Below are 144179 nucleotides of genomic sequence, written 5' to 3'. Positions count from 1 at the left end.
AGAAGGGGAGGAAAAAGAGGATTCCATTGAAAACATATTCAACAAAATAGTGGCAGAAATCTTCCCAGGGATAGGAAAGATCACAGATCTTCAGATCCAGGAAGCTCAACAATTTCCAAACGTATTCGACCCAAAAAGGTCTTCTCCAAGACATGTTATAGTCAAATTGGCAAAACTCAAAGACAAAGAGAGAATCTTAAAAGCTGCAAGAGAGAAGCGTCAAATCACCTATAAGGGAGCCTCAATCAGGCTAACATCAGACTTTTCATCACAAACCCTAAAAGCCAGAAAGGAATGGGATGATATTTTCAAAATACTAAAAGACAAAGATTGCCAGCCAAGAATACTCTACCCTGCAAGGCTATCCTTCCGAAATGAAGGGCAAATAGTATATTTCTCAGACAAACAAAAACTGCGGGAGTTCACTACCACACGACCACCCTTACAAGAAATCCTCAAGGGAGTACTAGGTTTGGTTCCTGAAAAATAACTACCACTGCCATAAAAACCCAAGAAAAATCAATACCCACTAGTATAATACAAATGGCATTCATGAAGAGAAAACAAGCAAACAAAAACGCTATCTACAACCTAAGGAACCAACAAACACAGAAACCAAACAGTAAATCAGAAAGCAAGGAACAAAAGACACCTAAGACAACCAAACAACCAATAAAATGCTAGGAATAAATCAACACCTTTCAATAACAACTCTTAATGTAAAAGGCTTAAATTCTCCAATCAAAAGACACAGACTGGCTGACTGGATCAAAAAGGAGGACCCAACTATATGCTGCCTACAAGAGACCCACCTCACCCATAAAGATTCACACAGACTAAGAGTGAAAGAATGGAAAAAGATTTACCATGCAAACAGAAAAGAAAAACGAGCTGGAGTAGCCATTCTTATATCTCACAAAATAGACTTTAAACTAAAAACCATAAAAGAGACAATGAGGGACACTACTTAATGATAAAAGGACTGATCCATCAAGAAGACATAACAATCATAAATATGTACGCACCCAATGTTGGAGCAGCCAGATTTATAAAACAAACTGTACTAGACCTAAAGAAGGAAATAGACACTAATAGCATAATAGCAGGGGACCTGAACACCCCATTGTCATTATTGGACAGATCATCTAGGCAAAGAATCAGCAGAGAAACACAAGATCTAAACAATACTCTAGACCAATTGGACTTGGCAGATATCTACAGAACATTCCACCCAACAACCTCAGAATATTCATTCTTCTCATCAGCACATGGATCATTCTCCACAATAGATCACATATTAGGTCACAAATCAAGTCTCAATAAATTCAAAAAAATTGGAATTATCCCATGTATCTTCTCAGACCACAATGGATTAAAACTAGAAATTAATAACAAACGAAACTCTAGAAATTATACAAACACAAGGAAATTAAACAGCATTCTACTTAATGACATATGGGTCGAAGAAGAAATCAAGCAGGAAATCAAAAAATTTATTGAAACTAATGAAAACAATGATACATCATACCAAAACCTGTGGGATACTGCAAAAGCAGTATTGAGGGGGAAATTTATTGCATTAAACGCTCACTTCAGAAGAATGGAAAGATGGCAAGTGAACAACCTAACACTTCACCTTAAAGAACTAGAAAAACAAGAACAATCCAAACCTAAAGTTAGCAGACGGAAAGAAATCATTAAGATCAGAGCAGAACTGAATGAAATTGAAACCCAAAAAACAATTCAAAAGATCAATGATTCAAAAAGTTGGTTTTTTGAAAAGATAAATAAAATTGACAAACCATTAGCATGGCTAACAAAAAAAAGAAGAGAGAAGACTCAAATAACAAAAATTAGAAATGAAAAAGGCGATATTACAACTGATTCATCTGAAATACAAGGAATCATTCGAGACTACTATAAACAACTATACGCCAACAAATTTGAAAATCTGGAGGAAATGGATAAATTTCTGGACACACACAAGCTCCCAAAACTGAACCGTGAAGACGTAGAAAATTTGAACAGACCAATAACAATAAAGGAGATTGAAGCTGTTATCAGAAGGCTCCCAACAAAGAAAAGCCCAGGACCAGATGGATTCACAGCAGAATTTTACCAAACATTCAAAGAGGAATTGACACCGATTCTTTACAAACTATTCCAAAAGATTGAAATGGACGCAAATCTCCCAAACTCATTCTATGAAGCAAACATCATCCTGATAACAAAACCAGGTAAAGATATAACCAAAAAAGAAAACTAAAGGCCGATATCCTTGATGAATATAGATGCAAAAATCCTCACTAAAATACTAGCAAACAGAATACAGCAACACATACGTAAAATTATTCATCACGATCAAGTGGGATTCATCCCAGGGATGCAAGGTTGTTTCAACATACGCAAATCAATAAATGTGATACACCATATTAATAAACTCAAACACAAGGACCATATGATCATCTCTATAGATGCTGAAAAAGCATTTGATAAAGTTCAGCACTCATTCTTGACAAAGACCCTCTATAAGTTAGGTATAGAGGGAAAGTATCTCAACATAATTAAAGCCATATATGCCAAACCCACTGCCAATATCATCCTGAATGGGGAAAAGCTGAAAGCTTTTCCTTTAAGAACAGGAACTAGACAAGGATGCCCACTCTCACCACTCCTATTCAACATTGTCTTGGAAGTACTAGCCAGAGCAATCAGAGAAGAGAAGGAAATAAAGGGCATCCAGATTGGAAAAGATGAAGTCAAACTGTCCCTGTTTGCAGATGACATGATCCTATATATCGAACAGCCTAAAACCTCTACAAAAAAACTGTTGGAATTGATAAATGATTTCAGCACAGTAGCAGGATACAAAATCAACACACAAAAATCAGTAGCATTTCTTTTCTCCAATAGTGAACATGCAGAACGAGAAATCAAGAAAGCCTGCCCATTTACAATAGCCACCAAAAAAATAAAATACTTAGGAATTGAGTTAACCAAGGAGGTGAAAAATCTCTATCATGAGAACTACAAACCACTGCTGAGAGAAATTAGAGAGGATACAAGAAGATGGAAAGATATCCCATGCTCTTGGATTGGAAGAATCAACATAGTGAAAATGTCCATACTACCCAAAGTGATATGCAAATTCAATGCAATCCCCATCAAAATTCCAAAGACATTTTTCTCAGAAATGGAAAAAACTATCTAGACATTTATATGGAACAATAAAAGACCACGCATAGCCAAAGCAATGCTCAGCAAAAAAAATAAAGCTGGAGGCATAACACTACCTGACTTTAAGCTATACTACAAAGCTATAATAACCAAAACAGTATGGTACTGGCATAAAAACAAACACACTGACCAATGGAATAGAATAGAGAATCCAGAAATCAACCCACACACTTACTGCCATCTGATCTTCGACAAAGGCACCAAGCCTATTCACTGGGGAAGGGACTGCCTCTTCAGCAAATGGTGCTGGGATAACTGGATATCCATATGCAAGAGAATGAAACTAGATCCATACCTCTCACTGTATACTAAAATCAACTCAAAATGGATTAAGGATTTAAATATACACCCTGAAACAATAAATCTTCTTAAAGAAAACATAGGAGAAACACTTCAGGAAATAGGACTGGGCACAGACTTCATGAACACGACCCCAAAAGCACGGCAACCAAAGGAAAAATAAACAAATGGGATCATATCAAACTAAAGAGCTTCTGCACAGCACAAGAAACAATTAACAGAGTTAAAAGACAACCAACAGAGTGGGAGAAAATATTTGCAAAATATACATCTGACAAAGGATTAATATCCAGAATATATAAGGAACTCAAACAACTTTACAAGAAGAAAACAAGCAACCCAATTAAAAAATGGGCAAAAGAGCTAAGCAGGCATTTCTCTAAGGAAGATATACAAATGGCCAACAGACATATGAAAAAATGCTCAACATCACTCATCATCCGGGAAATGCAAATCAAAACCACATTGAGATACCATCTAACCCCAGTTAGGATGGCTAAATTCCAAAAGACTCTGAACGATAAATGCTGGCGAGGTTGCGAAAAAAAAGGAACTCTCATACACTGTTGGTGGGACTGCAAAATGGTGCAGCCTCTATGGAAAATGATATGGAGGTTCCTCAAACAATTGCAGATAGATCTACCATACGACCCAGCTATCCCACTGCTGGGAATATACCCAGAGTAATGGAAATCATCAAGTCGAAGGTATACCTGTTCCCCAATGTTCATCGCAGCACTCTTTACAATAGCCAAGAGTTGGAACCAGCCCAAATGTCCATCATCAGATGAGTGGATACGGAAAATGTGGTACATCTACACAATGAAATACTACTCAGCTATAAAAACGAATGAAATATTGCCATTTGCAACAACATGGATGGGCCTCGAGAGAATTATATTAAGTGAAACAAGTCAGGCACAGAAAGAGAAATACCACATGTTCTCACTTACTGGTAGGAGCTAAAAATAAATAAATAAATTCACACACACACACACACACACAAAACGGGGGGGGGCAGGCGGGGGTGGGAAGAAGGCATAACAACTACAATTCCTTGAAGTTGATATGACAAGCAAACAGAAAGGACATTGTGGGATGGGAGGGAGGAGAGAGAAGAGGTGGGGGGGTTTCGGTAAAGGGCCACAATAATCAACCACATTGTATATCGACAAAATAAAAAATAAATATATAAAAATAATTTTAAAAAAGGAAAAAAAAATCAACAGCATTCTGATACCATGATAGTGGGATTTATTTCTGGAGTGCAAGGATTACTCAAAATATGAAAATCAATCAATGTAATGCACTACATTAACAGAATAAAGGCCAAAACTAACAGTTCATCTCAGTGGATGCAGAAAGCATTTGAGAAAATTCAACAACCTTTCATGAAAAAAACACTCAACAAACTAGGAGTAAAAGGACACTAACTCAACATAATATGAAAAGACTAACATCATACTCAATGGTGAAAGAATGAAAGCTTTCCCACTGAGATCAGGAAAAGAAAAGAATGCCTGCTCTTGCCACTTCTATTCAACATAATACTGGAAGTCCTAGCCAAAGCAATTAGTCAAGAAAAAATAAGTCATTCAAATTAGAAAGGAAGAAGTAAAATTATCTGTGTTTACAGATTAAATAATCTTATATGTAGAAAACCCTAAAGATTTCACATTTAAAAAAAAACAGAACTAATAAACAAATTCAGCAAAGTTGCAGGATATACAATCAACACAAAAAAGTTCCATTTTGACACACTACCAATAAAAAATCCAAAAAAGAAAATTTAAAGAGTAGTTTCACTTACCATAGCATCAAAAAGAATAAGATATTTAGGAATTAACCAAAGAGGTGAAAGACTACAAAATGTTGCTGAAATAAATTAAAGAAGACAAATAAATGGAAAAAAATCCCATGTTCATGGATTGGAAGGCTTAGAATAATCAAGATGGCAATATTACCCAAAGCAATCTACAGATGTAATTCCCATCAAAATGCTAATAGCATTTTTTTTTGCAGAAATAGAAGTAGCCATCCTAAAATTCATAAGGAATCTCAAGAAGCCCCAAATAGCCATAGCAATTTTGAAAAAGAACTCAACTTAAATGTCAGTTGGAGAACTTGCATTTTCTCGTTTCAAATCTTATGACAAAGCTACAGTAGTCAAAACAGTGTGGTACTGGCATAAAGACAGACACACAGAAAAATGGAATAGAATAGAGAGCCCAGAAATAAACCTTCATATATATGGCCAAATGATTTTTGACAAGGGTGCCAAGACTACAAAATAGGGAAAGAACAAAAGAACAGTTTCTTCAACGAATAATATTGAGAAAAGTAGATATATATATACAAAAAAAAAATGAAGTTAAATCCTTACCTTATACCATATACAAAAAGTAATAAATTAAAGTATATTAAATACCTAAGCATAAAATGTAAAATTATAAACTTCTTAGAAGAAAACATAGGAGAAAACCTTCATGAAATTGGATACGGCAATGATTTCTTGGATATAACACCAAAAGCACAGGAAACAAAAGTAAAAATAGGTAAATAGAAGTACATCAAAATAAAAAACTTCTGTGCACCAAAGGATACAATTAACAAAGTGAAAAAGCAAACTATGCAATAGAGGAAAATATTTGCAAATCATATATCTAATAATGGGTTAATATCCATGGTATGGTTTCAATGTATTCCTCAAAATTCATGTGTTGGAAAATTTATCCCTAATGCAACAGTGTTGAGAGGTGGAACCTTTAAGAAGTGAATGGATTAATGTCATTATTGGAATAGTAGGTTGGTTATTGTGAGAGTCAGTTTGTTATAAAAGCGAGTTCAGCTCTCTCCTGTGTTCTCTAGCCCATGTGATGCCTTCTGTCATGTTATGATGCAGCGAGAAGGCCTTCACCAGATGTGGTCCTTCAGTCTTGGACTTCCCAGCCTCTAGAACTGTGAGCCACATAAATTTCTTTTCTTTATAAATCATCCAGTCTTTGGTTAGCACAAAACAAACAAAGACAAACTAGAATAAAAATCTCATACAACTCAATAACAAAAATCCAAATAACTCCCATTAAAAAATTGGCAATGGACTTGAATAAATGTTTCTCTGAGAAAACTATACAAATGGCCAACAAGCATATGAAAAGATGCTCAACATCACTAATCATTAGGGTAATGCAAATCAAAACCATACCCATTAGGGTGATTACTATAAAAAAAATGTTGGCAAGAATGTGGAATCCTTGAAACCCTTGTGTAGTCTTGGAGGGCATGTAAAATGGTGCTACAGATATGTAAGAAGGTATGGAGATTCCTCAACAAAAAGTTAAAAATAGAATTATCATATGATCTAGCAATTTTTCTTCTAGGTATATATCCAAAATAATTGAAATTAGGTTCTCAAAGAGATATTTGCACACCTGTGTTCATAGCAGCATTATTTACAATAGCCAAAATGTGGAAGCAACCCAGGTATCCATCCACAGATGAATGGATAAACAAAATTTGGTGTATACACACACACACACACACACACACACACACACACACACACACAGAAAAATATTATTTGGACTCAAAAAGGAAGAAAATTCTGACACATGCTACAGCATGACAAACCTTGAGTACATTAACCTAGGTGAAATAAGCTGGTCATGAAAAGACAAATACTGTATGATTCCATTTATATAAGATATCCTGACCAGTCAAACTCATAGAAACAGAAAGTAGAATGATGGTTGCCAGGGGCTCGAAGTAGGGTGGAAATGAGTGTTGTTGTCTAATGGATATAGAGTTTCAGTTTTGCAAGATGAAAAAGTTCTGGAGATCTGTTGTACCACAATATGAATATACTTCACGACATTGAACTATACACTTAAAATAGTTAAGATAGTCAGTTTTATGTTATGTGAATTTTATGACAATCGGAAATACATTTAAAAAAAAATTAGTATCATTCAGAAATACTAACAATAACCATGTAGAACTATCATAGAGAAAAAGTTAGCATGATTTCCATGGAGAAAATTACAAAACATTTCTGAAGAACATGACAGAAGACCTGAGTGATTGTAGAGATCTACCACATCTATGAATTGGAAGACTTAATGTTTTTAAAAAGTCTATTTCCCCAAACTAATTCTAATTATCCCCCACAGTAATTCTAATAAAATTTCAAGAGAGTCTTTTGGTAGAAGTTTAATAGATCCTGACACTCTCATCGAAAAACAGCCAAAAAGACTAAAGAAAAGTTTGAAAAAGAAAAATGTTTGGAGACTTGGGCTGCAAATTATCAAGATGTTGTAAATCTATGGTAATAGAGAATAGGGATAGAAGATGGAAGAGCAGAACGAAAAAGAATCATCAGAAATAGATTCATACATATATTGAAATTTGATATATGACAACAGATAAATCACTGGGGAAACCTGGGAAGCCAATAAATGTTGCTGACATAAGAGATTATCTGAAAGGAAAAAAATAGACCTCTATGTTACACCATACACTAAGTTGTTTTAAGGCATAAATGTGAAAAACGAAAATACCAAAAGTTTCAGAAGAACACATAGGAAAACGTTTTTATTGCTTTATCTTGGAGATTCATTTTATGACAAGACTCAAACTGTAAAAGAAAGGATTGGTATTAAATGAACATGGGTGCATGCGTGTGCACACATGTGTGCACACACACACACATCCCTCATAAATAAAGTGAAAAATCAAGCTTGATATTAGGAGATATTTGCAGTGTACATGACCAACAGAAGATTAGTACGCAGAATATAAAAAAATATCCTACGTGGTTAGAGCACGGTGTTATAACACAAAGATCAAGTACCAGCCAGCCGCCAAAAAAAAAAAAAATCCTACAAACCTTTTGGAAATGTACAAATATCCTAATAAAATAGAAAAATATATGAACAGATAATTCCAGAATAAAATTGAATAAACTGTACGAAAAGATTCTCAATCTCACTCATAATCAATGAAATGCAAATTAAAATAATGAAATACAATTTGATTAGCAATTGTATTAGCAATTAATTTAATTGCAAGCATTTAAAGGTTTTAAAAAAATGTTTGATTAGCAAACATTTAAAGGTTTTGTGTTGTTGTTTGTTTTAGGATAAGAAGAAGACAAACTCTAGCAATTTCAAATATCATCCAGTGTTGAAGACCTTTGTCCCCTGTGGCCCAGGATTTTACTCTGTGAAAAACTCTCTAAAGAAATTCCCGCAAAAGGCACAAAGGCCGTGTTTAAATATGTTAGCTGCCACATTATTTGAACTAGGAAAATATTTGAAAATATTCTTCAAAGATAATGATTAAATAGTGGTATGTTTATGCCATGAAATTCTATGTAGCGATAAAAATGAGCACCACCTCCATAGGCCTGTGACAGCCACTATCACTTATTGTTCATTTCTTCATATTTACCCTCATGGTTGTGTATTTTTAGTAGAGTGTGTGGAAAAGATTTTCACACTTAGGACCAAAGCAATTTTGTTTTACTTGTGACTTGCCCTACCTATTAATTTCTTGGTCATGAAACATTTATTAAATTCTATGTTTATGGCCTTAACGTATCCACAGGTTAGTATCTTAATTTTCATTAAAATATGTATTTGATTTCCCTTGAAATTATAAAATCCACTATGTCCACATAAAAATTCATACTCAAATATTTCATAGTAGTGTTACTCGCTGTAGTCAAAAGGTGGAAATAATCCAAACGGCCATCAGCACAGGAACGAATAGACAAAATGTGGTCTATCCATACAGTGGAATAGTATTCAGCCATAAAAAGTGACTTGCTGATACATGCTACTACATGGATGGACCTTGAAGGCAATATATTAAGAGAAAGAACACAAAAGACCACATATTGTAAGAGTTTGTTTGTATGAAACGTCCAGAAAAGGCAAATCTGTAGAAACAGAAAGTACATTAGTGCTTGCCTGAAGTTGAGGGTAGAATGAGGAATGACTGAAAATGGGCATGATCCTTCTTTTGGGGGTAATGAAAAAATTATAAAATGAAAAATTTTGAAAAATTATGAAAAAAGTATAAAATGATGGATACATAACTCTGTGAATATACTAAAATCCATTGAGTTTTATACTTTAAATGAGTGAATAAAGCTGTTAAAAGCAATATTTGCTAGTTACATAGCAAACAAAACACTATTGTTGTAGAAGAAATCCACCAGTCTTTCCACACCCTTCCAATACACAAAACCAATAAGCAGCATAATCGTGATCAATTCAGGTTGAATCTTCCCACACTTTTCTGTACTCTTGTATAAGCACACGCATACACATACGTAGATTTCCTACCCTGTTTTTTTTTTTTTTCAGAAATAAGATAACAATATGCACGTCACCAGGAACCTGCCTTGCTTTTTTACACCTGGGTTTAGAGTCTGGTGCTGGCCCTGGATAGCTGTGTAACTATGGAAAACTTACTTAACCCCTCCGCGCTTCAGTCCTCTCTTCCGCGGAACAGTAATGATGATGGTAATTACCACGCAAGGTTATTGTAAGGATTAACTGGGTTAATATGTGCGGAGTTCTTAGTTTTCAATTATTGAGAGCTTGTTTGGAGGTTCTAGCAGGGGAGCGCAGCTACTCTATACCCTTGACCGAAGAACGGTCCTCTCCTCTAGCGGGGAAGGTCGTCCTCTTCGACCGAGCGCGCAGCTTCGGGAGGGACGCACATGGAGCGGTGAGGGAGGAAGGGGACACCCGCCTAGCCAGCCAGATCAGCCGAATCAACCCTGGCGATCAATGGGGTGACAGATGTCGCAGCCAGATCGCCCTCACATCCAAGTTTTCAATTATTGATAATCGCTCCTCCAATAAATTTCATTGGCTGCAATACTGCTACTGCACAAAGCTCTGCAGAGTTCTTAGAATACTGCCTGGAACATATTAAGCACGGTATAAGTTTTTGCTATTATTTTTCTTTCATGGACCAGTTCATTTAAAAAGACTTTTCCTATCCTCTTGGAAAGTAACACTTTTTTCCATAATTGCACATAGCATTTTGCAGCATTTGCCTTAATGGTATATAATGTAAGACCCAATAAGGTAATACTGTTTAAAGTATTTTTAATGTTTTCCTTAATGGTTTTAAGTTCTCTGAGTGAAGGGAGAGACTATTGCACTTACCACCTTGATTGCCATTACGTTAGGTGATGTCTGTCTCTCATTAGACTGTGGACTTCCTTGGAGTCAGAGTTATATTTTCTTCATTTGTTTCAGGCAAAGAGAAGGCACCAAATAAATATTTGTATTACAGTAACATTAGCTAGCATGGAATAACCATCTGTCATATGCCAGGCACTTTACATACATTGTGTCATTAATCCACAAAACAGTGGTACAGAATAGGTCATATTAACATCATGTTACTGATGCAGAATCTGAGGTTCAAGCATGTCAAGAAAGCTTTTCAAGACCACGAAGCTAGTAATGACAGAACTATTTTCTCTACATCATATTAAGATTCCTTAAGTGGATACAGATAATTTTGATGTTGGCTTTTTTTATTTCCCATAGTGTACAGAACAGTGTTCATTGCTCAAGAAATAATTTTTGACTAAACTGATGAATGAGTGATTTTCTTTTTAAACTTGTTGTGTATAAAAACAGGGTACAGAGAAATAAATATTAATACATTAAGTATAGTGTATGTGAGAGAAATATAAAACATCAAACTTGTCATCAAGGAGATTAATATTTAGTTTGATCAATGATACACGTAAATGAGAATTCATGAGCATTATACGAGGAGTCTAGAGAAGACAGAGCTCTGAGGAGTGTAGTGAACATGGTAGGCTCAGTGAGAAGTGGAATTTGGTCTGATGGTGAAGGACTGGTGGGATCTGGGTCAAAGCTGGGGAAGTGTGATGAATCCCAGGCTGCAGAGCTACGTAAGCCAAGTGAGGAGGTGCATTCTGAGGACACTGAATAGATCAGTTTGGTTTGGGCAGAGTATGGGGAATAGAGAGAACTAAAGACTACAAGGCAGATCTTGCAGGGCCAGTCAGTTGATTATAATTGCCACATTGGGGCCCAGAGGTCTCCAAGGCCTCACCTGGAAAACAATTCTCCCTCCACTGCTCTTAAGGAGCCCTTGTCAGTGCACCCAGGGTAGAATTGGTGCACCCAGTCTTAGAGTCAGAAGGTGGTTTGCTAAGACACTAGTTCTTCCTGGTCTGAGTTAGTTAGGTTTAGTGGGCAGGATTGCGGTGGGGAGGATGCTCCCACCTCCTAGGTTATGAACCTCAGCAGTCTCAATTGCTGAGGGAGGGAACCATATGAAATAATGCGTTCTCCGGGAAAGGAGCTGTCATCCAAGCTCTCCACTCCACCGATGAAGGCAGGACCCAAGAGTAGCGTGTCTTGCTTGGACATCTCTAGATGCTCCTTGTCTCAAATGGGTCTCAAATAGCCTTTGAAGCCAATGGAACTGAGAGAGGTAAATGTAGTAATTTTCTTTCTTGGAGCTCTGGTTGAGTACTGACTGGGTGAGCTACTCTGGCTTCACAGTTAAAATCCATAAAACTAGAAATATTCCATCAGGTAATTAGCACTGGGTCACATTGTGTTGGGTCCCTAATTTGAGGATGTAGAAATGTTAAATTCACACAAGAACATATTTTGTCACTAACAGAGTGTTTCTCTCTTTTTCCACCACCCACCCAGCCAACTACACACAGCATGTCAAAAAAATATTCTCACCTGCTCCTCTTTCTTTCTTACTGCTTAAACTTAGGGAAGTAAGTTTCTTTATGTAAAACATGGGGATTAAAATCATTTTGAAGTTTCTTCAAAAATAAATTCCTGTGATGCCAAGGCTCTACTATGCAAAGTAAATTGTAGATATCAGAGAGAAGCCAGGGATTAGAAGCATGGCCAGAGTTGTTGAATGTATATCAAGGAGGCCTTCTTGACGGAGTAGACAGCAAGAGGGAATCCATCCTATTTGAGACAATGTTGTGTGTGAGGAGTCAGAGTTAAAACGAACAATTTGTTAATTCAGCCTTTGGATATCAGCTAAGCTGACTGGACTCAAAACTGTAGTTTTGTGGTCTTGTGTACTAGAAAACGTTGGTGGGTTATTACCGGGTATGTGATAGAAGAGTCTTGAAGATTACCCTAAAGACTAGTGGGATAGGATGAAATATTGTGTGATTTCTAGTGTGAGAGGGATGGGGTCAGGAACAGAGTACAAATGTGTCTGTAGAAGTCAAGATTGTGATGGACAATGGACAGAAGGATGCTTTGGTAAGGTCTAATATGACAGCTGCACATGAAGGCATACTAGGAGGAAGTGAAGTTAGATCCAAATTTAAGGATGGGTGTTCTAACAATGAAGGCAGTTAGGAAGGAGAACCAAGAACCGAGAACCAAGAACCTCCTTCGCTCAGATAGAAGATTAAACTTTCTGGCTTGAATGTGGCTCCATTATAGTCAGGCAATATCATTAAATTAGTGGACTGACATGAAGGATGTACTACGGCATTTTGTCAAAAATGTTTTTAAAACAATTTCTAATCTCAAGAAATTTATTACTTATAGATATCATGCATAGACACACAGATGCACACACAAAGATGCAAACACACAGAGATGAACACAATCATTGATCTTTGTAATGCAGAAAACCAACAGTATCTAATATGCAAATATCAGAATGCTTTGTGTGTGCCAAGGGATTAGGAGTAGGGTGTAAATTTTAAAAAGATAATTTAAAGTTAGAAAAATATAGAAGATTAGGGCTGGGTGAGGTGCTCTAAACCATCTAACCCAATCTTCCATTTAATGCAGGAACATTTTAACAACATCCTGAAAGGTTGAATTTCAGCCTCTAAATGAGCAGGAAGTGTTCAAGTGATGAGAATATCAGTACATTTCCAGGCAATCTATTTATAAACTTTTTTTTTTCAAGTTTTCTTTGAGCCACAACCTGTCTCTTGTAAGTTTCATCATTTAGTCATTGTTTGGGCCTTTGGAGAGGAACAAAGCAAGTCTATCACCTTTTCCATATGACAGATCTTTAAATATACGTATAAGCTATCATGTTTGTCTATGAGAATTTTCTTTTCAGATCTAAAAACACAGTTAAAAGCACTTATTTTCCATACAGGATGTATTCAGATGCCTTATTGGTTTTATTGTCCTTTGATTCTCAGTATTTTGTCAAGGTTTTAATTCAAGTCTACTGCTAAGAACATGCAAAATACTCAAAATTCTATCTGGCTGGTGAAGTGTTGGGGACTATACTTATATTTAAATATGAAGTTGTAAATGGATCATTTGTGAACACCTGGAGATAGCTGGGATAAAAATATGAGTCATAAGCAACAACTTTTAACATTACATTTTCTTCCTCTACTGGAATAATAGACTTCAATTGAGGAATATGGAATCCAGTAAAGCTTGCATAGTGTTACCATTTTCTTCAACATTTGGAGAACTGTTCACTAGAAGATTGTATTTATTCTGTGTGCTCCCCTGATAAGACCTTCATCACTGTTCTCAGCAATATGCACTGGGGCTCTTCACAGGAGGGATCAGTGCTGCCCATTCCCTGAGCTAGTTTGACCAGTGTAGGGCTTGCCTTATGGTCAACCCCCCCACCCGGGGTTATGAGATGTAGGACTAGGAATAATGTGTGGGATCTACCAGAAGCCCAGCATTGGATCCATGTGAGGAGTAACTTGAAACTACTATTGAAAGACGGAAAAGGCTTCAAAGAAGTTTTTGAGTAAGAAGAGTATTTATTGGAATCACTGGCATCAGTCTCATGAGAGATTTAATGCAATACTTCATGTGGACTTGGATGTTGTGGTTCTGGAGGTCATTCCATTTTCAGCAGGGTCCTGAGGGTTAGGAAGCAGGACACATCACCCAAAGAAGGTGGCTCACAAGAGAGCAGGCAGGTGTCAAGATCTCTCTTGGTTAGACACAAGAAAGTCAATATTATGGAGCAGAGATAGAAAAAACTTTGAACTAGAGACTACATAGTATTGAGCCTCTCCTTGCACAACAGATTTCAGATAAAAGGCACCAGATCTCAAGGAAGTAAGATTACCTATACATCCCACTTTCTCAATAAGACTGAAACTGCTGCAAGACATCATGCATTTCTAAGGATGTGTTAAAGAGCTGGCTCAGATGAGTGACTGCAGGCATCAGAGACTTAATTACTGAGCATTTTTATGTGCCAGTCATTGCTCTAGGCACTAAAACTGTAAACATGAATAAGATAGACACATCTCTGCTCTCTGTAAGCTCTAGTATGGTGGGATAGGGGAGTAATTCAATTAGAAATTAAAGTTGAACCTAGTAAACTGTACATGGGAAATACAGTGCACCATAGAATCATACAGCAAGGGGCTTAACTCAAAGACAATGAACTCAATGACAGAGAACACTTCTAAGAAGAGAGTTTTTCAATCTGAGCACTACTGACATTTGGGGGACCAGATAATTGTTTGTGTGTTGGGAGTGGAGGCAGGGTGAATGTCCTGTGCGTTGTAGGATGTTTAGCAGTCATCCTAGCCTCAATGCACTAGATGCCCATTGTATCAACCAAAAATGTCTGCAGACATTGCCAGATGTCCCATGAGGGGTAAAATTGCCCTTGGTTGGGAACCACTGTCTTAGATGAAGTGACATCTAAGACATCTAAACTATGACTCGAACCAAAGTGAGGGTGTAGAGGCTGATGACTGGTTTTCTGGTTTGGTAAACTGTGTAGCCTGGTGGTTCCCTTTCCTGAGATATGGCACACAGGAGAAAAAGCAGTTTTGTAAAGGGAAAATAATGACTTCAGTATTATATAAGCTGAGTTTGAAGTGCCTAGGGGACATTCAAGTGGAGATGACCATCAAGAAGATGGTGCTTTAACAAATAGGTTTTATGCTTATTCAGGTATGTGAGGCCCACGGATCAGGAGACAATTGCTTTCTAAAAGATAATTTGTTACTCACAGTTCCCAAGGGGAGAAGGTGTGGCATGCCACACAGGGCCACATAGAGAAGCACCAGGGTTGGTTAGGAAGCTGGGGGGAGCCAGGAAAAATGTGGATAAGAGCCTTTATTGTGTTTTCCAAAGGAAGGAATGGACAAAGCAGAGTGAGCAGGCTTAGGCTTAGAATTGACTAGTTTGAATAATTTCAGCACGCTATGGGGCATAAGAAATGTTCCTTGTCATCTGGTACCTGAATCTGGAGTTATTAGGGCAGGTAGATAGTGGCCCAGAGTGTGAAAGCCAGTGAGAACCCATAAAGGAGGCAGTTGTAGTTAAGGGCTCTGGATTGGTTGATTTGTACGTGAAAGTTGTGCTTGCAGGCGAGCCCTTTACTATCTCTTGGAATTGTTTGCCCTATGAGAGGCAGTCCCTCCAGGGACATTGAGGCCCCCAAATGTCAAAGAATTGTAATACAGAATATAAAAAGATATGATTAATATGGGTGGATAATATAAGTTCAGAAAAGAGATTGGGAGTGAAAAGATATATTTGGGTGTTATCAACCCAGTGACTCTTTGATTCAAATCCTGAGTTAATGGCATTTTCCAGGAAGAGTTTGTAGAATGGTAAGAGAAAGAGGTCTGAGGTGGAACCCTAAGGAGAAACTCCAACATGTAAGGGATGCTCGGAGAAAGATGAGCACACAAAAGAATCTGAGGGATGGCCGTGAAAGGAAGGTAAGGAAGAGGTTTTGTTGAGAAAGGGGCAGTAGTCAACACACAAAGTGACATGACAAAAATGAAAACTGAAAATTTTTACTGTACTTTCCCATTAAAAGTCGTGAGGACAAAATCCATATAGCAGCAGATTGAAAAGTGAGTGGGAAGAGAAGTAGTTGAAACATTGAGCACAGACAACTCTTTCAAAACTTACTTATGAAGAGGAGATAGGCCAGTAACTAGAAGGGGACGTAAGGGTGAAAGGAGATACATTTTTTTTAACCAGAAAAGTTTGACCACAGGTCGCTTCTGTTGGGAAAGAGAGAGTAGAGAGAGAGAGATTAAAGATACATTAGCAAGACTGTAAATTTTTAGTAGTATTGAGTTGGACACTTGAATTAGTCTTTTCAGCAGAATTTATTAACCTGACTTTAGTCATGGAGACTATAAAGAATTGCATTTTTCAGGAATTGGGAGCATAGAACCAAGTGATAATAAATTAAGGATATCAGCAAGAAAATGATTATCATGATGGATCAAGGAATACAAGACACACAAAGATGGGAATAGGGAGCTGATAGAAATATGAAGCAAAAGACGATGTATGAAGAAATGAGGCAGGAGCTTCATTAAAAAAGCTCTTGGTTGAGATTCTGTATAGGGGAGTCATGCATCAGATGGTGCAGAGCTGTGAGGAAATGACCTTTAGGTTTTCTTCCAAACTAGAGAGGCCAAGGTCCTGTATTATGATTTTTATCTAATCTGAGCTTAAATTTAGTAAAATTCAGCAGTCAGTGGACACTGTTGACTTGTGTTGAGTTTTTGATTAGTACACCCCTAGGTCATCTTTTGTCTTTTAGTTTTTTAATGAATGACTGCCAAGTTTGCAAGTTTGGTTTCTTCTATTCTATATTTGTCCAACTGAGATTTTGAAAGTAAGTTTAATTTACCCTGTTCAATGTTATCTCATTATCTTATCTACTATGGGGGCCATTTGTTGGTTTAAGGCTTCTTGCTTCATCATATTAAAATCCTTTTGGATTATTGTTCTATCACTTATCATATTAATTCATATCACATTTCTAAGCTTTTTTCATTTGCGAACATATTAAGCATAGATATGTCACCATAAAAATCACTGATTAAAAATGTAGATCAGCAATGGTTAAAAATCTTGTGCCACTAACTGAGAAACATTGCAGATGTGTTAACTCCTTTATGTTTCACAGGAAACAAATATTTCCAGAATGTTTATGTGCATCAGGCATGGTGCCAGCTTTAAGAATGCATTCATTAATTTATTTAACAATATTTGTTGAGAGCCTCTTATACACCAGGTACTGCACTTGGAGATGGGGATACAATTGTGAACAAAAGCAGACCCAGTGGATGGAACTTAAAGACCAGTGGTGTAAACAGACAAGTGTTAAAAGTGTGTATAGCCTATTCTCTGTAGCTTACAGAGTGCCTCAGATCCTTTAATCCCAATCAAAATCCTGCGAAATAAGTTATTTTCTCTGTTCTACCGGTAAGTAAGCTGAGACTCACAGAAGTGAGTTTTTCAGAACAGGTGGCACAGCTGGCCAGGGATACAGTTGATGTGTAGGGTTCTGATGTGGACTCTAATGCCAATGCACTGTACTATGTGGTCATTCAAAAAACAGCTCTGATGTATTGATTAGCTGTATGTGAATCAACACTTTGTTATTATTAATTCACATTTTCTTCATCTTTTCCACAAGCGCATCAAGGGCAGCATCCAAATACCTAACTGGATAGTGGATCCACTGTTGACCCACTGATGATGGTCAATGTTCAGGAGACTTAACAAAAAGAACAAGTTAATATGGCAAAAAATGTTCATATTGAGCATACAATAGGCTTCTGTCGATCACTAGTTTCCTTTTTTGCTTTCTGATATACTTTTTTATAATCCTGTTTAGATTTTTATCATAAGAAATGTCAACCTTATAGGAGAGCAACTTTTTATGCCTATCTCTCTTCCATAGTTTATCAAAGCACATTAGTAGTTATTAATCTATAGTTTCTTAAAGGAAATGAATTTTCATGAGACTTGGAGAGTCAAATGTTTCACTCAACAAAATTTATCATGTACTATTTTCCCTGAATGAAATTAACATGAATCTAGCACCTGTTGTGTACCATAAAGAAAGACACTAATATTTATTTTTATATTCACTATGTTTTCTAGCACTGTGGAGCTCACAGTGAGAGATGGATGAAGACATATAAAAAGAATTTCAGTGAGTGTGACAAGTGCTAGAGAGGAACTGTACAAAGAGGGTCGGGCTACAGAGGAGGGAACAAATTCCGGGGAGTAAGGGATGGATCTATCAGTATAAGAAGTGTGTGTGGCATGATGTATTCTAGGCATATGACTGGTCATAAGAAACATATTTGTTGCTAATTTTTTTTCCCCAAAGGGATGGATCTAGACAGCAGGACTAGGGTTCAAACGAAGGTGACATCAGTCCTAATCCAGTGATCTCCACTCTAAAGAAGAGAAGAGCAAGACTAGAAGACTGTAGAGAACAGAACTGAATAGCAAAATAGTTAATGCATGATTTAGGAGTATTTAGGCAATTCTGTGAAATAATGTTTTAATCCACGTTCTTTATAACAGGCAGTAGTCTTTTGTTGTTTGGACAGGTGAAAGGCTATGGCAAGTTTCAACACCAGTTTTGGAGAGAGCTTCATTTTGGTGGGCTTCTTGGATTGGCCTCGACTGGAACTCATGTTTTTTGGTCTTTATTTTGATTTTCTACTCCCTAACTCTCGTTGGCAACACTGCCATAATCCCTCTCTCCCACCTGGATCTCTGACTGCACACGCCCATATACTTCCTCTGCCACCTCTCCTTCCTGGACCCCTGCTTCACCACCAACACTGTGCCCCAGGTTCTGATCCACCAGACTATCACCTGTGGAGGGTGTACAGCCCAGTTCTTCATCTACCTCACCCTGGACTACACTGAGTGTATGCTCCTGGTGGGGATGGCCTTTTACTGCTACGTTGCTGTCTCCTGTCCACTCCACTACATGGCCATCATGTATCATCTCTGCCAGACACTGGTTGTCACCTCCTGGGTGGGAGGCTTCATGAACTCTCTGATTCAGACAAGCCTTGTGATGGTCATGCCTCTCTGTGGCCATCGGCTAAACTACTTCTTCTGTGAGATGCCTGTATTCCTGAAGTTGGCTTGTGAGGACACAGAAGGAACAGAGGCTGGGATGTTTGTGGTCTGAGTCATCTGGTTGTTCCTGCAGCACTAGGCTCCTATGCACACATTGCTCAGGCAGTGCTGAGGATCAAGTCAATGGCTGGGTGTAGAAAGGCTTTCAGGACTTGTGGGTCCCACCTGCTGGAGCTTTTCCTTTTTTATGGCTCAGGCATCTACACATGCTTTCAACCCATCCACAGTTATTCTGAGAGCGAGGGAAAGTTTGTTGCTCTTTTGTATACTATAATTACTCTTATTCTCAATCCTGATTTATACTCTAAGGAACAAGGATGTGAAGGAGACTCTGTGGAAGGTACAAGGAAGAGGCAGAGACTCAGGATAGGAGAGGAAAGGAGTATCAGCACGATTGTTTGTAATATCTCTCAGACCATGGAGTCCATCCTGTTCCTTAGAGGGCAGTTGATCAGTAGAAAACAGCTCTCAGTAGTCCTTGGGGTTTCAGTGGCTTCCTTGCTTGGAAGATGGAAGTAGGGATCTCTAGGAACTCTCTAGCTCAGTGTCTATGATCCTTGTGCAGCCAGGAGTGAGTGCTGATTTGTTTCACAACTTTCCAAAGGAACGAGCTTGGGAAGAGGGTGTATTGTGTCCACTTTCAGAGAGTAGGGATGGATTCTAAGCAAGTCTGAAAGCGAGAGAGGAATTAATTTGGAATGGCAACACCTTTTCCAGAGTCACTGATTCCCAGCTTGGTGTAGATGGCATTGTGCTCTAAGGCAAAGGACATGAGTTCACTCCTACTCTTCCAATTACCCATGATCCTGGCCATGTCCCCTCATATCTCAGAGACCATTTATAAGGTCTTTATACTGGTTACCCCACTATGATACTTGGAGCAAGTAAGGACATCATGAACAGAAGTGCTTCATGGAGCATGTGAAGTTTCAGACATGGATACCATTTACCTATTTGAACAAAAAGGCAAAATCATTAGGATGGCATTGACTAAAGGCAGGCGTCAACATCTCATCAACTGCACTGAGTCTCTGTTTGCTGCTTGGTGTTGTGGACAAGATATTTTCCATACAAGAGAGAATAGAATAGAAAGAAATGAGCACATAAATAATGAGACAAGAGGAAGTGATGTGGGGAAGAAGAAAGATAAGAGGGAGTGACAAAAATGGAAAAAGAAAGAGAGAGATTCCTGTGGTAGGGAGTGGTAGGAAGTTCAAGTCTCTAGACAAAGTGTGAAGACAGTGGATACTTGAAATTTTACCACTGTCATTTCATTTCATGTATTTGATTTCATGTGAAAGTGTAGGTATCCTTGTTCATAACCTTTTACAGTGTTGGCAAATTCCATGTTGAGTGAATCATCATTTATTTTAATAACAATAACTAGTATTTGTTTATATTTGACAACCTTTTTGCATAATTGTGATTAATCCTTACAACAGCGTTGTGAGAGTTAGTTCTGTTATACACACTATTTATTCACAAAAAACTGAGGTTCAAAGGATTTAAGTCACTTATCCAAGTTCATGTAGCAAATATGGGGTGAAGCTGAGATCCAGGTTTCTATAACCCCAAATCTAACCCTTACTACAACACCCTGTCAATTCTTTTATTTTGATTTTGAGAGTAAATTTTTAATAGGCAGAGTTTGAGGCTGGAAAGGAAAGTAGTTGGAGAGGAAATCAAAAGCTTAATGTACTTTGCAGTTTTGCTTTGTTTGATTCTGGCGAGGGTTCTACACTCTTCTGAGTTACATATACTTTGGTCAGGGAGCATATTTTTTTCTTTGCACAAAGCTAATGTATTCAATAATAATAGTTCCAATTTACTGAACTATAGTTCAAGCACCGTGCTATACTATATACTACACTGTCACACTTAATTCTTACATCATGAAATGTAGATATTATTCCCCTCCCCCCATTAGTTGTATTGAGCAAGAAACTAAAAGTTAGGTAATTATTTTGTGTAATTTGTCGGAAGTTACCCAGACATTAAAGGGAAGACCAGGATTTGAATCTGGCCTATTTTATTCTGAATTCTATCTACCTTGCCACCACCTAAGAATACATATTTTTGTATTTATTAGCTCAAGGCCCTAACCATCAATCTACATGAAAAAAAATGGTTTTTTTCCCCATATCCTTGCAAATCTGGGTCTAACCAATTCAAGCATATGCATTAATTTAGTGTATAAAAGGGAATCATCTGAGCTAGCAAGACAGAATTTAATAAGTTATTTTGTGGTTAATTTGTTATTCTTTCATTCGGCATGCAGGGAAAATAGCCACCCAATTCTGTTAAAGGGAGCATATCGTATATTCAAGCAATTTAAGGAGGCCATTGCTACAGTTGACAATATGCAGCCATTGCTTTTTGCAAGGAAGATATTATGGAAGGCAAATGCCATCTCCATCGGAACTTACACACCTTAGGTCTCCTTGGACCTTCTCATCCATGGCACTGGCTATCTGATCATCAGAGATTGTGGGTCCCTGTAGACCTGCCAGAGCCAGTGAGTGATTCTCATTGTCTCTCAGATGCCCACTTGAGAGAGGAAGTCAGAGGTGACTTCCTGTGTAAAGCAGACTATTAACACCTTGGCACCTATCTTCTTTGTCTTTTAGAACCTGGCTGGCTGCCATTTGAAACCCTTTGCCATTTGTCCTTACCTGCCAAACCACCTAAATGGGGTTTTGAGCTAGAAATAATGGTGCATGCCAGACTTAAAAATTGGGGCTTATCTATGGAAAAGACAGGGATGCATAGGAGAAAAGAGATTGTATAGAACTGGCTCTCAAGAGAAAAAATTAAAGGATGATTTAATAGAGAAGAAAGAACAAGAACTTAGATATATTTCAGTGAATACCAGAAAAAGCTGTTACTGTAGTTTTTAAAACATTCTTGGACTTCATAACTTATTTTTTTTAAATCTCATTGGTTTTTCTGGCATCACTTGTAGTTAAAGTCCATAGGATAAGATCAGTAACAAGACAAAGCAATCTAGTCTTTCCACTTCTATTCAGCATAGTACTAAAAGTCCTAGCCAGAGCAATGAGGCAGGAGAAACAAACAAAAGACATCCCAATTAGAAAGAAGAAATAAGGGCCGGCCCCATGGCGCACTCGGGGGAGTGCGGCGCTTGGGAGCGCAGTGGCGCTCCCGCCCCGGGTTCGGATCCTGGCCGGTTCGAATCCTGGCCGGTTCGAGGGTTGCGATCCATCCCCTTACCGGTCACAAAAAAAAAAAAAAAAAAAAAAAAAAAAAAAAGGAAGAAGTAAAATTCTCTCTGTTTGTAAGTGATGGGATCTTACATATAGAAAACTCTAAAGACTCCACCAAAAGAAAAAAAACCTGTCAAAACTAGTAAATGAATTCAGTGAAGTCACAGAACACAAAATGAACATACAAAGAAATCAGTCACATTTCTTTTTTTTTTTTTTTTGACTGGTAAGAGGATCGTAACCCCTGGCTCAATGTCATCCACACCACGCTCAGCCAGTGAGCTCACCAGACATCCCTATTTAGGATCTGAACCCGCGGCCTCAGTGCCACCAGCACCGCACTCCCCCAAGTGAGCCACAGGGCTGGCCCCACATTTCTATTCCCTAATGACAAACTATCCAAAATAGAAATCAAGAAAAAAGACCAATTTACAATAACATCAAAAATGGTAAAATACTTAGAAATAAACTTAGCCAAGGAGGTGAAACATCGATACACTCAAAATTATAAAACATTGGTGAAAGAAATTACAGAAGACACAAGTAAATGAAAGGATATCCCATGGTCATGGATTTGAAGAATTAATATTTTGCAAATGGGCCCTGACAATGAGCCCCATGCCTGACAGCACCAGTACAACTAGACCCCATCAGACTGACAGCTGACTTCTCATCAGAAACCCTAAAGGCCGGAAAAGAATGGGATGATATATTCACAATAACAGAAAAAAAATTGACAGCCAAGTATTCTATAGCTAGCAGAGCTATTTTTTAAAAATTTTATTTTAACTTCTCAATATACATTGTAGTTGATTTTCATGTCTCTTTACCCATTCCTCTTTCCGCCCTCTGTCTCTCCCCTCCCCCAACTACATCATATCTGTTCTCTTGTCTTAACAAGTTCAAGGAATAGTTGTGATTGTTGTGTCTTCTTCCCCTGAACCACCATTTATTTGTTTGTATATTTATTTATTTATTTTTAGCTCCCACAAATAAGTGAGAACATGTGGTATTTCTCTTTCTGTGCCTGACTTCTTTCACTTAATATAATTTTCTCTAAGTCCATCCATGTTGTTGTGAATGGTAGTATTTCATTCTTTTTTTATAGCAGAGTAGTATTCCATTGTTTAGATATACCACATTTTCCTTATCCACTCATTTGATGATGGACATTTTGGCTGGTTCCAAGTCTTAGCTATTGTAAATAGTGCTGCAATAAACATGGGAGTACAGATATCCCTTCGGCATGATGATTTCCATTCCTCTGGGTATATTCCCAGCCATGGAATAGCTGGATCATATGGTAGATCTATCTGCAATTGTAACCTCCATACCATTTTCTACAAAGTCTGCACCAGTTTGTAGTCCCACCAACAGTGTATAAGAGTTCCTTTTTTTCCACAACCTCACCAGCATTTATCATTCTCAGTTTTTTGGATATTAGCCATCCTAACTGGAGTGAGATGGTATCTCAGTGTGGTTTTGATTTGCATTTCCCAGATGCTGAGTGATGTTGAGCATTTTTTCATGTGTCTTTTGGCCATTTGTATATCTTCCTTTGCCATCTGATCTTTGACAAAGGCACCAAATCTACACATGGAGGAAGAGACTACCTCTTCAGCAAATGGTGCTGGGAAAACTGGATATTCATATACATGAGAATGAAACTAGACCCATACCTCTCACCTATAACAAAATCAACTCAAAGTGAATTAAAGAATTAAATATACATCCTGAAACAATAAAACTTCTTAAAGAAAACATAGGGGAAACACTCCAGGAAGTAGGAGTGGGTATAGACTTCATGAATATGACCCCAAAAACACAGGCAACAAAGGAAAAATAAACAAATGGGATTATATCAAACTAAAAAGCTTCTGCACAGCAAAAGAAACAAACAGAGTGAAAAGACAACCAACAGAGTGGGAGAGAATATTTGCAAAATATACATCTGACAAAGGATTAATATCCAGAATATACAAGGAACTCAAACAACTTTAAGGCAAAAAAAACAAGTAACCCAATTTAAAAGTGGGCAAAGGAGCTGAATAGGCATTTCTCGAAGGCTCTCCTTTAGAAATGAAAGAGAAATAGTATATTTCCCAGAGAAACAAAAATTGTGGAAATGTACCACTGCACAACCAGTGCTGCAGGAAATCCTCATGGAAGTACTACATCTGGAATCCAAAAATCAATAATCACTACCACAAATACACAAGAAAGAACAAAAGCCACTAGTTCCTCTACACATTAATATCCAGTTTTTCCAGTACCATTTACTGAAGAGGCTGTCTTTTTCCAATGTGAAAAAGACATTTGGCATCTTTGTCAAAGATCAGTCAGCTGTAAATACCTGGGTTGATTTCTGGGTACACTATTCTGTTTCATTGGTCCACATGTTTTTATGCCAGTACCATGCTGTTTTGGTTACTATACCTTTGTAGTATAATTTGAATTCAGGTAGTGTAATACCTCTGGTTTTATTTATTTATTTATTGCTCAGGATTGCTTTGGCTATTCAGGATCTTTTGTTGTTCCATATGAATTTTAGGATTGTTTTTTCTATTTCTGTGAAGAATGTCAAAGGTATTTTGGTGGGGATTGCACTGAATCTGTAGATAACTTTGGGTAGTATGAACATTTTCACCACATTAATTCTTCCAATCCATGAACAGGGAATTTCTTTTCATCTTTTTGTGTCCTCTTTAATTACTTTTGGCAGGGTTTTGTAGTTCTCATTGTAGAGATCTTTCAACTCTTTGGTTAAATTTATTCCTAGGTATTTTATTCTTTTGGTGACTGCTGTAAATGAGCTTGCTTTCTTGATTCCTTTTTCTGCTCTTTCATTGTTGGTGTATAAGAACACTACTGATTTTTGTGTATTGATTTTGTATCCTGCAACTTTACTGAAATCATGTATCAGCTCTAGGAGTTTTTTGGTAAAGGTTATGGGTTTTTCTATATACAGGATCATGTCATCTGTGAACAATATAAATTTGACTTTGTCTTTTCAAGTTTGGATGACCTTTATTTCTTTCTCTTGCCTGATTTCTCTGGCTAATACTTCCAATACTATGTTGAATAGGAGTGGTGAGAGTGGGCATCCTTGTCTTGGTCTTGTTCTTGAGAGAAAAACTTTCAATTTTTCCTCATTCAGGATGATATTGGCAGTATGTTTGTTATTTATGGTTTTTATTGTGGTGAGATATTTTCCTTCTATTTTGTTCAGAGTCTTTATCATGAAGCAAAGCTGAATTTTGTCAAATGCTTTTTCTGCATTTGTTGAGATAATCATATGGTTTTTGTTCTTGTTTTGTTGATGTGGCATATCACATTTATTGATTTTCGTATGTTGAGCCATTCTTGCATCCCTGGGATGAATCCCGTTTGATCATGGTGTATAACTTTTCAATGTGCTTTTGCATCCTGATTGCTAATATCTTGTTGAGGATTTTTGCATCTACATTCATCAGGGATATTGACCTGTAGCTTTTTTTTTTTTCTATGTCTTTGGTTTTGGTATCAGGGTGATGATGGCCTCTTAGAATGAGTTTGGGAGAGTAGACTCTGTTTCAATTTTTGGAATAGTTTGAAGACAATTGGTATTTGTTTCTCTGTAATGGTTTGGTGGAATTCAGCAGTAAATTCATGCAGTCCTGGGCTTTTCTTTGTTGGGAGACTGCTAATTCAATCTCATCGCTTATTATTGGTCAGTTCAGGTTTTCTATTTCTTCTCGGTTCAGATTTAGAAGTTTTCATTTGTCCAGAAATTCATCCATTTCCTCCAGGTTTTCATATTTATCGGTGTATAGTTGTTTATAATAATCTCTGATGATTCTTCATATTTCTGTGGTGTTGGTTGTAATATCTCCCTTTTCATTCCTGATTTTTATAATTTGGGCCTTCACTCTCTTTTTTTTTTAACTTATAAAGAAATTAAATTTATTTCTTACAATTTTGGAGGCTAGGAAGTTCAAGTTCCAGGGAATACATCTGGTGAAGGCGTTCTTTAAAACAGCATATCACATGGCAAGAATGGGCTGAACGAGAGAGAACTAACCTCCTCACCTAATCTCCTTTTAAAGACATCAGAACCATGCCCTTTGCTCCACGAATAAATCAATCCATTCACTAGGGCACAGACCTCATAATCTAATCACATCTTAAAGGCTCCACCTTTCAAATATCATAATAGGACTTCCCACCCTCTTAATACTGTTACAATGGGGGTTAAGGTTCCAATGCATAAACTTTTGGGGGACACACTTAACCCATAGTATTCTGCCCCTGACCTCCGAAGTTCATGTCCTTCTCACATATAAATACATCCATTCCATCCTAAAAGTCTTATTTCAGTTCGAGTCCACAGTCTCATCTGTGAAATCAAACAAGTTATTATTTTTCTTTTTTTAAAAATTAATATTATTAATTTTTACATTCTATGATGTTGTTGTGGACCAGTTGGGAGGAAGGGGGAGAGGGAAAAGGGGAATGAAATGGGATAGAAGATGGAGGAATGAGGAGTAGCAGGATTGAGGCCTATGGCACCCTCTTTATTCCCACAGGGGAGACCAGGGGACTTCCAGCAGTGGCTTGGTCATTGCTGGTCTGGGTGCAGATGTTAGGAGAGTGTGGCAAAAGCCCGCACCTCCCCTCACCCCAGCTCAGGAAGCCAGGACCCTTCTTGATGCAGCAGCTGGGTGGTTATTGATGGGGTGGTTGCACATGGCGGGGGCATGTAGCTGAAGCCCCCAGCCCCCCACCACCCTGGCTAGGGAGAGCCCAGTGTGCTTCCTGAGGTGGCTTGGTGGTCATTGCTGGGCTGGTTATGCATGTCGGGGGTTGGGGACTGAGGCCTGAGGTACCCCACCACCTGGTCTTAGGATAGCCAGGGTACTTCCTGCAGCAGCTTGGTGGTCATCACTGCAGTGGTTGCACATGTCATGGGGGCGTGCTGAGGCCCCTGGCCCTTCCCCTTTTCTGGCTTGGTAGCCCACGGGACTTCCGGTCCTTCTAGGTGTTATAGGTGTTCTTTGGTGAAATGAGACCTTTACTAGTTAATATCAAATTTTGTCTCTGGTTGTGGGTACTTTGTTTTTTCTTTCAATTCTATGTTAGATTATTTGCCATTCCCTCCACTTAAACTCTGTGCTGGTCCTAATTCGTTGTCTTTTGTTTACTTTTAAAATGGGGGAACTGCCTGTGGGGACCAGTACTTGAGCTCTGTGGTTACACTAAATTGCTGCTTTGCTGCTGATTCCCTAGGGAAGACTTTTTGTGCTGCTCAGGTTTTAATGGTTGAATTTATAGGTACTTCCAGGTCTAGTGGGATCTGGTGCACCTGGGTTTTGTAGAAACTCTGGTCTGGGCCTTAGTCTTTTCATCAGACTGCTCCCCATGCAATTCTGTATTCCTGACCAATCTCTTCTGAGTGGTACTATGCTGATCGGGGGGCAAATCAGCTATCCTTGCTGTGCCCCGGTATTCCTCTGGTAGACCTGTCTGCCCCCACTGCCCATGGTCCAAACACTTCCCATGGGACAGGCCATGCTCTGGTCCCTTGGAATGACTCACTGGCCTCTGAGTAGCTCCTTTTTTCAGTTGTGGTGGCTCCTTGTGCCTATGTGGGTCCACAGGAATGCTATTAGTGGTCTTGATGGCCAGGGGGTCACCAAGGCCCTCCTCTCCTCCACCACCTCCAAGCAATTTCATCCAAAGGGTACAGCTGCAGCTTTTGCCAGCTCCTACTCTGTATGCTTAGCAGCTCCAGCCTGGAAGTGGCCAGGATTTCAAACAGTTGGAGCAGTTTTTTCTTTCTTTCTTTGTAGCTTCTCTCACCTTCATGCACTCCATAGGTCTCTCCTACTCTTTCCCTCAGTTCTAGTGGCCCCAGTTGGCTGTCGTTCCTTTTTTATAATTGTAAATTGGTTGATTTGTGAGAGAGAATGACACTGGTGACTGTCTATTCCACCATCTTGACTGGAAGACTTCTCTCTCTTTTTTTTTAACCTAGCTAATGGTTTGTCTATTTTATTTATCTTCTCAAAAAACCAACTTTTTGTTTCATTGATCTTTTGTACTGTTTTGGGGGTTTCTGTTTCATTTAATTCAGCACTGATCTTAATTATATTTTTTTTGTCTACTAGTTTTAAGATTACAATCTAATCCTAAATTCTTGTCTTTCTAGCTCCTTGAAGCATAGTGTTAATGCAGTTATTTGAAGTCTTTCCATTCTTTTGATATAGGTGTTTATTGTAATAAACTTCCCTCTTAGTACTGCTTTATCCCACAGGTTTGGTATAATGTATCTTTATTTTCATTAGTTTCAAGAAGTTTTTTGATTTCCTGTTTAATTTCTTCTTGGACCAATAGATCATTGAGGAGTCTGTTGTTTAGTTTCCATGCACTTAAGTAGTTTCCAGAGTTTTGCTTGTTATTGATTTCCAGTTTTAATCCACTGTGGTCTGTAAAGATACTTGGAATGATTTCAATTTTTTTGTAATTTGCTGAGACTTGATTTGTGACTTAGTGTGTGGTCCGTCCTGGAGAGTATTCCATGTGCTGATGAGAAGAATGTGTATTCTGTAGCCTTCTTTGCCTCTTTTTATGGTTTTTGGTTTGAAGTCTATTTTATCTGATATAAGAATAGCTACTCCTGCTCGTTTTTGGTTTCCATTTGCATGGTATATTTTTTACATCCTTTCACTTTTAGTCTGTGTGTGTCTTTATAATTGAGGTGTTCTCTAGAAGAGAGCTGATAGTTGGGTCTAGCTTTTTAATCCAATCTATCAGTCTGTATCTTTTGAATGGGGAGTTTAATCCATTTACATTTACGATTGCTATTGACAGATATTGCTTTACTTCTGACATTACATTGCTTTTAGTTTAGGTGTTTTAAATATCACTTCTCTCTTTCTTCCCTGTTTATTTTTCATCTTCAATGTTATTGAAGATTTGGATTTTTGAGGTGGTGTGATTTAGCTTCCTTCTCTTCCTCATTTGCATTTTGGTTTTGATAGCGGGTTTTGCTGTTTCTTGCAAATCTGTGATAGTGATTATCGTTTTTTAGATTCTGGATGCAGGGCTCCTTGGAAAATTTCTTGCAAGGCTGGTTGTACGGTAGTGAACTCCCCAAATTTTTATTTATCTGGGAAATGGACTATTTTTCCCTCATTTCTGAAGGATAATCTTGCTGGATATAAAATTATTGGCTGGCAATTTTTATCTTTTAGAATTTTGAATATATCATTCCATTTTTTTATGGTTTGTAAGGTTTCAGATGAGGACTCTGCTATTGGCCTCTTATAGTTGACACTGGCTCTCTTATAGTTGACTTGACACTTTCCTCTTTTTGCCTTTAGAATTCTCTCTTTGTCTTTAAGTTTTGCCAGTTTGACTGCAATGTGTCTTGGAGAGAATCTTTGTGGATTGAATTGGTTTGGAGATCTTTGGGCTTCTTGGATCTGAAGGTCTGCTTTTCTCCCTATATCTGGGAAATTCTCTGTTATTATTTCCTTCAATAGGTTTTTAATGCCTTTTCCTTTCTCTTCCCCTTCTGAAATACCCACGATTCAGATGTTTGTGCACTTGAGGTTGTCTGCTAGCTCTCTTAGATTTTCTTCATTTTTAAAATTTGTTTTTTCTTTTTTTTTTTTTTCCTGCCTGGGTTATCTCAAAAAGACATCTTTGCAGTTTGAAATTCTTTCTTCTGCTTGCTCTAGCCTGCTGCTCAAGCTTTCTGTTCTGTTTTTTATTTCACTGAGTGAATATTTGAATTCTAGGAGTTCTGTTTCATTCTCTTTTATAGTATCAACCTCTTTGCAAATTTCCTCCTTCATGTCCTGGATATTTTTTCTTGTTTCACTGTGTTCTCTAATTGATTCTTCTCTTATCTCTTTGAGTTTTCTTAAGATCACCTCTCAGAATTTTTTTTTTTTAGATATCTCAAGGGTTTCCTAGTCTATTGGGTCTGGTACTTGAAAATTACTATAGTCCTTTAGTGGTGTCATAACTTCTTTTTTATTTATTTTTTTGTCTTTTTTTTTGTGACCGGTAAGGGGATCGCAACCCTTGGCTTGGTGTCGCCTCCACCACACTCAGCCAGTGAGCCCACTGGCCATCCCTATATAGGATCCGAACCCACGGCGGGAGCGCCGCTGCGCTCCCAAGCACTGCAGTCTACCGAGTGTGCCATGGGGCCGGCCCCATAACTTCTTATTTATTTGTAGTTCTAGTATTTTTTCATTGATGTTTGGTCATCTGGTAGGGCACTTATTTTTTCTTTACTCTGGAGTGGGCTATGTGGGGAAAGACTTCCTCCTCTATTTGTAGGCTCCACTGGTGACTCTTCTTATATCAGTGTGATTGAGTATGTGGTAGGCTGCCACAGCTCCTGCTCAGTCAGTGGGTGTGCCTTCTCTGGGGCTCAGGGCAGGCATAGGCCAGTGCCTGAATTTGGGGCCTGGGGCCCGGGGCCCAGGAGTGAGCTGCACTCACCTGGGGTGCCCATGCAGCCATACAGTGGGCATGCCTTCTCCAGGGCTTCAGGTTGGAAAGGGCCAGTGCCTGAAGTCCTTGGAGAAAATTATGTTAAGTGAAGTAAGCCTGGCACAGAGGGAAAAATACTGCATGTCTTCACTCACAAGTGGGAACTGAGAGAGAAAGAAGGAAGGAAAGAAAGACCACAGCGGTGTGTTGAACATGCAGAGGGAGAGAACAGACCTAGGATTGCCGGGGCCAGGGGTTGAAGGGGGAGGGAGAGGGGATTTGGAGACAAGTTGAGTGCGGGACACAGGGAATAATTCCAATTTGTGTGGTGAGCATGCTGATAGCATTGATTTGCTCACCACATCTTGAGCACAAGTACAAACAGTCAGCTCTTGCCCCGTGAATATGTATAATCAATAAAAATTTTAAAAATTCAAAAGAAAAATAAGTATTTAAAATCTTTATTTAAATGTTACATGAAAAGCTTATAAAGACCTATTTAATGATAATTTGGCATTGTATGCAGTGATGTATCAACTTTTACATCGGATATCCGATTTCATTCATTTTTCCCCCAAATTGCAAAAGGCATTAGACTTTTAAACACAGTAATGGTAAAAAAGATAAACAAAACAATAGTAAAATGGATGGAATTAGTTCTGGGTCTCTGGAGAAATTCTTTGAGGAGGCTCCCATCATCTTTTCCAGTATTCTCCCTCAGGGATCCTCCATTCCTGACACTAATTAACAACAGGAGGCTGAAGCCCAGGTGACTGTAAAATAAGGCAGAGTCTTCAGCAGCCACCTCTATCCTGTTGCTTTTCCCATGTCCTTGGGTAAAATAAAAGCAATGTGACAACCTGCACTGAACACTTTTGACCGGAGCAGAAATTCCCAGTTACCAGGTAGAATCAAAGCCTTCTATTTCTTTGGTATAAATTCTGTGTTCGGTTCCTGATCCTCTTTGGGCCTAGTGATGCCGAGTGTGAGCATGAGAGAGTGGTCATATGCAGGGTTAGCATGTATGAAAGACGCTTAGATGCAGAAGAAAATTCTGGTAACTAATGCCATTTTGTGCTATAAAAAAAGAAAGCCACGGCAATATCACTTCCATCTCTGTCATTAAAAAGTTGATGGCTTTTTAAAAGAATGAAATTCTGGCACTTGCACACATGGATGAGTCTGGAGAAAATTATGTTAAGTGAAATAAGCCAGACCAGGAAAGAGAAATGGTGCATTTTCTCACTCATAACTGGGTGCTAAGAAACAAGGAAAGAGAGAGAGAGAGAGAGAGAGAGACAGAGACAGAGACAGAGAGACAGAGAGACAGAGAGACAGAGAGAGACAGAGAGAGAGAGAAAGACAGAGAAGAGAGAGGAGAGGAGAGAAGGAAGGAAAGAAGGAAAGAAGGAAGGAAGGAAAGAAAAGACAAGACCACAACAATATGTTGAACTTTCAGAAGGAGAGAACAAACCTAAGGATACTAGAGATGGGAGGGGGCTTGGGGAGTGATAGATCAGGTAACGGGAATAAAGAAAAATCATGATTTGTAATAATAAATATGCTAACAATAAATAATAATAATTTCAAAAAGTAAAAAAAATATTTTTATGGCAAAAAAGAATGGATTTATATCTTTGGTTATAGCAATTTTACCCACCGCTATTTTATTGTTCAAGCTTGGTGCCTGTATTTTGGCCCTTAATACTATTCTCCACTAAAATAAACTCAAACTCTTTGGAAGTCAGTTAATTCCATGTATTGAGGCTATAAAAAATGTAGGACAGCAAGGAATATCCAAGAATGTTTATGAAAGAATCAATGATAGTCCTCAAAAGGCAACTGAGCCAGCTTAAGGGAACTACTGGCCATGTGGTGAGAATTAAAAATAATGATAATAATAATAAAGATAATTTAGGTTAATTGAAGCCAGACCATGAGTTCATAATGATAATTAGGGATCATAATGATTCTCAGATTTATATAAAGCATGCAAAAGTGTAGTGTAATCCAAAAGAATGGTGAATTTCAAATTATATGTTTAACTTTTCAAATTGATTTTAATAAGCAACAATGTATTTATTCTTGTATATATGTATGTATATACACACACATATACATTTTTCCTTCTGTTAAGTAAATGTCTTTTTAGAAGTATAGTATGGATTTATTACTATCTATGTGAGCAGAAAAGAAAAGGCAAAAATGAGGAAATTCAAAAGCCCTGCACAAATAAGAACAGGAGTGATTGATCGGTTCCTGAGCTCTTACATGATGCCAGGTAGAAAGGGAGTCTTGCAGGTAACTTGGGCTGCTGTTCATACAAAAACAAGCATAGCATCAAAAAGAGGGCTTAACAGTATGTTTCAAGAAGATAAATTAGCCACATATCTCCAAGAAAAATAGAGCTAGCTGTGCAGACTACCCCATTCTTCGTTTAGGGAATGAGATGGATAGCCTGTGCTGTCCAATATTTCAGGACTTGAAATGTGGCTGCTGTGACTGATTGACAGACTTTTAAATTTTATTTGATTTAAACAAATATAAAAACTGATACTTGGTACAGCATTAGAAAACAAAGTATGCTTGGAACAACTTGGATAAGTGAATCTACTCCTTCAACTGTAAACTTTATAAAATCTAAATCAGATCAAGTATTTCTGATGAAAGTTTATTATCCGATTTGAAATGTACAGTAAGTATAAAATACAAACTAAATTTTAAAGACCTAGTATGAAAAAATTTAAACTACCTCATTAATAATTTTTTGTGTTGAAACATATCAAATTAATAATAGTTTGGACATAATGGATTAGATAGAAACATATTATTAAAATTAATTTTACCTGTTTCTTTTTGCTTTTTAAAATGTGACTACTAGAAAAATTTTAAGTACATATCTTGCTCAAGTTTATGTTTCCACTGGGTAGCTCTGTTCTAGTAACCTCACTATGCTTGAGCTGATGATAAGATAAAAACAAGCGCACAATTAAATCAATAGAACTGGTCAATATATCGACATAACACAATAAGTTAAGCACTGCTGTCCTACTAATCTTGAAAGCATACCTCATTTCTGAGCAAAAAGCGATGTCTCTAGGGAAGATAAAAGCATTATAACAGTCACCATGACGTAACGTGTAAGTCTTTGTTTATTCAGCTCAGAATTTCCTCAGATGGCACAACGTATTTCTATACAATGAACAACAGCACATTGGGTAGGTTCTGGAACTTCTCTGGCCTGTGACAATACAGTAGTCCCCCTTATCCACAGGGTATATGTTCCGTGACCCGCAGAGGATGCCTGAAACTGAGGATAGTACCAAAATCTATATATTCTATTTTTTTCTATACGTAATACATACCTATGATAAAATTTAATTTATAAATTAAGCACTGTAAGAGGTTAACAACAACAATCAATAATATAATAGAACAATTATAACAATATGCCCCATCACTACTTTTGCACTTTGGTGCCATTATTAAGTAAAACAAAGGTTACTTGAACACAAGCACTGTGGTACGATGCCAGTTGACCTGATAACCCAGAGAGCCACCAAGTGACAAACAGGCAGGTAGTATATACAGTGTGGACACACCCACAAAGGGATGATTCAGTCCCAGGTAGGAGGAAGTGGGTGTCTAGAGATTTCATCAAGCTACTCCGAATGGCATGCAATTTAAACTCAGGAATTTTCTATTTCTGGGATTTTTTATTTAATATTTTTGGAAGCCTCAGTTAAGTGTAACTGCAGAAAGTGAAACTGCAGGGAAGGGGGGACTACTGTACTGCATTTTCTTTTGATCTAGGAAGACAAACTTGGGAGCAATAAAAGCATTTTTAAAAAGCAATAATAAAGAAACAAATTCACATCCATTGCAGTGGTACTTGATAACTGACTTTTAGTTTCATGTAGTGATAAATTTTGCCACAGCTGTAATACTGTTTTGCTATCTGTGCTCTCCGGGGTGTTTAAAGTACAAAAAGGAATCCAATATATTAGACCTGAGATATATTTGACTTAGATAAGAGGTAATCACAGAAAAGTACCTGAGGGTACTTAGGGGTTCCTTAGAGTAGAGGAGGACATTTAAAGGTGAGGCAGTGTCATTATCAAAGGACAGGGATCACAACATGCAATGTTTGATGGGAGATCATAAACAAATTAGGCCATCTTAAAATAAAAGTCAAGACATGATGCCAAAGAGCTAGGCAGGGAACATATTGTGGTGTTTAACTGATGTGTTCCCATTCGATTGAAAAAAATGTTAGAAACAAAATGAATATTGCAAATTTCACAATTAGTTAATTAAGAAAAAAAGTTGTAAAACAAAAGTCACCAGAAAGTGTCACACTCAATGCAATTATAAAACTAGAAAAAATATTTTGAGCTCATTTGTACATACATTTTTTGTATAGTAAATTGTATAATATACAATTTTATATTAAAAGTGCTTTAAACATTTATTATCTGTTAGTATGTTGGATGAAAGGTAAGTGAAAGGAGTGTAAAGAAGGGAACAGTTTTAGCAGCCCCTAATATGTCTCAGAGAAAGATTTTATTATGCTGTTAGCCATGGAAATATTAAGAAGTAATAAACATGAGAGTCTAAGAATGGGTGGTAATTCATGAACAGCGTGAGAGTTGAGAAGATAGAAGATCAAAGTTTAGGAGATTTAAATCTTAAAATATGCTTTTCAACTTTACTGAAATTTGGGATTATGGAATAGAAGCCTTATTTCCTGAAAAGAGTTTCACATCTAGATTTATTGAGCTAAATGCTGGATTTCCTTGGGTAGTAAGTAGGGTAAATGTGTCACCAAGAGGTCAAAAACATTGAGGATGGAAATCTAAAAACTGTGGGTTTGAGTTTGAGTTAATGGAATTACTTGCTGCTTCTCTGTTCCCTCAAAAGTTCTGAACTCATTCTCACAATTCAGGCAGCGGCGTGGACTTTAAACTGCCGCAGGAGAGGCTGCAGAGACATACCTGGAACCACGGCCTCTCAAACTACGGATGAGCTTGGAAAGGATTCTTTCATTTCCAGTGTCCCAGGATTCAGGATTTTGATTAAACAAAAAAATTGAAGTACTTCAAAGAGATATTTTCTGCTTAGAGTATTCTATTTTTTTTTTTTTTAGAGCAGGAAACATTAAAAAATAAAAACATTTGAGAGAGTAGCAGAAGGAGCAGTAACAGTAGATAAAATTAGATATTTTCTTTCCAATAGAATGCCACTTACCTACCAATTTTAAGGGTGTCACTTGGAATTATAATTCTAAATGGATTTATGGTCCCACAGATCCACTTTCATTTATTTTGTTAATTGCTCTGGTGAAAAGCAGCATCCACGTTTGAGATTGAGATAGCTAGAAAGGGCAAAGAGCTTGGTCTTTAGCTTTTAAAAAAAATAATAGCTTTATTGAGATTTAATCTACATTCAGAGAGAGAGAGCTAACATACGTATACATGTTGTTTAATAAATCCAATGTCTGGGCTTCCTCAAGGGCAGTTTTTACTGACTGCTTACCCCCCACCCCTGCCATGTAAGGATTAGTCAGCTTGGGCTGCCATAACAAAATATCATAGACTGCGTGGCATAAACAACAGAAATTTATTTTCTCACTGTTCTGGGTACTGGAAATCCAAGATCAGGGTGCCGGCTAGGTTGGGTTCTGGTGAGGGCTCTCTTCCTGGCTTGCAGATGGCCAACTTCCCACTGTGGGCTCACATGGCCTTTCCTGTTTCTTTGGATGCCTTCTAATATTTTTGTTGAAAATTAGACATTTTAAATAACACAATGTGGCACCTCTGGAAATCAGACCTCCCCCCGCCCCCCACCACCACCAGCAGTGCCTTTGTTCTTGCTGGTTTTGTTTGTTTTGTTACTGTTTGTGTAGTGATTTTTTAAAAAAACTAATTATATAAAGTCTATATTCTTGTTGTGTGTAGTCAGTGAAGTCTTTGCTCAGTTAACTTAGTGGACAACTAATGACAGAGATTTTTCTAGAATGCCTGGAACCAGTAAGTATCCTAGCCCTTGCTAGGAGTTCTCTGGGTGTGTTGGGGCATGACTTTAGCACTTTGGCAGCCAGTGTACAACTGCCTTGCTTCCACAGAGTCTCATGGTCAGCCAGAAGTGAGAAGATAGGGCCTTCTCTGGCCTTTCCTAAGCATTTGCACATACCTGCACTTGCATAGGGCCTTGTGGGTTCCCAGGAATATGTCGGAGCTTTTCAAAGCCCATTATGGACATCTCACTCCCCAGCTTTTCCTTTTACATTTTTTGATCAGCAAAATCTTGTTGTTTTCACTGAAATACAGTCATGTTTTTTGAATAAGTTCCTCTCATATTGTTGCAATCCTTTGGTTAATATCCATTGATCTGAAAAAGTTGATTTTAACAATATTTGTCAGTGTTCTCGTGTTTATGGAAGGGCAGTGTCTTGTAGATCTTTGTTCCACTATTCAGAAAAACTCTCTCCCTTTGGATTTTTTCGTGTGTGTAAACTAGTGTTTGCGAGCAATAAAAGTGTGATTTACAATATTGGTACCATGGAACCAATTGTAACTATGTAAAAACGCTTTAGCATTTTAACTGTATCCGCCTGGTCCAACTCCAACTCTTCCTTTTGCTATCACAGCCACTGTTGTATCATCTTATTTCCAGTCAGGGGAAATGAGTCTATCACATCAATTACCATATCCCGACTTTTGCTTTTTTTTACAACACTTGGTTCTTCCTCTCATAATTACTCTGCCAATAAGAGTATTAAGAGTGGAAATATAAATGAAATAGAACCTGTATGCTGCCTTGCTAAATATTTAATTAATATGACCAAGGGAAGAAGCAAAAGGCCCTTAATGTACTTTTAAGCCATTTCCATCCAATTCTTACATTCTTTGTGACACTAGACAGAAACGCAAATCACTTAAATAGTTTTATACACCAGGAAATTTGAGTTCCCATTGTTTGGATTTGTTTGCTGTTATATAAAAATTGACTAACTTCTTTTTGTTTACTTATTTGGGCAATATATAGAGAACACCTGATTCTGTTTCAAGTGCTATGAAATAAACAGATGATGAAAGTAAATCACAGTTCAGAGGAAGACTTCATCTTAGCTGGCTTCTCAGAATATCCCCAGGCAGAGTTCCTCCTCTCTCTGTTTGTCTTTGGGACCTATGCCGTGACACTCTCAGGTAACACAGCCATCATCTTGGTCTCCCTCCTGGACAGCCAGCTCCGTACCCCAATGTACTTCTTCCTTCGAAACCTCTCATTTCTGGACATGTGTTTCATTACCTGCATTGTCCCTCAGATGTTGACAAATGTCTGGGGAGGTAGTAAGAAGATAAGCTATGTGGGCTGCATGGTTCAGTATTCTGTGGCCTTGGCACTTGGCTCCACAGAGTGTGTGCTTCTTGCTGTCATGGCTGTTGACCGTTATGTTGCCGTCTGCTGGCCCTTGCGCTATGCTACAATTATGCACCAACAGATCTGCCACCTTTTTGCAGCCATATCCTGGTTTTCAGGGTTTGCCAACTCTCTCTTCCAGTCTTCACTGGCCATTGTTCTGCCTCTGTGTGGCCACCGCTGGGTGGACCATTTCCTTTGTGAAGTCCTGGTCATCATCAAGCTGTCCTGTGTGGACACTGGTCCAATCGAATCAAAGATGTTCATTGCTCGCTTGATCATTCTTGTCGTTCCAGTCTCCATCATCCTTACCTCCTATGCCTGCATTGCCAGGGCTGTGGTGAAGATGCGGTCTGCTGAAGGGCAACAGAAGGCCTTTGGGACTTGTGCATCCCACCTGATGGTGGTCTCGCTGTTCTATGGAACTATTATGTTCATGTATCTACAGCCTAAGAGTAACTACTCTCAGAATCAGGGAAAGGTCCTTGCCCTCTTTTATACTGTTGTTGCCCCCACCTTGAATCCACTAATCTATACGCTGAGGAACAAAGACGTAAAGAGGGCAATTAGAAAAGTGATATGGAGGGATTCAGTTTAAGAAATTACGATCCTTGGAATTTGGCTCATAGGAATTATTTGAACAGTGGATGAATGGCAGGAAGGATAGTTTTCAGATTTCAGTTCAAACTGAAAAACAAATGGAGAAAGCACTAAACGCAAAGTAAATATGAAATTATTATCATCAACAGTAATCGTAGTCTTATAAAAGTTGCATAATATGGGCACTAATTCACATTTTTGCTCTCCTCAAAACCTGTAATCTGGATGTTTTGCAATTTGTTCATTTCCTCAAGAGATTATTAGAGCTATAGTTTTCTAGGAAATACTGGACATTCTGAAGGATAGAAGTCAAGGAAGATATGGAAACTGCTCTGAAATAGCTTACATATGAAGGTAGATAATACGGACCTAAATCTAAAAGTGAGAAATTGATACCTTGCCAAAAAGAAAACTGGGTAGGATCATTCAGGAACAGTATAATACTTTGATAGATCAGGGAAAATTTCCTACAGTGAGATACTTTACCTCATCTTTAAATGATGTTTAGGATTTGGACATGTGAGTGGCCATGGGGTGGAGAACGTTCAGTGCATCCAGACTGAGGTAAGCAAATTGTGTCACTGATACAAAGGAGAGCAATATGAAGTTCATATATCCATTCATTCTCTCACGTGACAAAGGTTGAGTGTTTATAGCACACTATAGGATCACCACACCAATATAAACGAAGCAGTGATTTTATTCAGCACATCATAATTTAGGTGGACAAACAAATTGTACATATAAAGGAAAACATAATACAACCCCTGCTGTGATGGAAGGATGCATGAGGAGCAATGAGAATTGACTGTCTGGGAAGGTTTTGCCCAGTGGATGGCATGTGCCATGAGTCTTGAAGGATGAAGTCCAGGTTCTCAGACTGACCAAGGCAGAGAAGGCCGAAGGAGCATGTTGTGTGTGGGGATTGGCCCATCAGTTCCAAACTGGAGTAGAGGGAGAGCCTGGTGAGAACAAGGACAGGAGGTGGCAGGGATGGATGAGGGCTGGGTTATTAGGGCCCAGGGAAGTTGGGCTGAATTCATCTCGTGCTGTGAGAGATCAAGGTCTGCTGTAGGGCTACAAACAAGCAGTAGCTAGAAAGATGGTGCAGGGGGATTTCAGAGAAGGGAAGGCTGTGGTCAGAGTGGAGGAAGAGGTGTAGCTAAGGGAGAGCTGCAGTTGTGACTATAGGAGATCATGAAGGCCTAGTCCCCCGGGAGGATAAGAAAGGTGGAGCTGAAGGATGGGATGAATGAAGGGGATCCCTGTAAAGGTTGGTTGGGATCTGGGAAGGACTATTTTCCTGGATAAGTCTGGGGCCTTATTCTGTAGGTAAAGGAGACCCGAGAAAAGTACCTGAACCAAATTTCAGTTCATGAAGGTTGATCTGGTTTCACGTGCATGATGAACTATAACAAAAAAGACAAAATACTGGGATGCCATTTTTGTTGTTGTTGTTCTTTACCTACTGATAGAAACTTTTATGTTGAATGCATGGGCAGGGTAGATGACACCATCAGAGCAGGATATTGTAAATTTTTATCTGTAAGGAGGTGTATCACCATCTTTATCACTATTTAACATAAGCTCTGTACAGGAGAGGGCTTTGGGCCCCACCTCGGCTCAGGTAGGCTGGGGGGTGGGCCAGCTCTGGTCTTTGGGTATAGTTCAGGTTGCTGACATAAGTTTAAAACCCAGCCTCACGGACCTTTGCAAAGATTAAATTTTTTAAATGTGCTACTGAGGCCTCAGTAAAAAGGCTGGGCAGAGGGCAATGGGAAAGCAACCCCAGGGATGTGGGCTGCACACAGAGTAAAGGAGGCAGAACTAAGTAGAGCCTCTGAGGGGAACACAGGTGTGGATTTCTAAAGGATGCACTGGCATGCCATGCGGAAGGAGCTAGAAGTTTCCGTACCTCTACAGGCAGACACTGAGTCAACTGATTGTAAATTCAGTCCCATGGGCAATATTTAGCCCATTTGTTCTCTCATTATGATTTAGCTTTCAGCACCATGTGGACTCAACTTTCCACCATCTCAAGCCTGTGTAAAATAATGGTTCAGGAAGGCTAAATTCATTTCCTAGAATTAAACAGAATTTGGAGCTGGGAACCCAACCCACAGAATAGAATCACTTCTCACAGAAGCATTAGGGTTTAAAGACAGTAGTAGGCAAAAATTTAATTTATTGAAAATAATTATTCAAAGTCCTTAAATCACTCCCAAATAATAAACATAATTTTATATATAAGCACTTTCAAATTACAAACAATATAAATGTATAGCATATATTTTTGGATAACAGACAATAAGTATGTACATGAAAAACTCAATTTTACTATATGTAATGCATTTCCGTGAGCTCACGTATTTGCATTCCTGTCAGGCAAATGTTTACCTGATGCCACTCCCAAGTTCAGGGTGGCCTAAAAGGTCTTCTGCAAGAGATGTTTACAAACCATAAAAGTCATCCAGAACTTCCTTAGTGGCTTCCAACCATTACCAAGGAAGAAAATGTCCAAAAAGATACGGGATAAATTTTAAAACCACGGAGACAATGGAAGAGAACACATTGAAACATTGCAGCTAGAATTCACTAGAATTTATGGCCACTCTGTAGGTTTCACGCTAAACTTTGTGCCCATCTCATTCTGCCACAGGTAAAAAGCTGTCTAGCAGGTATTTAATGTATAACAGCAAATAATAATGATATTAATATTATACTGGGACTAATGGAACAGGTTCTTAGGCTTTATCTTTAGTCTGTAATATATAAGGACACAAACCCAATAAAATTTGTGACATTTAGGGACATAAGTTAATTTTACTTGCGGTTGAGAAGATTAATTTCTAGTTTTTGAGAAGGGGATTAGTGAAATAAAGCATAAATGGGCTATTTAATATGATAATCTATAGAGAGATATTATGGTCTTCAATTTAGCTTGACTCAGGAAGTCCTGCAGTCTGGAAAATATTGTTTACATCAAAATCTTCCCCTCTGTGGTGTTTCCAGACTCTGGAGGGTGATTTTATTGACCATCTTACTTTTTTGGTCAATAAATAACCAGTTTTTTACTGTGTCTGTTAATGTTGTTAATACAGTAAACATCTCTATGTTACTTCTGAAAATGGTTTGTGAGAGAAATATCCAAATGCTTTACCTCACTTGAGAAAAGATTTACGTGGTTGGGAGGAGCCTTTGAAAGAGACTGCCCAAAGTTTAAGATAAGGGCCCTGCCACATATTTTTGTACTGTAGACAACTCTACCTTCATCCCCATTCCCCTGGAGTCTTCCTTCATTACTGCCATTATGATTTTCATATTTTGATATGGTAGATGTTACCAGAAAAAAAGACGAGCACAGAGAGGACAGTCGATGTTCGTTATAGTCACAGTTCTTCCTTCAGGGAGTGCTGGAATCTGATGAAACTGTCCAAAGGTGATGTTATAAGATTCTGTGATAAAGCAAGGCCTATTTTGGGAAGTAACAACTTCTTTGTAGTGATATTTGCATTTTCATGGTTTGCAGGCACTGCAGTGACATTTCTCCTAGTAGATTTACAAATTTTTGCAGGTAAGTTAATTGCCCCTTTGGGAACAAAACCAAATCACACTGGTACCCTTCAAGGGGCTGAGGTTTTGCGTTTGTTCTATTGGTTAAGTGGACCCAGCAAACTGTGGGAGTATCGTCCCTGCTTTGTCCTCTCCTTTCCCATGTGGCTCCCAGTTGCATTCTAACTCAAAATCATTTACGGCAGTTCCATTCCCATCACCAATGGCTCAGGAAGAGCCCAGTACACAAATCAATCCATCATCTGTGGGGGAGTCTTCTGGGAACCTTAGGGAAAGGTTTCCTCAATTCCAAAAAGATACAGCTTCTTCCTTTTCTGGAGAGTGTGTCTGGAAGTGACACTTAAAATTGTCCCTCAGGGAGCTAGCTAGGGTGTCAGCTGAAGATAGCACACAGACAGATGGACAGATCCCATGCCCTTGACGGAATCACCTCCTATCCTGCTTTTTGACACTGCAGCCAATACTATAAAGCCAATACTGTTGGGTTGTTTGTTACTTGCATCTGTCTTCACTGAGACACATTCAGAAAGCTAATTTCCAAGATTAACCATTCTGTGTGTAAAAGGACACTTTCCTACTGCAGTTGAAATGAAAACGCATGCAGTTTTTTGAAGATAAGTCATTTTGTATCAAAACTCTTAAAAGTGCACATACATAATTGAGAAATTCCACATATTGGAACTCTTTTTAAAGAAAACATTAGAAAATGTAGGGTAAAATGAATGAACAAGAACATAATTTAGCAGTGTCATTAGTAGACAAATTTAAGTGCTTATAATAGGGACTATGGAACAAAGAAAAAAAAACACAAGATAGTTTTCTTTGTATAATAGAACACTATGCAGCCATTACATTTTGTTATAAAAGAGTATTTGTTGACTTCCAGTCAAGATGGCAGAATAGACCGTTCCCAGTGTCACTCTTTCCCACAAATCAATGAAGTTACAACTATAAAAATGTAACATCAGCCAGGCTGGGGCCGCGGGAGCTCAGGTGAAGAGGAGGAGAGACCTACGGAGTTCATGAAGGTGGGAGAAACTATGAAGAGAGAAAGAAAAACGGCTCTCAGCGTTTCGGTCTGTGGCACTTTAATGCTGTAGCACACGGAGCAGGAACCGGCAGAAGCCGCAGCTGTGCCCTTTAGACGGAATTACTTGGAGGCGGAAGGGGAGAAGAGGACTTTGGTGGCCCCCAGGACAGCAAGACCACTAACAGGGTTCCCGTGGATCTACGCAAGAGGAGCCAGAACAGCTGAAAAAGGGAGACACTCAGAGGCAGGTGAGTCATCACAGGGGACCGGAGCAGGGCCCGTCCCATGGGAAGTGTTTGGAGCACAAGCGGTGGGGGAGATGGGCCCACCAGGAGAACACTGCGACACAGCAGGGACAGCTGATCCACCCCCCAATCAGCATAGGACCACTCAGAGGAGACTGGTCAGGAATGCAGAATTGCATGGGATGCAGTTTGATGAAAAAACTCAGGCCCATATCAGAGTTTCTATACAACCCAGGTGCACAGAAGTCTCTGGAGAGCTGGAAGTACCTATAAGGTCAACCATTAAACCCTGAGCTGCACAAAAAGTCTTCCCTAGGGAAACAGCAGCAAAGCAGCAAATTACCTCAACCATACAGCTCAAGTACTGGTTCCCACAGGAAGTTCCCCTGGGTTAGAAGCAAGCAAAGGACAAAAACTTTGTTCCGGCCCAGGCACCCAATGAATGCCTTAGGGCTCACCAGGGAACATGAGGCATGAAGGCAGGAACAGGACTCCTGCCCACAACCACTCATACCACCAGCACCTTGGGGCACCACCCAGGAACCCAAGGATTGGAGCCAAGGACCGGACCCCACTCCCACATACAAGCATACTACCAATGCCTAGAGGCCTGCCTGTGGACCTGGAGCTAGCAGCCAGGGACTGGACCCCCTTCCTACAACCAGGCACACCTTGCCAGCACCTCGGGGCCCACCTAGGGACCTGGGGTAAGGAGCTGGGGACTGGACCCCCCCACACAACCAGTCATGCTGGGACAGCACATCAGGGCCCTGCCCAGGGGCCTGGGGCATGGAGAAGAGGATCGGACCCCCTTCCCACAACTAGGCACCCCGTGCCAGCACCCTGGGGACCGAGGGTATGGAGCCGGGGACTGGACCCCCCTCCCACAACCAGGCACTCCTTGCCAGCACCTCGGGGCCTTCCCTGGGACCCGGGGCATGGAGAAAGGGACAGGACACCCCCCACAACCAGGCATGCTGTGCCAGCTCTTTGGGGCTCACCCAAGGGCCTGAGGCATGGAGAAGGGGACTGAACCTCCCTCCCACAACCAGGCACACCTTGCCAGCATCTCGGGTCTCACCTGGGGACCTGGAGAATGGAGAAGGGGACTGGACTCCCCCCCACAACCAGGCACACAACGCCAGTGCCTCTGGGCCTGCCCGGGGACCTGGGGTTTGGAGCTGGGGACTGGACACCCCCCTGCCACAACCAGGCACACTGCCCCAGTGCCTCGGGGCCTGTGCTGGGACCCAGAGCATGGAAAAGGGGACTGAACCCACCTCCCACAACCAGGCAAACTGTTCCAGTGCCTCAGGGCCCACTTGGGGACCTGGGGTATGGAGAAGGGACCAGACCCTCCCACACACAACCAGGCACACCATGCCAGCACATCGGAGCCCACCCTGGGACCTGGGAAATGGAGAAGGGGACTGGACCCCCTTCCCACCACCAGGCACCCCGTGCCAGTGCCCAGGGACCCACACAGGTACCTGGGTTATGGAGCCGGGATCTGGACTCCCCTCCCACAACTAGGCACCCCGTACCAGCACCTTGGGACCTGCCCTGGCACCTGGGGCATGGAGAGAGGGACTGGTCCCCCCTCCCACAACCAGGCACACTGCACCAGTGCCTCAGGGCCTGCCTAGGGACCCAGGGTAAGGAGCTGGGGACTGGACCCCCCTCCCACAACCAGGCACACCATGCCAGCACCTTGGGACCCACTTGGGGACCTGGGGCATGGAACTGGGAATCGGACAATCTCCACAACCAAGCACACTGCCAGCACCATGGAGTAGGCCAAATACATCTCTCCCATGTGGGTGGCCCACCACAGCCACTACAATAACCATGGCCGCTGTGAAGGCGGCTAGATGCTGCAACCACCATGCAGATGGTCTGCCAGCCATTGGAGTGAGATGACACAAGGAGAGTCACCAGCAGAGATAAAGAAAGGAGGAGGATGTCTGTCTCCACAGAGCCCATTTCATAGTGATGGAAGAGACATCTGCTCTACGATAGTATTGGGGGACCTGATCACGCATCTCAGCATTGGACAGATCATTGAGGCAGTAAATCAACAAAGTAACCATTATTCTTTGAGAGGGAGAGAAGAAATCTAGGGTAATTAGAGGGGGGAGGGGGAGTGGAAGAGGGATGGGGCAGGATTGGACAAGGGGCATAAAGAATAATTACAATTTATAACAATATATATGCTAGTAATACTGATTTGATCAACATATCTCAATGTTGAACAACCCAAATATGTATAATCAATTTTGATTCAATAAAAATTTTAAATTACCTAATTAATTTTTTAAAAAGTATTTGTTGACAAGAGAAAAATCAGTGGAGGAAGTCATTTTAAATAAAAAAAATTAAAGTTATAATGCTGATAAATGATAGCACAGAGTTTTTGTATTATAGATAAGTTTATATGTGTATAGAAAGAACCTAGAAAAAATATAAAAGCACTGATTGTTTTTAGACATCATAATTTGAACAATTTTGATTTCTTTTAGTTTCCATATTTTCTATCTTTAATTTTAATTGACAAATAAGAATTGTATATATTTATGGTGTGCAACACAATGTTTTGATATAAGTCTACATAGTGGAATATATTAACCAAGCTAATTAACATATGCATTATCTTGCATACTTATTATCTTTCTGTTGTGAGAACATTTAAAATCTACTCTCTTAGCAATTTTCAAGTATATAATACATTGTTGTTAACTATAGTCAGCACATTGTACGATTCATCTCCTGAACTATTCCTCCTGTCTAGCTGAAGTTTTGTAACCTTTGACCAACATCTCCCCAATGCCCTTCACCATTCCCCCTGCCCCCAGCCCTTGGTAACCACCACTTTATTCTCTGTTTCTGCGAGTTCAACTCTTGTAGACTCCAAGTATAAGTGAGATCATGCAGTATATTAATGACATAAATAACAGGATTTCCTCCTTTTTTAAGTCTGAATAATATTCATTGCACATATATACCACGTTTTTTTTTTGGTTCATTCATTCGTTGAAAGATTGATCTGATTGAAAGGTTGATTCCACATCTTGGATGTCGAGAAGAATGCTGCTATGTACTTGGGAGTGCAGATCTCTCTCAATATATTGATTTCAAATCTTTCGAATATATACCAAGAAGTGAAATTGCTGGATCACATGGTAACTCTATTTTTAGATTTTTGAGGAATATCCAAAGTGTTTCCCCTAATGGCTGTAGTAATCTACGTTACCACCAACAATGTACTGGGGCTTCCTTTTTTCCACAGCCTTGCCAATACTGATATCTTCCATCTTTTTGGTAATAGACATTCTGACAGGTGTAATGTGATAACTAATTGTGGTTTTAATTTGTATTTCGCTAATAATTAATGATGATGAGTATTTTTTCATATATCTTTTGGCCATTTGTATGTCTTCTTTTGAGAAATATCTATTCAGATCCTTGCCCATTTTTAAATTGGATTATTTTTCTTGCTGTTGAGTTGCTTGAGTTCTTTATATATTTGGATATTAATCCCTTATCAAATATATGATTGCAAATATTTTCTCCCATTCCATAGGTTGCCTCTTCTCTGTTGTTTTCTTTGCTGTGCAAAAGCTTTCTAGTTTAATTTAATTCCATTTGTCTATTTTTGCTTTTCTTTTCGTACTCTTTGGGACATATCAAAAAAAATTTGTTCAGACCAATATCAAGAAGCTTATCTATTTTTCCTTCTAGTACTTTTAGGTTTCAGGTCTTATGTTCAAGTTTTTAACCCATTTTGAGATGATTTTTTTGCATATGGAGTGAGATAAGGGTCCATTTTTATTCTGTGTATGGATATACAATTTTCTCAGAACCATTTATTTAAAAGATCATCCTTTCTCCATGTGTGTTCTTGGCACCTTTATCAAAGATCAGTTGACAATATAGGAGCTGATTTATTTCTGACTCTATATTTTGTTCCATTGGCCTATGTGTCTGTTTTTGTGCTAGTACATTGCTGTTTTGATTACCATAAGTGTGTAGTATATTTCAAAGTCCAGTAGTGTGATGCCTCCAGCTTTGTCTTTTTTGCTCAAGATTGCTTTGGTTATTTAGGGTCTTTTGTGGTTCCATGTGAATTTTAGGATTATTTTTTCTATTTCTGTAAAGAATGTCATTGGTATTTTAATAGGGATTGCATTGAATCAGTAGATTGCTTTGGGTAGTATAAACATTTTAATAATATTAATTTTTCCAATCCATGAGCATGGGATATATTTCCATCTCTTTGTGTTTTCTTCAGTTTCTTTCATCAGTGTTTTATAGTTTCCAGTGTACAGATCTTTCACCTCTTCAATTGTTTATTCCTAAGTATTTTATTCTATTTGTTGCTATCATGAATGGGATTTTTTTAACTTCCTTTTTGGACAGTTTATTGTTTGTGTATAGAAATGTGATTGATTCTTGCATGTTAATTTTGTATCCTGCAGGTTTACTAAATTTGTTTATTAGTTCTATCTCTTTTCTTTGTTGTTGTAGTTGGGTCTTTAGGGTTTTTCATGTATATGTTTATGTCATCTTCAAACAGAGATTATTTTACTTCTTCCTTTCCAATTTGGTTGTCTTTTATTTCATTGTCTTGAGTGAACTGGACATTCACATGTAGAAGAATCAAATGTATCCTTATCTTACCCCCAATACAAAAATCAACTCAAAATAGGTTAAAGACTTAAACATAAGACCTGAAACTGTAAAAACTACTAGAAGAAAATTTAGGAGATCTGAGCTGAGCCATGCCCAGGGACCAATGCAGCTGCTGGCCCCACCTGAACCCAAGCACCAGATGGGGGTGCTCACAGGCCCTGCCAAACCACCATGTGGGCTGCATAGGTGAGTGCATGTAGGACCTGAGTCAAGCCACACCCAGGGACTGACACAGCTGTGGGCCCCTCCCACACCTGAGCACCAGAGAGAGGGCTCATAGGCCCCACTGAAAGACCACAAGGGCCACACAGGTGAGCATGTGCAGGACCCATGCACTGACCAAACAGTAGCCAAAGCAGCCCACTACACACTCAACTGCATTGATAAAAGAAGAGTCACGAGCAGAACCTACAGAGAAAGAAGGAGGAAATCTTCCACCTCATAACCCACTCCAGAGTGATAGAAGAATTAAGTGTTCTACCAGATGGCCAAACATCAGTGCAAAAATACTAAAACTACAAATAAACAAGACATGACACTACCAAAGGAATATGGTATTTCTCAAGCACCAAACCCATAGAGCCAGGAACACTTGAGATGCCTGAAAAAGAATTCCAAGCACTGATTATAGGAACACTCCAAGAAATAAGAGAAGAATCAACTAGAGAACACAATGAAGCAAGAAAAAAAATCCAGGATATGAAGGAGGAAATTTACAAAGAGATTAATAACTTAAAAAGAATGTAACAGACCTCCTAGAATTGAAAAATTATCTCAATGAAATAAAAAACAGAACAGAAAGCCTGAGCAGCAGGCTAGAGCAAGCAGAAGAAAGAATCTCAGAACTCGAAGATAGTCTTTTAAAAGTAACCCAGCTAGACAAGAAAAAGGAAAAAAAAAAAACCCACCTTTTTTAAATGAAGAAAATTTAAGAGAGCTAGCAGACAACTTCAAGCACACAAATATATGAATCATGGGTATTGCAGAAGGGGAAGAAAAAGGAAAATCCATTAAAACCTTATTCAAGGGGAAAATAACAGAAAACTTCCCAGGTATAGGGAGGGATGCAGACCTTCAGATTCAGGAAGCCCAATGATCCCCAAACAGACTCAATCCAAAAAGATCCTCTCCAAGACACATTGTAGTCAAACTGGCAAAACTCAGACAAACAGAGAATTCTAAAAGCAGCAAGAGAAAAGTAACACGTCACATATGAGGGATCCCCCATCAGCCTAAAAGCAGACTTCTCACCTGAAACCTTACAGGCCAGAAGAAAATGGGATGATATATTCAAAAGACCAAAAAAAAAAAAAAAAAAAAAAAAAAAAAAAGCCAGCCAAGAAGTCTATATTCAGCTGGTAATCCTTTAGAAATGAGGGAGAAATAGTGTATTTCCCTGACAACAAAAACTATGGGAGTCACTACCACCCAACCAGCCCTACAATAATACTCAAAGGAGTCCTACATCTGAAACCTGAAAAACAATGATCAATATCACACATTCACAAGAAAGAGCAAAGCCTGCCATTAAAAACAAAACACAAATGAGAAAGAGAAAGGAGCTAAATCATGTCACCTCAAAAATCCAACTAACATTGAAGATGGAAAATAAAAGGGGGAGAAATGGTCAAATAATGTTTGAAACATCTAAACAAAAAGCGGTATAAGGACAGGAGTAAAGCAATACTTATCAATAACAACCATAAATGTAAATGGATTAAACTCCCCATTCAAAAGACACAGACTGTCTGATTGGATTAAAAAGCTAGACCAAACTATATGCTCTCTTCAAGAGACCCACCTCACCTATAAAGATGAACACAAGCTAAAAGTGAAAGGATGGCAAAAGATATACCATGCAAATGGAAACCCCAAATGAAAAGGGGTAGCTATTCTTATATCAGATAAAGTAGACATCAAACCAAAAACCACAAAAAGAGACAAAGAAGGCCATTATATAATGGTAAAGGGATCTATCCAGTTAGAGGACATAACAATTATAAATATGTATGCACCCAACTGTGGAGTAACTAGGTATGTAAAGCAAACACTCTTAGACCTAAAAAAAAAAGATAGCCCCAAATACGATAAGAGTGGGTGACCTGAACACTCTGTCAGTGTTAGACAGATCTTTCAGGCAACAAATCAACAAAGACACACAGGATTTAAGCTATACCTTAGACCAATTGGACTTGGAAGATATCTACAGAACATGTCATCCAACAATGATGAGAGAATATACAATCTTCTCATCAGCACATGGACATTCTCCAGGATAGACAATAAACTAGGTCACAAATCAAGTTGCAGCAAATTTTAAAAAACTGAAATCATCTTAAGTATCTTTTCAGGCCACAAGGGATTAAAACTGGAAATCAATAAGCAAAATTCTGGAAACTACTCAAATGCATGGAAACTAGACAACAGGCTTCTGAATGGCCTATGGGTCCAAGAAGAAAATAAACAGGAAATCAAAAAGTTTCTTGAAATGAATGAAAACAAAGATACATCATACCAAAACCTGTGGGATACTGCAAAAGCAGTAATAAGAGTGAAGTTTATTGCAATAAATGCTTACATCAAAAGAATGGAAAGACTTCAAATAAGCAACCTAACACTGCACCTTGAAGAACTACAAAAACAACAACAATCCAATCCCAAAAGAAGTAGATGGAAAGAAACAATCAAGATCAGGACAGAACTAAATGAAATAGAGATCCAAATACAATACAAAAGATCAATGAAACAAATACTTGGCTTTTTGAGAAGATAAATAAAATAGACAAACCATTAGCTAGGTTAACAAAAAAGAAAAAAAAAGATGAGAGAGAGAAGATCAAAATAGCAAAAATCAGAGTGAAAAGGAAGTCATTAGAACCAATACCACAGAAATGTGAAGAATCATTAGAGATTATTATAAACAACTGTGTACCAACAGATATGAAAACCTGGAGGAAATGGATACATTTCTGGACACACACAAACTACTGAGATGGAACTAATAAAAGATAGAGAAACTGAACAGGCCAATAACAAGCAATGAGACTGAAGAAGTAATCACAAATATTCCAGCAAAGAAAAGTCCAGGACTGGATGGCTTTACATCTGAATTCTATCAAACCTTTAAAGAAGAATTAATACCACTTCTCTTCAGATTTTTGCAAAAAATTGAAGCAGAAACCATTTTCCAAAACTCATTCTATGAGGCCAGCATCAACCTGATACCCAAACCAGATAAAGACACAAAAGAAAAAGAAAACTACAGGCCAATATCCTGTATGAACATAGATGCAAAAATCCTAAACAAAATATCAACAATCAGATTAAAGCAACACATCAAAAAAATCACTCACCATTATCAAGTGGAGTTCATCCCCAGGATGCACAGTTGGTTCAACATTTGCAACTCAATAAATGTGATATGCCACATCAACAAAATCAAGGACAAAAACCATATGATTATCTCAACTGATGCAGAAAAGGCATTTGACAAAATTCAACATCCCATCACGATTAAGACTCTCAGCAAATTAAGTAAAGAAGGAAATTATCTCAACACAATAAAAGCCATCTATGACAAACCAATTGCCAATATCATCCTGAGTGAAACAAGAACAGAAACAAGAAAAGGATGCCCACTCTCACCACTCCTATTTAATATAGTCTTGGGAGCAGAGAAATCAGGCAAGAGAAAGAAATAAAGGCATCAAGATTGGAAAGGACGAGGTCAAACTGTTCTTGTTTGCTTATGACGTGATCTTATATATAGAAAATCCTATAGACTCTACCAAAAAACTCTTACAGCTGGTTAACAATTTCAGTAATGTGGCAGGATCCAAAATCAACACACAAAATCAATAGTGGTTTTACACTCAAATAACAAACAAGCAAAAAATGAAATCAAGAAAGCAAGCCCATTTACAATAGTCACACACACAAAAAAACCTTAGGTGTCAATTCACCAAGGAGGTGAAAGATCTCTATATTGAGAACTACCAAACACTCTGAAATAAATTAAACAGGACACAAAAGATGGAAAGACATACCATGCTCTTGGATGGAAAGAACATTGTAAAAATGTCCATTCTACCCAAAGGAATCAACACATTCAATATAATCCCCATCAAAATACCAACAAAATTCTTCACAGAAATAGAAAAAGAAATCCAAACATTCACATGGAACAACAAAAGACCCCAAATAGCCAAAGCAATCTTAAGCAAAAAATAAATAAACAAATAAATAAAGCCAGAGGCATAACACTGCCCAACTTCAAATTATATTACAAGGCTATTGTAACCAAAACAGCATGGTACTGGCACAAAAACAGACACTCGGATCAATGGAACAGAATAGAAAACCCAAAAATAACACATACTTACAGCCAACTGATCTTTGACAAAGGCAGCAAGAACATACATTGGAGAAAAGACAGCCTCTTCAGTAAATGCTGCTGGGAAAATTGGACATCCATATGCAGAAGAATGAAACTGGACTTGTATTGCTGACCATATACCAAAATCAATTCAAAATGGATTACAGACTTAAATATAAGACCTGAAACCATAAAATTACTAGATGAAAATATAGGGGAAACATTCCAGGTAATCAGACTTGGCAAAGACTTTATGAATAAGACCCCCAAAGCACAAGCAATAAAAGAAAAAAATAAATAAATGGAATTTTATCAAACTAAAAAGCTTCTGCACAGCAAAGGAAACAATCAACAGAGCAGAAATACAACCTAGTAAATGGGAGAAAATATTTGCAAATTATACATCCAACAAGGGATTAATATCCAGAAGATACAAAGAACTCAAACAAGTATACAATAAAAAACCAATTAATCCAATTAAAAAATGGGCAAAGGAGATGAATAGACATTTTTCAAAGAAAGATATACAAATGGCCAACAGGTACATGAAAAAATGCTCAACATCACTAGTCATTGAGAAATGCAAATCAAAACCACATTGACTTATCATCTCACCCCACTTAGACCGGCCATTATTTAAAAGACTAAGAATAACAAATACTGGAGAGGATGCAGGGAAAGGGGAACTCTTCTACACTCTTGGTGGCACTGTAAGTTAGCACAGCCATTATGGAAAATAGTATGGAGGTTTCTCAAACAATGACAGATAGAGCTACCATATGATCTGGCAATCCCACTACTGGGTATATACCCAAAGGAATGGAAATCAACATGTCAAAGGGATACCTGCACTCCCATGTTCATTGCAGCTCTATTTACAATAGCTAAAATATGGAACCAATCTAAGTGTCTGTTGAGCTAGGGCTGGGTCTGGAGCTCACAGATCCCTCAAGCTGGTTCACAAACCCTTCACACAACTGGTTTACAAAGAATGTGCTGCACCACCCCCAACTGGACCTGAGGTGAGGGGGCCAGACTAAACTACTCTATTTTACTCACAGTGTCTGTTGGGCTGGATCACAGACCTTTCTACTCCGTCCTGTGCAGGTTCTGAGCGGGTAAGTGAAAGAAACATGGAGCAGCCACTGGCAAAGTGGACATGCTTTATTTTTAGACATGAGCTCTGCCAACCAGCAGTTCAGAGCTGCTGCCTTCCATACCAAAGAGTACACATAAATGGCAATGAGCCAAAAGGGTATATGGGTGCACATGCACACTAATTCTACTCCCATGCAACTTGCTTACGAAGGATGTGCTGAATCATATCCAGCTGGACCTGAGGCAAGGGGGCCTGACTAAACTACTCCATTTTCCTCACAGTGTCCATCAATGGATGACTGGATAAGGAAAATGTGGTATATATACACAATGGAATACTACTCTTCCATAAAAAAAGAATGAAATTCTGCCATTTGCAGCAACATGGGTGAACTTAGAGAAAATTATATTAAGTTAAAGAAGCCAGGCACAGAAAGAGAAATACTACATGTTCTCACTCATAAGTGAGAGCTAAAAAAATAAACAAAAAAGAAAGAAAGAATGATACAACAATCATGGTAATTCACTGAACTTTCAAAAGGAGAGAACAGAACTGAGTCCACCAGAGGTGGGAATGGGGGAGGCAGAGGAGAGTTAGTGAGAAATTGGTAAAGGGCCACAAAAAAATGATTACATTGTGTAATGATGAATATACTAATTATCCTTGTTTGTGCATCATCTTTTATTAAAATTTATCAATGTCCAATGTAGTTGATTTTCATGTCCCTTTACCAATTCCTCCTTTTTCACCTCCCTCTCTCCCCAACACCCCCGATCAACATCATATCTGGTCACTTATCTTAACATGTTCAAGGACTTATTGTGATTATGGTGTCTCCCCCACATTTACTTGCTTGTTTATTTATTTATATTCATTAGCTCCCACATATAAGTGAGAACATGCAGTATTTCTCTTTCTGTGCCTGGCTTATTTCACTTAATGTAATTTTCTCTAAGTCCATCCTTGTTGCTGTGAATTGTAGTATCTCATTCTTTTTTACAGCAAAGTAGCATTCCATTGTGTAGATATACCACATATTCCTTATCCAATTATCCAGTGATGGGCATTTAGGCTGGTTCCAACTCTTGGCTATTGTAAATAGCGCTGCAATAAACATGAGAGTACAGGTATCCCTTTGACATGATGATTTCCATTCCTTTGGGTATATACGGAGCAGTGGAATAGATGGGTCATATGGTAGATATATTTGTAATTGTTTGAGGAACCTCCATATCATTCTCCATAAAGGCTGTACCATTTTGCAGTCCTACAAAGAGTGTAGGAGGGTTTCTTTTTCTCTATATCTTTGACAGCATTTATTATTCTCAGTCTTTTGGATATTAGCCAGCCTAACTGGAGTGAGATGATATCTCAAACTGGTTTTGATTTGCATTTCCCAAATGCTGAGGAATGTTGAGCATTTTTTCAAGTATCAGTTGGCAATTTGTATATCTTTGAGAAATGCCTATCTAGCTCCTTAGCCTGATTTTAAATTGGGTTACTTGGTTTGTTGCTGTTCAGCTGTTTGAGTTCCTTGCATATTCTGGATATTAATCATTTGTCAGATATATACTGTGCAAATATTTTCTCCCACTATGTTGGTCGTTTTTTCACTCTGTTAATTGTTTCTTTTGCTGTGCAAAAGCTTTTAAGTTTGATATAATCCCATTTGTTTATTTTTCCTTTGGTTGCCTGTGTTTTCAGGGTTGTATTCATAACATCTGTACCCAATCCTACTTCCTGAAGTATTTCCCTTATGTTTTCTTTTAGGAGTTTTGTTGTTTCACGACATATACTTAATTCTTTAATCCATTTTGAGTCAATTTTGGAATATGATGAGAGCTCTAGTTTCATTCTTCTACATATGGATGTCCAATTTTCCAAGCACCATTTACTGAAGAGCAGTCTTTTTCCCAGTGTGTGTTCTTGGTGCCTTTGGAGAAGATCAAATGGCTGTAGGTGCATGGGTTGATTTCTGGGTTCTCTATTCTGTTACATTGGCCCAGGTGTCTGTCTTTATGCTAGTATCATGCTGTTTTGGTTTCTATAGCTTTGTAGTATAGTTTAAAGTCAGGTAGCGTTATGCCTCTGGCTTTATTTTATTTTACTCATGATTGCTTTGGCTATTCGTGGTCTTTTGTTATTCTATATGAATGTTTGAATTTTTTTTTTCCATTTCTGAGAATGTCATTGGAATTTGATGGGGATTGCATTGAATCTGTAGCTCACTTTGGGTAATATGCACTTTTTAGCAATGTTAATTTTTCCAATCCAAGAGCATGGGATATCTTTCGATCTTCTTTTGTCCACTTTAATTTCTCTCAACAGTGATTTGTAGGTCTCATCATAGAGATTTTTCACATCCTTGGTTAACTTTATTCCTATGTATTTTATTTTTTGGTGACTATTGTAAATGGGCTAGCTTCCTAATTTCTTTGGAGTATAAAAATGCTACTGATTTTTGCATGTTGATTTTATATCCTGCAACTCTGATGAAATCATTTATCAACTCTAAGTGTTTTTTTTAGAGTCTTTAGACTGTTCTCTATATAGGATCATATCATCTGCAAACAAGAACTTTGCCTTTTCCAATTGTGGATGTCTTTTTCCCCCCCATTTCTTTCCTAATTGCTCTGTCTAGAACTTCCAACACTGTGTTGAATAGAAGTGGCAAGAGTGGGCATCATTATTTTGTTCCTGTTCTTAAGGAAAAGGCCTTCAACTTTTCCCCATTCGCGATAATATCGGCAGTGGGTTTGTCATATATGGCTTTAATTGTGTTGAGATACTTTCCTTCTATACCTAATTTATAGAGAGTCTGTATCATGAACAAATGTTGAATTTTGTCAAATGCTTTTTCAGCACCTATGGAGGTGATCATAGGTTTTTGCCTTTGATTTTGTTCATATGGTGTATCACATTTATTGATTTGCATATGTTGAACCAACCTTGCATCCCTGGAATGATTCCCACTTGATCATGGTGTATAATTTTATCGAAGTGTTACTGTACTCTATTAGCTAATATTCTATTGAGAATACTTGCATCTATATTCCTCAAACATATTGGCCAGTAGTTTTTCTTTTCTTGTTGTACTATTGTCTGGTTTTGGTATCAGGATGATGTTTGTCTCATAGAATGAGTTTGGGAGAATGGCCCGTTTCAATTTTTTGGAATAGTTTGTGGAAAATTGTTATTATTCTTTATAGTTTTGGTAGAATTCTGCTGTAAAGCCATCTGGTCCTGGGTTTGTCTTCATTGGGGGACTGCTAATTCCAGATTCAATCTCTTCAATTTTTATTGGTCTGTTAAGATTTTCTTTGTCTTCTTGGTTCAGTCTTCATCGTTTGTGTGTGTCCAGAAATTTATCTATTTCTTCCAGATTTTCAAATTTGTTGGTGTATATTTATTTATAGTAGTCTCTAATGATTCTTTGTATTTCCAAGGTATTGGTTGTAATATCTCCTTTTTCATTTCTAATTTTTGTTATTTTTGTCTTCTGTCTTTTTTTTTTTTTTAGCTAGCCTAGGTAATGGTTTGTTAATTTTATTTGTTATCTCAAAACAACCCCAACTTTTTGTTTCATTGATCTTCCATATCATTTGGGGGGTTTCTATTTCATTTAGTTCAGCTCTGATCTTAATTATTTCTTTCTGTCTACTAACTTTGGCTTGGGTTATTCTTGTTTTTGTAGTTCTTTAAGGTGAAGTGTTAGGTTTTCTTCTTGCCATCTTTCTGTTCTTCTTAAGGAAGCATTTATTGCAATAAACTCCCCCTTAGTATTGCTTTTGCAGTACTGCACAGTTTTTGGTATGATGTGTCATTATTTTCATTAGTTTCAAAGAGTTTTTTGATTTCCTGTTTAATTTCTTCTTAGACCCACGTGTAGTTAAGTAGAATGTTGTTTAATTTCCATACATTTGTATAGTTTCTAGAGCTTCATTTGTTATTGATTTCTAGTTTTAATCTATTGTGGTCTGAGGAAATATATGGAATAATTCCTATTTTTTTGAATTTGTTGAGACTTGATTTGTGACCTGACATGTGGTCTACCCTTGAGAATGTTCCATGTGCTGATGAGAAGAATGAATAGTCTGAGGTTGTTGGATGAAATGTTCTGTAGGTGTCGGCCAAGTCCAATTAGTCTAAAGTGTTGTTTTGATCTTGTATTCCTCTGATGATTTTTTGCCTAGATGACCTGTCCAATGTTGAGAGAAGGGTGTTCAGGCCTCTACTATTATGGCATTAGTGTCTTTCTCTTTCTTTAAGTCTAATAGTATTTGCTCCAATGTTGGGTGCATAAATATTTATGATTGTTATGTCTTCTTGCTGGGTAGACCCCTTTATAATTATGTAGTGGTCTTCTTTATCTTTTTTATGGTTTTTGGATTAAAGTCTATTTTATCTGATATAAGAATAGCTACTCCAACTTAATTTTCATTTCTATTTGCATGGTATATCTTTTTTCCATCCTTTCACTCTTAGTCTATGTGTGTCTTTACAGGTGAGTCTCTTGAAAACAGCATATTGTCTATCTTTTTAATCCAATCAATCAGTCTGTGTCTTTTGAGTGGGGAATTTAATCCTTTTATATTAAGAGTTATTATTAAAAGGTGTCAATTTACTCTTGGCATTTAATTGATTTTTGTTTGGATGTTTTAAATATCTTTTGTTCCTTTCTTTCTGATTTACTGTTTGTCTTCTGTGTTTGTTGGTTTCTTGGGATGGTAGATAAATTTCTTTTCTCTTTATAGTTTGCATTTTTGTTTTACTGTTGAGTTTTGTTCTTTCTTGAGTACTCATGGTAGTAATGGTTGTTTTTCAAGTACCAGACACAGTACTCCCTTGAGAATTTCTTGTAAAGCTGGTTGTGTGATAGTGAACTCCTGCAGTTTTTGTTTGTCTGGGAAATATGTTATTTGTCCTTCATTTTAGAAGGATAGCCTTGCTGGATAAAGTATTCTTGACTGAAATTTTTATCTTTTAGTATTTTAATATATCATCCCATTCTCTTCTGATTTTTAGGGTTTCTGATGAAAAGTCTGCTGTTAGTCTGATAGGGGCTCCCTTATAGGTGACTTGACTCTTCTCTCTTGCAGATTGAAGATTCTCTCTTTGTCTTTGAGCTTTGCCAATTTGACTATAACATGTGTTGGAGAGGACCTTTTTGGGTTGGGTATGTTTTGGGATCTTTGAGCCTCCTGAATCTGAAGATCTGTATATCTCCCTATACCTATAAAGTTTTCCTCTATTATTTTGTTGAATATATTTTCAATGACTTTTCCTTTTTCCTCCCCTTCTGGAACACCCACAATTCAGATTTTTGAGCACTTAAGGTTGTCTGCTATCTCTCAGACTTTCTACATTTTAAAAAATTCATTTTCCTTCCATTTATTTTGTCTGCCTGTGTTATTTTGACAGGCCATCTTCAAGATCAGCAATTCTCTCTTCTGTTTGTTCTAGCCTGTTGTTTAAGCTCTTTGTTGTGCTTTTTATTTCATTGAATGAATCCTTCAGCTCAACAAGCTCTGCTACGTTCTTTTTCAGGGAATTGATTTCTTTGTACATTTCCTCTTTCAGGTCCTGTATACGTTTTCTCATTTCATTGTGTTATATTCTGCTGCTGTTGGATGAAATGCTCTGTATATGTCTGTTAGGTCTATTTGGTCAAAAGCGTAGTTTAAATCCTATGTTTCCTTATTGGTTTTTCTGTGTGGATGATCTGTCCACTGCTAAAAGTGAGGTAGTGAAGTTTCCTACTATTATTGTGTTATAGTTTATGTCTCCCTTCAGATATATTAATAGTTGGTATGTGTATTTAGGTGCTGAAATAAGAGATTATCTAAAAGTAAAAAACAGTTGTCCAAGTTAAATCAAGGCGTAAATGTGAAAAAGCAAGATATACTAGAACTTTTAGAAGAGCATAGAGGAGAATGTTTTTATGGCCTTATCTTGGTTATTCATTTTTTGACAAGACTCAAATCAGAAAAGGAAGTATTTGGTAGTAAATGCATAGGGATGTGCACATGTGCATGCAGAAACACACACATTATAAATAAAGTGAAAAATTAAGCTAGAGATTAAGAGATATTTGCAATGTACGTGACCACCAAAGGATTAGCATGCAGAATATAAAATACATCCCATAAGTCTTTTCAAAACATACAAATATTCTAATGAAATGCCAAAATATATGAGCAGATAATTCCAGAAGAAAATTAAATGGACAAGAAACCATGATAAATGATATCCTACCTCACTTACGATCAATGAAATGCTAACTAAAATGACTATGAGGGGGCTGGCTGGCTAGCTAAATAGGTTAGAGTGCAGTGTTGTAACACAAAGGTCAAGGGCCTGGCCAGCTGCCAAAAAAAGACAATAAGATAAAATTTTATACCCATCTGATTAGTGAATAATTTTAATGATTTTTAAAATAGCGATAATAACAAGATAAAAAAGTTCATGGACTTTAGCTAGTGATTTGGATGTATGGTCAGGGACTTACAAAATACATGATTGGAAATTGGTCACAAGGAGATCTTGACAGGAAGTCTGGACAGACTTCTCTGAATGGGCAAAAAATATATATTTATACCCCAACTGAATGCTCACTAAAGGGTGACTTCATCAGAAGAGAATTTTAATAATCAGGTGAATAAGATGACCTGTGGATTTGAGTCAGCATCTTTTCCCAGACACCCTGTCATTGCCTAATGCACTTATGAACAAAGTGGTCATGGTGGCAGGAATGGAGACTATGCTTGGGCTCACCAACATGTATTTCCACTCTCCAAGGCTGACCTTGCTACTGTTGAGCACACAATCTGTCAGCAGCAGAACCAACACAGTTCCCATATGGTACCATTCCTTGGGGTAATCAGTCATAACTGGTGAAAGGTTGATTACATTGGAGCATTTGCATCATGAAGGCACAGCATTTTTTTCTTACTGGAATAGACATTTGCTCTAGATAGAGACTTGCCTTCCCTGCATGCAATGTTTCTGCTAAAATAGCCTTCTGTAAACTTAGAATATGTTATTAACCATTATGGTATTCCACACAGCGTTGCTTTTGATAAAGGAACTCAGTTAACAGCCAATGAAGTGTGGCAATGAACATGTGCTCTGGGAATTCACTGGTCTTTCCATGTGTCCCACCATCCTGAAGCAGGTGTCTTGATTGAACTGTGGAATGGCCTTTTGAACACTCAGTTACAGCATCAGCTAAGTGGCAAAACCTTGCAGGTCTGGGTCAAGTTCTCCAGGAGGCTACACATTCTCTAAATCAGCATCCAATATATAGTGCTGTTTCTCCTATAGCTTAGATCCATGGGTCCAGAAATCAGTGTGTAAAAATGGGAGTGGCACTACTCACTCTGAGGGGACTTCAGAAAGTTTAAGTAAAACAGAAGTTTTTAATTCCATTTTAAAATTTTTTGATAAAAATAAAATATATAAACTTTATTTCTCAACATTACCTACATCAAGTTTAAGACAATTTTGTAAGTGATGGTTCCAGCAATTTAGTCCATCCCTAAAGAACTGAGGGTCCTGGGAATGTAACCACATCAATGCCATCATTTTTACATTATTAACTGAAGAAAAATGGGTACCCTTTAAAGATTTTTTAAGATTAGAAAATAAAAAGGAGTCATAAGGAGCAAGAGCAGGACTGTAAGGTGGATGCCTAATAATTTCTCATTGAAACTCTCACAAAATTGTCCTTGTTTCATAAGAGGAATGAGCAGCAGCAATGTTGGTGAAGAGAACTGCCTGGTGAAGCTTTCCCAGGCATTTTTCTGCTAAATCTTTGGCTAACTTTCTCAAAACATTTCATAATAAGCAGATATTATTATTCTTTGGCCCTCCAGAAAGTCAACAAGCAAAATACCTTGAGCATCTCCAAAAACTGTTGCCATGACCTTTGCTCTTGACCAGTCCACCTTTGCTTTGACTGGACTACTTCCACTTCTTGGTATCCATGGCTTTGACTGCGTTTTTTACTGGATTTTAAAGTCATGTTTCACCTCCTGTTACAATTCTTCTAAGAAATGCTTCAGGATCTTGATCTCATTTGATTAAATTTCCATTAAAAGTTCTGCTCTTGCCTGCAGCTGTTCTGGACACAACAGTTTTATCACCCATTGAGTAGAAAGTTTGCTCAACTTTAATTTTTTAGTCAGAATTGTGCAAGCTGAACCAACTGAAATGTCTGTGGTGTTGGCTATTTTTTCTGTTGTTAATCATCAGTCCTCTTCAATTAGGGTATGAACAAGATTAATTTTTCCTTGCAAATTGATGTGGATGGTCTGCCACTGAAGGCTTCATCTTCAACATTGTCTCATCCCTTTTTAAAATGAGTTGTCCACTTGTAAACTGATGATTTCATTCGGGGCACTGTCCCTATAGACTTTTTGTAAAGCATCGATGATTTCACCATGCTTTCCACCCAAGCTTCCCCATCAACTTGATGTTTGTTCTTGCTTCAGTTTTAGCAGAATTCATGTCGTTCTGATAGGGGCTCTTTTCAAACTGATGTCTTACACTTCTCAGTGCCTCAAACTAAATTCTGTTCAGACATGTTATAACAAGTAAGTACAAGTTTACTTTAGTACAAAAATTTTGCAATTTATGCATAGGTTTTTCAGAATATGCATTTTCCATGAGCCTTTTGAAGATCCCTTGTATTACCCATAATGACCCACCAGCAAAAGTTTTTCCCCTGTCCCTGCAATCTTATGCTTGGCTAGTCTAGAGGTCTTAATTTAAACAATTACCTTGTAAATCCAAGTATTCACAGAGTCTACAATTGAGTATTCAAACTCTGTTGGAATATACCAAACAAGTACTTGTGCTGATGTATCAGGAGACATGTAAAGGAATGTTCACAGCAATGTTGCTGGATATAGAAATCATCTGCAAAAAAACAAAATACCTGTCAATGGACAAACAGATAGACTCTGTATGGGACTCTCATGATGAAATATTATATGCTACAGTAGAAATAAACAAACATAGATTGGAACTTAATAGCATACTATTGAGTGGATCATGAAAAACAAGAATATACAAAGAATACTATTTTATACTATTTTATATTTTATAATATTCAAACTCAAGTAAAACTAAACAATACCTAAATATTAAAACTATAAAAATCAGTGGCATAACAATGTGACATACAAGAAAACCATTACTTCTGGGGTGAGGTAGGAGAAAGAATGATCAGAGGAGCACCTAAGCAGATGTATAATGTTCTTAATGTTCTTCTTATTTGGTAGTTCTTATATTTTACATATAAAATACAGATAAATGATAAAGAATTATAGTGGATAAAAATCTGTACAAATGAGATCCTTTTAAAAAGGCAGAAAGAACAGAAAACAAAATATGTAACCATATTTCAGCAATTACATTTTTTAAAGTATGCTAAATGCTCCAATTAAAATAAAATAAATTGTCATATGAGTAAAATGAGAAAAAAGTAATTTTTAAGTTTTTTACAAAAAGCAGATCTAAAACATAATGATACTAATCAAATAAGAGTATGGAAAAAAGATATACCATGAAGTTTATAATCATAAGAAACTGTCATATTAATTTCTAAAACTCCAAAGTGTAAATTAGTAGAGTAACACCGTAATGATAAAAGGTTGTATTCATGAAAAAGAGATATTGAATTTATCACTCAATAATATGGTTGCTAATAAAAATTATTCTTATATTTGGCTTCACTCATTCCACAAATATTCTTTTGAGCACTTACTTCATATCTGGCACTGTTCTTGATACTTGATACTTGTAATATATTAGAAGAAAACAAAATTCCTTACCTCATGTGATTTACAGTTTAGTAGAGTGAGAAAGTTTGTAGAAAAAGTAAGCAGAAAAATATGTGGTATATTAGGAAAGAATAAGTGCTATAGAGAAAGTAGCATTAAATAAAAGGATCAAGAGTACTGGGGGTTGTGATATTAATTGAGGTGTTCAATGTAGGCCTCAGTAAGAAGGTGACATTTGTGCAAAGACTTTAAGGGGTGAAGGGAAAGAGTCATGTGGATATAGAAGTCAGAAAGCATAGCCCAAACAAAGTCTGTAATATAGCAGTGAGCCAGAATGTCTGTGCAACAGAAAGGAAGTCAGTGGGGCTGTGAAGAGTCATAGAAAGTGAGGTCCAGGGAGGCAGTGGAATTTCTACCTAGCCAACAATGGATTCTCTGACCACTCGAGGCTGACTTCTGTTGTCCCCACTTCTGGGATACATTCCCCTTATACTTCTCTTTGCAAGGTCACCAGTTATCTCTATGTTGCCAATATCAGTTGGACTTCTTAGTCCTTTCGTTAATTGTTTTCTCTGTAGTATGTGACCTAGTTGACTTCTCCCTCTGTAATGGATTGAATGTCCCCCCAAATTCATTGAAGCTTGAATTGTGTCCCCCGAGTTTTATGCATTAAAAACTTGGCCCCCACTTTGACTGTTGGGAGGGTGGGAAATCCTATTATGGTAATTGAAAGGTGGGGCCTTGGAGAGATGATTAGCTTCTGGATAATGATGGTAGTCAGGGGTGTGGTTCTGAGATCTTTAAAAACAGAGTGAATGAGGAGGTTAGTCTCTCTCTCTGCTCCACCATTTTCTGCAATGTGAGATCCCAGGGTCACTGTCACCACCACCAAGTCCCTCACCAGATGTGTTCCCTGGACTTCTGGACTCCAAAACTGTAAGTGATAAATTTCATTTTCTTTATAAAATACCCAGTTCCATGTATTTTGTTATAAGCAACAGAAACTGACTAATACACCATCCTACTTATAAATTTCTCCTCTCTTGAATCCAGTGTGAGAATTAGACAGCTAAGAAGTTAAGGGACACAAGACCATACAAAACCACCCTCACTTCTGATACCAATTGCAAGTTTGGGAGGTTCCCAAAACCATTCTAAAGTTTGATAATTCACTGAAAGAACTCATGGAACTTACAGAAAGTTGTTATACTCACAGTTATGGTTTATAACAGCTAAGGGATACAGATTAAAATCAGCCAAGGGAAGAAGGACATGGGGAGAGTTCAAAACACAAGGCTTCCAATTGTCTCCTCCCCATGGTGCAAAGATAGCACTATTTTCTCAGCATTGATGTGTGACAATAGGCACAGAGTACTGCCAACCAGGGAAGCTCACCCAAGCAGAGGTTTATTGGGGTTCCATCACCTAGCCATGATTAACCATCCATATGACTGATCTCAGTCTTCAGTTTCCAGGCCCTCCAGAGGTTGACTGATATGACATAACCCGAATCCCCCACCCTAAATCACAGTTTTACTACATGGTGTAACCAGCTCCCTTCCTAACACTAACCAATGTAGCCAGCTTCCACCCTAAGTTGCGTTGTTAGACTATCCAGTGTAAAACAAGACCCCCAAGCAAACAAAGACACTCGTATCAGGCATGACATTCCAAGTGCTTAGATCCCACCTCACAGAAGCCAAGGGCAAAGAGCAGACCTGTTTGGGGGCAATGTTAAGTTCCTTGACACACACCAAGTAAAACTGCACTCTTCAGTCTCCTTTTCTGACTCCTCTCCTTCATTTGAACTCAAAATGTTGCAGATGCTCAAAGCATTCTTCCAGTCCTCTTTCCCTTCTCTATATGAGTACTTAAAAAAATTCATGGAAAGATTTGTATCATCTTTTAATTATATTTTTCCATGAACTTTTTGAAGTACCCTCATATATACTCTTTTCCTTGATGATCTCGAAGAGTCTCATTTTATTTTATCTACTTGCTTCTCAACTCTACTTCCCTTGCTTCTAAGTCTAGACTTACACTGAGACTTGCTTTTCAGCTTAGGATATGGATGAACCTGGAAAATGTTTCATTTGTGCTTAAAAAGAATGTGTATTCTGCTGTTGTCAGGTCAAATTGGTTGATAGTGTTGTTCATCTTCTATATCCCTGTTCATTTTCTGTCTAGTTGTTCTATCCATTATAGAGAATCAGTTACAGAAGTCTTCAACTATTACTGTTGAATTTCCTATTTCTCCCTTTAATTCTGTTTTTCCTTTGTGTATTTTGGGTCTCTGCATATAGATGCTTATTTGTTTATAATTATTATATTTTTCTGGTGAACTAACCTGCAGTGGATGGAATTGTTTCCTCCCAAAGTTTAATGCGTTTGAGGCTTGGTCCACACTGTGACCATGTAAAGAGGGTGGGAGATCCTGTTATGGTACTTTAATGGTGTGGCCTTGAAGAGGTGATTAAGTTGATGGTTTAATGGTGGTTGTGGGCAGGTTATGAGGGCTTCAAAAGAAGAGCATATGAGAAGTTTTCTCTCTCTGCTCTGCCATTTTCTATCATGTGAGACCTCTGCATTGCTGTAAAGCCACCATCAAAGAAGGCCCTCACCATAGGTGTTCCTTGGACTGTGGACTTCCCAGTCTCTGAAACTGTAAGTAAAAAAATTCATTTTCTTTCAAAGTACCAAGTTCCAAGTATTTCATCATAAGCACCAGAAACAGACTAATACATGACCCTTAGATAATTATAAAACATCTTTCTTTTTCTTTAGCAGCATGTTCTTTGCCTTAAAGTTGATTTTGTCTATTAGGAGAGCTAATGTTTACATGGTATATCTTTTCCCATCATTTTACTTTTAACCAGTTTGTGTTTTTGAATCTAAAGTGTGACTTTTGTTGACAGCACATAGTTGGATCATTTTTTAAAAATATATATTCTGCCAATATCTTTTTTTAAATTTTTAAACTTTAATCCATTTACATTTAATGTAACATTGATGCACTTGGATTTACATATAACATTTTTCTATTTGTTTTATATATGTCTTATGTCTTTTATGTTTCTCTGTTTCTCCTTTCCAGTATGTTTTTGGAGTGGAATAGATATTTTTCAGTGTACCATTATTTATTACATATTTTTTTAGCTATTTTCTTTCTGGTTGCTCTAGTTACAATATATACCTTAACTTATCACAATCTGCTTCAGGTTAATGCTAACTTAATTCTAATAAACTATAAAAATTTTGCTTCATTTCCCCCTTCCTCCTTTGGCAATAATTGTAATATATTACATATTTGTATGTTTGCCAAAGAATACACTTTTATAATTATTGGCATGAGTTCTCATTCAAAACCTTAACAGGTATCGCTAACACCGCTCTCAGCCTCCTTAACTTATCAATTACCAAGACCTACTTATTCTACCATCTAAGCATATCTCAAATTTATCTACTTCTACCCACCTCTACTGCTAACATCCTATTATGAGACTTGCCTTCAATGACACCAGACATTCCCAATTGTCCTCCTGTAGTACACGTACAGCTGTCTTCCCTATGGGTTCATTTCTCTCTATCTGGCTGCCCCAAATACTGGAGTTCCTCAGGATTCAATCCTAGGCTCTTTATTCCTCTTACTGTAATCTTAACCCTCTCCCTAGGCTAACAACCTCAGCTATTGTTGAGGAAATAGAGAAAGAGAATGCTCCACAGCAAGTCCAGGCTGCAGTAAAAGCCAATCTGCCAATTGGGACTTAAGAACCAAAAGATCCAATCCAATAATGAATCAGGGATTGTGGATAGACCCTCTGAAAAAGTCCAATAAATAAATCATCCAAAGAACCCTACAGTTTTAGTGCAAAGTTACATCCATTCTGTTGTTAAATATTTTCCTTTTGAGAAACAAATCCAATTGCTAATGGGCTCTGGTACAGACTGAATACATGATCATGGGACACTAACTGATTATGTCATCTGAGCTGCCTATCATAAATTGGGTACCATCTTATCTACCAATCAATAAGTTTGGGTGAGGGCAGCAGCAGCAATTCTTTATGAAATGGAAATGGTATGTACAAGATTAAGCTCTAATAGGTACAGAATCACAAGTAACTTGCATGAGTATGAGGTGCAGACTCTCACACCTGCTCCTACTGCATTGCTTCCCCTTCTGCAAGACACCCTATGCCTATAAAGAATTACCTAAGATCAAATGATGAAGAATGAAAAAACTTCAGCTTAGTTTACAGATGGGTCTGCATGAAATGCTCATACCAGCAGGAAGTGAACCATATTATAACACAAGTGGACAGAACTTTGGGCAGTACACCTGAATATACCTTTTTGTGAAAGGAAACATTTCCAGATGTATGGCTATGTAATGATTAATGGGAAAGCAGATAATAGTTTTTCTAGTTGTTCAGAGACTCAGAAAGGTCTGGGGAAGGTATATATAGAGGACCTTGCAGAATTGGCACAGAAGGTGAGAATATTTGTGGGCACGTGAATAGTCACTAAAGGTCATCCATTTCAATAAAGGTTCTCAATATTTACATGGCCAAAAACCCAAATAAACCCCATCCAATGAATGTCCATTGGCCTCTTTCCTCAGTTACCCAGATATTACTCAGTGGGCCTGCATATAAATTGAAAATGGTGCCAGGAATGAAGGCTATGCTCAAGCTCAATGACATGGGCCTTTTCTCATGAAGCTAATCTGCCTACCACTACAACTGAGTGTCTTAACTGCCCAAACTGAAGGCCAGCGTGGAGCCCTTCCTGTCCCTCATTCCCTGGGGAGGCAAGCTAGCTTACTGGGGACAGATTTATGACATTGGGCCTGTTCTATCATGAGGGAACACAGAGCTGTTAAAATTATGTTAGAACTTATTCTACATATGGATTTGCCTTCCCTCTCTTCTATGCTTCAGCACATTATCTGTGCACTTACGGGATGCCTCATTAACCATCACAGTATTCTATATAGCACTTTCCCAACCAACAAACTCATTTCACCATAAGAAAAACGTAGCAATGAGTTCCGTGTCCATAAAAGGCATTGTTCTTTCCATGCACCATAACACCTGGGAGCAGGTGGCCTGATAGACTATTTGTATGACATACTGAAAAGTAAGTTATCTCACCATCTTGGAGTAAGCATTCTATGGGGTTGAAGTATTGTGTAGCATGCTGTATGTATGCCTTATGTATGTGGTGTACATTTTTTTTACCCAAAGCCAGAATACACAGATTCAGAAACTAAGGAGAAGTAGGTGTGAACACTCTCACTACCTAATATCTCAGTTTTTCTTCCCATCACCACAACCTTGGGCTCTGCTGCTCTTGAAGTCTTAGTTCCCAAAAGAAAATTGTCCACCAGAGGGCCCAATAATGGTTATGACGTCATCTGGTATGGGGGCTCCTCATGCCATGATGCCTCTGAACTGACAATAAGTAAGAGCATTCATTTCTCTGCTGGGGTGAATAATCACCATCACCAAGAAAAATAGGTTTGTTGCTACAGAACAGATACAAGGGAGACTATGTTTGGAGCCAATGGAATTCTCTTGGGTGATTCTCAGTACTGCCATGTTTGATAGTTAACGGCATTGGAAGACTATGACAATATAACAAAGACAGCCTCATTAAGGCCTCATACCTTCCAGCAAAGATACCATAAACTGAGTTATAGGAGAATGATGTGATTGAAATTAATACCAACAATGGTCTCATGACCCATTACAGAAATAAAGACTGTGGCTGTTATGGATATTTTTGTGTATATATTAACCAATTATTTTCAATTTCATTCACAGGCTATTAGACTCTGAGAAGGTACATTTAGAGAAGATGAAAAGGATGGTGGATTACCTAGAGTTTGTGGACTTGAAGTGGACACAATGACTGACAGGACTTGTAGGCCCTTGCTGGAGAGAGGTGGAGTGTTGCTTTATGTAAGGAGAAATGCTGAATTTTGTATGGAAAGCAAATATTCATACATAATGGATGCTAAGTGGAATAAGTGTATCTCCAGATACATTTTTCGCCCTTCCTTTGATCTGCTCAGTTTTGAAGTGGGGGTGAGGGTTAGGGAGTATAGCGAGGTGTTGATGACCCTCAGGCTGCATTTCCTTAGTTCTCATATCCACAGAAGATTAGAAGACAGGAAAGGGATAAGGCAGGCTATTGCTCTCTCCCACTCTGCTTCAGGCGGAACCTCAGGCAGAGCATCCTCTTTTCTGCCGCTCCAGGTCTTATAGGATGGGTCTACTATGCTGGTTGCAGTTTCTTCTTGGCAATCTACCCCTTGGTTTCTAGTAACTCCACCTTCTCCTTTAATCCCTCAAGTCTAGGGATGTTAGTGGTTTCATGCTGTTGCTAAATCTCAGGATTTCCTCAATATACCCTGTTTGGATTCTCAGCCCTGTTATCACTGTGTCATCAATTTTCTGCATTAAATAGTCTGTTATAAAAAGTTAAAGTTCTATCTGCTTTCCTACTTAGACCCTTTCTAACACCAAGTGCTCACTTACTTCATAAAAATTCTACCATGAATATGCCACCATTGTAAATTTTGCATCTTTGATCAAAACAGCCATAACATTTAGTTCTGTAACTCAGTGTTTCTCAACTTCAACACTGTTGACAGTTTGGGCCAGATAATTCTTTGTTGTAAGGGACTATCCCATGCAATATATAATATTTAGCAGCATCCCTGGCCTCTACCTACTAGATGCCAGTAGCACCTTCCTCCCAGATTGTGATGACCAAAACTGTCTCCAGACATTGCCAAATGTCCCCTGTGGGTCTGGGGATGGGGCAAAATTGCCCCTTGTTGAGAGTCATTGCTCTAAGTGAAAAGCTGAATAAAACACACACACACACCCTCATGGTAATTTTTTTCCTCCTTTTAAGCAATGATTTATATTTAAACTAATCCCTGCCTGTTGTGTTTCAGAATGATTATTATGGTCTAGTTCAATATAAATGACTGCAGCCAGTCATATATGTGATAATTTTATTTTTTCAATCTACACCTTCAGTCACTTGCCAATACAAAATGTCTATTCTATCTGAATGAAGTTTTGCATACAACATCACAGAGATGTTTCAGAGGCATTCCAGCCCATGTGCTGCCATCTTACATGGCCACCTTGCCATATCCATTCATTCATTCAATCCACATTTATTGAGAACTGTATTTATAGAATGTTAAGCTCATTTCTAAGCACATGAATAAGCAATTTAAGAAGGACAAAAGTAGTGCTTTCAGTCCATCACAACTGGGCATAATAAAATGACATCCAGAACCACATGATAAAAGGCTGTGTTCCTCTGGGAATGAAAGGAAATGTTAATCAAGTGGAGACTCAAGTCCCATGTTAATCAGTGGAGACTATCTGTTAAATGGATATATCATTCCAGGCTCTGAACAATACCTTCAGCAATTAGGATGGACTTGGGTCTCATACTGGGGCATAGAATGACAGGGCAATCTGTTGATGCCAATGTGGATTTGGAACCAAGGGATCATTATCATATGAAAACTATCTGGCTGTAGCAGCGCATCAAGTCACCTGACTCCCTTTACTTTCATTTCCCTAGTCAAAATAGTCTTTGGTATTTTTTTTCACTTCTCCTTCTACAGAAGTAAATGGAGAACTGTTTGGAGACTCACTGAGATCAATTACCTTTTCTCTACTTAATTCACAGTTCTCTTTATTGTTAACATTTTTTGTGATCTTATAATTTATAAACTTACATTTCTAACAAACAAACGTGTTTATTCCTATTGTTCAAATATCTCCTCTAGAATTATGTTCTAAACTAGATGAAATTTCTACATATTCTACATTTCATATTCTACAGCCTTACCAGGCAGGATACTTGAGATAGTATCTAGTTTCTGTGTATTCATTGTTTCCTATGGTTTGTTCTTGTTTTACACACGTTTAGCCACGATGGACAAATATTTTATTGTTTGTTACCAACTAAATCCTCTGTAGTTCCCTGTGCCTGACCCTTCAGTAGTGGTAAGGAGAGGATGATGAGGGAGATGATGAAGAAGCTGCTGTGACTATGGCATGGCTTAATAAATGCAGTAATATTATCATCAGTGTTATCTTAACATCTGGGCATTATCTGAATAAGTTAGTAAACACTCATTGAGACTAGAAAGGTATTAGGAGTAAAATACAGAATTACTTGCTAGTGAGAAATTCCTTGACAAGAGGTGCCTTTAAGGGATGGTTAAGTTTCCTTCTGCTGAGTCCCCACCCTGAAAGTGCCCCATGAATAGCCAGAAAACAGGACTCAGCAGATATTCTACTCTGTCCCACAGAAAAGTGAAACAAGTGCAGATAAAACAAGCACACTCCAAATCACGTCTCCTATGACTGCTTCACCTGTCCTTCCAGCTCTTGATTTCCCTACACCTGCTTCCTCCCCATCACCTTCCTGACAGCTTTCTTCACGTCCTTCTATCCTCAGTGTGTAGATCAGGGGGTTGAGGGTGGGCGTGAGGATCATGTCCAGCACCATGAGTGCTTTGCTCTGGTCCTGGGAGTAGTTGTCCTTTGGCTGTAGATACAAAAACATAATGGTCCCATAGAAGAGCCAGACCACCATTAGTTGGGAGGCACAGGTCCCAAAGGCCTTTTTCCTTCCCTCTGCTGAGCGCATTTTCACTACTGTCCTGGCAATGCACACATAAGAGGTCAGGATGATGGAGACAGGAATGCCTAGGATGATTAGCCAGGCAATAAACATTTTGGACTCTGTCGGGTCTGTATCCATGCAGGAGAGTTTAACAATGATCAGCAGCTCACAGAAGAAATGGTCCATGCACCAGTTTCTACATCGAGGCAGCACCATGCCCACTGAGGACTGAAGAAAGGAATTAGCAAACCCAGAGGACCAGGAAGCTACTGCCAGGAGGTGGCACAGCCTGGGGTGCATGATTGAGGCATAGTGCAGAGGCCAGCAAATCACAACATAGCAGTCAACTGCCATGACCGCAAGGGAGCACACACTCGGTAGTGCCAAGCACCAAGGCCACCCGGTACTGAACAGTGCAGCCAGCATAGCTGATCTTGTTGCCTCCCCACATGTTCACCAGTATCTGGGGCACAATGCTGGTGGTGAAGCAGAGGTCAAACACAGACACGTTTCTGAGGAAGAACTACATGGGTGTGTGGAGACAAGCATCCAGGACAGAGAGTAAGATGATGGCCACATTACCCAAGAGCGTTATGGTGTAGAATGTCAGGACAAAGAGGGAGAGGACGAGCTCCAACTCAGATGGCTCAGAGAAGCCCACTAAGATGAAATCCCCACCAGCGCCGTCATGGGTTGTTTCCATCTCCTCTTCAGTGCCCATCATTGAGGGAGAGCCCACACTTTATGGTGTGAGATTAAAGGGTAACAGGTGGGTAATTAACACATGTAATGGATTTACTGGACAAGCATGGCTTCTGGATATGATCCAAATTCTACTTTATTTTTGTTTCTTCTTGTCTTTTCCAACTTATTTCCTCATGACATGGGATGAAAACCCCAGCATGGTCATGGCCTCCATGCTAATAAAAAGTATTATGACTATCTTCATTTATAAACAGAATCTAAATTCACTAATCTGAAAGCCCAGTCTCATGAATACTAAAGACTTAGAACCTCATTTAAGGTTTTGTCTTGTCTTCTTCCTAGCTACGGCTCATTTCAGGTGAGCCCTTGTGCTTGAGGGAGGGGCTCTGGGCAGTCTCTCTCTTTCTGCCCCTTCTCTGCCACCATGTCAGCTATGGCTATAGGGTCCTCCTGTTTGAGCCATGCATATAGGAAAGAAAGGGGTAACAAGAAAGCTCTTATGCTCCCAAGACAGCTCCATGCTCTCTGAGACTGGCAGATGTTTAAAGAGCTGACTCTTCTCTCATAGACCCCCTTGCTGGGCCAACAAACCTACAGGTCTCCAGCCTGGGCTGATGCATCTTCTTCTGAGGCAGCTTATGACACCTTTTGTAGCTCCTGGGGATCCAGCATCCTCTTCCAGCATTGCACTGCTTGGTCCTTTTGTCCCTCTGGTGACTAAGGACCACCCTGCACAAGCTCTCTCTTTATGGTGGCCCCCTCTGACCCACAGGAAACCCGCTTTCATCTTTTGTTTTAAAACTATTGCAGCAACCAAGAATTGCTGGCTACTGTAGCGGTCGTCAGACATTTCTTATCCCCTAGAATTTCTGTGTGAGTTGGGCCTGGCTTACTTCACCGCCCCCCCAACTATAATATGCATTTCTTGAAGTCTCCAAGCAGCTCGGTTGAAGTCTGGTACATGGAGGCCTCTTGAGGTGAGGGTACAGGAAGATACAAACACCCTCTCCTGTTTGGAGAGGATAGTTTTATACTCATACCATCACTCACTCTGTTTTTTCTTTATTTTTTATTTTTTTTAACTTTTATTTTGTCGATATACATTGTGGTTGATTATTGTTGCCCCTTACCAAAACCTCCCTCCCTCTTCCCTCTCCTCCTTCCCCCCCAACAATGTCCTTTCTGTTTGCTTGTCCTATCAACTTCAAGTAATTGTGGTTGTTATATCTTCTTCCCCCACCCCCCGGTTTTTTTTTTTTTTTTTTTTTTTTTTTTGTGTGTGTGTGTGTGTGTGAATTTATATATTAATTTTTAGCTCCCACCAATAAGTGAGAACATGTGGTATTTCTCTTTCTGTGCCTGACTTGTTTCACTTAATATAATTCTCTCAAGGTCCATCCATGTTGTTGCAAATGGCAGTATTTCATTCGTTTTTATAGCTGAGTAGTATTCCATTGTGTAGATGTACCACATTTTCCGTATCCACTCATCCGATGATGGACATTTGGGCTGGTTCCAACTCTTGGCTATTGTAAAGAGTGCTGCGATGAACATTGGGGAACAGGTATACCTTCGACTTGATGATTTCCATTCCTCTGGGTATATTCCCAGCAGTGGGATAGCTGGGTCGTATGGTAGATCTATCTGCAATTGTTTGAGGAACCTCCATACCATTTTCCATAGAGGCTGCACCATTTTGCAGTCCCACCAACAATGTATGAGAGTTCCTTTTTCTCCGCACCCTCGCCAGCATTTATCGTTCAGAGTCTTTTGGATTTTAGCCATCCTAACTGGGGTTAGATGGTATCTCAGTGTGGTTTTGATTTGCATTTCCCGGATGCTGAGTGATGTTGAGCATTTTTTCATATGTCTGTTGGCCATTTGTATATCTTCCTTAGAGAAATGCCTACGTAGCTCTTTTGCCCATTTATTTAATTGGGTTGCTTGTTTTTTTCTTGTAAAGTTGTTTGAGTTCCTTATATATTCTGGATATTAATCCTTTGTCAGATGTATATTTTGCAAATATTTTCTCCCACTCTGTTGGTTGTCTTTTAACTCTGTTAATTGTTTCTTTTGCTGTGCAGAAGCTTTTTAGTTTGATATAATCCGATTTGTTTATTTTTCCTTTGGTTGCCCGTGCTTTTGGGGTCGTATTCATGAAGTCTGTGTCCAGTCCTATTTCCTAAAGTGTTTCTCCTATATTTTCTTTAAGAAGTTTTATTGTTTCAGGGTGTATATTTAAATCCTTAATCCATTTTGAGTTGATTTTAGTATATGGTGAGAGGTATTGGCAGATATCTACAGAACATTCCACCCAACAACCTCAGAATATTCATTCTTCTCATCAGCACATGGATCATTCTCCAAGATAGATCACATATTAGGTCACAAATCAAGTCTCAATAAATTCAAAAAAATTGGAATTATCCCATGTATCTTCTCAGACCACAATGGATTAAAACTAGAAATTAATAACAAATGAAACTCTGGAAACTATACAAACACATGGAAATTAAACAGCATTCTACTTAATGACATATGGGTCCAAGAAGAAATCAAGCAGGAAATCAAAAAATTTATTGAAACTAATTGGATAATTTCAATTTTTTAGATCTTGTGTTTCTCTACTGATTTTTTGCCTAGATGATCTGTCTAATATTGACAGTGGGGTGTTCAGGTCCCCTGCTATTATGGTATTAGTCTCTATTTCCTTCATTAGGTCTAATAGAGTTTGTTTTATAAATCTGGCTGCTCCAACATTGGGTGCGTACATATTTATGATTGTTATGTCTTCTTGATGGATCAGTCCTTTTATCATTAAGTAGTGTCCCTCATTGTCTCTTTTTATGGTTTTTAGTTTAAAGTCTATTTTGTCAGATATAAGAATAGCTACTCCAGCTTGTTTTTCTTTTCTGTTTGCATGGTAAATCTTTTTCCATCCTTTCATTCTTAGTCTATGTGAATCTTTATGGGTGAGGTGGGTCTCTTGTAGGCAGCATATAGTTGGGTCCTCCTTTTTGATCCAGTCAGCCAGTCTGTGTCTTTTGATTGGAGAATTTAAGCCTTTTACATTAAGAGTTGTTATTGAAAGGTGTTGATTTATTCCTAGCATTTTATTGGTTGTTTGGTTGTCTTAGGTGTCTTTTGTTCCTTGCTTTCTGATTTACTGTTTGGTTTCTGTGTTTGTTGGTTCCTTAGGTTGTAGATAGCGTTTTTGTTTGTTTGTTTTCTCTTCATGAATGCCATTTTTATTATACTTGTGGGTTTTGATTTTTCTTGGGTTTTTATGGCAGTGGTAGTTATTTTTCAGGAACCCAACCCAGTACTCCCTTGAGGATTTCTTGTAAGGGTGGTCATGTGGTAGTGAACTCCCGCAGTTTTTGTTTGTCTGAGAAATATACTATTTGCCCTTCATTTCGGAAGGATAGCCTTGCAGGGTAGAGTATTCTTGGCTGGCAATCTTTGTCTTCTAGTATTTTGAATATATCATCCCATTCCTTTCTAGCTTTTAGGGTTTGTGATGAAAAGTCTGATGTTAGCCTGATTAGGGCTCCCTTATAGGTGATTTGACTCTTCTCTCTTGCAGTTTTTAAGATTCTCTCTTTGTTTATGAGTTTTGTCAATTTGACTATAACATGTCTTGGAGAGGGCCTTTTTGGGTTGAATACGTTTGGAGATCGTTGAGCTTCCTGGATCTGAAGATCTGTGATTTTTCCTATACCTGGGAAGTTTTCTGCCACTATTTTGTTGAATATGTTTTCAATGCAATCTCCGTTTTCCTCCCCTTCTGGGATACCCGTGACTTGGATATTTGAGCGCTTAAAGTTGTCTGATATCTCTCTCAGATTTTCTTCGATGTCTTTGATTCTTTTTACTTTTTTTTGTCTGCTTGTGTTATTTCAAACAGTCCATCTTCAAGTTCAGAGGTTCTCTCTTCAACTTCAACAAGCCTGCTGGTTAAACTCTCCATTGTTTTTTATTTCGCTGAATAATTTCTTCAGTTCAGCAAGTTCTGCTACATTTTTTTTCAGGACATTGATTTCCTTGTACATTTCCTCTTTCAGGTCATGTATACTTTTCCTCATTTCATCATGATGTCTAGCTGAGTTTTCTTGTATCTCATTCAGTTTCCTTAGAATTATCACTCAAAATTCCTTTTCAGTCATTTCAAGGGCTTCTTGTTCTATAGGATCTAGAGTTTGAGATTTATTAACTTTTGATGGTGTACTTTCTTGATTTTTTGTATTTCTGGTATCTTTTTTTTTGATGTTTATTCATTGTGGCAGGGGGTTTCACAGTCCACAGGTTTGAGACTATTGACTAACTGAGATGTTGCTGTGGTTGCCAATTTGGTATGGCTACCTCCGTGACTGCTCAGTTGGCTTCTAGTGCCTTGTGTGTGTGGTTGCCTTGGGTCTTGGGCCTCTCCAGGGAGCTGGTCAGCTTGGACTCTGCTGGGCTGCTGGATCATGGGGCGGTACTGCAGGGTGTCTCTGCTGAGCTTCCACTTCCCATCCAGGACTTCTCCCTCTTACGTGCACTCTGGCCCGGGCTGTTGGATCACACATTGGCAACCCCACAGGGTGTGTGGTTTCTGTTGAGTCTTCGCCTACCTAGCCAGACATCTCCCTACTCTGTGCACACTGGGCTGGGCTGGGACGTGTCTTCTGAAGCCCTCATCTATCAGCTGGGCCTTCAAGACCCTGCTCGGCACCGCCTCGCCCAGGAAGTCTACCAGGTTTCTGCTAGGTGCAGACGACCGGTCGCTCTGGGTGCCTTTGTAGCACTGTGTAGATCTTTCTTGGGACTCATCACCTTCCTCCTGGTATTGCGGTTATTTGTGTACTTGTCTTATCTTCCACACCAGAGTGTGAGCTCCTTGGGGGAGGAGGCTGCAGCACCCGGTTCACCTTTGAATCCCCCCGGCACGGACCAAGTCCGGTGCCTGCCTGCAGTCAGCTCTCCGGCAGGTTCAAGGAAACTCGGGAACTCTCTGACCACACTATTCCTAACCAGAAATTGGTTAGGCATTTTTCCGTACTGGTGGCTGCAGAGATGGTATCTGCCTCCCGGTAACAGGAAGTTTAGTGGGGGCCAGAGCCCAGGGTGTGGTGGAGTGACAGTTGGCCCAGCCCATACTTCCTTGCCCTCCTGACGCTGGCCGGGGATGCCCCACGCCACCAGCCCCGCCAGAGAACCGCAGAGGGAGTGGGAGGGGAGGCTGGCCTGCAGGCCCCAGGAAGCCCCGCACTGGGGCAAGCAAGTGGGAAGGCTCAGTGAGGCGCTGAGCCGGTCGAGGAGGACAGGCTTGGCTGAGCTGGGCTCGAGCCACCACCACCTGAGAAAATGGAGGCAGCCCTGGGGCCGGTGAGTGGCCCGGTGGGGCAGGCGGAAGCCAGGCAGGCGTCCGCCCCCCGAGCAGGGCCGGGCTGGGTGTCACTCACAGGGCTGTGCTGGGTCGGGTGCCTCCCTCTCTGCCTCTGCGTCATCACCATCACCGTTCTCAGCCGCTGCCGCCTCGGGCTGCTCACTCGGTTCTGCGGCGCAGCTCGGGCGCTCCCAGGAATCTTCTTTTATGCCAGACTGAAACCTCAAATCCTGACTAGGGCAGCAGGCCACCTTCAGCGCAGCCCCAGCCTCCGGGATCCTGGCAGCGTCAACAGCAGCTCCGGCGCCGTGTTCCCTGTTTAGAGACTCGCTTTTACAGCTAAGAAACAGTTCATTTCCTGCTCCATACTTCAAAGCTGTTGCCTGTAAATGAGGCAGCCTCTCCTGCCAAGGGCAAAGTGGCGGTCAGCCCCCACGACCGGCCACCAGCAGCGGTCCTCCCTTACTCACTCTGAATAAATCCTTACAATTTTCTCTTCCTCTCCCTTCTCTTAATGCTGTTTAATTTTTCAAATGGGTGAAGCTACTCTGAGTGAGATGCCCAGGAATGATAAAGCCATTTTTTAAAAAATTGCTTTCTGAGCAAAGACTTCTGGTCAAGATGGTGGAATAGATGGTACCCAGCATTGCTCTCTCCCACAATCAACCAATTTACAACTATTAAAAAGCAACAACTGCCAAACTATGGCTGCTACAGCCCAGGGGAAGAGGAGGAGAGACCTACAGAGTTCATGAAGATGGGAGAACCTGTGATGAAAGAAAGAAAGGACTTCTCCCACCATTTTGACCCCCAACCACTTCAAGACTGGCCTTGGTGAGCACACGGAGCAAGAGCTGGAAGAAACCACCACTGTGCCCTTCATATGAAATTGCTTGGAGGTGGCAGGAGAGAAGAGGGCCTTGGTGGCCACCAGGCCAGCAAGACCATTAATAGGATTCCCATGTACACACGTAGAAGCGAGGGGCAACAGACAAGTGAAAGAAAGAGCCACTCAGAGACCAGTGAGTCATTGCAAGGGACCTGCACATGGCCTGCCCCATGGGAAGTGTTTAGTGTGTGGGCAGTGGAGGAGACAGGCCCACTGTGGGAACACTGGAGCACAGCATGGACAGCTTATCTGCCCCCCTCAATCAGTGCAGGACCACTCAGTGGAGACTGGTCAGGAATATGGAACTGCAAGGGGTGCAGTTTGCTGAAAAAACTTAGGCCCAGATCAGAGTTTCCACAGAGCCCCATGTACCAGACCTCATAAGACCCAGAAGTGCTTACAAGGTCAACAATTAAAACCTGAGCTGCACAAAAAAGTTTTCCCCAGGGAATCAGCAGCAAAGCACCAATTTAGCTCAACCACAGGGCTCAAGTGCTGGTTCCCACAGGAAGTTTCCCCATTTTAGAAGTAAGCAAAGGACTACCAATTAGTTCCAGTGCAGAGTTTAAGTGGTCAGGGTAGCTAATAATCCAACATAAAACTGAAAGAAAAAACAAAAAATCCACAGGTCAGAGACAAAATTTTGATATTATCCAGTAAAGGTCCAACACCACCAAAGAACACCTATAAAATCTAGAAGGACTGGAAGCCTCCTGGGCTCCCAAGCCAAGGTGGAGAGAGGGCCAAGGGCCTCAGCCACCCAGCCACCCCAAATCTGCATCCAGCATGACTACCAGGCTGCCACTGGAAGCACCCTGGCTCCTGAGCTGGGGATGGGGGGACGAGGGCCTCAGTCATGTCCCCATGATGTCTACATCCAGCCCAGGCACAACTGAGCTGCACCCGGAAGCCCCCTGAGCTCCACTGTCAGAACGAGGGGGTTGCCACAGGCCTTGGCGACGCCCCCTCCCCACTTCCTCATCCTCCCTCCACTCCTCCCGTCCCCTTCTCCTCTCCCCCTTCACCCCAGCTGCTCTGCAGCAACATCTTGGAATGCAAAAATAATAATAAATAAACCAAATAAACTTTTTGAAAAAATTGTTTTCTTATAAATTCTTCATATGGCTGTCTCTAGTTTTAAAGAGACACTCATTTTAAAGTTTGAGCCAAATATATGGCACAGAGAGGTGCATTTTAAGATACTGGTTCTTCTGTATCAAGGGCAGTGGGACACTCAATAAGAACCTTTTTGGGGGTAGCTTCTGTCTGTGTCTCTGAGTAAAAATTAGTCATAGTAAGGTAGCAGTTCTCAAATAAATGAGCAAGAGGGTAAAGGAATTTAGCAATTTATTTTCAACAGGAATTGCAAATAAAGGCACCTGCAATGGATCACAGGGTATATCTAGTGCACGCAGGATTTTTATTAGCAGATTCAATTTCTGACCCCTCTCAGCTGAGCCACTGTGCCCAGAGACCCAGGAGACATTATTTGAGTGGCTGGGAGTTCTTTCTGCCTGTCCCAAAGACTTAGTTTAAATTCACAGGCAGCTTTTATACTAAGTGCCTGGGGAACTGTGAGAAAGGTGATGACCCCATGTGTCAAATCCATGAGCAACTCTTGCTTGTTTACTCTGCAAAAACTTCCCCAAAGGAAGTGCCCCAAAGTGACCAATTAGAGCAGAAACGTGAGGGACCCTGGAGAGAAGAGGTAGGTAGCAAGTGGGATGAGGTAGCTAAGGTACTAAAGCCTATTTCACCATTCTTCCTCTGAACTTCAAAAACTCTTTTCGGGGGTTGGAATTTTATTTCAAAATGGTAAAGCTGTTTTATTAAACATCTTTTCTTTAAAGACTGGGAAAATGACATAGCAAGCTCAAGCAACATTTTGTAAATGTGTGAAACGCAGTTTGATTTCAGTAGCTTACTTTGGAGACAATGAGGTGCAAGAGGCAAGTGAAGCTTTGCTGCTTCCCCAGGGCTCAGGGTTAGAACTAGGAAACGTGACAGACAGACATCAATCAGGGTTCAACAGTCAAGTCCTGTGAGCAGTTAGTCCTCAGGCCCTCAGTTTCCAAAAGAGTCAGGCATGATCTTTTAAAATGTGTAGGTGAATAAACACTTTATTCAATGCTTGGTAGTACTTAAATGGTCACCAGCATTTCATTAGTCCAAATATAAAGAAGAATAAAAAAATAGATACTTTTGGGGAACAGGAAGGGAAGAGCCAAAAATAAAAGAAGGCAGATTCCCTAGTTGTAATAGCTTGCAGAGTTTTGTGTGTGTGTTTAATAATAATAATAATGTGTGTGGTATTTATAGTATCTACTCTTGGCCAAATTTACACAAATAATATAGTTTTAGAAAAATACTAAAATAAAGCTAGGTTGCAAAATTATATATATTTTCTGGTATGTTACCCAATAAAAATTAGCATTCTTTTCATTCTCGTACAATCAGTTCCTCTGAATTAAAGATAGGAAGACAATATTCATTAACCATATAGTCATCTAGTTTTTTTGAAAAAAAACATCAGTTAAATTTAGTCAACTAATATTTTATATTTTAAAAATAAAAAGCCAGACTAAACATAGTTGTATCATATGACCCAGTGATCACACTAGTAGGTATTTACCTGACTGATTTGAAAACTTATATTCACACCAAACTCTGCATATGAATGTTTATACCAGCTTTATTTTTTTAAGCCAAAAATGAATGTATTGCCTCACTGAAAGAAAAGTCCAAGAGTAGATCTTCCAGGCCTGCCTGAATCCAGCATTTCAATGCTATCATCTAGATATTGCACCTCCATCCTGCTTCCCTCTGTTTTTATACCAGCTTTATTGATAATTGCCAAAACTGGAAGCAACCAAGATGTCCTTCAATAGATGATTAGTTAAACAAATTAGAACAGCCATACAATGAAATACTACCCAGCAATTAAAAAAAAAAGAGCTATCAGGCTGTGCAAAGACATGGAAGGACTTGATGTGCATATTACTAAGTAAAAGAAGACAGTTTATATTAAACTTCCCCAAGCAGGCTTTTGCTTTGAAATGAAAGTCTTCTCCTCAATGCAACATTTAGAAGTAACAGAAAGTCTTGGTGTGGCATCCACAATTTAGCTATGCTGCAGACTGAGAGTTTCAAATCTCGCTAAGAACGGTACAGAATTTGGGTATCCTGCTGTCACTGCTGATCAGCATCAAAGGACAGAGAACTGGGTAACAGGCAGAGAAGAAGATACTGATGCCCTGTACAGCAAGATCTCTCTCATGTAAATGGAAAAGTATAATGAGGAAACAATAGCCTAAATAAATAAAAACAAAACATGCCACCAGACAAAGGACAGTTTGTAAGGCTTTCCTCTTTGGGAAGGATATCTGGGTGCTTGCTCTTCAGTGTCTGCACAAAAGTCGCAGCCCATTCCATAAAGAACACAAAGAGAAGATCGCAAATAACTATGCTTCTTATAAATTCAACATTATTCTCTGCTGATAAATAATGCATAATAGAATAACTATGCCCAATGAAAGATATATTTTAATAGCCACACTATTTTCTACATCTGAGATGTTAATTCTCATGTTGATGATCCAAAAGAAGGGAGAGGATTTTAAATAAAAGAGTCTTTGGTTTAATCCATGCCCAGTGGCCGTTCGTGGGACTGATAGTAATGGTCTGGAATATGTTCACGAAACATAGCATGCAGGTAGAAAGTCCCTTTGCCACTTGAAAAATTTATACCTCAGCCACCTGACACACATCATTCTGAACATTTTTAAATTTTTTTAATTGAAACATAATTGATTTTACATATTTGTGGGGTACAGCGTTGACTATCAGTATTTGTGTACAGTATGTGATGGTCAAATAAGGATAATTAGCATATTTATCATTGCAAAATGTAATCATTCTTTGTGTCCATTAACCGATTTCTTCTTAATCCCCCTCCCTCTCTGCCTTTCCTGCCTCTAGTAACTATAGTTCTATTCTCTCCTTCTGAAAATTCAACATATCCTTGTGATTGTTCGTTCATGCTTTCCTTCCTTCCTCCTTTCTTTCTTACTTTCATTCTTTCTGTTTTAGCTCCCACAGATGAGTGAGGACATACAGTATTTCTCTTTCTGTGCTGGCTTATTTCATTTAACACAGTTTTCTCCAAGCTCATCCACATTGCTGCAAACAGCAGAATTTCATTCTTTTTCTATGGCTAAGTAGTGTTCCATTGTGTATATACACATTTCCCTTATCCAGGCATCTATCGATGGACATTTAGGTTGGTTCCAACTCTTGGCTAATGTAAACAGAGCTTTGATAAACATGGTAGTGCAGGTATCTTTTCAACATAACGATTTCCATTCCTTTGGGTATATTCCCAGTAGTGGAATTGCTAGATCATATGATAGATCTATCTGTAGTTGTTTGATAAACCTCCATACTGTTTTCCATAAGAGCAGCACTAATTTGCAGCCCCACCAACAGTGTAGGAGAATCCCCTTTCTCCCCACCCTCGCCAGCATTTGTTATTCTCTGTCTTTTTGATACTGACCAGTCTAACTAGTGTGAGATGGTATCCCAATGTGGTTTTGATTTGCACCTCCTTGATGATTAGTAAGGTTAAGCATTTTCTCATGTACCTGTTGGTCACTTGTAAGGCTTCCTTGGAGAAATGTCTACTTAGCTCCTTCACGCATTTTTTTTTTTTTACTTTATTTTATTTATTGAATCAAAATTGATTATATATATTTTGGGGGTTCAACATTGAGATATGTTGATCAAATCAATATTACTACAATATATATTGTTACAAATCGTAATTATTTTTTATGCCCCTTGTCTTAGCTCTCTCCTTCCCCCACCCACTCCCGCCACCCCCCTCTAATTACCCTAGATTTCTTCTCTTCTTCTGAAAGAATAATGGTTACTCTGTTAATTTGTTGCCTACATGATCTGTGCAATGCTTAGAGGTGTGATCAGGTCCCCCAATATTATCATAGAGCAGATTCTGCTTCTGTCACTCTGAAATGGGCTTTGTGGAGAGAGACATCCTCTTCTTTTCTTTATCTCTGCTGGTGACTCTCCTCGTGTGAATGCACTCCAGTGGCTGGTGGACCATCTGTGTGGTGGTTGTGGGGTCTAGCCACTTTCACGTGAGCCATGGTTATTGTGGTGGCTGTGGTGGGCCACCCACATGGAGGTGATGTTTTTGGCATGCTCCTTGGCGCTAGTGGTATGCCTGGTTGTGGGGGGTGGTCTGGTCCCCTTCTCCATGCCTCTGGTCCCTGGATGGGCCCCAAGGTGCTGGCACAGTGTACCTGGCTGTGGGATGGGTTCCAGTCCCCTTCTCCATGGCTCAGGTCCCCAGGCAGGCCCAGAGATGCTGGCACAGTGTGCCTGGTTGTGGGAGGGGAGTCCGGTCCCCTTCTCCATGCCCTAGGTCCCCAGGTGGGCCACAAGGCACTGGCACAGTGTGCCTGATTGTGGGAGGAGGGCCCGGTCCCGTTCTCCATGCCTCAGGTCACCGGGCGGGCCCTGAGGTGCTGGCATGGTGTGCCTGGTTGTGTTAGGGGGCTCTGGTCCCTGGCTCCATACCTCGGCTCACTGGGTGGGCTCTGAGGCACTGGTGCAGTGTGCCTGGTTGTGGGAAGGGGGTCCAGTCCCCTTCTCCATGCCCTGGGTCCCCCTTTGCCCATTTTAAAATCAGGTTACTTGCTTTTGTATTGTTAAGTTGTTTGAGTTCCTGTATATTGTGGATAATAATCCCTTGTTAGATGCATAGTTTGCAAATATTTTCTCCCATTTCATAGGTTGTCTTTTCACTGTTGATCATTTCCTTGGCTGTCCAGAAGCTTTAGATACATATAATCCCATTTGTTTATTTTTCCTTTTGTTGTCTGTGCTTTTGGGCTCTTATTCATAAAGTCTTTGCTCAGTCCTACATCTTGAGGTGTTTCCCCTATGGTTTCTTCTAGGAGTTGTATAATTTCAGGTCTTATCTTTAAGTCTTTTATACATTTTTGGTTGGTTTTGGTATATAATGAGGTACAGGTCTAGTTTGACTCTTCTATATATGGATGTCCAGTTTTCCCAGCACCGCTTATTGAAGAGGTTGTCCTTTCCCCAACTTATGTTATTGGTACCTTTGTCAAAGATCAGTAGGTTTTAAGTACATGAATTGATTTCTGTGTTCACTATACTATTCCATAGGTCTGTGTGTCTGTTTTTATGCCACTACAATGCTGTTTTGGTTACTATAGCTTTGTAGTATAATTGAAATCAGGTAGTGTCATGACTCTTATGTTATTTTTTGCTCAGGATTGCTTTGGCTATTCAAGGTCTTTTGTTGTTCCATATGAAAGTGAGGATTTTTTTTTCTTTTTCTGTGAAGAATGTCATTGTTATTTTGACAGTGATTGCACTGAAACTGTAGATCACTTTGGGTGGTATGGACATTTTCACAATGTTAATTATTCCAATGCATGTACATGGAACATCTTTCCATCTTTTTGTTTTCTCCTTAATTCCTTTCAGCAGTGATTTGTAATTCTCATCGTAGAGATCTTTCACCTCCTTGGTTAAATTGATTTCTATGCATTTTATTTTTCTGCTGACTATTATAAATAGGTTTGCTTTCTTGATTTCTTTTTCTGCTAGATTGCTGTTGGAATATAAAAATACTACTGGTTTTTGTATACTGATTTTGTATCCTGCAACTTTACTGATTTTGTTTATCAGCTCTAGGACTTTTTTTCATAGAGTCTTTAGATTTTTCAATATATAAGATCATGTCATCTACAAAATTTATATAAATTGAATTATATATATAATATATATTAATATATAAAATGGAATTATATAAAATTCAATATATAAGACAATTTGACTTCATCTTTTCCAATTTGGATTCTCTTTATTTCTTTCTCTTGCCTGGTTGCTCTGGCTAGTACTGACAATACTATGTTAAATAGGAGAGGTGAGAATGGGTATCCTTGTCTTGTTCCAGCTCTTAAAGGAAAAGCTGAGGGCTGGCCCATGGTTCACTTGGGAGAGTGTGGTGCTGATAACACCAAGGCCAAGGATTCGGATCCCTATGTAAGGATGGCTGGTTAGCTCACTTGGGAGAGCATGGTGCTGACAACATCAAGTCAAGGGTTAAGATCCTCTTACCAGTCATCTTTTAAAAAAAAAAAAAAAAGGAAAAGATGAAAGCTTTTGCCCATTCAGGATGATATTGGTGGTGCTTTTGTCATAAGTGGCTTTTATTGTGTTGAGATACTTTTCTCATATATCTAATTGAGAGCCTTTATCATGAAGGAATATTGAATTTTGTCAAAAGCTTTTTTTCCATCTATTGAGATGATCATATGGTTTTTGTTCTTGATTTTGTTGATGTGGTGTATCACATTTAGTGATTTGCATATGTTGAATCATCCTTGCATACCTGGGATGAATCCCACTTGACCATGACGTATAATCTTTTTGATATGCTATTGTATTCTGTTTGCTAATATTTTGTTGAGGATTTTTGCATCTATATTCACCAAAGATACTGGCCTGTAGTTTTCTTTTTTTGTTGTTGTATCTTTGTCTTGTTTTGGTATCATGGTGATGCCGGCCTCATAGAATGAGTTTGGGAGAATGGCCTCTGTTTCAATTTTCTGGAATAGTTTGAAAAGGATTGGTACGGTTTGGTAGAATTCAGCAGTGAAGCCATCTGGTCATGGGCTTTGCTTTGTTGGGAGACTGCTGATTACTGCTTCAATCTCATTGCTTCTTATTGGTCTGTTCAGGTTTTCTTTTTCTTTGTTCAGTCTTGGTAGATTTATGTGTCCAGAACTATATACATTTCCTACAGGTTTTCAAATATTTTGGCATATAGTTGTGCATAATATTCTCTAATTATTCTTTGTATTTGTGTGGTATCAGTTGTAATGGCTCCTTCTTCATTTCTGACTTTTGTTATTTGGATCTTCTCTTTTTTTAGTAATCCTAGCTAATGGTTTGTGTATTTTGTTTATCTTCTTACAAATCCAATTCTTTGTTTTGTTGCTATTTTGAATTTTTTTGTTTCATGTAGTTCTGCTCTGATCTTAATTATTTTCATCTACTGTTCTTACTTTTCTAGTTGTTTAAGGTACAGCATTAGGTTATTTGGAGTCTTTCTATCCTTTTGATGTAAGTATTTATTGCAATAAACTTCTCTCTTTTGCAGTATCCCATAGATTTTGGTATTATGTGTCTTTATTTTCATTAGTTTCAAGAAATTTTTTATTTCCTGTTTAATTTCTTCTTGGACCCATAGTTATTTGGGAGCATGCTGTTTAATTTCCATGTATTTGCACAGTTTCCAAAGTTTCACTTGTTATTAGTTTCAAGAATTTTTTTATTTCCTGTTTAATTTCCTCTTGTACCCATAGTTCATTTGGGAGCATGTTGTTTAATTTTCATGCATTTGCAGTTTCCAAAGTTTCACTTGTTATTGATTTCTAGTTTTAATCTACTGTGGTCTGAAAAGATACTTGAAATTATTTCAATTTTTAAAAATTTTGTTGATACTTGATTTGTGGCCTAACATTGTGGTCTATCCAGGGGAATGTTCCATGTACCAATGAGTAGAATGTATATTCTGTAGTTGTTGGATGAAATATTCTGTAGATGTCTGCCAAGTCCACTTTGTCTAAGTGTAGTTTAAAATCCTGTTTCTCTGTTGATTTGTTGCCTAGATGATCTGTCCAATGTTGAGAGAGAGGCTTTGAGGTCCCCAACTATTATTGTATGGGGTCTATCTCTCTTGTTAGGTCTAATAGTGTTTGCTTATATGTGTGTGCCCTGATGTTGGGTGTGTATTTATGATTGTTGCACCCTCTTGCTTGGTAGATCCTGTCATCATTATATACTGATCTTCTTTGTCTCTTTATAGCTTTTGGTGTAAAGTCTATTTTATCCAATATAAGAATAGCTACTCCGGCTTGTTTTTGTTTCCATTTGCATGGCATATCTTTTTCCATTCCTTCACTATTAATTTGTGTGAATCTTTACAGATGAGGTGAGTTTCTTGTAGGCAGCATACAGTTGTGTCTTGTTTATTAATCCATTCAGCCAGTCTATATCTTTTCAGTGGAGAATTCAATGCATTTACACTTAGGGGTGCTATTAAAAGGTATTGTTTTACTACTGGCATTTTATTGATTTTTGTATGGTTGTTTTAAATATCTTTTGTTCCTTTCTTCCCCTTTTGTTTGCCTTTAGTGTTTGTTGGTTTTCTGAAGTGGTATAATATAGTTTTTATTTCTCTTTCTTGATTGTATATCTGCTCTACTAGTGGGTTTTGGTCTGTCTCACATATTCATGCTGGTAATTACCATTTTTTGGATTTCAGATGCAGGACTTCCTTGAAGATTTCTTGCAGGACTGGTTGTGTGGTGGTGAACTCCCACAGCTTTTGTTTATCTGGAAAATACACTATTTCCCCTTCATTTCTGAATGATAGCCTGCTGGGTATAGTACTCTTGATTGGCAGTTTTTTCTTTCAGTACTTTGAATGTATCACCCCATTGTCTCCTTGCTTTTAAGGTTTCTACTGGGAAATCTGCTGTTAGTTTGATGGGGGCTCCCTTATAGGTTACTTGTGACACTTTTGCTGTCTTGGATTCTGCCTTTGTCTTTGACTTTTGACATTTTGACTATTATATTTCTTTGAGAGAACATTTTTGGATTGAGTCTTAGTGGGGAATCTTTGAGCCTCTTTGATCTGGAAATCAATATATCTCCCAATATCTGGAAGGTTTTCTGTTATTACTTTGTTGTACAGATTTTCAATGGCTTTTCCTTTCTCTTCCCCTTTTGGAACACCCATAATTCAGATGTTTGTACACTTAAATTGTCTAATAGCTCTCGTAAAGTTTATTTTTTTTCCCATTTTTAAAAATTATTTTTTTTTTTTGAAAAATATTTCTTTGAAATAATCTGTGTTATTTCAAACATCCTTTCTCTGGAGTCAGAAGTTATTTCTTTTGCTTGCTCTAGACTTTTGTTTAAGCTCTCAGTTGTAATTTTTATTTCATTGAATGAGTCCTTCAGTTCCATGAGTTCTGCTACATTCTTTTGTATGGAATTTATCTCTTTATAAAGTTCTTTCTTCATGCCCTGGATTGCTTTTTCATTTTATTGTGTCACCTACCAGTTTTCTTGTATCTCAATGAGTTTCTTTAAGATTGTTGCTTGAAATTCCTTTTCGATCATTTCATAGGTCCTGTTCTTTGGGGTCTGTTATTGGAGAATTAATGTATTCCTTTGGGAGTGTCGTATTTTCCTGTTTTGGGGGTTTTATTTCCCTAGTATCTCTATGTTGATGTTTTGGCTTCTGGTTGAGCAGTTGCTTCTTCTAATACTCAGTAGTGGCTTTTGAAGAAAGTGACTCCCTCCTGTAGGTGTGCTTTATATTGACTGTTGGGCAGAGTATTTTAGTTTCGGTTCCAGGTAGACACAGTGGTGTAGTCTCTGTGTGGTTATTTCAACTGTATTCAATGTTGGAGTAGTCTGTGTGTGTTTCTGTGGCCTAGGCAATGGGGTACTAACTAGTTCCTTGCTGAAGTGAGTGATGCTAGGTTGGGTCATTGAGGCTGTGGGTGAGATCTTGGGTTTTGGGGGATAAGTACCTGGATGTTTTGTCACTTCTTGACTGAGGTGAGTGACCCTTGGCAGAGTCACTTGCTCCCTGACTAGTGACCCATAACAATGATAGGTGTCCTGGAGTGATTGGAAGGTCTTCAGCTTAAATGGATGACTCTGGGTGGGGATCCTAGGGGTTGGGATTAAGACCTCAGACTTTGAGGGGGATAATGGGATGCTCAATAGCCCCTCCACTAGGGTGGGTGACTCAGTGGTGTACCTGGGGCTCTGGGCAGAGTCCTGTATCCCCAGGAGAGGCAATGAGGTACTCTGTACCTTCACTGTTGAAGTGTGTTACACTGAGTGGGATCAACGGATTTATATGTGGGGCCCTGTGTTTTCAGGAGGGATACTGAGGTGGTCTTCATGCTTGTTGAAATGGGGTACTCTGGGCAAGGTGTTATCAGTCTTATGGTGGGACTCTTCACCCCCAAGAGGGATTCTGGGGCCCTCTATAGCTGCTCGGCTGAAGTGGCCGCTGTGAGCAAGACTGCTATGCCCTGTGACCCTGAGAACATTACTGGGACATTCTCAATCTCCTCTTCTGGGGTGGGCTGTTCTGCATGGGGTCACTGGGGCTGTGGATGGGCTGCTGTGCACCCCAAGAGAGATGCCAGATCCCTCTGAAGCTCCCTTGCTGTGGGAGGCAATTCTGGGCAGGCTTATTGGTGCTGTAGGCATGTGTCTGTACCTGAGAGAGACGACAAGTCCTCCACTACCTCTTTGTGACTACACAAAATGCAAGGTGCCTCACCAACAAAGACGGAGTTGCCAGCAGTGGCTAGATGCTCCAATTAGACAATTTTCTGACTCTGGGAAGTGTGCTGATCCCGTCCATCCTGACGGTGGCATGTTTACTGCACTGGGCTTCCTGTTCCTAGGACACAGGATGCCATGTGGCCACAGATGTGGGCAACCCAGTGCAATGATGTGGCCACAGGGGAGTGAGACCTCTGTGGAGGGCAGAACAATATGGTCTCAGGTGTTGGAGCCAATCTCAAGTCTGTGACAACTGTAGAAGTCTGGGGCCCTGGGGGTGAGGGTAGTTTAGCATGTGACCCTCTCTGGGTCAGTTTATCACATGTGCCACCAGAAGTTTCCAGCAACAGGCATCTGGCCACAGAGACTTCCCCTGAGATAGGCATGTGGGTTCTCCTCCCCCTCCTCACAGCTGTAAGTATTGTAAGTGTGTCTTGCCAATGTGGGCAGGACCACCAGCCATGGCACTGGTCCTGAATAAGGTGCCTTCTGGGTCTGCAAGGAGCATGCAATGACCCCCTCCGTACTGACAGTGGCACCTGGCACCCTCGCTGCACTAAACCATCTGTTTCCAGGGTTTTGGGCCAAAGCCAAGGGCCAATCCTGGTGTCAAGCTCACTGCAGCAATCTGGGACCTGGGGGTATGTGTCCCTCCTCAGGCCAACACAGCTGCTCATGCCCGCAGCAGTTTCAGACACCAAGTGCATGGCCACAGGGGCAGTGCAGACTTCCCCGTGGGCTGGGTCACAGGTCCGCTTACCTTCCCATGGTCAGAAACTTCTCCTGAGTCCCCACCACTCTGGAGTGGGGCATGGAGCAGTGGTGGCAAAGAACTTTTTTCATTCTCTTTGTGACTATCCTGAGTTTCTGCACTCACCAACATCGCCACTACTCCCTCGATGTGTTCCTGCTCTCTTTTTTCATTTTTCTTGTCCAAGTGTAGCTGTACATTTGATGTATTCTCTGTCCTTGTGAGAGAGACAAGTGATGTCTCCTTCTAGTCAGCCTTCTTGCTGCCCCCATCCAGAATATTTTTAAATCAAAAAGAATACATCATCTCTGGTGATCTTCTACAAATGATAATTATCATGTTAGCTGATTTCAAATGAGTGAGAAGCTCATCTGTGGAGTTCTTTTTGATAAGTATGAATTAACAAGATATTAGTGTAGATAATAAGCAGCAGTGAGTTCCCCCTAGAACCAAAACTAGTTTTAAAAAAAAAATTCTGAATATCACATCACAAAATAATTTTCTTGGCAATGTTTTTAGAAAAAAAGTCAAAGATTAGAAAGACTAAAAATAAATAAAATATAAATAAAATTATTTGTCAAGATTAATCAATTCAGACTTCTGCTTCTGGCACAATACAGTAATTGTGAAAGGATACCAACTGCTACTCAGAAAAGCTAAAAAAAAAAAAAAAAGAAAATCTTGAGAGGAATTGTTGGTGATGAGGATTTGAAAGGCCAAGATCACAGAGTGGAAGGAACTGCACAGCACTGGACTAGTAATTTATGAACAACTTTTCCCCATAGGAATAACACCCATCATTGACAGGAGGTAAGAGACTGACAGACATACAGAAGGCCTTCTCCAGTGGGTAGAGAAGTCAGGAGAGGTTTTGGTTCTCTCATGGTGCTAAAGAAACAAAATTGGATATCAGGCTCCTATACAGCCAGGATTTGAGGGCCAAGGTGCCAAAGAGTAAGATGGCTTAGAGAAGAAATTCAGGTTTTTCCTTAAAATGTTAACTATATTCTTACAGTGTGTAGGGCAAGAGGCTAAGTACAAAGTCACTAAACATTTGCTATTCCCATAGTATATAGAAGTAAAATTTTGATTTCAGTATTCATTGAGGAGAAGGAGCTTAAGAAATAATACAGGCTCTATCGTAACTCTGGAGGGCTACACGATGAGAGCCGGTTGACTCCAAAGTAGAAAGAGCCTTAAAAACTTCCATCTCTCCTTCATTTTGATACAATCCTATATATCTTGTATTGCTTTGTGCTTTTGGTGTCATAGCTAAGAAAATATTGCCTTATCTAAGGTCTTTAAGATTTACTTCTATGATTTCTCTTGAGATTTTCATAGTTTTAGTGCTTTAGATTAGGTCTATATTTTATTTTTTTTGTGTGTGGTATGAGATAAGGGTAATTCTTTTCTGTGCAGATATGCAGTTGTACCAGCATTGAAAAATCATTCTTTCCCTCATTGGATTGTCCTTGCACCCTCATCAAAAATCAATTATCAAAATTATATGGGCTTATTCCAGGAGTCTCCATTCTACTCTGTTTATCTATATGTCTATCCTTGTGTGAGTTTCACACTGTCTTGATTACTGTAGCTTTGTAGTAAAATTTGAAATCAGGAAGTTTGTCTTCAAAATTTGCTCAGATTTTCTATTTCTTCTTGATTCACTTTTGGTAGTTTGTGAGTTTCCAGGAATTTGTCTGTTTTATCTCAGTTATCTATTTTTTGGCACACAGTTTTTCATAGTATTCTCTTTCTGTAAACTCAGTAGCAATGTATCAGTTTCCTTTCCGATTTTAGTTATTTGAGTCTTTCCACTTTTTTTCTTGGCCAAACTAGCTAAAAGTTTGCCAATTTTGTTGATCATTTTGAAGAACTAACTCTTAGTTCTGTTTATTTTTTCTCAATTGTTTTTCTATTGTCTATTTTGTTTGTCTGTTAAAAATCAGTTCAACGTATTTGTAGGACCTATTTATGGATCTTTTATCCATTGATCTATGTGTCTATCTTTTCATCAATACCACATAGTCTTGACTAGTGTACTCTGTAATAAGTCTTGAAATTGAATAGACTGATTGTTCCCACTTTATTCTCACTTTATTCTTTTTTTTTTTTTCCCAGTATCGTTTTAGGTATTCTAGTTCCTTTGCTTTCGCATTTAAATTTTAGAATAATCTTGTCCACATTGATAAAAAAATCTTGTTGGGATTTGGATGAGAATTGTGTTGAACCTGTGTGTCAATTCAGGGATAACTAACATCTCTACTATGTTGCATCTTCCAACCCATGAACACAGTATGTCTCTCCATTTATTTAGATTTTCATCAATTTCTTTCATCAGCATTATGTAGTTTTCAGTATACAAGTCCTGTACATGTTTTGTATACTTTTTTTTTACAATTAACATTTGTATTACATTTACACAAGTATTTTTTGAGCAATTGTAAATGTATTGTATTTTTAATTTCAGTGTCTGCTATGGATTGAATATTCCCCCACCCCGCAAAAAAAAAAAACCTCATTGAAGCTTAAATTGTGTCCCCCAAAGTTCCAGGTATTAGAAACTTGGCCTCCACTGTAACTGTTGAGAGTGGGAAATCCTATTATGGTATTTGAAAGGTGGGGCCTTGAAGAGGCAATGAGATCGTAGGACCATGCCATAGTGAATGGATTAATAATGGTAGTCAGGGGTCTGGTTCTGAAGGCTTTAAAAGGAGAGCACATGAGAATTGCTCTCTCTCTCTCTGCTCTGCCATTTTCTGCCATGTGAGACCCCTGCATTGCTGTAAAACCACCACCAAAGAGAACCCTCACCAGATGTGTTCCCTGGACTTTGGACTTCCCAACCTCTGAAACTGTAAGCAATAAATTTCATTTTCTTATAAATTACCCAGTTCCAGGTATTCCTTTATAAGCAACAGAAACAGACTGTGTTTATTATAGTATATAGACATACGATGGATTTTTAATTTTTTTTTTTTTAAAGATGACCGGTAAGGGGATCTTAGCCCTTGACTTGGTGTTGTCAGCACCCTGCTCACCCAGTGAGCTAACCGGCCGTCCCTATATGGGATCCGAACCCATGGCCTTGGTGTTATCAGCACCGCACTCTCCCGAGTGAGCCACAGGCTGGCCCGGATTTTTAATTTTTTACCTGTATTCTGTGAACTTACTGAATCACTTGTTAGTTCTATACGCTTTTTTTTTTTTAAGATTCCTTGGGGTTTATATATATTAACAATTATTTCATCTACACATATAGTTGTTGCTGTTTTTCTCCTCTCCAATCTTTTCTCTTCTTTTGCCTTGCTGCACTGGCTAGAACTTAGAGTGCTATGTTAAATAAGAATGGTGATAGTTGACATCTTGCCTTGTTCCCAGTCTTAAAGGGAAAATATTCTGGCTTTTTACTATTAAGTATAATGTTAGCTATAGACTTTTTGTGAATGCTCTTTATCAAGTTGAAGATACCATTTATTCCTAGAGCTTTATAATAAATGAGTGTTGAATTTGTCAAATGTTTTTTCTGCCTTGATTGATATGATAATGTGATTTTTCTTCTTTAGCCTATTAATATGATGAATTACATTGATTGATTTTCAAAGATCAAACCAGACTTGCTTGCCTGGAATACACCCCACATAGACATAGTGTGTAATTCCTTATATATATAAGTATTGCTGAATTCTATTTAAAATATTTAAATATTTTAAATATTTTGTTAAAGACTTTTCATCTGTATTTATGATTTTTTTTTCTTTTTTTCACTATTTTTGTTTGGTTTTGGTATCAGGGTAATACAAACTTAATAAAAAGAATTTTTCTCATATTTCCTGGAAAGGATTGTATAGAATTGGTGGTGATTTTTTAAATGATTGGTGGAATTCACCAGTGAAACCATCTAGGCCAGGAGATTTCAATGTTGGGAGTTTTTAAATTACCAATTATATTTCCTTAATAGTTATGCGGATATTCAAATAATTTATTATATATTAGATGAGTTGTAGCAGTATGTGTTTTTTGAGGAAGTGGTCAAATTTATGTGTTCATAGTATGCCCTTATCGTTTCAATTTCTGCAGGGTCTGTACTTATAATCCCGTTTCATCCTTGTTATTAGTAACATGACTTCTCTCTTTTTTTCCTTCTTCAGCCTTGCTAGAGACTTGTCAATATTGTCAATCTTTTTTAAAAAAGTTTTGTTTCATTGTGTCCTCCATTGCTTTTCTGCTTCCAATTTTATTGATTTCTACTTGTATCTTTATAATTTCCTTCCTTCTGCTTGCTTTGGATTTTCTTAATTCTTTTTTTTTCTTGGTTCTTGAGGTTGGAAAATTGATTTGAGACATTTCTTCTTTTTGAATGTATGCATTTAGTGCTATAAATTCCCCTTTGGGCACTGCTTTGGTTGTGTCCCATAAATTTTGATATTTTATTTTTATTCACTTCTTATAAGGGCCCTACTTTTATTTTCATTAAGTTCTCTGTATTTTTATTTCACCTGAGACTTCCTCTTTGACTTGCAAAGTATTTAGAAATATATTATCTAATCTCAAAGTGTAAAAATTTTTTCTGTTATCTTTGTTATTAATTCCAGGTTTGACTCCATTATTCTCAGAAAAATTCAATATGATTCCAATTCTTTTAAATTTGTTGAGGTTTGTTCTGTCACTCAGGATTTTTTTCATTTTAAATTTGTTGAGGTTTGTTCTGTCACTCAGGATTTTTTTCATCTTGGTGATTATTATCTTGGCTTGATAAGAATCTGAATTCTGCTGCTGATGGATAGAATGGTCTATAAATTTCAATTCAATCTCGTTGATTGATGGTGTTCAGTTTTTCTGTATCTTTGTTGATTTTTTGCCTAATAGTCCTCAGTTGCAGAGAGTAGGTATCTCTATCATTATGAATTTGTCTGTTTCTTCTTTACGCTCTATCGATTTTTGTTTCATGTACATTAAACATTTTTGTTTGGTGCATACACATTTAGGATTTCTATATCTTCTTGGTGGATTAATCCTTTAATCATTTTATAGTGACCCTTCTTGTCTAGTAATTTTCCTTGCCCTAAAGTCTACTTTATCCAATATTAATATACCCATGTTTGCTTTTTTAAAAATTGAGATATGAGACTTCTGGGAAGAAGATGAAATACAGATGCCCAGGGTACATTCCTCCTGTAGAAGAAGATCAAAATGGGGCCACCACCACCACCACCACAGTTGCTGGAGCCACAGTAAGGCCCCTGAACCTTTGCCCATCATGGAGCAGCACCGTGCAGAGCAGCAGTACTGTGGATGTCCCATTGCTGCAGCTGTAGACTCCACAGACATGAAGGAGGTGGCTGCAGCCATCCCTACCGCTGTCACCCCCACAAGGTAACCTCACTACCACCAAGGACACTGCAGACACAAAAGAGACAGCTGCAGCTGATGAGCCTTCCAGCACCCCAAGATAACCCTGCTACTGCCAAGGACACCATAGACACGATGGAAACAGCTGCAGCCACCGGCACTGCTGCCACCCCTATGAGGTAACCCTGTTGCCACCAAGGAAACACAGATGCTAGGGAGGAAGTTGAAACTGCTGGTGCCATTGCCACCCCGTGAGGTAACCCCACTGTCTCCAAGAAGTCCAGAGACACAAAGGGGTCAGTTGCAGTTGCCACCCCACAGAGCAACCCTGCTGTCACTGCAAACACTGTATATATGATGGAGGCAGTTGCAGCCACCAGCACTCCTGCCACTACCACCAGGAAACTCCACTGCCACCAAGGACACTGCAGACTCCATGGAGTCAGTTGCAGCTCCTGACATGGCTGCTGCCAATGTGAGATAACCCCACTGCTATTGTAGACACCATATCTGTGTGGACCACCACTGCAAACACCACAGCTAAGCGGGTGGTTGTTACAAATGCCACTGCTGCAGTTGCTGCCACCACTGGAACTTCAGTCAGCCACCGTCATTGTATGAGCATACCAGCACCACTGGAGTCACCGCTGCCACACAGACAGCCCACCAAAGCCACTGTAACAGCCATCACCACCACAAGGGTGGCCTGCTACCATAGCAGATGCCACAGCAGCCACTGTCATGAGCAGGTGGACCACCAACCACTTGACTGCATTGACACAAGGTGGGTCACCAGCAGAGTCCAGAGAAGGAGAGTAATAGAAGAACCAACTGCTCTACCAGATGACCAGACATCAACATAGAGATACTAGAAATATGAAAAAACAAGAAAATATGAGTCCACCAAAAGAAGAAAATAACTCTCAAGTACCAGAACTGATAGACCAGGAAACCCTTGAAATGACTGAAAAAGAATTCTGAGGAAAAATCTTAAAGAAACTCAATGAGACACAAGAAGATACAGTTAGATGACACAATGAACTGAGCAAAATTATACAGGATATGAAGGAAGAAATTTACAAAGAGATTAATACTTTTAAAAAGAATGTAGCAGAACACATGGAACTGAAGGAGTCATTCAACCAAATGAAAAACACAACCAAGACCTTAAACAGCAGGCTAGACCAAACAGGAGAAAGAATTTCTTACCTTGAAGACAGTGTCCTTGAAATAACTCAAACACACAGAGAAAAAGAAAAGAGAATTTTAAAAAATAAAGAAAATATAAGAGAAATAGCAGATAAGCTTAAGTGCACAAAAACACCCAAATCATGGGTGTTCCAGAAAGGGAGTAGAAAGAAAATGGCATTGAGAACATATTCAATGAAATAATAGCAGAAAACTTCCCAGGTACAGGGAGAGACAAGAACCTTCAGATTCAGGAGGCTCAAAGATCCCCAAACAGATTTGATCCAAAAATGTCCTTGCCAAGACACATTATAGTCAAACTGGCAAACTCAAAGACAAAGAAAGAATCTTAAAAACAGCAAAAGAAAAGCATCAAGTCACTTATAAGGGAGTTCCTATCAGATTAACAGCAGACTTTTCAACAGACACTCTACAAGCCAGAATAAAATGGGATGATATATTCAAAACACTGAAAAAAACAAAACAAAACACTGCCAGCCAAGAATACTACACCCAGCAAGGCTATCCTTCAGCAATGAAGGAGAAACAGCGTATTCCTTAGACAAACTAAAATCATGAGAGTTCACAACCACATGATAAACCCTGAAAGAAATTATCAAGGGAATCCTGCACCTGGAATCCAAAAAGCAATAATTACTACCATGAATATACAAGAAAGAACAAAATGTACTGATAGAACAAAATACAAAGGAGAAAGAGAAAGAAACTAAATCTTACCATTTCTAAAAAACCAACAAACACTGAAGACAAACAATAAAAAGGAAAAAAGAAACAAAAGATAATTAAAACATCCAAATGAAAATTGAGTTGGTGTCTGAGAGTCTATAAATTTTTTTTAATTTTATTTTATCAATATACAATGCAGTTGACTTCCGTCTCCTTTCCCTCTCCCCCCTCCATCAATATCATATCTGTTCGCTTGTCTTAACAAGTTCAAGGAATTGTGATTGTTGTGTCTTCTTCCCTGCCCCTTGCCCCATTTGTTTGTGTATTTATTTATTTTTAGCTCCCACAAATAAGTGAGAACATGTGGTATTTCTCTTTCTGTGCCTAACTTATTTCACTTAATATAATTTTTTCTAAGTACATCCATGTTGCTATGAATGATAGTATTTCATTCTTTTTTATAGCAGAGTAGTATTCCATTGTGTAGATATACCACAGTTTCCTTATCCACTCATCTGATGATGGACATTGGGCTGGTTCCAACTCTTGGCTATTGTAAAGAGTGCTGCAATAAACATGGGCATACAGGTATCCCTTCAACATGATGATTTCCATCCCTTTGGGTATATTCCCAGTAGTGGAATAGCTGGGTCATATGGATAAAATGCCAGGAGTAACAATCCTAAATGTAAATGAATTAAATTCTCCACTCAAAAAACACAGATTTGTTGGTAGACCCATTATATGCTGTCTACAAGAGATTCACCTCACCTGTAAAGACACACAAATAGTGAAGGGTTGGAAAAAGATATACCACACAAATGGAAATAAAAAATGTTCAGGAGTATCTATTCTTATATCAGATAGAATAGACTTTAAACCAAAAACTACAAAAAGAGACAAAGAAGGCCACTGTATAATGATAAAGGGATCTATCCAGCAGGAATACATAGCAATCTAAATATTTATGCACCCAACACCGGAGCACCAAGATACATTAAACAAACACTATTAGACATAAGAAAAATGATAGAACCAAATATGATAATAGTTGGGGACCTGAACTCTCCTCTCTCAGCATTGGACAGATCACCTAGGCAACAAATCAACAGAGAAACACAAGATTTAAGCCACACTTTAGGCCAATTGGACATTGAAGACATCTGCAGAACATTTCATCCAACAAACACAGAATATACATTCTTCTCATCATCACATGGAACATTCTCCAGGATAGACCACATATTAGGTCACAAATTAAATCTCAAAAAATTTTTAAAAACTGAAATCATTTCAAGTGTCTCTTCAGACCACAATGGATTAAAGCTAGAAATCAATAATAAGCAAAACTCTGGAAACTATTCAAACACCTGGAAATTAAACATGCTCCTGAACGAAATATAGGTCCAAGAAGAAAATAAACAGGAAATCAAACAAATTCTTGAAAATAAAGACACATCATACCAAATCCTATGGGATACTGCAAAAGCAGTACCAGAGCAAAGTTTATTGCAATAAATACTTACATCAAAAGTATAGAAAAATTTCAAATAAACAGCCTAATACTACACCTACAAGAACTAGAAAAACAAGAACAACCGAATCCCAAAATTACTACATGGAAAGAAATACTTAAGATCAGAGCAGAATTAAATAAAATAGAGACCAAAAAATGATACAAAAGATCAATGAAACAAAAAGTTGGTTTTTTGAGAAGATAAACAAAATTATCAAACCATTAGCTAAGATAACTAAAAAAAGAAGAGAGAAGACCAAAGTAACAAAAATTAGAAATGAAAAAGGCGACACTACAATTGATACCATACAAATACAAAGAATAATTAGTTACTTCCCATGTCTCCTTCCCTCCCCTAATCTACTTTCTGTCTCCATCTATTTGACTAATCTGCACATTTTATGTAATGGAATCATACAATACTTGGCCTTTTATGTCTGGCTTTTTTCAAAAACTTAGAATGTTTTCAAGGTTGAAGGGATTATTTTTATAAATAATGTCAATGATGCTTCTTGGCTTAATTGAAGAATGATGTTGAGAGAAGGTGTTAATACATAAAATTCCAAAGTACTCTAAATGTAAAAACCACCAGATAACTTTATTAAATATTATGGTAGGCTACATAATGCCCCATCCCCATCCTGGAATCCATAAATGTTATCTGATGTGGCAAAAGGGACCTTTAGACCATACTGGGGTGTAGCCTCAGTCAACGGCCTTAAGTTACTGTCAGTTATGACAGGATTTCATTCTTCTATGGCTGAATAGTATTCCATTGTGTGTATATACCACATTTTCTTTATCCATTCATCTGTTAATGCACACTTAGGTTGATCCAGTATCTTGACTGTTGTAAATAGTGATACAATAAATGCAGGAATGCTGATATCTCTTTGACATATTGATTTCCTTTCCTGTGGCTATATAACCAGGAGTGGGATTGCTGAATCATATGGTAGTTCTATTTTTAATTTTCTAAGGAACCTCCGTACTGTTTTTCATAATGGTTGTACTAATTCACATTCCCCCCAACAGTGTATAAGAGTTCCCTTTTCTCCATATCCTTACTAGCATTTGTGATTTTTTGTCTTTTTGATGATTGTCATTATAAGTGTGGTGAGATGATACCTCCACTGTTGTTTTGATTTGCATTTACCTGATGATTAGTGATGCTGAGCATTTTTCATATGCCTATTGGCCATTTATATGTCTTCTTTTCAGGAATGTCTGTTTGGATTATTCACCCATTTTTAAATCATATTATTTGTTTTGTTTTCCTGTTGAGTTGTTTGAGTCTCTTATATATTCTGAATATTAATCCCTTGCCAGATGAATAGTTTGCAGATGTTTTCTCTCATTCTTTAGGCTGTTTCTTCAGTTTTGATTGTTTCCTTTGCTCTACAGAAGCTTTTTAGTTTGATATAATTCCATTTGTCTATTTTTGCTTTTGTTGCCTGTGATTTTGAGATCTTCATAAACTTTTTTCCCGGTACAATGTCCTGAAGTGTTTCCCTCTGTTTTCTTCCATAGTGTCATTGTTTCATGTTTTACAATTAAGTCTTTGGTCTATTTTGAGTTGAATTTTGTATATGGTGAGAGATAGGGGTTTTGTATCATTATTCTGCATATGGATATCCAATTTTCCCAGTACCATTTATTGAAGAGACTCTCCTTTCCCCAGTATATGTCCTTGGTACCTTTGTTGAAAATCTTTTGGTTGTAAATACATAGCTTTATTTCTGGGTTTTTCATTCTGTTCCTTTTGACTATGTGTCTGTTTTTGTACTAGTACCATGCTGTTTTTTGGTTGCTATAGCTTTGTACTATATTTTCAAAGTAGTGTGTTGCCTCCACTTTTATTCTTTCTCAGGACTGCTTTAGCTATTTGAGGTGTGTTGTGGTTCCATACAAATTGTAGGGTTTTTTTTTTTTTTTCCTGTTTCTGTGAAGAATGTCATTGGTATTTTGAAAAGAATTGCACTGAATCTGTAGATTTCTTTGCATAGTATGGTCATTTTAACAATATTAATTCTTCCAATCCATGAACATGGGATGTCTTTCCACTTTTTTGTGTCTTCTTTAATTTCTTTCATTGATGTTTTGTAGTTATCATTGTAGAGATCTTTCACCTCATGGTTAAATTTAATTTTACATAATTTTTTTGTAGCTATTGTAATTGAGATTGCTTTATTGATTTCTTTTTCAGCTGGTTCATTATTGATATGTACACACAATACTGATTTTTGTATTTTGATCTTGTGTCCCGCAACTTGACTGATTTAGTACATTAGTTCTAAGAGTTTTTCTGGTGGAGTCTTTAGGTTTTTCTGTATATGAAATCATGTCATCTGCAAACAAACAATTTGACTTTCTCCTTTCCAGTTTGGTTGTCCTTTATTCCTTTCTCTTGACTAATTGCTCTGACTGGGACTTCCAGTACTATGTTGAATAAAAGTAATGAAGATGGGCACACTTGGCCTGTTCCAGTTCTTAGAGGAAAAGCTTTAAACTTTTCCCTGTTCAGTATGATGTTAGCTGTGGGTTTGTCATATACAGCCTTTGTTTTGTTGAGGTACATTCCTTGCATACCTAGTTCATTGAGGCTTTTATTATGAAGGGATATTTAATTTTATCAAATGTCTTTTCCATGTCTATTAAGATGATCATATAATTTTTTGTCCTTTATTTGTTGATGTGCTCTAGTAGATGCAAAGATATTTCTGCATATGCAAATCAACAAGCATAATACGTTTGTTTGCAAAGAAATATCTTTGCATCTATTAGGCCACATGGTCAGCTTAAGGCAATTGGGCTGGGCTGGAAGGAATGCTTCAGAAGCCTATGCCTTAACTGACCAGATGTTATCGGACCACAAAGGCTGTGTCACCTGGCATACCACTGATTTCGAAATTGCCCATTACTCTGCCAGAACCCTCCCTCAAAGGCTTATAAAACCCCTGGTTTCCTTTGTTTGGGGGAGCTGATCTGACTTGGTCTCCCCTCCACACTGGTGAAATAAAGCTTCTTTGCTGAAATAGGTCTTTGCTGGCTCAGGTCTCCCTTTTCTCCATCTCACCGAACCTAACAGCATCCTTGGATAAATCCCATTTGATCACAATGTGTAATCTTTTTGATGCACTGTTTGATTCTGTTTGCTAGTATTTTATTGAGGATTTTTGCATCTACGTTTTTTAGTATATCACTTCATTTTGTTTTCATTGTGGTTGCTCTAGGTATAATTTATAATTGACTAGTAGTATCACATCTTACTACTTCCTATTACGTACTTTTACCCTCCCTACTTTTCAATAAAATTTTCTTTGATTGGGCCATGTTTTCCTATTTCTTTGTATGCCTCTGTGCTCTTTTACTGAGATTTGGGCATTTGAAAAAATAGACATCCCTCCCAGTCTTTATGAACTGGCTTCATTTGGGGAAAGATTCATAAATTGACCTGGTTAGCAGTTCTGGGACCTCTCTAATATTTTCTGGGGATGCATCTTATCTTGGCTTGTGTGTGTGCTTTTATTCTATCACATATTGCTGTTTTTAACTTTCTTAATTCCCCTAACAGGCTCACTTTTGTTTCTTCCCAGGATCTTTCATATTGTTTCTGTTGTATTCCTCCACTAGCAATTTTTTACTCCTCTCAGCGCCTGCCTGCAGGACTGTAGACTCCTTGTTGCTCCAGTGTGCCACAGTGCTCAGCTCTGTTTCCAGCAGTCTCCATCCTGGTAATCATCAGCACCCTGAGCCAGGCAAGAAAGAAACCAGTCCCTCAGGCAGCCCCCAGACCACCCAGAATGCTGGATGCAAGTTCCATTCTTTTTCTTTTGATTTGAGGGAGAAGCTGAAAATTGGGAGATTTCCTACATATTATGTCAAAGTAGCCATGTAGAGAGAAGTGCTGGGGCAAGCAAAATGTAACAAACTATCATATCCTTCTCTGTGCAGTCCTTTCTCTTGTTTATGTGTGCTGCAGTCTCTCAACAGATATCTAGAGTTTTCACAAATTATTGTTGTTCACGTATAGCCATTAACTCAGTGTCTGTGTGGAAACAAGGGCCTGGAGTTTCCTAGTCCACCATCTTGCAGACATCACTTATGTTGATTAATTTTTTAATGTTAAGCCAAGCCTACATTACTGAGACAAGTCCCACATAGTTACGATATATTATCTTTTTAATATTTTGGGTTCAATTTGCTAAAATTTTTAATTTTTCAATTTGCTAAATGCAAGAATTTTGCATTTAGGGCCGGCCCGTGGCTCACTTGGGAGAGTGTGGTGCTGATAACACCAAGGCCATGGTTTCGGATCCCTATATAGGGATGGCCGGTTAGCTCACTTCGGAGAGCCTGGTGCTGACAACACCAAGTCAAGGGCTAAGATCCCCTTACTGGTCATCCTTAGGAGAAAAAAAAAAAAAAGAATTTTGCACTTATAGAGTTTCTCCTTATCTGCAGTTTCACTTTCCACAGTTTGTTTCCCACAGTCAACCATAGTCTGAAAATGTTAAATGGAAAATTCCAGATTAAACACTTTATAAGTTTTAAATTGCACAACATTCTGAATGCTGTGATGAAATCTCATGCCATCCAGCTCCATTCCATTCAGCCTGGGATATGAATCATCCCTTTGTCCAGCATATCCACACTGTATGAGCTACCCACCCATTCATTAGTCACTTAACAGCCATCTCAATTATCAGATTGACTGTTGCAGTATTGCAGTGCTTGCTCTCAAGTAACACTTAATAGTGGCTCCAAAGCACAAGAGTAGTGATGCTGGCCATTTGAATATGCCAAAGAGGAAGCTTTAAAGTGCTTCCTTTAAGAGAAAACGTGAAAATTCTTGACTTAATAAAGGGAAAAAAAAATCACATGCTGAGGTTGCTAATGTCTATGATAAGAATGAATCTTCTATCTATAAAATTGTGAAGGAAAAAGAAATACATGCCAGTTTTGCTGTCATGCCATTGCTAAAACTGCAAAAGTTATGGGCCACAATGCATGATAAATTCTTTGTTAGGATGGAAAAGGCATTAAATATGTGGGTGGAAGATATGAACAAAAAGGTGTCCTGATTGATGGCAATCAGGTTCGATTCTATCCGTGGTTTCATGCATCCACTGGGGTCTTGGAATGTATCCCCTGTGGATAAGGCGGGACTACTGGATGTTAGTGATGGATATCGGTCTATAGTTTTCTTGTAATGTCTTTGATTTTGGCATCAGGATGTTGCTAGCTCATAAAATGCAAAGTATTCCCTCCTTTTCAATGTTTTGGAAGAGTTTTATATAACTGCTGTTTATTTTTTTCCTCAGATGTTTGATAAAACTCAGTAATGAAGCCATCAGAGCCTAGAATTTACTTTGTGAAATTTCAAATTAATAGATATAGGGCTATTCATGGTATTTCTTTTTGAGTGAGCTTTAGTAGTAGTTTCTAGGGAATTTGTCTACTTCCTCTAAGTAGTTGATTAATTGGCTAAAATTTTTCATAATATTCCCTTAACCTCTTAATATCTGTATAATATGTAACATTATGTAGTACTATCACCTTTCTCATTCCTGATATTGGTAATTTGTGTTATTTTTCTCATTCTCACTTTTTTTCCTGAATAGTCTCGCCAGAAGTTGATCAATGCTATTGATCTTCTCAAGAACCAGTTTTTAGTTTCATTGATTTTGCTCTACTGTTTTTGCTCTCTATTTCATTGATTTCTGTATTGCTCTCTATATTTTATCAAATGATCCAGCAATTTCACTTTCAGGTAGATACACAAGAGAAATGAAAAACTTGTAAACAAAACAGAATATTATATCCACACAAAAACTTATAAACAAAACAAAATATTATTTAGCAATAAAAGGAAATGTACTGATACATCCTACATGGATGTGCTAAGTAAAAGAAGCTGGTCACCAAGGACCACATGTATAATTCCATTTATATGAAATGTCTAAAATAGGACAATTAACAGAAACAGACAGTAGATTAGTGGTTTCCTGGGGCTGGGGGGACCTGAGAGATTTAGGAATGATGGCTAACAGGTGCAGAGTTTTTTCTTGGGGGGGTAATGAAAGTGTTATAAAATCTACTGTAGTGATTCCCAACTCTGTGAAAATACAAAAAGGCATTGAATTGTACATTTTAATAGTGTCAATGTTATGGTATGTGAATTGTATCTCCATAAAGCCTTTAAAAAAAAAAAAGTATAAAAAATAGAATTGTGAAAAGTTCAAGATTTTACCCTACCCTAGCTTTGTAGTTTCATGGATTCTAACAGAAGATACAAGACCACCGGGTCATAGACAAAACACTTTATTATTCTTGGCACAACTGACAGTATGAACTCCCTGTTCATGTTGGTTCCGCCCTTACTCCCCAAGCCCCACAGAGGTGACGTAAAGGCAGGCTCAGGTAGATGCTGTGCACACAGGAGGTTAGTGTTACAGATAAGGAGCCCTGTGCTTAAGAAATCCCAAACTTTTTAGAGGGGCTGCAAGCAAACCTGGCCAACCCTTGCCCTGGAGAAAGATATTATTATCCTGCACAGCAAACAAATCTGCCCTCTGACCTGGAGGAAGACACTCTATCTGCTAAGGCTGCTTGCTATACAAACAATCTTGAAAAGATAGTCCAAATCAAAGTTGTCAGTGCCTCTTCTCAAGACTTGCAGAAACACAAGAGGCCCACAGAGAATTGTCTCCCAACACCTAGAACCCCCTACTCCCTGTCCACAGGTTTAGGTTCTACAATGAATAAACAAATGTGGCCCTCGACTCCTTTTTCTCAGGAGTTCAATTTCTTGGAGGAAACAAAAGGGTGAGAGTTTGAATTCTCTGTACCAGTCCTGATATCCTCTGCCCTCATGGACAAATAAATGGGGTTTATGCTTACAGCCTAGTAAAGAAGTCATGTTTTAACAAATGGCCTGGGGAGAGGGAGTACTGTAGGGATATTAGACCATAATTTGACTATCTCTTTGACTTAAGGGAAGCCTCATTTTCCTACTGCTTCCCATGCCACCTTTACATTCTTGGGTGTGTAAAGGGCCAGGAGACTGTTCCTGAAGCCCCTCTATGCTGCGGTGGGGAGGTGGTGGCCAAATTTTGTCCTCCCATATACACCGAGATATGACTTCCCATTAAAGCCCCATCCACACTCCCTGCACAAAAACCGCTTCTCCCCTGAGCATGCCCTATGTCTGACAAAGGCTAGTTTACATCTAAAGCCTTGCCAACAGTCCCTAGACATAAAACCTTCTACCCTGAGTGCGTCCTCTGATGTGTGACAAGATTCAACTTCACACTGCAGCCTTGCCCACATTCCCTGAACATGTAAGGCTTCTCCCCAGAGTGTGTTCGCTGGTGCACAATCAGGGTTAACGTCTCAATAAAGCCCTGCCCACATTCACTGCAAACAAAAGGCTTCTCCCAAAAGTGTGTACTCTGATGTGGGACGAGATCTGACTTCAAGCTGAAGCCTCACCTACATTCCCTACACATATGACTTGTCCCCCAAGTGTGTCCTCTGGTGCAGTACAAGGATTGCCTTTCTTGAAAAGCCCCATTCATACTCCAAGCATAAAATTGCTGCCTGTCTGCGTGTGTGCTCTGGTGTCTGAGGAGATATGACTTCAAACTGTAGTCTTGCCCATACTCCCCGAACACAAAGAGGTTCTCCTTTGAGTGTATCTCCTGATGTCTGATGACAATAGACATCTGGATAAAGCTTTGTCCTCACTCTCTGCACGCAAAGGGCTTCTCCTCCAAGAGCATCCTCTGGGGGCCAATAAGGGGTGACCTGCTGCCAAATCCCTGCCCATACTACCTGCACTCAAAAGCCCTCTCCCCTGATTGTGTCCCCATGAGAAGATCTGCCTTCTGGCTAAAGCTTCTCCTATACTCTGCCCAACTGCCTGCTCCACATCCTGAAAATTCAACACCCTTCCTCAGGGTTTGCCCTCTTGGCCAGGCTGGGCTCTATTCTGATACTCTACTTCCTTGGCTAGAGTTCAGAGGCTGTCCTAGGGGTAGGCTGAAAAATGTCCCTGAAATCTTCCTTTCCCTTGTCCTCCACCACAAGGACTTGGAGTCTTCTCTCTGTTGCCTTCTGCTTTGTTGTTCCAGCAGCTTTGCTCAGAAGTTGTTGCTCTTGTAGCTTATGATCCTTTTGGCAGAGCTCCCTGGGTCCAGAGGCGATCTTCTGCTCTTGAGACTGGGATGATCCTAAAGAGGTGGCTGTGGAGAGCATGCTGGCTGAGGAAGCAGAGGCTGGAGAAGGCCAGAGGGCAATTGACACAGGGCTGGGTTTCGGGCTTTGGTTCTCAAGAAAAAGAAGTTTTCATCAGAGCAGCCATGGGTGGGGCAGCCTGGGCCATTTTTGTCCGATAAGACTTGCCCCCCACACATGACAGCTTTCCAACAAAAGCTGTCTCCCACCTATATACCCTTTACAGGAAATATTTTTCATTCTTCGTTTAGCCATTACTGAAATCCAGAAAATCCACATCAGTGGAAGTTCTACATAACATCCAGACTAGGAACCTTTCAAGCAAGCAGCAGAGGCAGCCACAGTTCTAAAAACAGCCACAATTACAGTTGCACTTTTTTGCCCTGCTACACTCATCTTGTAATACAAATATCTGACACGACTGTTTTCTCCTGCTGAAAGATAAACCCTATGAATTAAGTGGAAATGTCCACAGTGACCTTTCCCATAAAAAAGGCGACTGACTGACTGACATAGAAGTCCCATCATCTGCAGGGCCCCCTAAATGCCAGAGGTGCTAAAAGAGACAAGAAAGGTGGGAACTAAATCTGAATTGAAGTTTCCTCACTCATGGACAATACAAGAGAACTACTGGGGACAGTGGAAACTCAGCAATGGATAAGACAGACATGGTCCAGGGCCTATTTACTTAAAGGGTTCCAGCTCCCAATGCCTACTGCAATACCAAGACTCTTCTAGTTTTCAACAAAATAAAAAATGAAATTCCAGCATTTAATATTTGCCTAATTAATATTTGATGAGTGGTGTAAAAAAAGAGAGAGAGAGACAATTAAACACACCTTACTGTGTACTGAGCCTCAGCAGCAGGTGGATGGACGGCAACATCACTGAGCACCTGAAGCAGCCCTTCCTCACAGAAATGAAATAACATGAATAGGCTGGGGCCTCATATGTACATCAGGAATAGCAAAGACAACTTCAAAAAATAAGAGGAGAAGTCTTCCTCTGCTGACAAGGAATCTGTCTACAGAATTTATAAAGAATGTCTAGTGATTAATAAGAAAAGGAAAGAATTCAGTAAACAAAAGAGAAAAGCCTTGAATAGGCAATTCTGAGAAAGGGAAACACCAGTTGTCAAGTAACATGAAAACATACTCAAGGTCACTAGCATTCAAATTAAAACCCCTATGATGTGATGTTTCATGCCCAACAGAAGGGCAAAGACTAATAGCTGAGTATCCCAAGTATTGACAAGGCAGGAAAACAAATGGAAATCTCAGACTATTGGTGGGAGCATAAATGAACACAATGCTGGAAAGCTATGTGGCATTACTTATGTCAAAGATGAACCAGACTAGTCTGATCTATAATCAGGCTATGTCCCTCCTAAGCATATAGTTAATGGAATTCATGTACAAGTTGTGAAGAAAACGTGCACAGGAATGTTCAAGGCAACATTAAATAGCCAAAACGTGGTAACAATCTAAATGTCTAATATAAAGGAAATAAAAATGAATTGCATTACAGTATATTCCTATGCTGGAATACTATATGGCAGTAGAAATGAATGAATCAGAGCTACACACATCAACAGGGGTGTCTTACAAACATAATAGCAGTGAAAAATGTTGCAGAAGAAAGCATATAGTATGATACCATCTACATAAAGATTGAAATAGTCAAAACAAGGGCCAGCCCGTGGCTCACTTGGGAGAGTGTGGTGCTGATAACACCAAGACCAAGGGTTCGGATCCCATATACGGATGGCCGGTTAGCTCACTTGGAGAGTGTGGTGCTGACACCACCAAGTCAAGGGTTAAGATCCCCTTACCGGTCATCTTTAAAAAAAAAAAAAAAGTCAAAACTTATGGTTTAAGGAGAGCTACATATGAAGTAAATGAATAAAGCCATGAATGAAAATGATATAATAAACATCTAATTTTGAAAATCTGTTTTCTTTGGGGGGATGAGACAGGATATGTTATAGAAAGGAATATAGGAGGATTCACATGTTTTGTTAAAATTTTATTTCTTAGATTTAGAGATTGGTACACAGATGTTCATTTTATTATTCTTCCAACTTTGCTGGATTCTTATATATTGCAAAGTAGTAAGAAGAAAAAATGCAGAGGGAAATGAAGAGGTAGAAATAATGGAGAAAGAAGAATTTACAAGGTTAAGGATAAAAGAAATGAAGTATTGGGAGTGGGAGGCAGACCTGGATTCATGGGGTAGGTGCTGTCCTTAAGGTCAGGCTGACAATACAAAGCCTTGAATGAGGAGTGACCAAGCGTGCTAAAAAAGGCAAGCCGGCTGAGAGGAACACAGCTGCTTAGCGGAGGAAGGGAACAAAGATATCAGGAGACCTCCTCCACTTGGTGAAGCAATGGTCTAGAGAGGAGGTGGTGCCTCCTCCTTCCCAACCTGCTGAGCGGCCACAAGTGCCACCTGCCCCGTACCCCCCACTCACCTGGACAGGGGCTCAATAGACATTCTCCTTTGTCTTTCCAGGGCTCCATCCCTCACTCCAGCTGAGTGATGAGTTTTGGTTTGTAAAACGAAATTCCTGTTCATACTGGAAGAAAATTGGGTGCCACTCAGAGGAGGAACCCAGACAAGCGAGGGAAGGAGGCTTGAAGGATGACAGAAGGACTTCTGAGGAGTGAGCTCCTGGCAGTGAGAGGGCTGTGTAAGGCGAGGTGATTGGAGATCTGGAAAGCCAGCAGTCATTTCCCATGATAGCTAAGAAAGATCCAACTGGAGAAAATAGGACAGGAAATGCAGAGTAGTAGGGATAACACAAGATATCTTCAACTCTACAAAATTCAGATCTTCCCTGAGGTAGTGAAGGAGTATGCTGTTATATTTGCACCCCATATCCTAAAGAGAAAATCAGCTGAACAAGGCAGGTGATCTAGGACAGCCTAGGATGCCCAGGAGACATAAGTAACATCCTGAGAGCCGTTCTTACCTAGTGAGATCAGGTTGCTATAGTTCTCCAGCATCACATCCTCGCACAGAGTCCTCTGAGTAGGGCTCAACAGCTGCCAGTTGTTCTGGGTGAAATCCACAGCCATGTCCCTGAAGGCCACAGAGGCCTGGAACATGAAACACATCTCTGCTCATCCAGGAAGCAATCTTGCCCATGGCCAGGAGTAAAGATTCAAAAAGGATGCCAGGAAAAAGGTACAATTCTAGACCTTGCTTTTTGACTGTGACTCTGGTGACAAGTGTTCCAAGATCATTTAACTCCTACCTCTACTCAGCCAAGAACAATCTGTTCATTGACTACAGTCATATCTTGGGCTGAGATAGGGTTTACAGGCAAGGCCCTAACTATGGGGAGGTGTAAATCTAGTCAGGAAAAAGAGCAAAATGCCAAATAAAAACATAACAAGAGTAAATAATAAGACTCCCTAAGTTTGAAGAATCTCAAAGATTACTTAGTCTAACCACTCATGTTATCATTAATCAATCTGACTCCCACTGTCCCAGCTTCATACCTCTCAGGAACAGCAAAGGCTAAACCGCCATCAGTCCTCCCACCCTTCCACTACATCTCTCTCTCCTCAGACCTGATGGGCAGAAGCCAAGAACGATGAACTCCAATGGCGATGCCAAGGCTTCGAGGTCACCTCTGCCCCAACCAATGTGATGTGGGAGAAGTTGCTTAACCTCTCAGTGCCTCAGGCTTTCTTCTGTGAAATGGGGATAATAATATTACTTACCTCATACAGCTGTGGTGAGGATTAGACGAGGTAATTTAGACTATTAACCTACCACTCATGGGAAATGCTCAGGGAGGGTGATTAACCCCAGCTATTCTGTCTAAAATTCCCTCCCACCACACAGTTTTTACTACTCCACTCTGCTTTACTTTCACTTTTAACTAACCACAGAGCTCAAACACAGAATGTGTACAGGACTCCTCAAATTGCTAAGGAAAAAACCTGAACAATCTAAGAGGAAAATTGGCATGTTACAAAAGATTTCCAATTGGCCAGTGAACATAAGAAAAACTGCTCATCCTCAACAATCATTAGGAAAATGCAAACAAAAACCACAATGAGAAATCTTTGCATGCCCACCAGACTGACAATATCAAGTGGCACAACAGGAATTCTCAGGTGGGAACGTCAACTGATAGAAGCACTTTGGAAAACTGTTCAGCAAAATCTACCTAAATTAAAGATATGCATACCTTTAACTCAGCAATTCCAGTGCTAGGAATATATCCTACACAAACACATACATTTGTCCACTGGAGATCCTGCTTCTTATTTTACCTTTTGACAGCATAGCATGTGTATAAATCAGGTTGACATTACTTGTAATTTAAACAATGATAGTTGTCATAGAAATGATTTTATCACTGTATAAGTTTCACAGACAAGCACTGCTTTGCCTTGTAATTTTAGGTAGAATTCATTTTTAAAAAGCATTATTAAGTCTGCAGCAAACACTAAATTCCAAAGCCATTCAGAGTTCAGCAATAGTGAGTGAGGGAGTTCGCATTATGAAAAATTTCAATCTCGGTTTTTGAGCTTCCCTAAGCTCAGAAAAATTCAATAAAATTTACCGATGCTAAGCCATCAAATTGCTGTATAATATAGTAAGACAGGGTATTCAGCTTCATTCCCTGATAAAACTTGTGGAACTGACCATGGTTAAGTCCCAGAGCAAATCAACTTTACTGCTGACACTTTACATATTTCCCACTAAGTACCTGCTGATGAACAATACAATGAATAACCAGAGGCTTTAAAACCCTTACATTTTTACAAACTTTGTACATTTCTCAGATCTAGCTTTTTTTCTGCTCCATGCCATCAGATTCCACTTCAGGGTGTACTGAATCAATATTTTCTCAACTTAAAAAATAGTCTTGCCTGTAGTTATTCCATGCGGACCCTCCATAGAGGATAATTCTTCAGTCACTTCAAGCTCAGCACAGGCTCCTAAAATAAACAACACCTGTAAAGTATTGGAAGCATCTGTTGATTCATCAAAAGCGAAGGAAAACTATTCAAAATTATTTGCCTTTTTTTCTTTTGATGTTTTATGGTTTATCTATTGATGATGAAAAATAGATGTGATTTTTAGGGAATAACCTGGGGGAGTCATACATTTGTACTGATAGTATGAGACTTATGTCTTCTTTTCCACATTTTTTACAGTAAATTTATATTTTAGAAGAATTTTAGATATAAAAAAAATTGCAAAGATAATTCAAAGAATTTCCATATACCCCACACCCAATTTTCCCTATTTTAACATTTTACATTAGAATGGTACATTTGTTGTAGTAATCATGGTATTAGAAACCAAAATTCGGGTGTACTCCTTGCTATTGGAGTGTCATTGCTTATAGGCTCTTTCAGCTGACAGACCAATAAAATATTTCTATATGTAACTATTTGTAACTATATTAAACTAAACATGAGTTCATTCTGATATCTATAAGTACTTCTATGGATAACCATTTGTATCTATATTAAGCTAAACATGAGTTCATTCTGATGTCACCAAATCTAATCCATGACCACACAGACCATTCTAGCTTAAGTAAATGGGTGGCAGATGGTGGGGATACTTCCCCACTTGTTATCTGTAACCTCCTACTCCAACGGTGAGAAACCTGTCTCCTACCATCTGCCATCCATTTACTTAATTGTTCAATTCCAGTATACACATACATTGGTGCCAGAATTGTTAACATGTAACTACATGGGAATCAACTTTATCAACCAGAGCACAATGCTATATGCAGTTTCATGTCCCTTTAATTGACTATTGATGCTGCTCCCAATGTCCTCAACTATTTGAGCCACTGTTCTCACAAAAAGCTAACATTCTTAAACAAGTTTATGTTCTCTGGACACATTCGTTTGGCTGCTGCAATTAAACATAATTTAATTAATTCACCATCGATACAGTTATACTTGCTTGGCTAACAAATGAGCCACTTGGAAATTTACTTTTCTTCTCCTATGAGGGTTGTTGTTCTTGTTGCTGTTTTTTGGTGTAATAACTTGTCTGGAATTTATCTGTGAGATCTGTTTTCCCCGTGATGTGTAGCCACTGATGTCTCTCCTCAATTTTTTGGTCTTTTTCTTGTTCTAGCCTGGTTTCCTTGAGATCGCCACTGTGTCTGCATCACTTAAAGGTCATCCAGTGATTGGTGAGAAGTCGTGCTAAAGCACCAAGAGCCATTTAGGCTACCAGTCTCTGTTTACATGTAGTAAAAAAAAAAACAAAACACTAGTTACAATGTCATCAAAAAATACAAAATACTGTATACAGAATTTTAAAAAATTATATACAAGATCTGTACACTGAAAAAAACCTACAAAATCCTGTTTGAAGAAATTAAGACCTAAGTAAATAAAGTGATATACCATGTTTATGGATTAGAATGCTCAATATTGTGGAGTTTCCAAAAGAATTTTTAGATTCAGTGCAATCCCAATCAAAATTCCCACAGGCTCTTTTGTGGATATTGAAAATCTGATTCTCAACTTTACATGAAAAAAATAAAAAGCACCCAGAATATCCAAAATGATTTCGAAAAAGAAGAATAAAGAATAAAGGTTGAAGACATACACTACCTGATTTCAAGACTAATGTATAGTGACAGTTACTGTTCTCAAATTATTGTCCACAGACAGACATTACCCCCCGTTCTCTATCACAGGGATCATGAATTCAAAACTATGTTCATGCAGGCAGGACTTCCAGTTTGGCAGGGTGAGTAGCTCAGTAAATCTTCTCCCTAAAAAGTAATAACTAAACTGGGCAAAACCGTCAAAAATAACCATTACAGACTCTAGAAATCAACCAAAGGAACACACCAAACCGAGAAGTGATTATTCATGAAAAAGCTACTCAACACTGAGCAAAAACAGTGAAAGTCTGTGGCATTCTTGCTAAGGGCTGCTAGGATCTTTGTCTCAGCTTGGTCAGCAGGGTCATTCTATCAGGGTATGGGAAGCTTTGAAAATCAGCAACATAGACGCTAGAGCAAGCGGATTTGATTTGAAGTGAGTTATGGAAATGACCCACACCCAGCAGCCTCTTCAGTAATGGATCTCAGTGGTAAATGAACAGGGAGGACAAGCAGTTCAGTTAGACGGATATGTGATCCGTGTGGTAAGCAATGAATTGTATATCTGCCAGAAATGTCAGAGAAATTCAGGAAATGAGACAGACATCATGGGCCTAGATAAGCTTTCCACATATCCATAAAGGAAAGGCCAGAGAGTTTCCATGCCATGCACACATTCCTGGCTGAACATGAGGCAGCATGCATGTGCAGAAAAGAAGCAAAACTACATGTCAGAAGGTAAAAGTTGAGGCATATTTTAAAACTGTGTGAACTTTTAATGTGTTCCCAACTCATAAACAGAGGCTGGCAGCTTTAATGGCTCATGGTGCTTCAGCACAATTCACCAATCACTGGATGACCTCTAAGCGATACAGATACAGTGGTGATCTCAAAGAAACCAGGCTGGAACAAGAAGAAAGACAGAAATAAAATTGAGGAGAGACATCAGTGGCCACACACCACAGGGAAAACAGATCTCACAGATAAAGTCCAGACAAGTTACTATACAAAAAAACAGCAACAAGAACCACCACCCGCACAGAAGGAAAAAAAAAAAAAAAGCCAAAGTCACCACAATATATTATCTAAAATGTCTGGTTTTCAACAAAAAATTATGTGACATCCAAAAAAACAAAGAAAGGGCTGAACCATGGCTCACTTGGGAGAGTGTGGTGCTGATAACACCAAGGCCATGGGTTGGGATCCCTATACAGGGATGGCTGGTTAGCTCACTTTGGAGAGCGTGGTGCTGACAACACCAAGTCAAGAGTTAAGATCCCCTTACCGGTCATCTTTAAAAAAAAAACAAGAAAATGTGACCCATACTCAGGGATAAGAAACAGTCAAAAGAAATGGCCTCTGAGGGGGCCCAGATGTTAGACTTCACAGGCAAACTTCAAAACAACTATTATAAATATGTTCGAAGAAATGAAGGAAATTATATTTGAAGAAGTATATGAAAGTATGACTGGCTTCACTCCAGAAAAATATCAAATAACTTAATTAGGCCAGAAAATGAGACTGACATCAGAAAATGAGACTGACATCAGAAAATGAGACTGACATACCCTTCTCAAAAACATGCAAAGCAAGGAAATAATATAGCAGTATTTTCAAAGAACACAAGGAACAAAAATATGTCAGAAATTTTATATCTAGTCAAATATCCTTGACTATCAAGTCTATCAAGAATACCAAAAAAAAAAAAAAAACCCTATTTTAAACATGAAAGAACTCAGTGAATTCTCTATTCATGAGCCACAATTGAGCACTATACTACACGGTGAAATTTACCTAATCCAGGGACAACTGAAGTAGATTCAGCAAATCGACTTATGGTGAACTATAACCATAATTTTACATCTAAGAGTGACTCAAAAGTGGAGCAGAAATGGAACAATATGTCATGTGTTACACCTTCGAACAATGCAGAAAAAGGAAACTCCAAAATATGAGACAAAAAGGAAAGCAGAATAAGTTCACTGACTTGTAGAGGCAATAAGCGGGAGTTAAATGATAAAATTAAAAACTGAAAAACGAGATAGCAAAGGGTTACATAAAACAAAAGATGATCAGCATTGTATTGGTTTACTATTTCTACTGTAACAAATTATCATAAATTTAGTGGCTTAAAAAAACACAAATCCATTATCATACACGTCTAGAGGTCAGAATTGAGTTCAAGATGTTATAGAGCTTCATTTCTTTCTGGACGTTCTAAAGAAAGAATCCATTTTCTTGCCTTTTCCAGCTTCTAGAAGCTGACCACATTTCTTGGCTCATGGCTCTCTTCCATTCTTCAAAGCCAGAGATTACCAGTCCAGTCTTTCTTAGGCTGCATCACTATGACACCTATTTCTCTGCCTCCTTCTTTCACTTAGAAGGACTCTTGTGATTACCAATGACCCACCTGAATAATACAGAATTATCTCCCTAATTTAAGGTGAGCTGATTAGAAACCTTAATTTTACCCATAACCTTAATTCCCCTTTGCCATATAACATAATATATTCACAAATTCCAAGGATTAAAACATCAGAATCTTTGGGGGTTGGGGCATTATTCTGCCTACCACAGACATAAAAAGCAAAAAGTAAAAAAAAAAAAAAAAAACATCTAGAACAAAGACAGGAACATTCCTAAATAACAAAAGAAACTTGAAAAGAAAAACCCAGGGGAACACAGGAGTCTTGCTCAGTTAAGGAAACAGATCAGAGCTAGAGGTCAGTGAAAAGGCTGCAATTTGAGGGACAGAGTACTAGAGAGGTGAAGTCTAGACAAAGAAAGAGAGCTTCAGAAAATTTGTACATGGGTCATCTTAAGATGGTTGAGAAGACTGAACTGCACTCATGTAAAGGATTTTCCATAAGAACAGTCAAGTAATAATCACCAGGGGGCTGTCAGCCAAACAACTGTCAAAGATCAGACAGAGCTGTGAGACATGCCAGATCTGACCCCTGAGATAAAAAAAAGACCTCATTAAAAATCTGGGGCATTTGCTATAGGAAACACAGCAGGGTTTCCTCAAAAATTAAACATAGAGAGGGCAAGAGCATGTGCAGGGTCCTAGACAGGAGCCAGGGGCAGCCCCCACTGCCCAGCAGAAGGCAGGAACACACCAAAAACACCACTTCCTTGTGGGTGGCCCATCATTACCACAGCTGCCACAAAAGGGGCTCACCGCCACAGTAGGAGCCACTTGATTGTACTGATACAAGGAGAGTCACCAGTGGAAAATGCAAAAAGAAGAGGAAGTATCTCTCCTCAAAGCCTACTTCAGAGTAACAGAAGCAGCAACGCTCTACCAGATAACCAGACATCAACATAGAGATACTAGAATATGAAAATCCAAGAAAATATGATACCACTAAAAGAATACAGTAATTCTCAAATACCAGACCCTATAGAACAGAAAACCCTCAAAATGACTGAAAAGGAATTCTGAGGAGCAAACTTAAGGAAATTCAATAAGATACAAGAAGCTCAGTTAGACAACATAATAAAACAAGAAAAAAATCCAAGATATGAGGAGGAAATTTACAAAGATATTAATACTTTAAAAAGGAATGGAGCAGAACTCATGAAACTGAAAGATTCATTAAACAAACAAACAAACAAAAATCCAAAAACCCACAACTGAGAGCTTAAACAGCAGGCTAGAACAAGCAGAAGAAAGAATTTGTGATCTTGAAGACAGTCTTTTTGAAATAACCCATGTGGACAAAAAAAAAGGAAAAAAGAATATTAAAAAATGAAGAAAATCTATGAGAGCTAGCAGACAACCTTAAACACATGAACATTCAAATCATAGGTGTTCCAGAAGGGAAGTAGAAAGAAAAAGACATTGAAAAACTATTCAATGAAATAACAGAAAACTTCCCAGGTGTAGAGAGAGACACAGAACTTTGGATCCAGGCTCAAAGATCCCCCAACAGATTCAATCCGAAAAGATCCTCTCCAAAACATTATAGTCAAACTGGTAAAGCTCCAAGACAAAGAAGCAAAAAGGCCAAGTCACCTATAAGGGAGTCCCCATCAGACTAATGGCAGACGTCTCAACAGAAACTCTACAGGCCAGAAGAAAATGGGATGATATATTCAAAATAATAAAAGAAAAAAATTTCCAGCTAAGAATATAATATGCATCAATGCTATCCTTCAGAAATAATGGAGAAATAGTGTATTTTCCAGACAAACAAAAACTGAGGGAGCTCACTACCACACAACCAGCCCTGCAAGAAGTCCTCTAGGGAGTCCTGCATCTGGAATCCAAAAAATGATAATCACTATGATGAATACACAAGAACAAACAAAACCCACTGGTAGAACAAAAATGCAAATGAGAAAGAAAAAGAAACTAAATCTTACCCCCTCAAATAACTGACAAACACCAAAGACAAACAATAAAAGTTGAAAAAGGAACAAAAGATAATTAAAACATCCAAATGAAAATCGAAAAAACACCAGGAGTAAGACAACACCTTTTCAATTACAACCCTAAATGCAAATAGATTAAACTCCACATGCAAAAGACACAGACTGACTGACTGAATTAAAAAGCTAGACCCAACTATATCCTGTCTTCAAGAGACTCACCTCACTTGTAAAGACACACACAGAGTAATAGTGAAGGGATGGAAAAAGATATATCATGCAAATGGAAATCAAAACAAGCTGGAGTAGCTGAATATATTTAGAATAGACTTAAAAAATTCAAAATGTCCCTGTTTACAGATGACATGATCCTATGTAGAGAAAAACCTAAGACTCTACCAAAAAACTCTTCAAGCTGGTAAATGATTTCAGTAAAGTTGCAGGATACAAAATCAACACTGAAAAATCAGTAGCTTTTTGATATCTGATAACGAACTAACACAAAAAGAAGTCAAGAAAGCAAGCCCATTTGCAATACTTGCCAAAAAAATAAAACCCCTAGGAATCAATTTAAACAAGGAGATGAAAGATCTCTACAATAACTACAAATCACTGCTGAAGGAAATTAAAGAGGACACAAAAAGATGGTGTTTTAGTCTGTTTTGTGTTGCTATAACAGAAATACCTGAGACTGGGTAATTTATAAAGGAAAGAGGTTTACTTGGCTTATGATTCTGGGACAGCTGCATCTGGCACAGGCCTCAGGCTGCTTCTAATCATGGCGGAAAGTGGCAGGCAGTTGGCAGGTACAAGCAGATCACATGGCAAGAGGAAGCAAGAGAGAGAAGCAAGAGAGAGAGAGAGGAGGTGCCAGGGTCCTATATACAACAAGCCCTCGTGGGAACTAATAGAGCAAGAACTCACTCATTACTCCCCTCTCCCCCAGGGAGAGCATTATTCCATTCATAAGGGATCCACCCCCATGACTCAATCAGTTTCCAACACTGCCACATTGGGGATCAAATTTCCACATGTATTTTGGAGGGGACAACACATTCAAACTCCATCAGATGGAAAGACATTACATGCTCTTGGGTTAGAAGAATCAAGATTGTGAAAATGTCCACATTATCCAAAGCAATCTACAGACTCAATGCAATCCCTATCAAAATACCAATGGCATTCTTCATGGAAATAGAAAAACAATCCAAACATTCATATGGAACAATAAAAGACCCCAAATAGCCAAAGCAATCCTGAGCAAAAAAAAAAATAAAGCCAGAGAGACTTGACACTATCTGACTTCAAATCATACTTCAAAGCTATAGTAACCAAAACAGCATGTTACTGTCATAAAAACAGGCACTCAAACCATTGGAACAAAATAGAGAACCCAGAAATCAACCCACATACTTACAGCCAATTGATATTTGAAAAGGGCAACAGGAGCATGCATTGGGGAAAGTACCGCCTCTTCAATAAGTAGTGCTGGGAAAATTGGACATCCATATGTAGAAGAATGAAACTATACCCATATCTCACACCATATACCAAAATCTACTCAAATGGATTAAAGATTTATATATAAGACCCAAAACTGTAAAACAACTAAAAGAAAACATGGAGGAACACTTTAGGAAGTAGGACTGGGCAAAGAACTTATGAAAAAGACCCCAAAAGCACAGGCAATGAAAGAAAAAAAAATGGGATTATGTCAATCTAAAAACCTTCTGCACAGCAAAAGAAATAGTTAACGGAGTGAAAAGACAACCTACAGAATGGGAGAAAATATTCGCAAATTATGCATCTGGGAAGGGATTAATATCCAGAATATACAAGGAACTCAAACAACTAGACAGTAAAAAAACAGGTAACCTGATTTAAAAATAGCCAAAAGAGCTGAATAGGTATTTCTCAAAAGAAGATATACAAATGGCCAACAGACACATGAAAAAATGTTCAACATCACTAAGCATCATGGAAATGCAAATCAAAACCACACTGAGATATCATCTCATGCCAGTTAGACTGGCCAGTATCAAAAAGACAGAGAATAACAAATGCTAGCAAGGATGTGGAGAGAGGCAAACCCTACTATACTCTTGGTGAGATTGTAAATTAATGCAGTCATTATGGAAAACCATATGGAGATTTCTCAAACAACTCAGATGAAACTGCCGTACAATCTAGCAATCTTGCTGCTGGATGTATACCCAAAGGAATGGAAATCATCATGTCAAAGGGATACTTGCACTACCATGTTTATCACAGCTCTATTTACACTAGCTAAGAGTTGGAACCACCCTAAATGTCCATCAACGGATGACTGGATAAGGAAAATGTGGTATATATACACAATGAAATACTATGCCATAAAAAGAAATGAAGTTCTGCCATTCACAGCAATACGGGTGAACTTAGAGAAAATTGTTAAGTGAAATAAAAGCCTGGTACAGAAAGAGAAATACTGCATAAACTCACTCATAAGTGGGAGCTGGAAAAAAAAAAAGAAAGAAAGAAAGATACAACAATCACAATAATTCCTTGAATGTTCAAAAGGAGACAGTGAAACTGAGGCCACCAGTGGTGGAAAAGGGGAAGGAGGTGGGGAAGCTAGCAAGAAATTGGTAAAGAGTCACAAAAAATGTTTACATTGTATAATGATAAAATAAAAATATAAATATTAGCAAAACAAACAAACAAAAAATTAAACAGTAATACCATTTCTGGGTATATATCCAAAAGAACTGAAAGCAGGGACTCAAAAAGATACTTGTACACCCATGTTCATAGCAACATTATTTATGACAGCCGAAAGGTGGAAACAACCTAAATGTCCATCAACAGAGAAATGGATAAACAAAGTGTGCTTTATACATACAATGGAATATTTAGCTTTAAAGAGGAATTAAATTTTGATACATGCTACAGCATGGAATCAACTTGAAGACATTATGCTAAGTGAAATAAGCCAGACAGAAAGACAAACATGAGGTACCTGGAATAGTCAAATTCGCTGAAACAGAAAGTAGAATTTTGGTCACCAGGGACTGGGGAGAAGGGGAAATGGGAAGTTATTATATACTGAGTACAGAGTTTCAGTTAGGGATAATGAAAAAGTTCTGGAGATGAATAATGGTGATAACTTTCTTATACTACAAAAAAAGTAGTATAATACTACTTGACAATAGATTGTTAATACATTAAAGATGAATACTATAAGCCCTAATGCAACCACTAAAATAAAACTAAGAGCAATGGCGAATAATCCGATAAAGTAGATAAAATTAAATCATAAAAAATACTCAATCCAAAAGAAGGCAAAAAAAGAAGAAAAAGGGAAGAAAGATTGGACAAACAAAAAAAACCCAGCAGGATGACAGAATTAAACCCAACCTTAAAAATACTCACATTAAATGTAAAACATCCAAACACCCCAATTTAAAGACAGAGATTGTCATATTGGATAAAACACCCAACTATACATTGCCTACAAGAAATACACCATAAGGCCGGCCCGTGGCTCACTCGGTAGAGTGCGGTGCTGATAACACCAAGGCCACGGGTTCGGATCCTATATAGGGATGGCCGGTTTGCTCACTGGCTGAGCGTGGTGCTGACAACACCAAGCCAAGGGTTGAGATCCCCTTACTGGTCATCTTTTTAAAAAAAAAAAAAAAAAAAAAAAAAGAAATACACCATAAATATAATGACACAAAGACATCAAAAGTAGAAGAATAGAAAAAAATACTGTGTAGAAACCAACCAAAGGAAAATTGGGCTGACTACAACATTAGACAAAGCAGATTTCAGAGCATGGAATATTACTAGGAATAAAAAGGGTCATTTCACGATAATAAAAAGGGGTCAGTTTGTTAAAAGGACATAATAATCCTAAATGTTTATGCACATAAAAACAGAGCTTGAAAATATATGAAGCTAAAACAGATAGAACTGCAAGGAGAAACAGATACATCCAAACATATAATCAGAGATTTCAACACTCCTGTCTCAATGAGTGATGAAAAAAGTAGAAACACAGCAAGGAAACAGAGGACTTGAAAAACACCATCAATCAACTTGACCTAATTTATAGTTTTGTAATATTCCACCCAATAAATGCAAAATGCATATTCCTTTAAAATACACATGGAACATTTACCAACAGAGACCGTATTCTGAGTCATAAAACAATTTTCCATTTATATGGAACAATAAAAGACCACGCATAGCCAAAGCAATGCTGAGCAAAAAAAATAAAGCTGGAGGCATAACACTACCTGACTTTAAGCTATACTACAAAGCTATAATAACCAAAACAGTATGGTACTGGCATAAAAACAGACACACTGACCAATGGAATAGAATAGAGAATCCAGAAATCAACCCACACACTTACTGCCAGCTGATCTTTGACAAAGGCACAAAGCCTATTCACTGGTGAAGGGACTGCCTCTTCAGCAAATGGTGCTGGGATAACTGGATATCCATATGCAGGAGAATGAAACTAGATCCATACCTCTCGCTGTATACTAAAATCAACTCAAAATGGATTAAGGATTTAAATATACACCCTGAAACAATAAAACTTCTTAAAGAAAACATAGGAGAAACACTTCAGGAAATAGGACTGGGCACAGACTTCATGAATACGACCCCAAAAGCACGGGCAACCAAAGGAAAAATAAACAAATGGGATTATATCAAACTAAAAAGCTTCTGCACAGCAAAAGAAACAATTAAAAGAGTTAAAAGACAACCAACAGAGTGGGAGAAAATATTTGCAAAATATATATCTGACAAAGGATTAATATCCAGAATATATAAGGAACTCAAACAACTTTACAAGAAGAAAACAAGCAACCCAATTAAAAAATGGGCAAAAGAGCTAAATAGGCATTTCTCTAAGGAAGATATCCAAATGGCCAACAGACATATGAAAAAATGCTCAACATCACTCAGCATCCGGGAAATGCAAATCAAAACCACACTGAGATACCATCTAACCCCAGTTAGGATGGCTAAAATCCAAAAGACTATGAACGATAAATGCTGGCGAGGCTGCGGAGAAAAAGGAACTCTCATACATTGTTGGTGGGACTGCAAAATGGTGCAGCCTCTATGGAAAATGGTATGGAGGTTCCTCAAACAATTGCAGATAGATCTACCATACGACCCAGCTATCCCACTGTTGGGAATATACCCAGAGGAATAGATATCATCAAGTCGAAGGTATACCTGTTTCCCAATGTTTATCGCAGCACTCTTTACAATAGCCAAGAGTTGGAACCAGCCCAAATGCCCATCATCAGATGAGTGGATACGGAAAATGTGGTACATCTACACAACGGAATACTACTCAGCTATAAAAACGAATGAAATACTGCCATTTGCAACAACATGGATGGACCTTGAGAGAATTATAGTAAGTGAAACAAGTCAGGCACAGAAAGAGAAATACCACATGTTCTCACTTATTGGTGGGAGCTAAAAATTAATATATAAATTCACACACACACACACACACACACACACACACACACACAAACCGGGGGGGGGGGAGAAGATATAACAACCACAATTATTTGAAGTTGATACGACAAGCAAACAGAAAGGACATTGTTGGGGGGGAGGGGGGGAGGGAGAAGGGAGGGAGGTTTTGGTGATGGGAAGCAATAATCAGCCACAATGTATATCGACAAAATAAAATTTAAAATAATAAATAAATAAATAAAACAATTTTTAATAAGTTTAAGTGAATTCAAATTATACAAAATATGCTTTCTGACCACAACAGGATTAAATTAGAAACTGATACCAAAAAGGATTTTCCAAAGCACATCCCCATATATTTCGAAATTAAATGTTGAAAACTCATGCAAACATAAAACATGCATGACACCACATCAACCATGTGTGCCACAGGTACTAGTGAGCATTCTCCCCTATATCTATACAATAATCAACTCTACTTAAATGTCTTGGCTGCTCCAACACTGTGGTCAGGGCAGTATGCCCAATGGTCCAGACTTTGGGACTCTTACCACACATCCTTCTCTCTTTCCATTGGCATAACCCCCTCTCTCCACAGCTCTCCAACTCTCCAAACTCTCAAGTAGCCCAAAGATGAATGTTGTTGCTGTTTCTGACCTAACCTACATCATCACTGGGCACTTAAGATGGCAATCTCATATTTTTATTTAAACACTGTTGGTCATAGTTAACTACTTGTGAATGGCTGAGCAGTAGGTGGAACAGGGAGAGACGCTGGGGGAAGATCCAGGTAAGAAAAGTCACTCCTTCCATGACTTCCCATTATGAACAAGGCAGCGTGGAATTTCAGGAAATACTCACCTCACCCCTGGCTCTCAGAGGCCCAGTGGCCATTTTCTTGTCTGTGGGTGCTGTCCTTAGATAAGGGGAAAGTCCCTGAAGGCTGATCTGGGAACAGAAAATAAAAATGAGTGATGCCTGGGTAGAAATCCTCTCCCCATTAACTGAAGCAGGACTCATCTTCAGCCCACACTTGAGGGTAGGAAGGTCACAAAGGCATTAATGTGGGAAATTCTGCCTCTACCATCACCACCCAAAACCCTGAAAAAAAGGCCCAAAGAGCTAGGACATCCATTAGTACTACCCCATATTCTGTCCAGGGAGTAAGATCCCCATATGCAAACACCTGTGCAAATATTAACTCTGAATACCCTAATGAGGAAAAAGGCCTCAGAATGTCCGAGAAGAGGCCCAAATCGAAGAAGTGAACTTAGAGTCTTGTGTCTATTTTTGATACCATAGGGTAACTGCTTTACCTCTCCCAGGCTGTTTCTCTGTATGTAAAACGGAGTTGACCTCATGGTGGGATGACTGACCAAGGTCAGGCTGATACAGAGCTGACAGAATAAGGAACATATGTTAGCAAGCCTGAGGCTGAAGCCTGGAGGGACTTGGGCTGAGCTGGGCCCAGCCTGTAAGCCAAGTCCTCCAGTCGGCATAAGCACTTGGGCTGAACACTCCTCCCACAAGTACTTCTGCAATGTAGGTCCATGTGCCCATGGGCGGGATCTGCTCACAGTGAAGTACAGTTAGAGGGAGGCAGACAGGAGCTTTTACATAGGAACCTCTCTCTTCAGAATGGCCCCAGATGTCCTGCCCCTTAGATGCCCAAAATTTCAAGTCCACATGGAAATTAGTATGTGGCAGTTCACAATGGGCCCAGATCTCCAGCCCATTAATTTCATAAAGAAATTTTTGAGAAGGCAGAGGGGTACTGTTCTAAATCCAGAGACTTAGATCCCCAAACTCTATGAGCGGGCCCTGACTGGGTTCTAGTTTGCAAAAACCAGATATAAAAGACATTTTGGGGACAACTGAGGACATCTCAATGTGGGCAGAGTATTAGATGATTAATGTTAAATGTGAGCATGGTATTTTGGCAATAGAGTGAAAGCCCTGTCGTTATTTTTAAGGACACTAGAATATTTAGGGGTGAACTGATATGTCTGCAACTTATCTTACAATACTTTAGCATTTCACAAAGTCAATTGCATGGGGGAAAAAGAAGGAGAAGCTGTTATGAAATAAGTCCCTATGTGCATCCTTGTGGAGGAGTGTAGGAATGCTAAGATTGAGAAAGACCAGGGAACTTACACAGGGCAAAAGCCCTTAGTGTGGATAAGAGATTTGAGGCAGAACAGGGATTACAAAAGGGCAAAAGCCTTTAGCACAACAAAGATCTTCAAGGATGTTCTGCTAGATTAGATAAGAACATTAAGGTCATTTCTTAACCAACTTCATTCCCTTTTCTTTGTTTCTCAAGATGTTTTCCAGAGAATGCCCCATAGCCAATTTCTTTTCATTCCTTTGATTAAGTTGTTTTTTCTCTTGTATTTCCTTGACTTTTTTCTCTTGTATTTCCTTGACTTTACAAAAAAAAAGCTGAAGCAAATACCGACTTGGGGCTGTGCCATGTTTCTCCCTACCTGAAGGAGTTTTTCTTGGTGCAGTCCCTTTGGGCTTATCACTGCTCTTAATATTTGGGTTCTGAGTAATCTCTGTGTCTCCATCACATAGCAAGAAGTGACAGATCCTGATTACAACAAACCAAATGCAGAAAGATGTTTTGGGGGCAATTAGGGAAATGTGAACATTGATTAGATATTAGATGATTTTGTAAAACTCATTATTATTCATGTGAGGTATAAAACTGGCACTGTGGTTCCGTTTTTTCTTTTTTTTAAGAGGCCTTATCTGTAGAGATGAAAATTTATGTGGTAAAGGATTAACCTTACCCAAAGAATTGTTTGGCCCTCCACTCCTGGCTCCTGGCTCCTGGCACTTGGCAGGTAACCTCTATGTCCTTGGAATGGCCTGCCTGATAAGTGTCTTTTTCTACCTGGGGGGTTGGGCCACAGCAGAGAGTTTCTGCTAGTGATGTGATTTATGGTGGGAAACTTGGACCTCACAGACCTGTGGAGGGGTAGAGACTAAGGTCAGACACCTGAAAGTCAGCCACATCTACAGAACCAACCTCCAATAAAAACTGTACTCCAGGGCTCAGGTGGGCTTCCCTGGTTGGCAGTACTGATTTGATGTTGCCAAACATCATTTCTAGGAGAAACAGGCACTATCCTGACAACTCTATTGACAGAGGACAACTGGAAGCCCCATGTCTCATGTCTCCTGGACCCTGCTCTGTGTGCCTCTTCCCTTGGCTGATTTTAAATCTGTATCCTTTCACTGTAGTAAGTTAGCTATGAGTCTAAGGCTGCACTCCATGAGTTCTAGTGATTTACTAAATCTGAGGATGGTCTTGTGTACCCCCAAGCATTGCAAAATGATATCAAAGATTTGCTTTTAAACATCTCAGGACAAATATGGGTCATGATAAAACAGAACACTATTGGCCAAATGTTGATACATTTTTAAAACTGAATGATGAGAACATGGGGTTCATTATTCTACATTCTCTGTTAGGCAATTATGTTTTAGCCGATGTCTAAGATGGCAGCAGGCGGACAGGAGGAACACCCAAAATGGCTGCAGAGAGTTTCAGGTCCCTAGAACAGCACGTTTTCCAAGAATCACAAAAACCCCCTCCCCCTTCTTCACCACCACATCCCCTTCCCACAGGTTAATTTCTCCACCTATAGAAAAACCCCAGCTCAGCTTAAACCCTGCTCGCTTCCCTCCCCTTCCTTCTTAGCCAATGGGAACAGTCCAGCTCAGCCTAACTGGATATAAAAGGCCCAGCCTGACCCTGGCAGCTGCTGCTCCCACTCTCAAGAGGGCAGCCTGTTTGTTCACTTTGCCTGCCTAATACACTTTGCTTGAGTCTCTGTCTCCTGGTGTGTTTCTTTTGTGCTCAGGCTGGGGTTTTTTCCTTTCACTCTGCAACAGCAAAAATTACATAAAACAAGTAAGTCAGAATAATAACTGTTAAATCAAGGCAAGAGTTATAAGCAATGTACATAGTATTCTTTCCACTTTTGTATATGTTTGAAAAACCTTTATTATAAAAGTAAAAATATAAATGTACAAATTTCTAATGGGCTAACCAGGACAAAGAAAACATTGCAGTGAGAAAGACCAGTGAAAAGTGAAACAATAGGTATGAAAAGCATCATGTGGCTATGAGCTATGATCATTAAATTAGAAGAAAAAAGCTCTTGCTTTCTCTCTCTTGCTTCCTCTTGCCATGTGATCTGCTTGTACCCACCAGCTGCCTGACACTTTCTGCCATGAGTAGAAGCAGTCTGAAGCCCATGCCAGACGCAGCTGTCCCAGAATTGTAAGCCAAATAAACCTCTTTTCCTTATAAAAAAAAAAAAAAAGAAGAAGAAGAAAAAGAAAAAAAAAAAAAACTGGCCAGAAGTATGAGCTATTAATTCTAAAATACTGAGGTTATGCTATTTAAGGTTAAACTCACAAATACTATGAAGAAGTGATCAGAGAAAAGGAATAAAACTGCAAATTTTCCATTAACATGTTGGGTCAGAGGTCCCCAAGACCACCTCAGTTTCCATGATTTGCTAGGAGGACTCATAGGACTCTGCATATAGTCATACTAACGGCTATGACTTATTACAGTAGAAGGATACAAAACAAAGCAAAGGAAAAAGGTGTATGGGGTGAGGACCAGGGGAAACCAGGCTCAAGCTTCCAAAAGTTCCTTACTTGGGGAGTCACACAGGATGCACTTAATTCCCCCAGCAACAATTTGTCAGGGAACCAGGAAAGCTCACTGAAAACTCAGTGCCCAGGGTTTTTATCAGGGGCTGGTCAAGTAGAACATACAGGTACATACTGGGCATGTACCAAAATTCCAGACTCCCAGAAGGAAAGCAGGTGTTCAGCATAAACCACATGATTTTGGCAAAGTGAGTCACTATTATGAGGGAATGCTGGGAACTCTCTCAAAGCCCAAATCCCCAGAAGCCAGCCAAGGGCGTCTGTGTAAACAGGTATTTCAAAAGATAGCAGTCAGACCTGTTATGTTAACTCCTTTCTGCACAAGAGTCAAAAGATATTTTCTTTTAAAAAATTATTTATGTTATTAGATGTCCTTATTTCAATCACAGAAATAACATATTATCATTAGAAAAAGTCCTGAAGATGCAGAAGTAAACAGAGCTGAAGTTGGGGTCTCCTTTAGGACCTTGCCCTAGTCTGATTCCATTCCCCTTGAGTATCTGCTAGTACCTTCTGGTGAGTTTCTTCAAATTAATGCCCTGCTCTATCCATTTTCACTTGTGTGTGTGTGTGTGTGTGTGTGTGTGTGTGTGTGTGTGTGTGTGTGTGTGTGTGTGTGTGTGTGTGCATACATATGTATATATGTATTATGTATAAGGGTATCTCAAAAAGTTCGGGGAAAGATTCACATATCTTTCAATTCTATTTTTTCATGAACATCATGAACTTTTTGAAGTACTTTTGTGTGTATATATACAAACCATGTTCATTCTCATAATATGAATGCTTGTATAATTTGTTTCACTCATTTAACACATGTAGCTGCTGTAGTGACATGAGACCTTTGAGGAAGAAGGTAGAAGGATACTGCAATAATTACAATAATCCAGATAAGAGACGATGGTGGCTTAGACTAAGTTGGAAAAAGTGAAAGTGGCAAAAGGTGGTCAGATTCTGAATTTCCTTATTGGATGTGGGATATGGGAGTAAAGGAGGAATCAAAGATAAAGCCAAGGTTTGGTCCTAATTAACTGGAAGGCTGGAGTGGCACTTACTGGGATGGGGGATGCTGGGTATGGAGAAGTCTGGGGTAAGCTCAGAAGTTTGGTTCTGAGAATGAAGGGTTTGAGTTACCTATGTGGCATCCAAAAGGAACCACTGAGTAGACCACTAGATAGATGAGTCTAGGATTTTACAGATGAAGAAACACATGTTGTCACACAGGCAGTGTATGGTGAAACCAAGATTAAATCCAAGAAGTCTGTCTTTTAATTATAGAATCTGAGCACCATCAGGGCAGGCAGTAAGGATTGTTCCTAGCAGGTTAAGGGGCATAACCATTATTTACTCCTCAGAAGCATAAGGCAGCATGCATGGGAAGAAGAAGGGGAATGTGACAAAGAGACGGAAAGCTGGGAAAGTGCTGGAAATGGGGGAAGAATCCGGGAATGTGGCAAGTGTAGAATTGACTGGACTCAACAGCTAATAAATCAGGAAGGTTGGTGAGAATCGGGAGGCTTGGACTCGAAAGTTGCAGTCTGGATCAAGAATTAAACTTTGCAGCCATTTAACAAGATCAGCAAGCCCAGGAGAACAGCAGGATACGAAGGCAGGAAAAGGAGACTCCACCAGGCTGAATTTCAGATATTTTCCCCTTGGTGTCTCTTGGTTAACAGCATAGAGTCTGAACGGTTAAGACATTGTTTAGAAGATCAGGGGGACTATTGAGTGCTTCTGGTCAAGAGGTGGAAGAGACAGTACCCGGTGTCACTCTCTCCCATAAATCAACCAATTTACAACTATTAAAAAACAATGACAACTAAGCTGGGACCACTAGAGCTCAGGAGAACAGGAGAGACCTACAGAGTTCCTGAAGGCAAGAGCTGCAGCAAGGAAGTGCAGCTCTCACGGACAGCAATGGGGCCGCTTACAGCAGCGAGGCCAGGTCTGAACAACAACCACAGGTGACGGCGCCAGGGAACGCAAAAGATAAAGTGGTACATACCTGAGAGTGGGCTGTGGTGGAGGATTAGAAGGGTGGGGGTGCCAAATGAAGCCCAGGACGTTCTAACCCTTCTGCATCAAAGACTACACTCCCCAGAGGCCCTTGCGGTCGCTTCCGCCTGTTGGTGCTTCCGGTGGGCACATCCAGTGCGCCTGCGCAGTGCCCTTTTTCGCCCCATCTTTCGGGCTTGGTAAGTTTGCTCCTGATTTGGTCCACTTATGTTGTGGTCCTGCCTGTGACCTCTGTGGCTCTTCACATCTAACACATGGAAGCTGAGCGTAGAAAAGGCAAAGCTACCTCCGCAAGGTAGACCCGGGATGCAGAGACCTCGCTGTCGGCGCCCGGAGGCTCTTTTCGAGAGTTAATGCCAAACTCTCATTCAACTTCTGGGCCTCACTCTACGTTGGAAGGGACTGGGCGAGTGAAGGGAGGGGAACAAAAATTAGGGAAGCTGTCAGTTACTGACAAAGTCCCGGTTGCTCTGGGTTGCTTGCTACAGAGGTTGTAGTTTGGCTTCCTGGGCGGGTTGCTTCAGATTATGGGTTAGAGTTCTGTTTTTATATATGGTCTGGCTGTTGTATATTGAGTCTTTCATATGAACTACCAAACTGTTTTCCAAAGTGGCTGCTCCGATTTACATTCCCACCAGCAATGTATGACAGTTCCAGATGCTTTGCATCCTCACCGCATCTTGGTATTGTTGTTTTTCAACAACCTCTGGGAAGGCTGTCAGAGGAGGTAAAAATGTATGGGTCTTGAATGACAGATTAGAGTCTGATGAATTCCTGAGAAGGAATTTACAGTAGAAGAAACAGCTTTTCAGTGACCAAACAATGTTTTTCTTTTAGGTGAGCCTAATTATTCAAATGGATTATTTTTTATTAATAGAGTAAAAAAAATTTTGATAAAAGGTTAAAGCTATATTTAAACCCAGAGTCTGTAAAGCCAAATAATTGCCATACATTTATGCACTAAAGCTTATTTATTTGGCTGTAGGAAGCTTGGAATAAGCAAAATAAATAAATACTGGGTGAAAGTTTCCTATTAAAAAACTATGCATTGTGTAGCTGCCAACTTGTTCTAGTAAATAAAATTTTGGTGGAACACAGTCATGCTTATCTGTTTATATATTGTCTCTGGCTGCTTTTCTACTACATCATAATTGGGTACTGGGGACAGATACCTTAGAGCCAACAAGCCTAAAATATTTACTGTGTGGTTCTTTAAGAAAACGTTAACCTTGGATCTAAAGCACACCTTTCCAGGTTATCTGGTTCTAGCCTTTTCATTGCCTTTAGCTATTTTAAACTTTGTAAATTGTGACTAACTAATAGTAGTGCAAAATAATTCTTGTCTGTAGACATGTCAATAAATTCTGTCCTGGTGGAGGGACGACTCTCCTGCGGTTTTGTGTTCCTTTGCAACTTAAACATTTCTGATCTATTAATATGCCCTTTGGATTCACTTGAACTTGCTATAACGTCTTACTGGTTTCCTCATTAATCACGAGTTAAGTAAAATCTTTGCACATTTTGATTTTATCATTTTATATCTGCATAAGAGTCATGAGTCATGATTTTAGCTTAATTTTTTGGCAGCTGGCCTGTATGGGGATCTGAACCCTTGACCTTAGTGTTATAACACCTTGCTCTAGCCAGCTGAGTTAACTGGCCAGCCCAATTTTTAGCTTTTATTGGAAATTATCCTTTAACATAGCTTAGTTGGAACTTATTTCTATTTAATTTATAAACAATTCTCACAAGCTTGATTGTTAGTCATTTAAGTTCCAAAATACATGCAGAAAGTCAGACATTTAGCTACATAAGGGGTGCTGTAAAGGAAGGCATACTGAGAGAGAACAATAAAAATATCATGAATGTTTGTAACATAAGAGAAATATGCAGAACTAAATATGGCGGAATAGACGGTCCCCAGCGTCACTGTCTCCCACAAATCAACCAATTTGCAGTTACAAAAAAGCAACAACAGCCAAGCTGGGGCCACTAGAGCTCAGGGGAAGAGGAGGAGAGACCTACAGAGTGCATGAAGGTTTCAGCCACGCATCCCCGACACATGCAACCAGCCCAGCAATGACCACCAAGCTGCAGCAAGAAGGGCCCTGGTTCCCGAGCTGTGTTGGTGTGGGCCGAGGGCTTTTGCCACACCCCCGTGACGTCTGCATCCAGCCTGGCAATGACCAAGCCACTGCTGGAAGTCCCCTCGTCTCCCCTGTGGAAATGAGGGGGGTGTCACAGGCTTCAATCCTGTCCCTCCTCCTTCTTCCATCTCATTTCCTTCCCCCTTCCCCTCTTCTCCTCCCTCCCAACTGCTCTGCAACAACATCCTAGAATGTAAAAAATAATATTAATAAAATTACATTAGAAAGAAAGAAAAAGAAATAGATCGGCAAAATTATACCAATGTGACTTTAGGGAGAGATGTCAACATACCTCATGGATCGATACATGAGGGTACTTCAAAAAGTTAACTTTAAAATAGAATTGAAAGATAAAACAAATCTTCCTATGAACTTTTTGAAGTACCCTCGTATGTATTTTGGTTTTTGTCTATGTTTCCTAGCTTATAATTCCCACAGTCCTTGTTATTTGCTAAGTGACTAAAATGATAAGCATGGTATGGTGCTTGAGGCCTCAGGAGGCTTCAGAAATCTCTCTCTGACCTTCTGCCCTCCTTCACCTGCGCCTTTCCCCAAGAAAGGATATTGAAACTAAAAATATAATCTTCCTCTGCCTTTCTGTCTTGAAGCTGGTTATAAAGAAATTCTCTGATCTACCTTGTCTGGTTGTAGGTCATGCGACTCCCATTTCAGAAGGGGTTCTGCCCCATAACCAGAACCAGCTTGCCTGTGTCAATAGCCTCCAATCAAGGCATACCTGAAGCCTTCCCTTTTTTCCCACTGTTAAGCTTTCCCACTCCTCTGCCTGCCTTTGGGTTTCTGCTAAATGCAAGTGTCAGTGACTAATTCCCTTGCTATAGCAAGGTCTGAATAAGTAGGCTTTGCTTGTTTTTATTTGGGTCGTCTTCATTTATTTCCACACTTCAAAGTTAAACATACACTTGCCATATGACTCACCAAGTGCACTTCTAGGTATTTACCCAAGAGAAATGAAATTACATGTAATACTTACTACAATATAACGTAGTTATATATAATATTATAATAATTATTATTATTAAATTGCCCAAAAGTGAAAACACCCCAAATGTTCACCAACTGGTGAATAAGTTGTGGGGGGGGGGTAACACAGTGTGGTTCATTCTTACGATAAAACATTACTTGACAAAAAAGGACAGAACTACTGATACATGCAACAAGATGGATGAATTTCAAAAGTATTAACCTGAGTGAAGGAAGACTTACACAAAAGGCTACAAACTGTATGACTCCATTTATAGTACATTATGGAAAAGGCAAAACTATGGTACAGAGAACACATTAGTCATTTCTAGAAGCTGGAAGTGAAGAAAGGATTGACTACACAAGGTCATAAGGGAATGTTTGGAATGATAGAAATAATCAATATCTTGATTGTGATGGTTGTTTGAGTTCCTTGTATATTCTGGATATTAATCCTTTGTCAGATGCATGTTTTTCAAACATTTTATCCCACTTTGTTGGTTGTCTTTTCACTCTGTTAATTGTTTCTTTTGCTGTGCAAAAGCTTTTTAGTTTGATATAATCCCATTTGTTTATGTTTCCTTTTGTTGCCTGTGCTTTGGGGGTCATATTCATAAAGTCTGTGCCCAGTGCTACTTCCTCAAGTGTTTCTGCTATGTTTTCTTTTAGGAGTTTTATAGTTTCAGGATGTATGTTCAGTTCTATAATCCATTTTGAGTTGATTTTGGTATGTGGCAAGAGGCCCGGGTGTAATTTCATTCTTCTACATATGGATGTCTTGTCCCCAGTCTATGTTCTTGGTGCCTTGTATGTACGTTCTTGGTGTCAAAGATCAGTAGGCTACCATGCTGTTTTGGTTACTACAGCTTTGTAGTATAATTTGAAGTCAGGTAGTGGTATGCCTCCAGCTTTTTGTTGTTGTTGTTGTTGTTCAGTATTTCTTTGGCTATTCAGGGTCTTTTTTTGTTCCGCATGAATGTTAGGATTGTTCCATTTCTGTGAAGAATGTCACTGGTATTTTGATGGGAATTGCATTGAATCTGTAGGTCACTTTGGGTAGTAGGGACATTTTCACAGTGTTAATTCTTCCAATCCAAGAGCATAGAGTATTTTTCCATTTTCTTGGGTCCTATTTAATTTCTCTCAACAGTGATTTGCAGTTCTTGTCATACGGGTCTTTTACATCCTTGGTTAACTTTATTCCTAGGTATTATATTATGTTGGTGACTATTATAAATGGGCTTGCTTTCTTGATTTCTTTTTCAGCTAATTTGTTATTGGAGTATAAAAATGCTACTGATTTTCGCATGTTGATTTTATACCCTACAACTTTAATGATATTGTTTATCAACTCTAAGAGTTTTTTTGTAGAGTCTTTAGGCTTCTCCATATATAGGATCATGTCATCTGCAGATAGGGACAATTAGACTTCGTCTTTTCCAGTCTAGACGCCCCTTATTTCTTTCTCTTCCCTGATTTCTCTGGCTAGTACTTCCAATAATATGTTGACTAGGAGTGGGAGTGGGCATCCTTGTCTTGTTCCCCTTCTTAAAGGAAAAGCTTTCAACTTTTCCCCATTCAGGATGATGTTGGCAGTGGGTTTGTCACATATGGCTTTAATTGTGTTAAGAAACTTTCCTTCTATACCTAATTTGTTGACAGTCTTTATCACAAAGAGATGTTGAATTTGTCAAATGCTTTTTCTACATCTGTTGAGATAATCATATGGTTTGTGTCCTTGATTTTGTTGATATGGTATATCACATTTATTGACTTGCATATGTTGAACCGTCCTTGCATCCATGGGATGAATCCCAGCTGATTGTGGTGTAATGTTTTGGATGTGTTGCTGTATTCTATTTGCTGATATTTTATTGATGATTTTTGCATCTATATTCATCACAGATATTAGCCTATAGTTTTCTTTTCTTTTTTTTTTTTGTATCTTTGTCTGGATTTGGTATCGGGGTAATGTTTGCCTCATAGAATGAGTTTGGGAGAATGGCCTGTGTTTCAGTTTTTTGGAATAGTTTGAAGAGAATTGGTATTAATTCTTCTTTAAAGGTTTGGTGGAATTCAGCAGTGAAGCCATCCAGTCCTGGGCTTTTCTTTGTGGGAAACTGCTGATTATAGCTTCAATCTCTTTGACTATTATTGGTCTGTTCAGATTTTCTATGTCTTCTTGGTTCAGTCTTTGTAGTTTGTATGTGTCCAGAAATTTGTCCATTTCCTCCAGGTTTTCAAATTTGTTGGTAATGGTTGTTTATAATTGTTTCTAATGATTCTTTATTTCAGTGAAATCTGTTGTAATATCTCCATTTTCATTTCTAATTTTTGTTATTTGTGTCTTCTCTCTTTTTTTAGTTAGCCCAGCCAATGGTTTGTCTATTTTATCTTCTCAAAAACAATTTTTTTCATTGATCTTTTGTATTGTTTTTTGAGTTTCTATTTCATTTAGTTCTGCTCTGATCTTAATTATTTTTTCCATCTGCTAACTTTGGGGGTTGGACTGTTCTTGTTTTTCTAGTTCTTTGAGTTAAAGCATTATATTGTTTATTTGCGATCTTTCTATTCTTCTGATGTAAGCAATTAAAGTTATTGCAATAAACTTCCCTCTTTTTACTACTTTTGCAGTATCCCACATGTTTTGGTATTATATGTCATTATTTTCATTAATTTCAATAAATTTTTGGATTTCCTGTTTAATTTCTTCTTGGACCCATATGTCTTTCAGTAGAAGGTTATTTAATTTCCATGGATTTGTATAGTTTCCAGAGTTTTGTTTATTGATTTCTAGTTTTAATCCATTGTGGTCTGAAAAAATACATGAAATAATTTCAGGGTTTTTTTAATTTGTTGAGACTTGATTTGTGACCTAACATGTGGTCTATCCTGGAGAATGTTTCATGTGCTAATGACAAGAAAGTATATTCAGTGGTTGTTGGATGTAATGTTCTGTAGATATCTACCAAGTCCAATTGGTCTATGGTGTTAGTTAGATCTTGTGTTTCTCTGTTGATTTTTTGCCTAATTGATCTGTCCAGTGTTGAGAGAAGAGTGCTCGAGTCCCCTACTATTATGGTATTTGGGTCTATCTCTTTCTTAGGGCTAATAGAGTTTGATTCGTATATCTGGCTGTTCCAATGTTGGGTGCATATACATTTCTGATTGTTGAGTCTTCTTGCTGGATAGATCCCTTTATCATTATATAGTGGCCTTCTTTGTCTCTTCTTATAGTTTTTGGTTTAAAGTCTATTTTATCCGATATGAGAATAGCTACTCCTGCTCATTTTTGGTTTCTGTTTGCATGTTATATCTTTTTCCATCCTTTCACTCTTAGTCTGTGTATGTCTTTAGAGATAAGATGAGTCTCTTGAAGACATCATATTGTTGGGTCTATCTTTTTAATCCAGTCAGTCAGTCTGTGTCTTTTGAGTGGGGAATTTGATCCTTTTACTTTAAGAGTTTTTTTTTAAAATTTATTTTATTTATTGAACCAAAATCAATTATATGTATTTTGGGGGTTGAACATTAAGATATGTTGATCAAATCAATATTACTAGCATATGTATTATTACAAATCATAATTATTCTTTATGCCCCTTGTCCAATCTCTCCCCTTCCCCCATTCCCTCCCCCTCCCCTATCTAATTACCCTATATTTCTTCTCTTCTTCTGAGAGAATAATGGTTACTCTGTTAATTTGTTGCCTAGATGATCTATCCAATGCTGAGATATGTGATCAGTTTCCCCAATATTATCATAGAGCAGATGCTTCTTCTGTTACTCTGAAATGGGCTTTGTGGAAAGAGACATCCTCTTCTTTGTCTCTGCTGGTGACTCTCCTTGCGTGAATGCACTCCAGTGGTTGGTGGACCATCTGCGGATGGTCGTGGTGGTCGTGGCATCTAGCCGCTTTCACGGGAGCCACGGTTATTGTGGTGGCTGTGGTGGGCCACCCACATGGAAGTGCTGTTTTTGGTATGCTCCTTGGCACTGGTGGTATGCCTGGTTATGGGGTGTGTTTGGTCCCCTTCTCCATGCCTCTGGTCCCTGGGCAGGCCCCAAGGCACTGGCACCATGTGCCTGGTTGTGGGAGGTGTGTCCAGTCCCCTTCTCCATGCCCAGGGTCCCTGGAAGGCCCTGAGGTGCTGGCATGGTGTGCCTGGTTGAGGGAGGGTGGTCTGGTCTCCTTCTCCATGCCCCATGTCACTGGGCAGGCCCCGAGGCACTGGTGCAGTGTGCATGGTTGTGGGAGGAGGGTCTGGTCCCCTTCTCCATTCCTCGGGTCCCTGAGTGGGCCCGAAGGTGCTGGCGCCATGTGCCTGGTTGTGGGAGGGTGGTCTGGTCCCCTTCTCCATGTCCTGCATCCTTAGACAAGCCCCGAGGTGCTGGCTTGGTGTGCCTGGTTGTGGGATAGAGATCCGGTCCCCTTCTCCATGTCTTGGGTCCCTGGGTGGGCCCTGAGGTGCTGGCATGGTATGCATGGTTGTGGGAGGGTCCGGTCCCTGGCTCCATACCTCAGGTCACTGGGTGGGAACCAGGGCACTGGCTTGGTGTGCCTGGTTGTGGGAGAGAGGTCCAGTCTCCTTCTCCATACCCCAGATCCCCAGGTGGGCCCCATGGCCCTTGCTTGGTGTGCCTGGTTGTGGGAGAGAGGTCCGGTCCCCAGCTCCATACTTTGGGTCACTGGGCAGGACCTGAGGCACTGGCTTGGTGTGCCTGCTTGTGAGAAAGAGGTCCAGTCCCCTTTTCTTTGCCTTGGGTCCCCCAGCGTGTCCTAAGGTGCTGGCGTGGTGTGCCTGTTTGTGGGAGAGAGATCCAGTCCCCTTCTCCATGCCTCAGGTCCCTGGGCAGGCCCTGAGGTGCTGGCAAGGTGTGCCTGTGTCAGGTCCACCGCCGGCCGACCCGAACAGCCCTTAGCCTCATTCCTTTCGGTGGGCGAGCGAACGGCCCGGGATTCCTCTTTCCCTCCTATCCCCTTTGGAAGGAGACGGGGGAAGAGAGCCGTGAAGAGAGGTGGGCACACCGCCGGCCCCAAACCAGCCCAGTTAAAGGACACTCAGATGCGGCGGGGGTTCTGTCGAGCAGTTCCGTTTATTACCACACAAGCACTTGCTTTTATAGGCAGATAGGCAGGGGAGGTTTTAACATAATCCAATCAGCTTAAAGGTCAAGGGCATGCATCCTGTCTCAATGCCTAGCTATTGCAACCATGCAGTGTTCATGAGCGCAGAAGCCTGTATTTGGCCAATAAGGGCTAAGGCAAGGTTTCTGCAGACACCCCCACTCTACTTCCTCATGGCGCCATCTTAGGCTGCCACATTAATATGCCCTTGTGGGCCTATAATGGTGCCACTTGCAATGTCACTTAAGGTGGCATTAGTTTTTAAGGCCCGACATGTCTGGTTGTGGGAGGAGGGTCCAGTCCCTGGCTCTATACCTTAGGTTACTGGGCAGGACCCTATGCACTGGTGCAGTGTCCCTGGTTGTGGGGGGGGTTCTGGTCCCCTTCTCCATGCCTCAGGAGGTCCCTGGGCTGGCACTGAGACACTGGTACAGTTTTCCTGGAAGTGGGAGTGGGGTCCGGTCCCCAGATCCAAACCTCTGGTTCCCAGGCAGACCCCAAGGTGCTGGTGGTGTGCCTGAGCTGGAACTAATTTTTTGTCCTACTTTAAGAGTTATTATTGAAACGTGTTGATTTACTCCTGGTATTTTATTGATTTTTGTTTATATGTTTTAAATATCTTTTGTTCCTTTCTTTCCTTTTTACTGTTTGTCTCTGTTTTTGTTGGTTTCTTGCATAGTTAGGTAAAGTTGTTTTCTCTTTATCATTTGCTTTTGTTTTACTGGTGGGTTTTATTATTTCTCGTGTATTCATGGTAATGATGGTTGTTTTTCAGGTGCCAGGTGCAGTACTCCCTTGAGGATTTCTTGTAGGGCTGGTCATGTGGTGGTAAACTCCTGCAGTTTTTGGTTGTCTGGGAAATATACTGTTTGTCCTTCATTTCAGAAGGATGGCCTTGCTGGGTAAAATATTCTTTGCTGGCAATTTTTGTCTTTTAGTATTCTGAGTATATCATCCCATTCTCTTCTGGCCTTTGGGATTTCTGATGAAAAGTCTGCTGTTAGTCTGATAGGGACTCCCTATAGGTGACTTGATGCTTTTCTCTTGCAGTTTTTAAGATTCTCTCTTTATCTTTGAGTTTTGCCAATTCGACTATAACGTGTCTTGGAGATGGCATTTTTGGGTTGAATCTATTTGGGATGTTTGAGCCACATCTCTCAATGGGTGGCAGAGCTATGGAGCTGAAGGATTCATTCAACAAGATAAAAAAACAACAAAGAGCTTAAACAGGCTAGAACAAGCAGAAGAGAGAATTCCTGATCTTGAAGATGGCCTTTTCAAAATAACCCAAGTGAACAAAAAAAAGAAAAAGAAAAAAGAATTTTAAAAAATGAAGAAAACCTAAGAGAGATAGCAGACACCCATAAGCACACTAATACACAAATCATGGGTGTTCCAGAAGGGGAGGAAAAAGGAAAAGGCATTAAAAACATATTCAATGAAATAATAGCAGAGAACTTCCCAGGTATAGGGAGAGATACGGACATCAAGCAAGAGAGAGAGAGAAGGTGCCAGGGTCTTTTTAAGCAATGAGCTCTCGCAGGCACTAATCTAGTGAGAACTCACTCATTAGTACCCCCTCCCCCAGGGAGAGCTTTAATCCATTCATGAGGGATCCGCCCCCATGACTCAATCAGTTTCCAACACTGCCACACTGGGGATCAAAATTTCCACATGAGTTTTGAAGGGGACAACACATCCAAACTCCATCAGGGGGCCTGAGTGAGTTCTCGCTCTCTTAGTTCCTGCGAGAACTGGTGGTTTAAAAGACCCTGGCACCTCCCTTCTCTCTCTCTCGCTTCCTCTCACCATATGATCTGCTTGTACCCACTGGCTGCTTGCCACTTTCCACCATGAGTAGAAGCAGCCTGAGGCCCATGCCAGATGCAGCTGTCCCGGAATTGTAAGCCAAATGTCTGTTCTTTATAAATTACCCAGTCTCAGGTATTTCTGTTATAGCAACACAAACGGACTAAAACACTGCTGTAAGGGCAAATACAAATTAAAAATAAGAGGTGATTCTTTTACCAAGGACCCACCAACATGGGCTGCATTTGCACCAAAACCAAGAAGAAGCTGCCAGGTCAAGTTTGAGAAGTACTATATGTGCATGGGCAATGACTTCTACAGGAACAACCACATGTGCAAGGAGATCACCATTGTTCCCAGCAAGAAGCTCCACAACAAGATAGCAGGCTGTGTCATGCATCTGATGAAGTGGAGTCAGAGGCCCAGTGAGAGGTATCTCCATTAAGCTGCAGGAAGAGGAAAGAGAAAGGAGAGATAATTATATTCCTGAAGTCTCAGCCCTGGATCATAAGATCACTGAAGTAGATCTGAGACCAAGGAAATGCTGAAGCTTTTGGACTTTGGTAGTTTGTTAAACCTGCAGGTCACTCAGCCTACTGTTGGAATAAATTCAAAACATCACACATAGAGCCATTTGAATCTTTCTGCTATGCTATAATATATTCAATAAACCTGGGACAACAAAAACAACAACAAAAAAGAGGCTTAATTCTCCCTGAAAATTCTTTCCTGCTTAACAGGCTATCACAAGAAAAATCACATGATAATATCAATAAAAGCAGAAAGTGTATTTGACAAATCCAATACCCATTTATGATTAAAAAAAAAAAAAAAAAAAAAACTCTTACCAAACTAAGAATAGAAGGGAACTTTCTCAACTTGATACAGAACATTTACAAAAACCCTACAGCAAACATCATACTTAATGGTGAGAAATTCAAAGCTTTCCCACTAAGACCAAGAATAAGGCAAGGATGTCCCCTCTAACCACTGCTTCTCAACATTGTACTGGAAATCCTAGCTAATCCAATAAGACAAGAAAAAGAAATAAAAAGTATGCAGATTGGAACGAAGAAATAAAAGTATCTTTGTTTGCAGATGACATGATTATCAGTGTATAAAATCCCAAAGAAATGAAAAAAACCTCTGGAATTAATAAGCAATTATAGCAAGGTTGCAGGATACAGTGTTAATGTACAACAGTCAGTTGATTTCTTAAACAAATGGAATTTGAAATTTAAAACATTACCATTTACTTTGGCACCCCCAAAAATGAAACACTTAAGCAAAATATAACAAAATATGTACAAGATTTATATAAAGAAAACTACAAAACTCTGATGAAACATGTCAAAGAAGAACTAAGTAAGTGGAAAGATGAACAGGTCTTCATGAACATGAAGACTCAATATTATTAAGGTGTCAGTTCTTGCCAACTTGATCTGTAGATTCAACAAAATCCCAGTCTACATCCCAGCAAGTTATTCTGTGGATCAACAAAGTTATTCTAAAATTTATATGGAGAAGCAAAAGACCCAAACTAGTCAACTCAATATTGAAGGAGAAGAACAAAGTCAGAGGACTGGCACTACTGACTGCAAGACTTACTGTAAAGCTATAGTAATCAAGACAGCATTATATTGGCAAAAGAATAGACAAATAGAACAAGAGAACAGAATATAGAGTGCAGAAGCAGATCCACAGAAATATAGTCAAATGATTTTTGACAAAGGAGCAAAGGCAATTTGATGGAGCAAAAATAGTCTTTTCAACAAATGTGCTGGAACAACTGGACACCCACATGCAAAAAAAAAAAAAAAGAATCTAGATACAGTCATTACACTCTTCACAAAAATTAACTCAAAATGGATTATAGACCTAATTTTAAAATGCAAAACTATAAAACAAGATAACATAGATAACCTTGGGTATAGTCATAATGTTTAGATACAAAACTAAAGACACGATCCATGAAAGGAATAATTGATAAACTGAACTTCATTAAAATCAAAAACTTCTGCTCTGTGAAAGACAATGTGAAGAGGATAAAATGACAAGCCCTAGACTGGGAGAAAATGTTTGTCAAAGACATAGCTGATAAAGGACTGTTTTCTAAAATATACAAAGAATGCTTAAAACTCAACAA

The 144179-nt window shown here is 39.0% G+C and overlaps 1 protein-coding gene, 1 long non-coding RNA gene and 1 pseudogene across 2 annotated transcripts; 2 read left to right on the top strand and 1 right to left on the bottom strand.

Annotated features, from left to right (window-relative positions):
* The first annotated feature begins 18929 nt into the window (after window positions 1-18929).
* On the top strand, window positions 18930-19833 carry LOC134370665 (olfactory receptor 2Y1-like; annotated as a pseudogene).
* Window positions 19834-38264: 18431 nt separating this feature from the next.
* Window positions 38265-39194, top strand: LOC134370664 (putative olfactory receptor 2W6). Its single transcript, XM_063087693.1, has one exon. It carries the CDS (start codon window positions 38265-38267, stop codon window positions 39192-39194), a length of 930 nt encoding a protein of 309 aa, XP_062943763.1.
* Window positions 39195-63017: 23823 nt separating this feature from the next.
* On the bottom strand, window positions 63018-132045 carry LOC134366504 (uncharacterized). Its single transcript, XR_010022327.1, has 3 exons — window positions 131958-132045; window positions 126119-126205; window positions 63018-63126 (listed from the first exon to the last, which is right to left on the bottom strand). It is a non-coding gene; the product is annotated as an uncharacterized LOC134366504 (long non-coding RNA).
* Between the last annotated feature and the right edge of the window lie 12134 nt (window positions 132046-144179).

Source organism: Cynocephalus volans, chromosome 2 (genome assembly GCF_027409185.1).
Source record: "Cynocephalus volans isolate mCynVol1 chromosome 2, mCynVol1.pri, whole genome shotgun sequence".
Taxonomy (NCBI): Eukaryota; Metazoa; Chordata; class Mammalia; order Dermoptera; family Cynocephalidae; genus Cynocephalus; species Cynocephalus volans.
The sequence above is the reverse complement of the archived record's forward strand: the minus strand, read 5'-3'. Positions and strand labels throughout refer to the sequence as shown.

Coding starts and splice junctions, on each gene's coding strand:
- LOC134370664 (XM_063087693.1), top strand. CDS start 38,265: ATGAAAGTAAATCACAGTTCAGAGGAAGACTTCATCTTAGCTGGCTTC.